We start from the raw sequence: 115,710 nt of genomic DNA on the forward strand, positions 1-115,710 counted from the left end.
TCACTCCACAAGTTTAGTTTGCCACTCAAATCAATGAATTGCCCCTTTACATATACTAACATGAAAAAAGAGACAGCATGCCGCCAAGTGTTTTATAAAGATGAATCGTTGTGGAATTCAACAATTGATATTGGTTAGTTTGATCCTATCCATTGCATTTTCTGACAACAAGGAAGCATTGGCTTCAAGTTCATGAAGAAAGAAATAAAAGAAGGAATATGGAATACAATCATGATTGTAATCCACTTTTTTCTCAGCGGTATTCTTTGCCAATGATACATGTGCAATATAATCTGAAAAATCCAATTGCATGGAAAACCTTTCTGTTGGGTCAAATTTCTCAACCCCAAATTGAAAGGCAAAAACCAAAACACCAAACTTTGTTTTGAGATTAACTTTTGGGTTTTGGCAGCATGTCATAGTCTATGTAAGCCAGAGGTGATGTTAACGAAAATGTCTTCTGTGCATGGAATTGTAAGGCCACCCATTGGATGGCTGAAGCCAAATTCTTCCTCCGCTATACTTAATAGTTCTTGAAATGAAGGCTGATTCAACAATGACACTGGTATCACAAATCTCTTCTTCTCACTCTCGCCTACGTACACAGCAAAGTGCCCTTTAGGCACATCTAATGATGTTGAAGCTGCATGGTTTGCAAATAGATTAGATCGGCGAAGAATGTGTTTAGCACTCAAAACACTAGGCAAACGAATAGCCATCCCAGTAGTATTGGATAGAACTTGGAAGAGGTTCTTGTTTTTCACTATTGAGTTGGGTAAAGAAAGCTTAGGATAATGCTTTGTATTTATAGATGAAAGAGTTTGGAAGAATCAGTGGTGAAATTAGGCATGTTTGTTAGTGTGGGACAAGTGCATTCATAAGACCACGCGGTGTGTACTCAAACTTATTGGCGAAAACGTGCTGATGACCCTCACTTTCACTTTTTTTTTTTTATTGCAATGTTGACCACTTCTTAGAGTTAGAGAACACCTATAGATGGCTTACAAAATTAAGTTAACATGGGTGATATAAATGCAAGCTTCTACCACTCTTTTGTACGTTGAAATCTAATTGGTTATATTAGATCGACAGTTTCCCTTAAGTATCATCTGATTTTATTTGCCATGCAAAACATGTACTGATTTGTACTAATCTGATCATAATGCAAGTCCACTGATTGAACTGTAAACCCCATTGATCTAATCATAACGTGATTCTACTATTTCTTGATTAATTGATATATATGGGCCAGAGTGACCTAAATTGATTAGAGTTCCATTTGGGTATAATGTCAACCACTCTTTTGTACGACAGAAATCTAATTGGTTAGATCCACATTTCCTCTCAAATACCATCTGATTATTTGCCGTGCAGAACATATACGTACTCATTGTACTTATCTAATCAGGATGCACGTTCACTGATTGGATTTCCATGATCAATTATCTCCTTGTCACAATCAACCTAGCTAGATTCAAATTAAATTCTGACAGCTTTTAGTCTTGGATTTATTAGAGACAATTGACTGAGTTTTAGAGCTTCACTTGAAAATGAATCCCACTCTTCCAGTATATATATATTCTGATTAAACTCTAGGATACTACTTGGTCAGATCACGTATGTCCTAAAAATACTAGGCCATGTATTGAGGAACTTGGTGGTAGTACGGTAAACCCATTCACTGTTCTGTCCATTAGTGACGAATATACTTTGAATATGCTCCTAGCTGTTTGAGTTTAATGGAATTCAAGAAAGAAAAGATTATTAACGAGAATGAGCACTAACAACACAAAATTAACGGGAAAAGTGTTTCTAGTTATGTTAGGGAGGGTCTATATATAATTATATATAGATGAAAGAATAATAAATTGCACTAACCACTCTAACTGAGATGATCAGAGAAATGAGACTACAAACCGTACACAATACACATGTAATACCTCATAGTGTTGCTGAGAAGCTGCAGTCAGTTCTGGCACTCAGCTTCTCCAGAGGCTTCAGGTTGGCAGTCAAGAGTGTTTGGCAAAGAAGGATTGATTCTTGCCTGAGTTTAGCCTTATAATTCTTTGTAAGGGGATTTAAGCATCCCTTTTTTACCCAAATTCTTCATTAGTAAAGTATTTTCAAAAGTAATATTAGCTTCGTATTCATCAAGAATTCTTTGCTTGGGGCCACTTTTCCCAACCCCCTAACAAACGAATAAAACTAAAATTTCATCTTTAGATTTAATTTGGCCATAGGTGAGATTAAAGAAAATATCTTCTTTGAAGATCATAGTGAGGCCAATACTTAGCAGTTCTTGAAATGAGACACTGGTTCTACGTACATATCCTCCAGGAGCATACAGTGATGTCGCAGCTATCTGCTTGATTTACCAACAAATAAGATCGGCAAAAAATGTGTTTTGCATTTAAGACACTAGGCAAACAAGTAGCCATCACAATTTCTGTGTATTAATGGCAGAAATAAAAGCATGAGAAAAATGTGATTGGTGATGAGAAGGAAATTGGGCAGGTAATTGTGAGAGACAAAGGATTACACGGTCTATATATACTCCAAGTTACTGGCAGAAAGGTGTTGATTGCTTGAGTTGTGCATTAGTTGTAACTAAAGGATATTGGATGGCCAATTATGTGAAAACAAGAAATAGGTGTGTGTGGCCAATAAGAATGAGAGTGAGAAAAGGGAAACCTCTGTGACAGAAATAAGATATTATGACAATGAAGTGTTAGTGGGTTGGTGGAGTTGATGCATTTGAAGAAATTGTTGAGCGATTGTTGTTATTATTCTTATGAAGGCATGAATGAGTTGGTGTGGAAAACATAGGAAGCGAAGAGCATGAGCATAGTTTCTTAATGGCTGAGAGATTGCTAGTTACACGACATTGATGCAAAAACTGAATTACGTTGGACATGTAAAGAAAAAGGAAATAATGAAGCAGAAAGTGATTGTTAATGTTAATATGCGAGTTCTGTAATTGAGAATTAAGATGCATAATGCTCAGTCATCATTTCTGAGCATACCCTCAATACTCTTTCGTGCATTTGTAATGTTCATGAAGGAAGAGAAAAATAAATGACGTACATATGTCCCACAATGCATCTAACTAGAGAGTACTTGTCTTAACACAGTACAATTAGTCAAGTCATACCACAACTTTTTCTGCTGCCCATTGTTTACAAGTCGATCCATGCAGAATACAAACAATCTTTATCTTTGAATTATTGTTTCTTGCTTCTTGTTTATTTGTTGCCATTATTGTTGCTGTCGCCATAAGCATTATTACTTCTACCATTGCATTTGCTATCATTGCTAATACTATAACCCATTGCCAAAAACCACCTTATTCTGTTAGTTCAGCTGGGGGTGCTCATAAAAGGATTTTATCTAGTATAAATTTATCAAATAAACTAAAAAAATTCAAAAACTAAAAAAAATCAAATTCTTTTATTAAATTGGATTGAATTTATTTTTTATAATATTAATTAAACAAAAAATATGAAGAGTACTCGTATTTGTTGCACATGAGTTCCCTATTTCCCCTTTAATGCACTGCGTTTCAAGCCTTTCAAATTTTCGATTACCAGAAGTTACAGGAAAAAAGTTACAAACTTTGTGGTTGCGAATTGGGGGGGGGGGGGGGTGTGAATCCTCAAGACAGCACAAAACATCTTGCACGTGGCAGCATATCCATGACGTCAGAAGATTGGTTCGTGGGATTATTAAGGTTGGACGTGTCATCTTACGCAAGGGGTTCAAAATAGTCATTAAACAATAAAAAGTTTCTATCAAAGTTAGTTTCAATTCCAGATTTGTACGTAGATAAGTATCAGCAATGAAAAAGGAGAGGGTCTTAAAAATAAAAATAAAATGAACTATAAACAATATGGAAAAACATGTTTTTTATCCATTTTTTTAAGTGACGTTCTTTGCCTATGATACATATGCAATATAATCTAAAAATCCAATTGCATAGTAAACCTTCCTGCATGGGTCAACCTTTTCTCAACCCCATGTTCACAGAGGCAAAAAGCATTGGACCAAAAACAAGAGGCAAAAAGCAAAAAACAAAAAACTGTCTTGGTATTTACTATGGCTGCATGTCATAGCCTATGTAAGCCAGAGGTGATGCTAACGAAAATGTCTTCTGTGCAGGGAATTGTAAGGCCACCCATTGGATGAGTGAAGCCAAATTCTTCCTCCGCTATATCTAGCAGTTCTTGAAATGAAGGTTCATTCAACAATGACACTGGTATTACATATCTCTTCTTTTCACCCTCTCCTACATACACAGCAAAGTGCCCTTTAGGCACATCCAATGATGTTGGAGCTGCATGATTTGCAAACAGATTAGTTCGGCGAAGAAGGTGCTTAGCACTCAAAACTCTAAGCAAACGAATAGCCATCAAAGTAGTATTGGTTGGAACTTGCAAGAGGTTTTTTATTAAGTTTTTCACAATTGAGTTGGGTGGGAAAGGTAAGATATGCTGTGTATTTATAGATGAAAGCGTGGGAGAGAATCACTAGTGGAATTAGACATGGTTTATTAGTGTGGGCCATTTGCATTCAAAAGATCACGCAATGTGTACTCAAACTTGTTGACAAAAACGTGTTGATGACCTTCTCTGCTTATTTATTACAGAGGCTGATAATTTCTTAGAGATCACCTATATGTGGAATTAAACATAGATGATATAAATGCAAGTTTCTACCACTTGTACGGTGGAAATGTAATTGGTTAGATTAGATCCACAATTCCCCTCAAATATCATCTGATTATTAGCTGTGCAATAACATATACTAATTTGTACTAGTCTAATCATAATACAACTCCACTGATTGATAGGTAAACCCCATTGATCTAATCATAATGCGAGACTACTATTTCTTGATAAGATGATCATATAAATGGGCCAGTGAGCAAAATTAATTAGAGTTCCATTTGGGTATAGTGTCAACCACTCTTTTGTACGATGGAAATCTAATTGGTTAGATCCACATTTTCTCTCAAAAACCATCTGGCTATTTGCCGTGCAAAACATGTACTGATTATACTGATCTAATCAGAGTGGAAGTCCACTGATCGAAATTCTATCTCCCTGATGAATTATTTCCTAGTCACATCAAAACCAAACTACATTCAAATTTAATTCAGACAGCTTTTAGGCTTGGATTTATTAGAGACAATTGACTATTTATAGGGCTTCACTTTAAACTTCCTGATCTCATCTCATTGTTTTCTTTTTTCTGACTAAACTATAGAATACTACTCGTCTTGGTCAGCTCACAGATGTCAACAATGTTCTAGATCATAGAGGAATTTGGCAATACCGTAAACCCTTTTGACTGTTTGTCCATTTGTGGCATATGTAATTTGAATGTGCTCCCTAGTTGTCTAAAATTTTGTAGTCGAACTTCAAAAAATGGTTATTAACGAGAAGGACCACTAACAATAAAAGGTTAACTGGAAAAACAAGGGTATAAATTAACTCAACAACTAAAAATGAAAAATACTGAACATTATGCTTTTGGAAAACTTGCATTGCATGGGACGGATTCATGCATACATATTCTTGAGATGTTCCAATTTCCAATTGGCTTTTATATGATCTGTTCAGCTGAAGTTGAGAACAAGCTTCTGAGATTGCACGGGTGTACATTGGGAACATATATCCTGATCATATTGGAACTGATCAATTGGGAGAAGAACGAAAAATATTGTTTTATCGTTTCAAAATATATTTCTTAGTCATCCTTTCTCTCAAACTTCCCTTAATACTCCATCGTGCAGTCGCAATATTCTACAAAAATAGAAAGATAAATTAATCAAATAAGCATGTCCTACCGTGCATCCAATCAGAGAGGCCTTAGTTGTACAACTAGTTCAGTCTTAACAAGTTCTGTTTACTAATCGATATATATTACAAACAATCTTGTACCGTGTGATATTTAATGTACTTCACATGCATACACTAACACACTCGTGCGTTCGTATATATATATATATATATATATATATATATGTACTGCAATTCTCTTTTTTATTTAATTTATATGATTTTAAATTTTTAAATATTTAAGCAGGTTTATTCACTAATTAAACAAAATGGGTTGAACCAAACCTATTTTTTTGGTGGATATATGACGGGGCAAAACGGGATCAGTTGAGCGATTTTGTCATTTCAATGTTCAAATTATATTTATGCATATTCAGACGCACTAAAAAAATGGATTAGGCTAATTTCCTTTTTTTTTTTTTAAATTCGAAATTCTCACCTCAATTTTCCCCCCTAAACTCGTATATATTTACTTCTCGTCTAATTCATTATATATTTTATTATTATTATTTTTCTATCCAAGCGAAAAAATCTTACAGGACAGGATGCTTCCCCAAATGCAACGTCTTACTCTGAATTTGTGCGGTGTGGGCATTGGCTGTGCCCTGTCATGCTCAGATTCTTCACTTCAACAATTAAATTAGAAGGTATTTTTCACGCTTTAACTCGATTCACTACATTAGTTTTCCACTCAATCGTTGAATTGTCCCTTTACAGTTCCTAAACTCGGAAAAAGATGTAGCATCTCGGTGTGTTTTTATAGAGATGGAAAGTTTTGATCCTCTCTATCTCTTTTTCTGACTAAATATCCCTTTGCATGTCTTCTTAGGACAGACCCCGGCTCGGATATTTATGTTCGGGCTTAAAAATTCAAATTAAATGGGCAATTCCAAGATGGGTTCAAATTTGACTATTACTTATTATAATTATTATATTTGGGAAACAGAAACGTGGCTATTTGATTCTTTCTAAGATGCAGTTAATGATAAAATTGGGTAGGCCTGTCCTAGGCGCTACAACCTCAATTAACTGCCCTACTGAAAGTTATGGAGTAAACTCCTAGTTCTTTGGGCTATCACAGTTTAATCCTTTAAATTTTTAAAACTTATGTTAATCTCTAACTTTGTAAAAAGTCGTTTATTTTAGTTATTTTTTACTGTCATTTTGTACAGAAAGGATTAAGTTAATCGCGTTTTGGCAAGTCAGGACTAATCATGTACTTTTAAAATTTCAAGGACCAAAATGTTTTATTGTTATAATTTCAAGGATTAATTTAAGAGTATATATATATATATATATAGTTATTGAAATATCCTGTGGAAGAAATCTGAGTCTAACGGTATGCTTGAGAGTTGAGTTTTGAAAAGGAAAGAAAGAGAGGAAAAAATTATCATTTTTAAAAAATAATTTCTTATTTGATGATTTTTAAAATAAAAGAAATAAAATAATAGATTAGCACAATATTTTGTTTACTTTAATAAACGTTGTATAACTCTCTTAATTTAAATATAAAATATTTACCCTCCCCTTTCTTTCTTTCAAAACTTAACTTCCAAACATACCCTAAAGGATTAAGTTGGATGGTTGCAATAAATAGAATGTCAAATTCCTTGATCAATACTATTGCCCCAGTGGTGTTTGTTTTTAGCCTGTTGGTGATTAACCCTTCTTGCATATTATGTAAGATTGGTTGGAATAATATATTCCCAGAGTAATCTTAGCTTTTTTATCCAATACAATGCTCCTTGAGGCTATCGTAGGTACTTCCAATTCCAAATAAGGATGTAGGTACCAGACAATTATTAGCAGTGAAACATGACAGCATACAACCAATGAATTATAATTTTTGTTTGCTGATATTTTTGATCAATTGATAACTATAATATTTTTTGGAGCAAAAGAATGGGGAAAAAAGGGAAGACTTACAAGCAGAAATTTATCACCATTCAGTAACCTTTTGCTTGGGGCCACTTTTCTTAAGCTCATGTTAAAAGGATAAAATTAAGGTTCAGCTTCAGATTTAATTTTGCTCCCTCATCATAGTCTATGTAAGCTATAGATGAGATTAATAAAAATATCTTCTCTGCAGGGAATTGTGAGGCCATCCATTGGATGATCGCAGCCAAATTCTATCTTGGTTATATCTGGCAGTTCTTGAAATGAGGGCTAATTAAGAAAGGACACTGATACTACATATCTCTCTGTTTTTGTTTTTATTAACCTATCCTGCATATGCTGCAAAATATCCTTTAGAGACATCAAGTGATGTTTGTAGTACTTAACACAATAGTCAAACAAATAGCCATCACAATAGTCTTGACTAGCACTGTGTATTTATGGTTAGAAATATAAGCATGGGCAAAATGTCATTGATGTGAAAGAAATTGGGCAGGTAATTGCGAGAGATATTAGTATTCAGAGGATCACACGGTCTTCACTCCATCAAGTTATAAGCAAGGAAGCTTTTAATTACTTGAATCGTGCATTAGCTGTAACTAAAGGGTATTGGCTAACCATTTATTTGAGAACTAGATATAGGTGTGACCAATAAGATAATTTGTGAGATGTATATGACAAAGCCTATGGTTGATTTTAGAGGCTTGGGGGAAAGGATAAGATTAGTGGCTTATCATGCATGCTAGTTGTTTTTAAATGGTTAGATTTGAATTGGTCATTCAAATAAGTGTACAGGAATGTTCCATTTGGCTCGACCATTGCGTACTTTCTACACTATTGTGCATAAAATTCCACTTGGATAGCAATTTGAAATACATGATTTGTTGCTATCTAACATTATTTGTTGCCAGACCTAAAAGTTTAGAAATGGAATAGTTCTCATAATTGGATAAGTATTTGTAAACTTGAACTCAATTATTTGCAGGGTTTACCATCTGTTTTGATAAGTTAATTCTGTGTCCATATTATATATGGCTCTAGTGGAAGGCTATTTTTGTGGAAATATGTCTGTACATAATGTGAAGTTACCATTCCTATTGCCTAGTCACACTCTTTGCTAGTAGCAAACGTTTTCTGTCATTTAAAATTTTAAATACAAGAGATTATGATGATTCTAGAAACATGGGTTGGCTGCTAGGATATTGAAATCAAGGGTTGAATGGTTACGTATTCTAAGATGAATTTTCTAAATCAACAGCAAGTGCTTTCTCTCAACTACTCTGACGACAAGTGCATGTGAAGTGCACAGGGAGTCCTTGTGATTTTAGTCTTCATGACAATCCAACTCTTTCATGTAAAATTAATTGTTGAGTCGTAAGCTGGGATCAATTATTAGTATATTTGTTGATTCATTTTGACTTTAATTATTTCAGAAAAGTATAGGGCGACAAATTTGAAGGTAAGATTTAGACCCTGGAAACAAAATTGTTGCCCCCTGAAATTTTTATATTAATATCTTCATGTTGATAGTTGAACATTCATCATGGTCCGAGTTTAACTTTCTCATTCCCATATATTATCGGATGAAAAATTCAGGTATCACATACCTATAGGAGGAAGAAAAAGAAAAGAAAAAGGACATTTATCATAGCCATTGATTAAATATAATCATTTCAATAAGTTGCAGGACAGTTAAATTCTTGTTTTGTCTTTTGAGTGATCTCAAAATATATCTGAAAGCTTTACTAACATACATCTACATAACTATTTATAGGATCTGTCCTATTGCATAACACATTCAAACATATCCTTTAGGTGTTCTAACTTCCAATTGGATTTTATAGGATTTGTCCTGTTTTATGCGAAGTTCTGAACAAGTTGATGAGATTACGTGGCTGTGCATGGGGAAAAGTGTTGTGGAGGAACTGCAGTCAGTTTTGGCACTTTAGTGGCTATCTGTTAGCAGTCTGATCATTTTGCCAAAGGGAGATTAATTCTAACCTGAGTTTAGCCTCAATAATCCTTTGAAAGTGTATTTGAAATACCACTACTACTTCAAATCTTCATTGGAACACTATTTTCAAAAGAGAGATATTGGCTTTATATTCATCTATTTCCTATTGAAAATAAATAAATAAAGAAAACAAGTTGACGTAACATGTGAGTGTACAACCAATTAATTCTAATTGTTGTTCACTTATGTTTTTGATCAATTGATAATTACAATATTTTTTTGGTGCAAAAGAATAAAAAGAAAGACAAGACTTGTGAGAGGAACTTAATCACTTTTTAGTAACCATTGGCACGGGCCAACTTTTCTCAACCCCATGTTAAAAGGAAAAAAAAAAAATCCAAAAATTTTATTCGGTTTTAGTTTAGCCCAGTTATAACAGTCTATGCAAGGCAGAGGTGAGATTAATGAAAATGTCTTCTCTGCAGAGAATTGTAAGGCTATGACTGGAGCCAAATTCTTCCTTGGCTATACTTAGTAGTTCTTGAAATGATGGCTGATTAAAAAATGACATTGGAATTACTTTTTTTTTTGTCTAACTTTTCTACATACACAGCAAAGCATTCTTTAGGAACATCCAGTAATTTTTAAGCTGCTTGATTCTCGAACAACTTAGATCAGTGAATATTTAGCACTTAAGACACTAGGCAAACAAATAGCCATCACAACAATATTGATTTACAATTTAGCACTTCGAAGATTTTTTGGTTCTCAATTAAGTTGGGTCAAAAAAGCGTATGATATGCAGGTTAGAAATAGAAGCATGAGAACAAAGTCTTTGATGTCAAGAAAATTGGGCAGGTAATTGTGAGAGACATAAGCATTTAAAGGATCACACGGTCTGCACTCCAAGTTATAGGCAGAAAGCTATTTTTTACTATGATCCTGCATTAGTTGTATAGTATATTCGCCGATTAAATATGTGAGAACTAGCAATAAATGGAAGAAATGAGAATTTATAAAATGCATACGGGATAGCCTCTGGTCGATTTCAGAGACATGGGGGCAAAGAATAAGATTCATGAATCATTATGTATAGTTACTATTTCTTAAATATTAAGATTAGGATACGTCATTCGATCAAGTGTCTGCTCTAGCGTACTTAGCAGTTTCATTTGAATAGTGTATCGAAATATATGCTTTATGTTATCTTATAATACTTAGTGGTAAACCTGATGCTGTTAGTCGATTGGTTTACCTTCTGTTTTGACTAGTTAATTCCGTGTCCATATTATATAGCTTTAGTGAAAGGCTATTTGTTCAGAAATACAAGTCTATAGACAACGTGAAGTGCAATTCCTCTTGTCTAGTCACACTCTTCGCTAGTAGTAAATGTTTTGTCATTTAAAAACAATGAGATTATCATGATTCCAGAAATGCTGGCTGGCTACTAGGACCTGGAAATTAAGGGTCTCCATTGGGTGCATATTCTAGGACAACTCTATTCAAAATCAATGGCATGAGCTTTCTCGCAACTACTTCAACGACTGGTCCATGTGAAGTGGATGGGGAGTCCTCGTGAATGTGTTCATCACAGCCCAACTCTTTCAAACGTCACAAGTAAAATTAATTTAGACATTATTGTAATGTGGGATCAATTATTAGTATTGCTTAATCATTTTGACTTCAATTTGTCCAGGTAAAGATGGAGGTTGTAGTTATTTATGTAAGATTAAACCCAGGTAACAAGTATTGTCACGCACTGAATTTTCATATTAATCTGTTTTACGTTGATAGTTGAACATTCATTGTTTTTGGGCCCGAGTTTCTGCTATGTATTAAGGCATTATATGCCTATACCTAAAACCGGAGGACATTCATCATGGTCGTAAACTTTCTGTACGTTGTAGGACAGCAAATTCTTGATTCGTCTTTGGCTGGTCACAGAATATGTCAAGAGTTACTACTCATCCCCATAAATACGAGATGCAGAGTGTCTCTCAGTACAGGGTTTGTGCTTGTGCATGTTTTTGAGTTCATTCAAATAGACAAAAACAACAGATAATTCTGACTACGTAGTTTCATTAGGTTCTCATACAGAGGACGTTTTTCCACTTCAGACGAAACCTGATAAAAAGAAGAAGAAAGAAACACCTACTGTGCCTGTACAAAGTTGTCTCAACTAGTCTATGTTAGGATCTTGACCAAAAGAAAAGTCTATGTCGGGATCTTTTGCAGTGATGAATTATAGCCGGTTCAAGCAAGAAGCTATATCCAAGAACACATCCTCCTTGCAGGGAATTGTGAGACCACCCATAGGATGATTGTAACCGAATTCCTCTTCAACTTGGTTAAGCAATTCTTGAAATAAAGGCTCGTTCAAGAATGATACTGGAATCAAGAACCTCTTCGTTTTCTCACCAACATACACTGCAAGATACCCTTTTGGAAATTCCACTGCCTTGCAAGAAGATACTTGGCATGCACTAAATGATGATCGTCTAATACCTGGTAAGCGAAAACCCATTGTCTTGTTTCTTCACACAATGAACGATAGAATGACCTGAAAGTAGTAGAATAAAGCAATGAACTTGAATTCTGATGCTTTTGTACAAGAATGATTTGTGATCTGTGTAAACCCAAGGACGGATATATATATGTAAACCATTATCTATCAAGTTGGACTGAATAGGTTTTTATGCGTAGTGAGAGACCGGGTTTTTGTTTTGGTCAACGGAGGCCGTGTCATTAGAGATCACGTGGTCTTGTCTTCAAGGTTTTCATCTAAGGATGTCATGAGATGAGAATACATGCCCCACTTTTCAAAACGTAGGCCTATCAAATAGACCTGTAATGACCTGGTTCACATGTTTTAAACATGCCTAAAACATAGCAAATGTTTTGTTCATATTTTTATAAAGTAAGTGGTAGCTGCTGCTTACTAGTACTTGAAATAAAACCTATAAATAGTGAACTCTGTTTGGAAGCTATAACATCATATTGTTTGGAAGCAACCTCTTTAAGTGGCATAATGCTAATTGGCACTTAGATTATATGATTCCACGTGAGCCAATCCATTTAATTCAAATAGTAAATCTACTAATGTAGAATGGTCTTATAAATTTGGCACAGCCTTTTTAGAATAATAAAACAACAGGTATTTCCATGCTAGTGTGAGATCAAGCATTTCACAAACCCATCCCAGGTGCATCCGCAAGTCTTAAACAGCTTTTAAGTGTATAAGCAAAGGAAAAGAGTGTGGTAAACATTCACTAATATTAGACAAATGGTCATTGATATTTGACATAAGAAAAATTGCTCTTAACTGTCCTAAGGTAACTTGAGAGGACATGGCACACCAGATGTTATGGAGACACTTAATCTGCACTTGATTGCCCAATTTACGTTTAATCTTTAATATAACGGGTCAACTTGAGAGGTAAATTTGGATATTCATTATGTATGATTACTTTGAACTTAATTCTGCATTAATTTGATTTTTGAGACACGTATATAAAAAATATAGACGGGCTTACGTAAAATCAAATAATTATTGTTTCTGATCCCAGCGGCAAGAGAAACAAATCAGTTAGAGTTATTATACATATGCATTACGGAAACAAGTGAAGCATGTTGAAATTTCAGACCATAAACAATTTATTATTGCTTCCCTCTTATTAATAAACATGTTAAAGCATTTTTAATGCAATTTTCTTATTATAAAACTCTGAAAATATTTTTAATGCAATATAGGGAGTTTGAATATTTAGAACATAAGTATTTTAATTTATTTAATATAAAATATTTAAAAAATGAAATTTAAATACAATACTTCTTACATAAGGATTTTTTACATTAGATTATATTTATTTTTTTACCATTTTATTGTTGTTGTTATAATAGTTACTCCTCAGTGATTCATTTCTATCATAGATATTTATTTAAGTGGTCAATTCAGGCGATTACGACATGGCATGGGTATCCCAAACTGCAAGATAGCTCTTTGGCACATTCCCATGGTGTCCATGAGATGAAAGATCACATGGTGTGGTCTCCGATGCCTTTATCAAGGATCAAAAGTTCCATAAGAGTGAAAACTCCACCTTCTGAATGAAAGGCTAGTAGAGTACCCACTCGAAATAAAATGAGATATACTCAAGGTAAGCTTAATGCTTGTTCAATGGCTACACATTTCTGTAGCCATCCATTAGACATGTCACGTGTTTTCTTCCTATTGATAACACAGCTCAATACATGGCTAGCAAAAACTGTCTGGTTGATGAATTATATGGTAGTTGATGACTATAGATCCTAAATTTTAGGTGCCAAAAGTGAACCTTTATCAAGGTCTTGAACACTAGTCATTGTGACCTGAAGATTTTATGCATGTAAAATCAGAAAGGAATAGCATATGTTTGGACCCACAAGTCGTAAACATAGTCTATTCTTGTAATTGAATTATTAATTTCATCAGTTCTATACATTAAGATTTGAACAATTCCAATCTTTTCATGACAGTCTAGCAACAACTGGAATCATAAGATTTTCCATTATCAAGCAAACTTATTCTCAAGACTGTAACTTGTACTGATAATGGTTGTTTAATGGTTTTCTCTGCTTGTAAGAATAATTAGCTAGTAGAACTATAATTCGCGAACCTCTATGAAACTAGTTTGAATTTGGAGTGTTTTCTTTTATAATATTTAAGCAATAAATTTGAGGGAAACTTATGAAGTTGTATTTAGTATTTCATGAAGTTTCTAATTTTTTTCCCTCAATAGGTGAGCCAATATATTTCCCTAAATAAGCTAAACTACAGTTTTGAGGTGCATACCAGTTATGATCGGTGGTTGCATATTCTAGGATGACTTTGTTCAAAATCAATAATAGCATATGCTTTCTCATAACCACTTTGACGGCAAGTCCATGTGCAGGGTATGGGGAGTACCTGTGTCATCACAACCCAACTCTTTCAAATGTCACATGTAAAATTAATTGCTGATTTGGACATTATTGTAAGCTGGGAACAATTATTAGTATATTCCTTTATTCATTTTGACTTCAATTTGTTCAAGTGAAGATATGGGTGATAAATTTTTATGTAAGTTTTAGCCCCTTATAATAAGTACTATGCCACGCACTGAATTTTCTTATTAAACAATCATATAAATTTTCATATTGGTCACCAACTTATATATGTTTCAGGACAATAAATTCTTGTTTTTTGTGGGTGGTCTCAAAATATATTGGAAAGGATCACTATGCATCCACACAACTATGCCGTACACCATGGCTCCTAAAGTACTGCGGGGCTTGCGCTTGTGCATGTATTAGAATTCATTTTAATATAATAAAAGAACATATAAATATGAACAATATATTTTCATGAGATTCTCATTCGGATGACCTTTATCCATTTCAGAGGAAACAACAGAATGAAAAAAAGAAAAGCCTGCTGTACAAAGTTGTCTCAACTAGTCTATGTTGGGATCTTTTGCAATATAAATTATAGCCGGTTCAAGCGAGAAGCTATATCTAAGAACACATCCTCCTTGCAGGGAATTGTGAGACCACCCATGGGATGATTGTAACCAAATTCCTCTTCAGCTTGGTTAAGCAATTCCTGAAATAAAGGCTCGTTCAAGAATGATACTGGAATCAAGAACCTCTTCATTTTCTCACCAACATACACTGCAAGATACCCTTTTGGGACTTCTACTGCCTTGCAAGAAGATACTTGGCATGCACTAAATGATGATCGTCTAATACCTGGTAAGCGAAAACCCATTGTATTTTGTTTCTTCACACAATGAACGACAAAATGACCTGACAGTAGTAGAAGAAAGCAATGAACTTGAATTCTGTGGCTTCGGTACAAGAATGATTTGTGTTGCTTGTAAACCTAATGATGGATGTATATATAGATGGTGGAAACCATTATCTATCAAATTGGAGAGTGAATGGGTTATTCGACAGGGCTTAGGGAGAGACAGTGTTCATTAGCGATCACATGGTATTGTCTTGAAGATTTTCATCAAGGATGACATGAGATATGAAAATACGTGCCCCACTTTACATAATGTAGGCCAAGAAAGAGATTTTAATGGCCAGCTTCACTTGTTTTAAACATGTTCTAAACATGATCTAAACATATCAAATGTTTAGTTCATATTTTTGTTTAGCACGTGATATTTGCTGCTTGCCAATTCTTGAAATAATTAATACCTATAAACAGTGAAATCTTCTTGGAAGCTATAATAGCATCATATTGTTGGAGGCAGGGTCTACAAATGGTATCATTCTAAACTAGCACTTAGATCACCTGACATATGACTACACAAGTGAGCCAAACCGTTTCATTCAAACAGAAAAACTAGTGATGTTGAGTGGTTTTCTATATTTGGAAAAGCCTTCTTATAATAATAATGCAAATGAAACTTCTGCACTATTGTTAACTGCAAGAAAAGCTTTAGAAGTGTTAAGAAACTTGGGCCTATGGGTCTAATTTCGCTGCAGGATACCACAATGCAACCCCAAAACCTTAAGGCAATGGGTACATAGGCCCATCTCCTTATAAACTCCTAACTTACTCACACTTTTCACACTTACCATGAGTTCACACTGTTGACTTACTCGGTTGCGGTTCATATACTCGTTTGAGCAGGTCACCTAGATCGATTAAGCTCTGATACTACTATTAAGAAACTTGAGTCTAACTCACTCTCAAAAGCTAGCCCGTAGAAGGATTATCCTAACCCTTATAAAGAGTATTTTGGCTCTATTTCTAATCAATGTGAAAGGTTGTGTAATAATACTGACTCAGAACTGAGCCTGATGAAGAGATGTAGAACTTTTGAAACTTCAACGATCAGCTTAATTACTCTGCCTGGATGAGGATTCTACAAACAAAAACAGTCTTTACGGTGAAAAAATAATGAGATTGAAGAGTCAAGAAACCATATGAATCTGCGGCTTTAGTATTTAGCCAATAAGAAACCATATGATTGAAAAGTTGGGTTGAGTGAATCAATAATTAAGCTGGAAAAAGATTCAATTATTATCCTTTAAGGAGAAAAGCTGAAGTTGTTAAAGGGAAACAGAATTTCAAGTTTCTCTAAAAGGAAGTACTACATTTTGGATGGTGTTTAGAGATGCAGAACATTGCATCGGAAACATTAAATCATTTGCCAACATGCGTCTTTTAGGTGAATTCATTGGTTGACTAGTATTGAATGAAAGAACTAAAAGTGGTGGGAGCATGTTAACATTTAAATAACATCAGTTAGGGGTACAACTATTTTTTCATTATATGTACTTGTAATGTGGGATCATGCATTTCGCCAACCTAACCAAGGTGCAGCTGCAGCGTTTAAACAACTTTGAAGAGTGAACCATTTCATTAATGTTTGACAGAACGCCGTTGATATTTGACAAAGAAGAATTGCTCTAAACTATCCTTTCATAGTTTATCGATCATGGAGTTATCCCTGATACTAAAACTACAAAGTATAAAAGAATGTGTATGATGTACAAAATTGTCATCATGTTGTCAGCTAATCTATTTCAGTATCCTTTGGTATGATTTATAGCTCATTCAATTGAGATGTAACTTGCAAGAAGACATCTTCCATGCATGGAATGGTGAGACCACCCCTTGGATGGTCATGTCCAAATTCTCCCTCTACTTGACTTAGTAATTCTTGAAATGCAGGTTGGTTTAGGTATGAGATGGGGATCACAAAACGCTTCATTTTCTCTCCTACATACACGGCAAGATAGCCCTTTGGCACATTCACAACTTTTGAAGATGCTTGGCTACCAGTAAATGAAGCCCTTCTAATGGAAGGTAAATGGAAACCCATTTCAAATGTTTTGAAGAACAAGGTGAAGTTCTCAAATTTAAGAGGAATGTATCTAAGTTTTGATGCGTGAGTATGCAAATGAGTTGTGTTGGTTTAACAGGAAGATGGTGTATTTATAGTTTTAAGAGTTTCTTGAAAGGCATTTAGTATAGAGAGGTTAAAGGATGGGTCCATGAGACAAAAGATCACATGGTGTTGTCTGAGATCCCTCTATGAAGGATCAAAAGTTCAATGAGTTAAAACCCCACAATCAATTGAAAGGATAATAGAGTACCACTTGAAATAAAATGAGATATTCTCATGGTAAGCTCAATGCTTGTCCAGTGGCTGCTCTTTTTTGTAGCCATGCGTTAGACATGTCACATGTTTTCTTCCTGTCGATAACGTAGCTCAATGCTGACAAGTGGCTAGCAAAAACCCTTGTTCATGAATTATATGGTATTATGGTAGTTGTGTCGTTCTCTCTCCCTTCAGTGTCGTTCTTTTATTTTCTCCCAACAAGTTGATGGCTATAGATCATAAATGAAAGAAGCCAACAGGGAACCTTTATCAGGGTCTTGAACACTAGTCATTGTGACCTGAAGATTTTATGCATGTAAAATCAGAAAGGAATAGCATATGTTTGGACCCACCAGTCGTAAACATAGTCTATTTTTGAATTTGAATTATTAATTTCATCAGTTCTATGTATTTAGTTTTGAATAATTGCAATCTTTTCATGATAGTCTAGCAACAGCTGCATTCATAAGATTTTCCATTATCAGGCAAACTTATTCTCAAGACTGTAACTTGTACTGATAATGGTTGTTTAATGATTTTCTCTCTGCTTGTAAGAATAATTAGCTAGTAGATCTATAATTCAAGAACCTCTATGAAACAAGTTTGGATTTGGAGTGTTTTCTTTTGTATTTAGTATTTCATAAATTTCTTTATTTTCCCTCTATTAGTGAGCCAATGTTTTACCCTGAATCAGCTAACCTATAGTTTTGAGATCCATATCAATTATTGCAGTCAAAAATGTTTGCTGAAATAATATTTCCAAAATAATCATACAGTTGATGGACGGGGTTCGTTCAACTGCTGGATAATAATTCGATATATGTTGATCAGTATTTTTCTTGTTTTCTTCCAAAATGGGGCAATATCTTCTATTACCTTTGTGAACATCTGTAAAATACTTTAGAAGAGGAGGACCGGTATATCACATGTTGTTTCGCCAGAAACAACTAACAAGCCATGTGATAATGCCTTTTGATTGGGACAATGCAAGCGATGCCATAAAGAATTAGTGGTGTTAAATTAGAAGCATATGCACGTTAACTTTGATCTGCTAGTAATACTTCAAATAATGGAATTCATTGAGATATGACAAAAGCTAAAATGTTACATCAACCTCGTCTTAAATATTGTAATTTCTCATGAACATCTTCCCACTCTCAGAGGAATGGTAGAAGGAAAAAACTAAAATGGAAAATAAAAAGAAAGAGCCTCCTGTACAGTTTTCTCTGATCTAATCTATCCTAGTCTTCTTTTAACGAGTTACAGCCCGTTCAAGTGAGAAGTGATGTTTAGGAACACATCCTCCCCACATGGAATTGTGAGGCCACCTCTGGGATGAGAATATCCAAATTCTTCTTCTGATTGACTCAATAAATCTTGAAATGAAGGTTGGTTCAAGTATGATATAGGAATCACAAACCGCCTCATGTTATCTCCAACATAGACAGCAAGATATCCTTTTGGGACTTCAACCCCTTTAGATGCTGTTTGGGTTGTAGGTAGTGATGATCGTCTAATACCCTTCAACCCCTTTAAGTGGAAACCCATTGTGTTAAATGACACTGGGAAGTAAAGAACGATGACAGAGATCTTAAAAGAAATAAGTACTGCTTAATTTTTTATTCTTTAAGATGCAATTGATTTGTGTTCCTTGTGAATGAAGTGGTGAGTATATATAGATAAATGCAGCTTTGTGGAGAGTATTTGCTTTAGAACTTAGCAGTGGATGCCCATTTGATTGGTTCTAGTGTCTATCATTCAGACAAGGGTTCATAAGTGATCTCATGGTATTGTCTTAGAGGCCTTTACCAAGGATGTTGATTGCTTAAGACTTGAGAGAGAAATCAATTTATACCCACATGCAGTATGCTGTGCTAACATGATGACCACTTGAAAATGAAAGTGGTATGTACAGGTTGGAGAAACTATTAATTGTGTGGCCATTATAATGGCAGGGTTGATATTTCTCGTTTCATACATGCTTAAAACATCTCACATTTTCTTCACTGATAGTTATGTAGTTTTCACTTGCTTGCACGTCACAAATTGAATGCTTATTAAACCATGATATTCAGATTCCTGAGGCAAGAGGAGATAGATTTTGATTGCATGATCTTATCAATTATCATTGTCATAATTTTCATGTGTCAAATTGAAAAACGAGTCGTTGAAAGGATTGGGAATACTAGTTCAGGTAAGTTGCCAAACTACATGTTAGCCAACCCCTCCTATTAAAATTTCTGTCCAACATTCTACAACAAAAGAAAAAAATTCTGATAGTTTTTAGTGTATGTGAAATGAGTAAGATAGTTGAAATATGTTAGTTAGAATAGTTAAAAATAATAGTTGAAGAAAGTTGAGTAAGACACTTAAGAGATAGAGCATTGATAACTTAATTATTTCTTTGTAACATTTACAATATGATAGCATGCCTATTTATAGGCATCCTCCACCATTGTATTTGGATGGTTAAATATTTAAATATTTACAATATTCTAAAACTTTTTCTAGAACTACCTACAAATTAGAAGATTGAAATAAATTTTCCTAGATTGTTCTTAATAATTTTCTAGGCTATTTTAGAAATTTATATCATTTTTAATAGTTTTATTTAAGAAGGTTGTATATAGCATCTGATAAAAAATTTCAAAATTTGATGGCTTTTGCTGGATAGAAGTAAGTCTGACTCTGACTTGTAATTGTTTTTACTTCTTTTAAGGAGTTCTCATCGAGAAAACAGTTCTGAACTTCGTGCAACTTTGCGAGTGCAGTAGTTTCTTGCTGAACAAGATGGAAAGACAAAACTAGTTCCTTTCTAACTGCTGTTTGTCTAGTAATCACATGTTACTTCTCAAGGGAAGTATTAATTATGGGTTATAGTCAGGAATGGTAGCATATAATATTGCTTATAATTAGATAGTTAAATGTTATCTCAGAAGGAAGTTAACCTTTCCATTTTTTTATTTTTTCCTATTTTTCAAAAAACACTTGTTACGTTAAAATACTCAATAATATGGTATACAGTTGGGGAATAATTAACAAGGTAATGTGATATTGTTGCATAACAAGGCCACTAGGTCAGTGAAGACGGAAGTCCTTGGATTGCAGGGTAAACCAAAATCGCCTTGATTGGAATTCCATGATTAATTATTTCGTAGTCACCATTAAAGGCTATGTAAACTCTAATTATTGATACATTCATACAAGTTTTTATGAGAGTTTCATCTCTTGTTGCAGATATTTTCAAATGCATTTACCGGGGTCACACAAATTATTATATTGGTCTGTTAATTTTCACTAAATCATGGCCAAAGATTACTATATAGCAAAGAGCGTAACTTTAACGACATCTAAAATTCTTGTATTGACTTCTTTGTTTCACACAATATATTCAAAAGAATTACTAATCTTACATCCCAATAACTGTAATACACAATATCCATAAAATTGGCACAGGGCTTATGTTTGTTCATCCATGTATTAAAATATAGATAATTTACAAAAGCCTTCCCACGGTTCTCATTCACATGACTTTTTCTCCAATAATTGAGAAGAAAAAACAAATTAAACATAATTAATGACTACAAAAAGAAAGAAAATCCTTCTGTACAAAGTTGTCTCAAGTAGTCTATTTTGGTATCAGGATCTTCAACATCATGAATCATAGCCTGTTCAAGCGAGAAGTTATATCTAAGAACTCATCTTCCTTGCAGGGAATTGTAAGACCACCCATAGGATGAGAGTAACCAAACTCCTCTTCAGCTTGGCTAAGCAATCCGTGAAATAAAGGCTCATTCAAGAATGAAATTGGAATCAAGAACCTCTTCATTTTCTCTCCAACATACACTGCAAGATACCCTTTTGGAACTTCCATCACCTTGCAAGAAGATTGTTGGCTTGCACTAGATGATGATCGTCTAATACCAGGTAAGCGAAAGCCCATTGTTTCTTTTATTCACTCAATGAATGATAGCAAAGTAGTAGAAGAAAGCTGTGAAATTGAATTCTGATGATTTAGTGCGAGAATGAATTGTGTTGCTTGTGAACCCAATGAAGGATATATATAGAGGATGGGAACCATTCTCTTAAGATGTGGGTAGTGAATGAGTTGTTCGATTAGGTTTAATGCTGAGACAGGGTTCATTAAAGATCACATGGTATTGTCTTGAAGGCTTTCGTAAAAGAATTACATATGATTACTTGTGAAATATGGACCTTAGAAAGAGACTTGTGATGACTTGTTTCACATGTTTCAGACACACAAAAAACATGTCAAATCTTTTGTTCTTAGTTTTTATAAGGCGACTGATAGCTATTGGTACTTGAAATTCAACCTATAAACCACGAAATCTACCTGGAAGCTGTTACATCATTGTGTTGGGAGGCACCCTCTTTGAAAGATATTATTCTAAGTATTAGGAGTATCTATCGTACTTGGATAAGATTTGGCTACAGTGTCACCACGTGTGGTCATCCCACTACGGAGTCAAACATTTGACAAATCACTAAAGCACAAAAGGCTAGAAGTTAAACACGGTTACCGTAGAGAGTGATTATTGTAGTTATGGCTAACTGAAAGCTTAAATTTAACATGAGTCATCCTTAACTGAAAAAAAAAAAAAAGGGGCCCCACAAGTCCAAACTCATGTTGTGTTCATACATAAAAATTTGTATAAATACATATAATTTTAAAATTAAAATTGAAAAAGTAATAAAATTTGAATGTTTTAAACGAATATAATGTCTGTATTTGAACATATTCAAAATTGCCTAATCGTTGGAGTTTTAAAATGATTTTTATTATAATGTTGTGTACAAATATAATAAATTAAATGGATGATAAAATAAATTGTCTTGTTTTGTTTAAATTGACCAGGATTATTATTATTATCCTCCGTAAAAAAAAATAATGTTGTATGAGGGCGCCTTTTTCAGGAATTTGAACCTGTTTGCCATTTTCTAGGGACTAAAAATCTGTAGGTAAACACGATAAGATTTGAATTAGAAAATAAAATAAACCCTTTTAAGAATGGTTGCTAGGAGCTTGTAGTCAAGGGCTGCCGTTGATTGCATGCTTTCTCACAACTTTGACGACAAGCCCATGTGAAGAGTTGCTGATTATAGTCTCCGTCACAAACCAGCTTTTTCAAACATTACAAGAAAACTGTAACTTCAAATTAATTGATGACTAGGACGTTGATCTAATCTGTGATCAATTTTTGGTATCTCTTTCTCCATTTTCATTTCAATTTGTGCGGTTTACATAAGGTGACATATTTTAATGCAAGTTTCACCATTGCTGGTAAAATGTTCACACGCATTTTCTGGGGAGTCTCCCGCTGAATTTGTTTTATTTATCTGTTAATTTTGCTGCTACGCTGACTTTCTTCAAAACTCCTATTGTGTACCAATCAAATTCAAAATCTTTTTAAGTTAAAGAAGTGGTTTTTCTTTAAAAAATTGTTTTTGTCTTAGAGTAAGCCACTGGTAAGTGGCAAGGCATTGCATCTGTACCTGCCGGTATCATGGCATTATTTATTAGTTGAACATTCGACAAGATCATCAACAAAATACAGTCGTTACAAGGTCAAGATAGGTATCACGACATTATTTATACTAGTTGAACATTCTAGTGTTGACTTTTTTCTCGTCTCACAATATATTCGAAAGAGTTACTAATCTTGCATTTCCATAAATACACAAGATACTTAAAATTACCACAGGACTTCTGTAAGTTGTGTTTGTGTATGCATAGATTTGAGTTCAAAATAAAATAAAAAAATAACACAGAGAAGTTGAAAATTCACAAGGTTCTCTCATTCAGGTAACTCTTCCACTTGAGGGGAACCAACATAACAAAATGGAAAAAAAAAAGAAAAAAAAAAGAAAAGAAAAGAAAAAAAAAAGCCTGTTGTACAAAATTGTGTCAACTCTCAACTACTCTATGTTAGGATAAGGATCTTCTGAGCATGAATTATAGCCTGTTCAAGCGAGAAGTTATATCTAAGAACTCATCTTCCTTGCATGGAATTGTAAGACCACCCATAGGATGAGAGTAACCAAACTCCTCTTTGGCTTGGCTAAGCAATTCTTGAAATAAATGATCATTCAAGAATGATACTGGAATCAAGAACCTCTTCATATTCTCTCCAACATACACTGCGAGATACCCTTTTGGGACTTCCATCACCTTGCAACAAGATGGTTGGTTTGCACTAGATGATGATCGTCTAATACCAGGTAAGCGAAAACCCATTGTTTCTTTTGTTTCTTCACACAAAGAATGATCTCAAAGAAGTAGTAGAAGAAAGCAGTGAAATTGAATTCTGATGATTGAGAGTGAGAATGATTTGTGTTGCTTGTGAACCCAATGAAGGATATATATAGAGGGTGGGAACCATTTTCTAAATAATTGGATGGTGAATGAGTTGTTCGATGGGGTTTAGAGGGAGACAGGGCTCATTAAATGTCACATGGTATTGCTTTGAAGGCTTCATTGAGGATTACTTGACACGAGATTACATGCCCCACGTTTTGGAATATGGACCTATGAAAGAGACCAGAGATGACCTGAACATGTTTCAGACAGCTCTAAACATATCAAACTTTTGTTGTTTCTATAAGGAAACTAATAGCTATTAGTACTTGAAATTCAACCTATAAAATGAAATCTACTTGGAAGCTGTTACAGCGTTGTTTGGAAGCAACCTCTCTGTATGACATTATTCGGACTATTACTTCTTGTACTTGGATTATGATATGTGAGTCTACATATTAGGCAACTATTTCATTGAAAGAGTAAAATTTTGTTAGAACAGGTATGGACTTTTTACTATATCTCTACACTATACATCCACCAAAAAGGGTTCCTTACTCCTTTCTTGGAGGTCCAACTGCACCGTGCTCTCCCCTGGCTATATTTGGGAGATTCATCACATGGGATTCACTGTACGTTATTCATGTGAAACTACCTAGAACTATACATACCCATATCTACATCCACGTAGTACTATGTAGGGATCTAGACTCTAATACCACTTGTTAGAATAAGTATGAACTTTTTATTATAGCTTCACACTAGTATGATATGGTTTACTTTGGGCCTAAGTCTTCATGATTTTATTTTTGGACATCAACCAAAAAGTCTTATACTAATAAAGATCTACCGTACTTATATGTCTTTGATCTTCTCCAATTCTAGTCAATATAAGATTTTATTTATACATCTCAACAAATTTCAACTGTATAACTATAGAGACATTTTATAGATTTGCTTCAGCTTTCAATCAGCTAGTATGGCAAGAGGCACTTCCATTCTAGTGCAAATTGCATGGAAAACTTTAGGAGATTGTGTGATGCTTGCCTACTTATAACTTTTTTTTTATAAGCACAAGAGTTTCATTAATTAAGCACTACGGTGCTTAATCCAAATTTACAAGTATTAAATATCATATACTAAGTCTCACAAATCAACTCCAAAACAAACAATCTCTCCTTGACCTAACCTTCTCCTATATAATAAGAAGGAAAATATGCTCTGAAGTAATAGCTCCCTGTTATCATGCAGGAAAGAGCAACTCCATGGTAAGGACGGGTTCAGAGCACCAAGCAAGGAATGAGAAGCAGACTATTTTAGCATGAGTTACAAGAGCTTGCCATGTCTTCAATTTAATTCTCTCCATTAGTTTTAAGGCATCTAATTCACAATTAGAAAAAATAATTTCATTTCTATGCTTCCAAATACACCACAATGTCAAGCTCCAAATAACCAGAGTTACTTTCCACCATTTCTTACCTGGTAGCAGCTCAGAAAAATCAATAGTGTTCTGTACTAAGGAAGAATATGAATATATTGAACGATTCAACCAAGCTGAAATGTCCTCCCAAATGGACTTTACAAAACTACAATCTATGAATAAATGTACAGTGTTCTTTATCTTTCTTTTACAAAAAAACACATTTATCATTCTCTAAAATATAATTTAGTCCCCTTCTAATAAGATTAGCTTTGGAGGAAAAAGAGTCATGGATCACCTGCCATATAAACACTTAGACTTTATAAGGAACCCAACCGCGCCATACCATGTTCAAAATTTGAATGCTTAACATGTTAAAATTTGGTCCTATATCCACATTGCTTTGTATAGTGCAATACCCAGATTTTGTAGAAAAACCTTTAATCCTATCACTCATCCAGATCCATCTATCCAAAGTGTTTGGGTGTGATCGGTAATCCTGCAAAATAATAAAAAGGTTAGTAGCAACCTCCTCCTCCTATGGTCTAAGTTCCCTCATCCACCGAATCCTCCATACCCATCTATCCTCTAACCAAAAACCATTATTTGACACCACACTCTCCTTATGTAGTGCCAAAGCAAACAATCTTGGAAAGAGAGACTCAAAAGTATCCATGCCAAGCCACACCTCACTCCAAAAGCTCATATTCGATCCATTACTTTCTTCACACCATTTACAAACTAATTGTTTGCAAGGTAACCCACTCTTCGAACGTCCTTCCACCAGGTTAAAGCTTTAGGATTTCTTAATGGAATGTTTGGTGTAGCAAACAAGGGACCGTGTTGTGCTTTTAGAATGTCTATCCACAAGCACTTTTGATTCTTCAACGCTCTCCAATTCCATTTTCCTAGTAATGCCCAATTCACCCTCTCAATATGTTTCACTCCAAGTCTCCCCTTCTCTTTACTTTTCCACACTTCCTCCCACCTCACCCAAGGTATTTTTTTTATATCCTTCACCCTTCTCCATAGAAAGTTCCGTTGGATACGAATAAACTGCAATACTACTTTCTTTGGCATTCTATAAAAGGAGATGTAGTGGATTGGAATGCTATTAAGCACTACATTCAACAATGTTACTCTTCCCCCCATTGATATGAATCTATTCTTCCAACTTTTCAACCTCCCTCTTAACGCCTCAATCAACTTTTTCCAAGTATCCATGCTCCTTGGATTGGCCCCCACGTGGATTCCCAAGAATCTAAATGGGATTGTATCAACTTTGCAATGAAGGAAATTGGAATCTTGAAGAAGAAAGTCTTGATCAACATTTATACCAATCACCTTACTCTTGTAGAAATTAATCTTCATGCCAGACACCAACTCAAAAGCACGCAACACAACTTTTATGGCCCATAGATTTTCCCAAGTTGCTTCACCCACCATTATTGTGTCATCTGCAAATTGTAAGTGTGAGACAATTGGGCCATTGTTGACTCGAAATCCCGAAAATATACCTTTAACAACTGCACTTCTCATAAGCCTCCCTAACCCCTCCATAGCCACCAAGAAGAGAAAAGGGGCCAAAGGATCCCCTTGTTTAAGACCACGACCAATCTCCACGTCCTTTGTTGCACTCCCATTTATCAATACAGATAAGTGCCCTCTACACACACAAGCCTCCTGCCTACTTATAACTGGGCCTCATGAATATAGAACTTATGGAATTTTTCCTCAACTAAAACCTCTAATTGGTCCGACAAATGAGCCAAACTTTTCACTAATCACTATAATAGTTGGATATTAAAACATCTGTCGTAGAGTGATCATATAGTTTTGTTATGCCCTACCCGTGTCAAGAATAAGAGTGAAACAAATCCATTATACAAATCACAAACTTTAGAATGTTGTCTATATCATTACTTGATAATTGAATGTCATGAAAGTAGAAAATTTTGGAGGAGCTTTGTTAATGAGCTTAATTGCCCAGCATAGGTGAAAGTTCAGTTGTAGAGACTTTAAGAATATATCAAAAGTTTTTTGAGCTTAGACACAAGTAGTTTATCAACTATGAATAGATAGGCTGAATGTTTTTTAGGCCGATAAAGGTAAATATATTGTTTGCATGAGTACTGACCACAGGCATGGCAGGATTAAAATATGAAAATCTGAAATAGTATAGAAACACGTAGTTGGCCTCCAACACAAGTAGTAATGAAATGTTGAATTTGATAACCCAAATGCCAGTAATTGAATTTGCAATTTTTGCAGCATGGCCATTTTTTTTCCTGCAGATCTTAAGAAAAAAATATAAAGATATAAATAATCGGCAAGTCAAAGCCATGAGGACAAACATATTGCTATAAAAGTAGGCCAGTAAAATTCTTGGGAATATCAATCTTTTGCTTCAAGTAAGTACTGTTCATCCATAACTGGTAATAGAACACTGCTTCTGAGTTGTGTCATTGTGATTAGAAAAAAAGAGAGGACATTGGAAATAATGCGTTCTTGAATTTGTCATTCAGATGGACAATTTTTATCCATTCCTCAAAAAAGGGAAGGAAAAAATATTTACAAGTCTAAAAGCAGCCTATCGTACAAAGTGTCTCTATGAATCTACGTCAGTTCCCTACAGTGTAAGATTTATAGACCATTCAACCAAGAAGTAATATGCAGGAAGACATCTTCTGTGCAAGGAATTGTGAGACCACCTGTTGGATGATCATATCCAAATTCTTCCTCTGCTCGACGCAGCAAGTCTTGAAATGAAGGTTGGTTCAAGTATGACATGGGGATCAAAAACCGCTTCATTTTCTCTCCTACATACACCACAACATAGCCCTTGGGCACATTCACGACTTTTAAAGATGCTTGGCTAGCAACAAACGAAGCTCGTCTGATAGAAGGTAAACGGAAACCAATTTCAAATGTTCTTAAGAACAAGATAAAGTTCTCAAATTCAAGAATAATGTATCCAAGTTTTGATGAGGAGTTGTGTTCTGAATGAGTTGTGTTGGTCTTAAAGGAAGACAACGTATTTGTAGTTTTAAGAGTTTCTTGAAATCCATTTACCAGAGAAATGATTGATAAGGAATGGGGTCCTGAGAAGAGAGATCACATGGTTTTGTCTTAGATGCTGCTATAAAGGATCGATAATTTAAATAAGAGAACAAATCCCACCTTCTGAGCGAAGGCCAATAAAGCAACCTCTTGAAATCAAATGAGATGTACTGATGTTAAATTTACTGCTTGTTCAATAGCTACTAATTTTTGTAGACATGCATTAGACATGTCATGTGTTTACTTCATATTAATAGCACAACTCAATGCTGACATGTGTCTAAGAAAAAGTCTATTGTTGATGAATTCTACAGTAGTTGATGGACAGCTCATAAATGTTAGGAGCCAACAAGGAACCTTTATCAAGGGCTTGATAACTAGTCATTGTGACCTGACGATTTTATGTAGGTAAAATCAGAAAGGAATAGCATATGTTTGTACCCACAAGTTGTGATCATACTCTGTTCTGAAAATTGAATTATTAGTTTCGTAGTTATATATATTTAGTTTTATTAACAATTATAGTCTTTAATAGACAGTCTAGTAACAACTATATTCAAAAGATCTTCCAATATCGGGCAAACTTAATCTGAATACTTAAACGAATGTTTTAAATTTTTCTCTGCTTGTAAAAAAAATTAACTTGTTGAACTTTAACTCAAACCTCTATCAAACTAGCTTGGAATTTCTTCTTCTGTGATATTTGTAGTAGTATTTAGTGTTCCATAGTTTTTTTCTTCCTCCATAGGTGACCTAATGTTTTTCCTAACTTGCCTAAACTATAGTTTTAAACTCCATATCATTTATGACAGTCAACTAATGTTTATTCTGTAAATAATATTTCCAAAATAATCATACAGTTAATTAATGGTGTTTATTTAAATAGGAATGAGGGAAATTATAGAGCCCTGGTTGAAAATTCAACTTATGGTTAGTCATTCAATGTATGTGGATCAGGATTTTCTTGTCCACCAAAAATGGGCAATTACTTCTATTATTTTTGTGAACAACTGCAAATTATTTTTGTAGAGGAGGACCGGTATATCACTTGTTGCTCCAGTAACAACTAACAAGCCATGTTATTATGCTGCTTGATTAGGACATTGCAACAAGCGATGACCCTTAGGAAGTGAGTCTGAATCTGTGGTGCAGTCGTGCAGATAGATGGCAAGAAGCACCAGATTAAGAAGATATTTTTTCTGTGGTGCAGAAAAGGCCAGAAACCAGGCAAACCACATATTTTACAAGAATCCAACAAATGGCTAAGGGCGTTTCAGGAGAGATGTTTTGGTGTTCTAAGTTTTGTTCATGGACGTAGGTGGTACAGTAGTGCAGCAATTATAAACATTATCAGGTTAGGTTCGGTCCATATCTTTGTAAGAAATACTGCTTTCAAATTAAAAGCTTAGAACATCAACTCAGATTGGATAATGATTCTGCAAATATTATTATTCATTGAGATATGACAAAAACTAAAATGTTGTATGAATCTCTTCTCGTAACTTTCTCATTCAGAAAACATCTTTCCACTGTCAGAGGAATGATAAAAGAAAGAAAAAAAAACAAAAGAATGTGCCTCCTGTACAGATTTATCTCATCTAATCTATCATAGGCTCCTTTAGCATGAGTTATAGCCCACTCAAGCGCGAAGTGATGTCTAGGAAAGCATCCTCCCTGCATGGAATTGTGAGACCACCCGTGGGATGAGAATATCCAAATTCTTCTTCTGATTGACTCAGTAAATCTTGAAATGAGGGTTGGTTCAGGTATGATATAGGAATCACAAACCGCCTCATGTTATCTCCAACATAGACTGCAAGATAGCCTTTTTGGACTTCAACCCCCTTAGTTTCATTTTGGGTTGTAGATAGTGTTGCTTGTCTAATACCAGGTAAACGGAAACCCATTGTGTTTTTATTAATTGACACTGGGAACTGGGAAGTAAAGAATGATGACAGAGAACTTGTAGAGAAAAGTAGTGCTTATTCTTTTACTCTTAAGTAATCAATTGACTTGTGTTCTTGTAAATGTAGGGGTGAGTATATATAGATGAAAGCAGAATGTGTGGAGACTATTCCCTTCTGAACTCAGCAGGGCCACTTGATGTGTTCTAGCGGGAAACAAACAGACAAGGTTTCATGGGGGATCACATGGTATTGTCTTAGTGACCTTTACGAAGGATAATGATTGCTAAGGACTCTTGAGAGCAATTTAATGTGCATCCCCCAATTAGGAACCTTCGCCAACATGATGACCACTTGAAACTGAAAGATGTGTGTACATTGTACTAGTTAAAGAACCTATTAATTGTGTAGCCATCGTAATGTCATGGTTCTCTTGTTTCAGACATGCTTAAAACATCTCTCAATTTCTTCACAGAAAATAGTTTCTACTTGCTTGTAATTAAGCATGTGATGAAACAAATGTATATAATTAAATTGTGGTATTCAGGTTTCAGAGGCAATAAGAGACAGCTTTTGATAGTACGAATCCTTGTAGAGAGTACTAGTTTGGGTAAGTCACTGCAAGTTAGCCAACCACTCCATTCAAGCAGTGAAGTTTCTGTCCAACATTGAGTTCATACCAAGAAAATTGTTCTGAACTTTATGCAACTTTGCCCGTACATTTGTTGCTTGCTGAACAAGATGGAAAGAGTGTTGCAGCACAATACATGTTTGTGGGTAATTCTTCACTTCTTGTTTCTCTTCAAATGCAGCATATAGAAAACAGTTTCTCCTCCCCAATTGGGTGGTATAATCTGACAAATACTTAGGCCAATGCATTTTGGATAAGTTGTGTCATAAAACTAGAATAAACCAAAAGTTGTAATTTGACACATAGAAAAGCCATCTATTTTCGAATTTGGAACCTCTCAATTGTACTTTTAACTGCAGAGGGATGCAGTTTTCATCCTAACAAACCAAATATATTAAAATATATTATTTAATAAAATTTAACATTATATTGACTTATTTTTAAGGGAAAAAATGCTCTGCAATGAAAATGTCACTCCAGAGTATCTATTTCCATCTCTTTTCTATTTCAAAGAAATAGAGAGAAAATAACTGACGCAACATGAGCATAAAACCAAAAGAATTCTACTTTTTGTTCACTAATGTTTATGAGCATTTGATACTATATATATATTTTTTTTGTGTGTGTGTGTGTGACATAGAAATTCCATGTGGGTATTGACTTGTAATTTATTCTTTACTACTGTTCCATTTGTTAATTTGTGCGCTTGTGGCAGAGAATAATAAGAAATGGAAGATATTTTCTATTTTCTATTTTCTATTTTCTATTTACACTCTCAACTACCAGAAAATCCAACGCGAAATTGGAAGTTGATTATGATAACATTCTAATAGGTAAAATACGTAAATACCCTTTTATTGTAGTCAAGAGTTGCCGTGGACTGTGTGCTTTCAGACAATAATTTTGACGACAAGTCCATGTGACGTGCACGGCAAGTCCTTGTGATTGTAGCAGTCTACATCACAACCCAACTTCTTCAAAGCATCACAAGAAACACAATATTAATTGGTGACTAAGACTTAGTTTTAATCAGTGATATCAATTATTTGATAAATCATTTTCATATCAATTTGTACAGGTTACCTTAGGGTGACAACGTTCCATGTGAGTTTCACCCCGTTTGCAAATATTTTTCACATGAATGCACAGTGGCCACAACGAATTTATTATATTCATCTGTTAATTTTGCTTCATTGATTTACTTCGAAACTCATATGATGCATCAATCAAATAAAAAATATTTCTATGTTAAAGAGTGATTTTCTTATGTTATACACAACATCCCTAGTGACGCAGGGCTTGTACTTGTGCATACACATATGAGTTAACAGAAGAAAAAAGAACAGATAATTTAAACAAAGTTCAATAATGTTCTCATTGAGATGATTTTTTCTCCACTTGAGAGGAAACAAGAAGATATAATGAAAAGAAAAGCCTGCTGTACAAGGTTGTCTCAACTAGTCTATGTTATGATTAAGATCTTTTGTAGTATAGATCATAGCCGGTTCAAGCGAGAGGTTATATCTAAGAACTCATCTTCCTTGCATGGTATTGTAAGACCACCCATAGGATGAGAGTAACCAAACTCCTCTTCAGCTTGGCTAAGCAATTCTTGAAATAAAAGGTCATTCAAGAATGATACTGGAATCAAGAACCTCTTCATGTTCTCTCCAACATACACTGCAAGATACCCTTTTGGGACTTCCATCACCTTGCAAGAAGATTGTTGGTTTGAACTAGAGAATGATCGTCTAATACCAGGTAAGCGAAAACCCATTGTTTCTTCACACAAAGAATGATCTCAAAGAAGTAGTAGAAGAAAGCAGTGGAATTGAATTTGGATAACTTAGTGTGAGAATGAATTATGATGCCTGTGAACCCAATGAAGGATATATATAGAGGGTGGGAACCATTCTCTAAAGAAGTGGATGGTGAATGAGTTGTTTGATTAGGTTTAGTGGGAGACAGGGTTCTTTACGGATCACATGGTATTGTCTTGAAGGCTTTCGTAAGAGAATTACATGACACTGGGATTACATGTTCCACCTTTTGAAATATGGCCTAAGAAAGAGACCTGCGATTACTTGTTTCAGACACGTCTAAACATATCAAATCTTTTGTTCTTGATTTTATAAGACAACTGATAGCTATTGGTACTTGAAATTCAACTTATAAACCGTGAAATCTACTTGGAAGCTGTTACATCATTGTTTTTGGAGGCAACCTCTTTCAATGACATTGTTCTAATTGTTATTTCCTGTAGTTGTATCAGATTTAATTACAGTACCCATGAAGTGAGCCAAACATTTCAATGAAAAGTAAAACAGTAAAAATGTCTACTATGTCGAGTGATTACAAAGTTTTTTCATGCTCTCCCTTTATCCAAAGGAAAAGAGTATGACGATCACTTCCCACCCTCATCAAAGCCTGGGATGTCACATGAAAATTCATTCTAGCTATGCTATTCTATAAAAGTCTGATCATGCTTAGAAATTTGCAAATTTATATTGTGAAGAAAAAATATCATTTGAGAAAATATATTTGCCAAGTTCACAGATTTTGAAGATGCTTGCCAACTTCCCTTGGTTATTGAGGATCTTTAGTCTCAACCTGCCCAATTACTAACTAATTCAGGCTAAGGAACTAATATATTTTAACCAACTACTGATGGATCCCTAAATATATCATAGCTAACTACTAATGGAGGTTTTACTCAACACAATCAAGCTAGATTTTGCTCATAGCAGCTACTGTTCAGTCATAATTTAACAATCAGGGAAAAGACAGCCTTGCTTCTTGGTATCTTTCTGTTGAGGAATTTCCAATTTTGTAACTCATAAAAAGAAGCACAAAGAAACCAATAAATTGTGCCATAGTGATCAGACAAAAAAAGACAGGATATTGGAAGTAATTTGTTCTTGAATTTGTCATTCAGATGGACAATTTTTACCCATTCCCAAGAAAGGGAAGGAAAGAATCTTTACAAGTCTAAAAGCTGCCTGTTGTACAAAATGTCTCTATAAATCTATATCAGTTCCCTACAGTGTAAGATTTATTGTTCATTCAAACCAGAAGTAATATGCAGGAAGATGTCTTCTGTGCAAGGAATTGTAAGACCACCCATTGGATGATCATATCCAAATTCTTCCTCTGCTTGAATCAGCAAGCCTTGAAATGAAGTTTGGTTCAAGTATGACATGGGGATAACAAACCGCTTCATTTTTTCTCCTACATACACTGCAAGGTATCCCTTTGGCACATTCACGGATTTTGAAGATGCTTGGCTACCAGTAAATGAAACCCGTCTAATAGCAGGTAAACGGAAGCCCATTTCAAATATTTTGAAGAACAAGCTGAAGTTCTCAAATTTAAGAAGAATGTGTCTTTGTTTTGAACTGAGTGTGGAAATGAGTTGAGTTGGTTTCCAAGTAAGAAGATGTATTTTTAGTTTTAAGAGTTTCTTGAAATCCATTTCCTAGAGAAATGACTGTTAACAGATGGGGTCCATGAAATGAGAGATCACATGGTGTTGTCTTAGATGACTCTGTCAATGATCAATAATTTCAATTAGAGTTGAAGTCCCTCCATTGAATGAAAGGCTAATAGAGTACCCATTTGAAATCAAATGAACTGTACTCAGGTTAAATTTATTGCTTGTTCAAACGATACTTGATTGCCTGCTTTGTCACAACAACTTTGATGACAAGTGCATGTAACAGCACAGGAAGTTTCTTGTGATTGACCTCCATCACTACCAAACTTTTTCAAACATGACAAGAAAAATGCAACTTCAAATTAATTGGTGACTGAGACCAGTTTTGATCTGTGATCAATTATTGGTGTATCAAGATACATTATGTAAGTTTCACCCCTGGTTGTAAATATTTTCACATGCATTACCAGGAGCCCGACAATGAATTTTTCATATTAATAAGTTGATTTTGCTTTTACTTCTTTACTTCGAATTTAAGCATATGCCAATCAAATTGAAAATATTTTAGGCGCCTGGTTAGGCATTATGCCAGTTGGTGTGTGATTTGCATACGGAGCATTAGAAAAACAAGACCCCAAGAAGACAGTGCCTTAGAAAAATTCAACGTTGCCGTCAACTGAATAAAATCGTTTCCACAAGTTTCAGCTCAGCTTAAATTCTAGATTTGACTTTGTTTGTGTGGTCTCACAATATTTTCAAAAGTTACTTATCTTGCATCCAATTCGCTATGTAATACACAATGTCGCTAAAACTGGCACACGGCTTGTATTTGTGGCTTTGTGCATGCCTATATTTGAGATGGCAAAAAAAAAAACAACTGACAAATTTGCAAAAATATAGGTTGATTCATAAGCTTTTCATTCAGAGAACTGTTTTTCCTCTTGAGGAGATAACAAAAAACAAAAGAAAAAAGCCTGTTGTACAAAATTGTGTCAGCTCTCAACTGATCTATGTTAGGATCATGATCTTCTGCAGTATGAATCATAGCTGGTTCAAGCGAGAAGTTATATCTAAGAATTCATCTTCCTTGCAGGGAATTGTGAGACCACCCATTGGATGAGAGTAACCAAATTCCTCTTCAGCTTGGCTCAGCAATTCTTGAAATAAAGGTTCATTCAAGAACGATACTGGAATCAAGAACCTCTTCATCTTCTCTCCAACATACACCGCAAGATATCCTTTGGGGACTTCCATCACCTTGCAAGAAGATTGTTGACTTGCACTAGATGTTGATCGTCTAATACCAGGTAAGCGAAAACCCATTGTTTTATGTTTATTCACACACTGACTGAAAAGAATGATCTCAAAGGAGTAGAAGAAAGCAGTGAACTTGTAGTATTCTAATGCTTCAGTGCTAGAATGATTTGCGTTTGTGAATCCAAAGACGGATATATATAGAGAGGGTGGGAACCATTTTCTGAATAATTGGATGGTGAATGAGTTGTTTGATGGGATTTAGAGGGAGACAGGGTTCATTAAATATCACATGGTATTGTCTTGAAGGCATTCATCGAGGATTATATGAGACGTGAAATTACATCCCATCTTTTGTAAATTAGGCCTATGAAAGAGACCCGTAATGGTTTGCTTCACATGTTTCAGACAACTCTAAGCATGTTAAATATTTTGTTCTTATTTTCATAAGGCAACTGATAGCTATTGGTACTTGAAATTCAACCTATAAACCATGAAATATACTTGGAAGCTGTTACATCATTGTGTTCGGAGGCAACCTCATGAAATCCATTGCCTAGAGAAACAATTGTTAAAAGATGGGGTTCATGAGATAAGAGATCACATGGTGTTATCTTGGATGTCTCGATCAAGGATCAATAACCTCAGTAAGGGTGCAAGCCCCAACTTCTAAACGGAAGGTCAATAGAGTATCCCACTACCCCATTTGAAATCAAATGAAACATAAGTTCAGGCGAAAAAATATAAAAGAATACAAAACAATTCTTTAGGCATGTCACATGTTTTCTTAATATTGATAATGCTGCTAAATGCTGATATATGACTACCAAAATCTCCCTTGCTGGTGAATATGAGGCACTTAATGTGTGTACTAGTAGGAGGAAACGGTACTTTTTCAAGGTAATGCTCACTTGTCATTGTGATCTGAAGATTTTAAGTTACTAAAATTGTGAGACAACACTCTTGAGGAATGGTTGTTGCTGGCAATCTTCTACCAGAGCTCCGATGAGCAAAAAGGGGACGTGTTCATGACTTCAAACAAAGTCTGAGATAATGATAATGGTGGAATAAATAGGCTCTTCCTGGACCTGTCCCATCAATCAGCATGGCTCGAGCACCTAACCATGATTATCAGGAGGTTCAGGCACCTAAAAAAGGTCTAAGAAAGACAACTTTTCCTAATAACCTGTTGCTACACAATACTAATCATACAACTAAGTGTTAGAGGCAATTAATGAAGATTCAAACCCATAAGAAGCCAACCCTATATAAAGGAGAGATTCATGACCTCAAGTACGTTTTCCTCCTCCCTTGTCTCACCATCATTCTTGCTAGATTCTCTCTAACTTGGATGTCAAATTGTTTCCTATAGGAACACTCCGTCCCTCCTTTTCCCCCCTCCTTTTACTCACTGGAGCTTCACTGAAAGATCATCAGCAAAATATTCTTCTATGTTCAAGGCACCTTGCCCGTCATAATAGCTATCTAACCCTTAATCTATTAACCGAAGGTAAATACTAACCAATGAAAAAGGCCTCAAAACTTAGGCATGAAGAACACCAAAAAAAAGGCCTCAAAACTTAGAGTGAAGAGCGCTAAGAACTGTTAGAAATTTTCAAGAGAAAAAAAAAAAGAAAAAAAAAAGCATGCTTAACAGAGAACAAAACGTATATTAAAGGAGAAATACTGAATTTAGTTTAAAGGAGAACAAAACAGATCTGTCAGCTGATTTTCAGACTTGGTTTAGCCTTGCAGTAAACCAAGGTTATAAATTCTTCTTTTTGCACTTCTCTTAGAAAAATAACTTGATGTTTTCCCACAAAACACGGGATTATGGAAAATAGGAATAGCAGATCGGTTGTCAACAAAAATCTTGGTGCTTTCTTTCTATTCCGGATTTAGATCCCATTAAAATTTTCCTTAGCCACAAAGCTTGATTGGCAGCAGTTGTTGTCAATAAATTCTGCTTAAGCAGTGGATTGAGCCACAGTTTCGTGCTTTTTTTATCTCCAAGAGAAAACACTAGATCCAAGAGTAAAACAATAGCCTGAAGTACTTCTCGTATCAACAATGGAACCTCCCTAGTTACTGTTAAAGAAACTGACCAGCTTAAACTCTTTGCTCCTTGTGAACTTAATACCAAAATTACTTGTGTCTTTGACATATTGAATTACTCTCTTGACAGCTTTCAGATGTAACTCACTTACACAATGCATAACCCTGGACAAAATACTTACAACATTTAAAATATCAAGACGTGATGTAGTAAGATACATCAAGCAATCAATCAAACTTCTGAAGTGTCTCTCATTAACTTTATCAACTCCATCTTCCTTACACAATTTCTTTTGATTCATAGGAGTGTTTGCTTCCTTGCAATCTTCAAACTTAAACTTCTTCAAACTCTCCTTGGTGCGCTTTTTCTGGCAAATGAAGACTTCACTAATCCATTTCATCCAACCAAGTTAAAAACCCCAATAAGGACCTAATGCAGATGAAACTCAAACCACATAGCCACCATTCTCTGGGAACATAGTCCCCATTTCAGCAGTTATCAGTGCCTCTGGAACACTCCATATGAATGGGAAAACCATGAAACCAAGCAGAGCCAACAATGGACCAGCTGCCCTGACAGTGTCTTCCACACCAAAAGGTCCTCCTGAGACCGAATAAAAGATCAAGAATATTAGAGGTATAATTGAAACTTTCTGAATCTTCTCTAACTCTACACTAGAACCTTCTCCCAGTGCCACGTATTCAGCATCATTGGACTCCATTTCACCTGACATTTGCTACATAATTCTCAGAATCTGCATTTTAACAACTTCATAGAAACCAATCAATAGTATAACAAAAGTCAATGTTGTATATATATATATATATATATACGTTGACCTTTTAGATAAATTCATATAAAAGAAAAAAAACCAAAATACTCTTCATAACATTTTGGTTCGACTTCATTTAAAAATATAAAATATGTAATACTCGTTAGATAAAAAAGGAAATGTACATGTTTTAGGGCTCATGTCTTACTTTCATGTATACGGGTGAAATATGATGTGGCATCACGTTCACTATGGTGGTCACAATGTAATGAATAGGATTGGTCTCCAAAAATAATTGTCAGACAAAACCAAAGTGTTACGTATGTGATTTTTTTTAATTTAAAAAAATTTGATGATTAAATTATTTTTTAGAATACAATCAAAAATTAAAAATTATATTGTTTTTCAGAAATTTAACTAAAATTAAAAATTATATCTCGTGAATTTGGAATTTCTCAAAGAACAGACAAATAAGGATATCTCTTCTTTCATTATAAAATGTAATTACTATTGAGTTGACCAATTAGTTTTTGTCCAACAAAGATGAATAACTCCTCATTCAACTAGCAGTAAAATAAAAATATTATTACCAAAATAAATGTTAAACGAAATGAAACCAAACTCATAATAGAAAAATATTCCGATAATCTTATATTGAATGAATTCTATGTTAGAGTACATCTTTCTCTTTCCGGGGAAGAACAAAATGGAAAGAAGAAAGGGTATACATGGTCAGACTTTCTCATTTCTACAAAATTTATGATATCTGTTTCAAGCTCCTTAATCCTTATCGCCTATGCAAGCGAGAAGTGACATCTAGGAAAACATCTTCTCTGCATGGAATTGTGAGGCCACCCATTGGATGATCAAATCCAAATTCTTGTTCAGCTTGACTCAGCAACTCCTGAAATGAAGGTTGGTTCAAGTATGATATGGGAACCACAAAGCGCTTCTTCTGGTTTTCTCCTACGTACACTGCTAGACAACCCTTTGGGACATCCACACGCCTTTGAAGACCACGCAAGCTGAAACCCATTATGATGAATTTTTCTTTGGTGTGAAAAACAAGGAAATAAAGATTATTTAAAAAGGAGATGAGTTGAAAGTATTGGGTGCTTAGAGAATGCTTGGACTGGACTTGCTGGAAACTACAACCATGACTCTATATATATATATATAGCTAAATAGAGGACTTTGGCATGACATTTGGTACAGAAATTATTCGTGAAGGACTATCCAAATGGGGTCTAGTAGAGACATTGGCCCAAAGGATCACATGATACTGTCTTAAACGTCTTCATCAAAATTCAATATACAGACCAAACTGTGGCATTGGGGTCTATTGAGAGAGACATTGGCATGAAGGATCACATGATGCTTTCTTAATCGTCTTTATCAAAGATCAAGAAACAGCCAAGGCCATTCCCATTTGAAACCTATGCCTGTCTAAATATTTTTAAATGTGACTTATTTTTCTCTTGACATGTCTAAGACATCTAAGATGTTCCCTTCTTCATATTGATCAGGCAACATTTAATAACATGTACCAGAATCATTTCGATGAGGCTGGTAATTATACAGCATTTTATGTCTCTGAAAATGATCTTTGAAATTGTTCTCTTACAGAAATAAATGTTGTGAAGCAATCGGATATAATTGGAATATACATGCTTCTTAAGATCTGGTTAATTTGTTAGCCGGAGTAATTGTTTGTAACGCACAACATATAGTTATGAATGCTACTACTTATGCGGAATAGGGTCGTAGAGACCTATTAGACCTCCAAAACAAAGTGAAAGTGAAAATGAGCTAGACTCAACTCGACTCTTGCAGCGTTACGTTATTAAACTATATAGGCATTTTTATTAAATATGAGATAATCGAAATGAAATTGATGGCGAAGAGATACGGGTAATTTGATTAACATTACAGGTCTTTGTTTGAAAATTACTTTTCAGTTCTCATAAACTATCAATCAAGACAATGATATTGAGGGTAATTTGTTTTTGTGTTAGTGTGTCAAAAAGGAGAGTGTTAAAGTAGTTGATCTATGAGAGCATTACATAATAATGTGCCTTTTGTAAATGCAGAACACGACTTTATGTTCAATCAAAATGTACCATCCTCTTCGGATTTTTATTTTCTCACCTATGTTGGTCGTTATTACTACAACGTGGACAGTTGGGCACTAGAAGCAAATTACAAATAAAACAATCCAGGTAAATTACAAAAGTAACCACGAGGTGTGTGATTTAATCATGTGCTACCAACATAACTTATCCAATCAACAAATTCATATTTGTTGACTATGAAAATTAAAAAGAAAATGTTATGTTTATTCTCTCTATAAAATCAATATGAAGAAGAAAGCACGAGTATAGTACAATGGGAGAGCTCCGGAAGGGGTCATTAACCAGTTTCGTGTATTTGCTAAAATATGATTGCACAACTAGCTACAGTTTACAATAGAAATAGATAATTCGTCCACCTAACAAGTTAGAATAAATGGTCATGAGAAAGTTTTGAGAAAACCAAGCCAAAACTAAGGAGAGAAAATTGCACGGATCTTTTGCTTGTAAATTTCTCAGTCAGAGAACACCTTTCCATTTCTCTGGGAAGATGAAAATACTATGTACAAAAATGTTCACAATGTTAAACTATGTGTCTTAGACAAAATTCAATCTGTCAATCGAATTGATATCTGCAAGTCGTAGAGTAGTCTAGTAGCTGACAGTGCCTGTAGTAGTAGCTTATTTTCCGTGAAAGAAGTTTGGTGCTTTCTTTTCTCATTCCTTTCCTCCCAGAGTCCAGGGTTGCCCCTATGTCCCGCTTTTAGCCCTATACTAACTATACTCTATTTGAGCCAAAGCAAAGAAAGAGGAGCGGAACCTAGTCTTATTCTGAGAGGAACTACACAAAGGCCTACACCCTATCTACAATTCAATCTTCTCTTTTATTCTATGGCCTATGCAAGCGAGAAGTGATATCTAGGAAGACATCTTCTCTACAATGGATTGTGATGCCACCCATTGGATGATTAAATCCAAATTCCTCTTCAGCTTGGCTCATCAATTCTTGAATTGCAGGTTGATTCAAGAATGCTATAGGAATCACAAAGCGCTTCTTTTGGTTTTCTCCTACATAAACTGCAAGATAACCCTTTGGGACATCACTGCGCCTTTGAAGACCAGGCAAACGGAAACCCAATGCAGAACAAGGGACTTGTGTAAGAAGTATTTTATGCTTAAAAATTGTAAAAGACTTGACTTGTTTGTACCTACAGTCATGACCATATCTTTACCTATATATAGATAAAATAATAAAGAGGGAGCACCATATAGTAATAAATTATTGATGATGCATGAAGTATCGCATGGTACTGTCTTGGAGATCTTCATCAAAGACCCGGAAATTATGTGAGGTTGTCACTTTTTTTAAAAAATATTTTGAAGAGAACCCTAGACGATAGGTACATGCTTGAAAGTTCAAAAATGAGGCAAAACCTAATGCTTGTCTTAACAATTTAATAGCAGACATTGTGTTCTAGACACGCTCTCAAGACATCTTACGTTCTTGTATCGTATTGAACAGGCAATTGATACCAATTACCTTTACCATGTACCAGATAAGATAAGGCTTACAAATTCTTGGCACCTAACTGCTGTTCTGAAAGTGTAGTTTTTTGAATTGTTGGGTTGTAGAAATATCTGTAATCAAGTTCTGATCGGTCAAAATGTTAGAATTGGAAAAGGCATGCTTATTAGCTGCAGTCAGAATAAAAAAAAAAAATCAATGTAAATAACCATGAGCGAATAATTGGCACCTGAGGCACCCTTCTTGAGAATTGAGTAGTTAACTGGGAATTTGATACGTTATGCATAGAGGTGGGTTAACTTAGGCAAGACTATATATGGTTTTATTTATTTTTAAAATTTAAGGTCTGGATCTGTTTACTCAACATAGACAATTTTTTAAGACTTTATTTCATTTTATAAATAACCTAACTTAAGAGATTCTTTAAAAATCATTTTAGAGATTACCATTAAATTAATAAATTAGTGTAAACATATATACAAGCGAAAGTTAAATACACCTTGAAGTATATGATTTGTCAACAATGTACTAAAAGTTTATTACAACAATAATATAGTATAACGACGATAATGAAAATAATAGTAATAATAATAATAATATATTTGTAACGGTTTAAATAAATTATACTTTTTAACTAAAAAAACCTTCTTAATTAACTTAAAAGGTAAATTTTTAATTTAAATATATTTTTAAAAAAGTTCTTGTCTAACTTGAAATTGACTGTGTCATAAGCTTAGACATGAGACATGATATATAATGAATTCTCTAATATGTTTTTAATATTTTAAATTATTGGTCAAATTTTATTTTAAAAAATACAAAAAAAATATGAATATCACTCTTAATTTAATTATTCTCACTCTTAATTGTTTTATTTTAAATAAAATATAGTCAGTAATTAAAAATATATTAAAAAACTGTTAGATAATTTTTTATTAATTAACATGTTAAAGTATGCTTTTTAGGTTACAAGAAAAGAAGTTAAAAAGTATGTTACACACACTTCTTATGACCAATTTCTTTGCATGTTCTAAAAAAATGAGTAACACATCAGCCGCTACACATTGCAAGGAGGAGGCCCAACCCATTTGGTCTATAGTCCATTTTCACATAGCATGTGATGATAAAAAGAGTGTTTTTTGAATTTTCCAAATGATTATTGATATTTGAAATTTTTTCAAATTTTTAATTTGAAAATAAAAAAGTCAATAATTACATTAATTTCTTTTAGAGATTAGCCTCTCTCTCTTCTTTTTTTTTGGTCAATAGAGGTTAGCCTCTTAATGGATTCACGACGTCCCATTTTGGGCCCAATGAACAAATTTTGACCAAAAATATGCTGGAACTGGATAGAACAGAAAGGTATATTTTATAACTTATAATATTAATCCATCTCTACAAGACCAAAAACAACCATCACACTATATTAGTAAAAAAGATCCAAGTTCATATGCGACACCACAAGATTAAAAAAGCCGTTTTCATGTTTTAATAATTTGTTTGGATAAAAAAAAATATAGTTTATTATTTCAATTTAAATTTAAAATTATTTCTTCCTTCGTTTTCTTTTCTCTAAAATAAATAGATTTTTAATATTAATTTTCTTGTAATGTAATATACAAAAGAAGAAGAACTATACCCCTTTATTTTTATTTTTAGTTTTATTTTTGCTTTAGAAACTATACCCCTTTATTGAAATTTATTAATTTAATAATAGTATTAACAGCTTAGATGTAGATTGAATAATATAGTAGAAAAAATAACCTACGATTGTGCATTTGAGAAAATAGTTTAATTAAATATTTATTTAATAAGATATCACACAAGAATTTAAAGCATAAATTTGGTCATGAAATTTATTAAAATAAGTGAAAAATATATATGAATTATAAAATTTTATAAACGCTTTTTTTTAAATAGTGGCATTGCTATTTTTAAAAAAATTTCAAATTTATTAATAATGATAGATAATCAAATATTTAATTTAACCGGAAATGAGTAAAAATTTTAATAAGAAGTTATTGTAAAATTATTTCTATCAACTATAGTTAAATAAACAAGGAATATTTTAAATAAATTAATGTACACAAATTAAACCAAATTTTAATTGGGGAAAAAAAAAAAAACAGAGCTATTGATGCCGCCAGCTAGGTTCCACTTAAAAAATAACTTTCATCGGTTTCTATAAAATAAATATATCACTTGACAGCGTATATCGTGTAACGAGTATTTTTAAATTTAGATAAAATTGAAAAAAAAAACTTAAAAATATTATAATTATGAAAAATGTGTATAATTAATTTAGCATTTTTATATATTCAAAAAATAAAGAAAATATAAGCTTATTTTTTATTAAATACGTTAAATGGAAATAATATTTTATTATTATTTTGTCCATAATCAATTTTTATTTCTTCACAAACATACTCTTAGAATGATCAGTATACCACAAACAAATTTAAAAACGAGTTTCGATATGTAAGAGCTACTTGCTAACCAGGCTTGCTAGTTGTTCTACATTGGCATTTATGTGATTTAATTTTTAAACTTTTAACTTGTGTGCATGACATAAAAAGTTGTCTTTTAATTTTTAAAAAAATATGTTTCTTTTTAACGTGTAATTTTAGATATGTCTTTTATAATGTTGTGTAATTTTTACTAAACAAAATTTATACGTCAATTTTAATTATATTTGTCTCGTTAGACACATTTAAAAAACCATTTTAAATAGTAGATAGTTAAAAGTTTGTCATGTACAGCATCTCTTGTTTGGCCAAATTCAAACATAAACATGAAACAAATATTTTATATTATTTGGTCCTTATTCTTTAACAAATGCATCATAAGAATATTTTATAGTATAAAATATAGTTAAATATTTAACTGTCCTCAGAAGGGACGCCCATTCACAATTTTTTTAAAGAGTGTGGTTACCCTTTGACAAATTTTACATCGTCTTTTGCGGGGCTTAAAATACTAAATATGGCAAACATGTAATTTTAATAATGCTGGCAATGCAATGTTTTACATATATTTTTTAATTATTTAATTTTTAAAAATTGAATAATTTATGAGATATGTGTTTTATATTTTAAAAATAATATATTTCAAAGAGTATGTTGTTAATATTTTTTTAATATTCAGCCAACAACTATAAGAGTAAGAATACTTTTAAATCGTCTATTTTTTATATTTTCAAACCTCCTAATTACTAAATTTGAGAAAATATTAAACATTTTTTATATTTTAAATAATAAATGTATATATTTTTTATTAATTTAATACATTATAAAGTAGGAAGAGAATTTATAGAAAAGCCTGAGTATAAATTTAGGACAATACATTTTTTAACATTCAAAGTGGAACATCATTCAATATCCTTTGATTTTAAAAAATAATTTTGAGATTCATGTATATAAAAAATTATTTAATATTACATATAATATCAATTTAGATATTAAAATAACAAAACTAATGAAATTAAGCAATTGAATATAAATCTAGAAATGAATTCAGTTATAACAAAAAGGTAAACAAAAGCGTACAAATAGTAATTCAAAATTTAAAAAGTTGTTTAATAATAATAATAATAATTATTATTATTATACGATTTTACGATAAAAATTATGTTCGAATATCATCTGCAAGGAATCAAAAGTCTCAAAATAATAAAAGAATAATTTTGTTACTTATATATATGAGAATTGACACCATATTTAACGTTATATGCAATTATTTTTATTTTATTTATTTTTATCTTTTTTCATATACATACATCTCATAAAACTTATTCAAATGGGAGATAATTTATGGCTGTTCATTTTAATTGTTCATATAACATTTCCATTCAAGAAAATGGTAACTACAAAAGGCAACCTGCAATTATTGAATTACGAGTATAGCTTAGCTTAAGTTTGCAAGCTTTAAAATGACAGGAAATAAATTTCACAACCAAAATTATACAGAAACAAAAGGTAAATTTGTAGTGGCGATTTTGCTTCTCACTAACAGTCAATATAATTATAAACTGTATACAATGGAATACATTATTATCTATTTGCCATGAACAGAGTGGAGTCAGTAGGAAAAACACTAAGATGGTGACAGTAGAGGCAGAAAAATGGACAAATATATGGATAGGAAGGAATAGGGTGTTAATATATTATCATTCAGGAGGAACGCAGTTGAGAGGTAAGAGTGATGAATGCTTCTTCTTTGCAAGGGATAGTGAGACCCCCCATTGGATGATTGTAGCCAAACTCTTCCTCAGCTCGGTTTAGCAAGTCAAGAAAAGAAGGATGGTTCAGGTAAGATATTGGAACCACAAACCGCTTCTTCTGAGCCTCTCCAACATACACTGCTACGTGACCCTTTGGAACATTTGACTGATTTCTACTCTGAAGATGCTGCTGCCACTTGAATATCTTGTTGGCATGAAGAGCCATGAATTGCAGACGAATACCCATAATTTATATGATGATATGAATTTGAAATAATTCGAGACACAGAGAATGTAAGTAAATACAAGATAGTGCAGTAGTAACTTATTATAGCTAGTACTGTCCAGTGTAATGTGCAAGAGTTGATGTGTTCGAGCGTGCACTTGTAGATAATGTAATGATGACTTTGGAACTGAAGGGTTTGGCGCTGTTGTATTTATAGTGTTGTTATGATGCATCGATGGAGAATGGGAAGCCATACATTTCCAGAAAGGATAATCATAAAATAGGTGACTCCAACTCCTAGTTGGGGTATGGAGCCACAAAAACAAGGGCCCACTTTATGAAATTCACAAAACTCTCTCACGTGGCTGCACTCAGTTAGCTTAACTCAATTCAAACTTCAACTCATCACTCTATAGAAAAACTATGAGCCGTACACTGAAAACGAAAAGGGTCACATCACACACCTCACATGTGATCGCTTAAAAGATGCAACGAGCACACGACCCCATCCATAAGGGCTCTAAAACTTAGGAACGTCACACTTTGATTCTCTCCATCCAATCTCTCTCTCTCTCTCTCCACCAAAATCACAACCATTTATCCTTATCTAATGGTCTAAACTGTGAGGGATAGGTGATATTCGTTAATATTTTAATGAAATCTGAACCATTTGATATATAACAATGGTTATGATTTTTGCTGGAGAGAGATGAAGGGAAATATTGACCACAGACGATCCAGAATATTTGGAAGAAATACGTTCCCGAACGTCAATGCTACTTAAATTAAATGCAGAAACTAACCACACTTCCGTACCATGCATGAATTTGACTCTTGAAAAAATACGTAAAGTAAAAAAAATTGATTTCTCTAAATAAATTAAACTAAATACACATCTACGTGGTTTGTTTAATGCATCATCAGTCTACAGTGAAATGCATGTATATATATATGAAAATTGAATTTCAAAATAATGAAGACAATCCAAATATAGGGGTTATATATCCTTTCCCTTTTTCCTAATTTTCTCCCCCTTCCCATAACAAAATATACTAATAAACTTATATTATTGTTTTCGATTCTCTTCTCCACCCTCATTTCCTTCTCCCAACTAAACAATATGTTGGAATACACAGCCGAATACCCTATGAATCAATCAACCCTCCAATCATTAGGAAGTGAAAAATATTATTTAAAACTTGTGCTCCATATTTAAGATGAGAATCAACATCGGAAAGCACAATAGTTGGCATGGTTCAATATGCATATTGTCAGAACAATGGCGTGGGTCATCATAATGTGACAGATTGCAAATGAGTTGCTAACTAGTATATATGCTAGAAGTAGGTTCCATTAGATTCGTTGTCCATGTGATGTACGTTTTTCAGTTTTCACATACATATTCAGAATCACATGCTTATTAATCATACAAAGGTAAGGAGAATATGTACACTATTACTCTCATGTATTTAGTTATATATTTTAATTTTATAGTATTATTTAATTCTTTTATATTATTAATTTCAATAACAAAGAAAGAATCTTTTAAATAAAAGTGGAAATCAAGATTTTAAAGTGCAATAATAAAGACACTCAAAAAATTTTGTGCATGAAAAATAAAATTGGAGCATGTACCTCTGTACTTGCATTATAGAATAGTATTGTCAGGGTATCTCAGGTGCAATTTGGCACTGCTGTTTGCATAGTTAATACTTTGGCCACCCACCGTTTTTGATTGAGAACGGTTTGCTTCTCTAATATTCCGGAGTGAGCATGTTGTTGACGTTAGCGTGGCCTCATGAATGTTTAACAGGATCCACGAATTCCTCAATTATTTAGGGTTGTATTGCATTTCCTTATGTTACATTTTTCAAAAACAATATTTCTTGCACATCACTATTTAATTAACACACCATTATTTTATGTGGAAAAATAAAAAATATGTATATTAAAATGCATGTTTTAGGATTTACTTAATAATTTAAAAATATGTAATATTTTTTATGCATATTAATTTTTATTAAAAAAATATTATATATCTTTATACAAACGTTAAAAAAATTTACATGTTTTATAATTGATATCAATTAATACTAATGATTTTTTAGTATGAATTAGTACTAATAATTCAAGCAGTAAACTAGCATTGTCGTGAGAAGCCTAGCCCAATAGACGGTGATTCCATGGGTCAAATCATGTTGACTTGCAAAACAAACGGGTCCATCAATTATTGGACTGCATTTAGTCCTGCCTGATTTAATAGCAGGTTGGTCTTCATAATTAATAAAATTATTTAAAAAAAACTCTTAATATCTAATAAAATCAACTAAAAATATATCAAAATGACAATTATTCTTTGTTTATTATAAAAAAAATTTTAAATTTAACTGAAAATTTTAAATAATAGATAATTATAAAAAATAATATGTTTAATATTAATAATGGATATTTTACATTATTAAAGAATAATGAATTAAATAGATAATCATAAAATAAATTACTTAAATTAAAACACATGATCTATATTAATACAGTATGTCAAAATTCAAATTTTAAAAATCAAAATCAAGTTAGGATTTACTAAAATTATAATAGTCTTAAAATCTAATTTATATTAAAAAATATCTAGAATTAAATATAGTGCATCAATTTTCTAAATTTGAGTAATAATATTTGAAAGGAATAAAAATTTATAAATACAAAAAAAGTTGAATACTCAGCTTATGAAAAATCACATAAATTAATGAAAAAGAAAATGATTTTTAAGATTACTCGTATTTAAGAGGGATAAATCCAAATTTATGGTATAAAAGTAGATTTGCAAATGATTAATCAAATAACAAAATTTTTAGGAGACAAAACCCAAGCCTTGTACTTTTCAGTTTGATTTTTATTAACTGACTATTGAAAAATCTTTCCCGTTTTGAATACCTTTTGTCATTTCATATTAATGTTTCCTCCAGCTTTTTTACTAGCAAAACGTTTTCTAAACACATATTGGATCTGGATATATTTTTTTACATTCGTTCACATTAAAATAATGAAAATATCATCATTATAATTATGTTTGGTGAGTTAAAAGTTATAAATTTTAGCTTTTAAAAGTTATATTAATATAGATTTATAGCTGAAAATTTATAATGTATAATTAATTTATGATATGAAATTATCTGAATTAGTTGTACAAGTGATTAATTTATATTAAATGACTTAAAAAATTTATAATAATATTAAAATAATATTAAAATTAGATAATATTTATTTTAACACATTTTATTGATAAAAATAATATTATTAGTTTAAATAATAACTTAAATTTATTTTTAAAATTATTAAGTTTAATATATTATATTAATAAAAATTATTTGAATTAATTTAAATAATTTATATTTTTATTTTAAAAGAATTAATTAATTAATTTTTATTTAACAAAATATACTATTAATTATTAATAATAAAAAATAAAAAAACTACCGTAAAAATAAAAAGAATAAAATCAAAATAAAATTAAGTATCAAAGTTTTAATTATATAAATAATAAACTATATTTTTAACAAAGAGTACAAATTTAATCAAATTTTTTTTTTTTCATTTTGTATTTAATAAACACTTCTATAAGTATAAATTTGCTACTAAATAACTTACAAGTTATCTTACCCACCATAATCTATGTCTCTTGGCCACTTTTCCTCTGATGCAAATGCAAAGGACGATTGACCTTACACGTGGGATACTCATTACATTTTATTTTTAATTTCGTTGCACTAATTATCGAATATTTCCCCGTGATTTCAGGGTGTGGAATTTCTAGTAAATGGGGTCCTTAGTTTCAAAATTCCTTCTGTACGTAACAGATAAATCTTTAATTGCAGAATCCTTACTTACTGGGTGTGTTACTTTGTTAGCTTAAATATGTGAATCACATATATTATTCAGGTTTAAAAAGGCTACCATTTTGCAGCGAAGCAAAGTTGGCATTCTTTGTGTATCTATGTATCCCAAAACACAAGTATGTATCTAACACATGCACCGTACATGAATTGCTCGTTTAAGCTGTTATTTCATTACTTTTTCCTATGTTGGTGAGGCATAAAGGCTTCAGTAAGGTGGTGATCAGCTTTAAGTAACACTCCTTCATCCGCCCTAATATGGTGAAATATGAGAAGGAAATCAGTTATAGCTTGATATAGAGCTCAAAGTCAAGGCTATATATGGATTTGCTTGGCATAAGGCTGAAATTTACGGCTAAAACGGATTCACTGGTATTCTAAACTATTTTACTTCTCAGGTGCCTATGGACAATTAAGGTAGTAGCTGAGACGCTACTCTAGTGAAGCAGGTTGTGTATACTTTTAGGACATACTTGATAGTGTATTAGTGCTGTATATTTTTATCCAGTTTTCAGGTAGAAATGGTCTTCATTCTTTAGTATCATTGCTGCTAGTTTTTATTGAGTTGCAGCTAACTTAGCTGCTCGAAACGAATGAGCAAACTCGTTGATGGCTCAAATTGGGTCTCCTCAATCGTCGACTTTCTCAGTAAAAAGATTCTCTAAGTATATAATTTTTGCACCACCATCTTCCTCGTGGCCTCCAGTGGCGTCGAGGTCATCATTCGCAGTCTTCTTTTCTTGGCAATTCAGGTGTAAATATCATTATAACTATTCTTTACGAGTTTTCATGGTTTGAAAACTTTGAATTATTTTTTAATTTTAATATATATCATTAAAAATTATAAATCTTTTATATATTAATTTAAAGCACTCGAAACCAATCAAAATAATAGATATATACTATATTGGTAATATATACAGAAAAAAAATGTACAGAAGGTGCAACATACACAATATTGGAAAACGTAAGAAACAACAAAGAGTGAATGAAAAAAATTATAATATAAAAATTCAAACTTATCAAAATACGTACAGTTGAGTTGAAAAAAAAATAATGGTAACGGGAATATTACATACTAAAGATCTTTTATCAAAAAAAGTTGCAACAAGCTAGAAAGGTATTAATTTTTAATTAGTTGTTTTATATTTAGTAGTTAAATAAATCAGACAAAAAAAAATTCGTGTTTCAAAATATATATTGTATTTTTATTCTAGTTTTTTTTTAATATTCACATTTTAAAGAATTATTAATTTTGATCTTCAATCTTTGTTAAACAATGAAGTAACTAATCCAAATAATGTTATATATCAATTTTTATGTCACGAGTCACTTTTTCGTGGAGTTGCATACACATGGTAAGAGAGACCAAAGATAATATACTTATGAAAAATATAGGGATTAAAAAATTATAAAAATTAAAATCAAAATATAATGTATATACTTGAATAAATAATAAAAAATTGAAATATGAAGGTTGGAGGGGCATTTTCACATGACGAGATTCTTGAGACTAGAATTGGGATCAATTAATTTTTTTTAAAAAAATTATGAAGACATTTTTATAGTATGATATATATATACTATGAAGAAAAATCAAATTGTTAATGGGGGCAACTACCCCAACAATTATAACATGGATCCATCCCTATTGATTTAGATTCACATGAATCACATCAAACAACCGCTTTACCTCTTAACTTTTCTGATTCTGCCATGTCTTCTTTTGCAAAAGAAATATGACAATTATCTCTCTTCCTGTGTAAACTTGCTTGCCCCATGGGTGAAGACTGAATAATGCAAGTTGTTTCATGGTCAAACACATTTACTGCGGATAATTTAAGTAATCCCAGCTTCACAGGATCACAACATTGCTTAAAATCAACGATTTTTTCTTAAAAAAAGATTAGTGTGCCATATTTTCTGCAATGAGCCCGGCCCACTAGTTAAGCAAAATTGAATAACAAATGGGGGGCAATGTGGCATGCTGATTTTGGACTACATTGGGCTAACCTGTCAGTGATCCTTTTCCACTGTCTACAACGTTAGCCAAGTTTGGGATGATGTTTCTGAAAACAATTACTAAACTAAAAGATAATTGAACTTGGCTTTATTCCATTAGCTATAGTGTCAATGTCAAATTTAATAGTGCTAAATTGTTATGGAACTGAAAGCCACCACGGAGTACGGTATGCGAGTGAGGCCCACAATTCGTAAATGGTAAGTAATATAGTAGTGTGACTTCGACACGCATCCTAAAAGCATCAGATACGGGCCACTCCAAAATTTGGGTAAAAATAAATCTGGCCCAATTCCTACAATTGGGATTAGTGGTCTGCACCATCTTTCTACTCTGTCCCTCTTCTACCTTAAAATATGAGTCCATTATAGATTATTTTTTATTTTATAATCCAAAAAATTATTTTGAGACGTCTTACATGAATATATATTATTTAAAATAATTTGTTCGAAACTTATTTGATCCGTTTACTTTTTATATATTTTTTATAACTTTAATAAGTTTTATTGTGAAACTTGCCAAAATAATGGAAATGAAATACTGAATTACCCAAAGAAGAAAACATATAAAATAAAATGAAATAAGAACCGAAAGTGCATTAAAATTAAGAATGAGAGAAAAGCGACAAAGGGAGTGCGCTTTGTGTAACTTTGGGTCAGCTAAAACAAACAGGACCAATGTTTTAGGAGCACATGTTGTGTTTGCGCTTTTTTACAAAAGATATGATTAAGATTTACATGTGTAAACTTTCTTTGGGGAGCCACGTGTGGGGTTCACAGTTCACACCGTCGCTGACTGATATAATAATGAGCTTCAGTCCCTCTTCTGACTCTTCCTCTTCCTATGTGTTAGGTTGATACTTATTAAATAGAGGCCAAAGAAGCCAAATTTGATGCACAGTAGAGGGGTGAAGAATGGAGAGCAGCAGCAAGAGGAAAAGTGGTGGAAACGGAGAGATTCTAGATGGTTCCAACATTATGGAGTTGGTTGGGAACGAGCAAGTATTCAGCAACTTCGTGGACCATAAGTTTCATCAGTTGGATAAGGACAGAGATGGTAAGCTCTCAGTGAAGGAGCTTGAACCTGCTGTTGCTGACATCGGTGCTGCTCTTGGTTTGCCTGCTCAAGGCATTAGTCCTGATTCTGATCACATCTATTTTGAGGTCTCTCTCTCTCTCTCTTTCTTTCCTAAAAAATGGCTTCCTTTGTAATCTTAGCAATGCTTATTGAATTGGGGGTTAAACATGAAAATACTCATTACTTTATTTGAATGATGAATTCGAATCAGAACTCTTTGCCTACTGTTTTCTTTGTAATTCTCAATTAGAAAAAGGACTGATACAAACTTTCAAAACCGACCTGCTCCCAAGATCGATGTAAGGTGTTACATAGGCTTTTGACTTTTGCATTGGCTTAGGTGGCGGCAGTATTGCAAATGCTTATTATTTTAATTATGTCCATGATAATGTCGTGTCTAAGAAAATTATAGTTAACTTATCATCAGGGTAATATTTAAAATTTTATTTTTGTATGTGTGGCTCATTTGCAAACTATATACATGTTTAATACTTCAGATGTTGATGAAGAGACAATCTGAACTAGGGGGAAAAAATCTTAAATGACATTACGATTTTTTTTTAATTATTTTTAATGCGATGCTTGTCTGCTTTCCAGGATAAGTTCTCAAAATTTTGAACTATAGGTGGCCCCAGAAATATCATAATCCATGATACCTTGGTCGGTCCGGTTGAAATCTGCTTTATGGTTGCAATTACTTGCCGTGCTTTAATTTGCTTTTTGTTGCCATTTTATTATCTCCCTGGAGGCAGAATCTGGTGACATATATATGTTGGAGACTATGTGAAGCTGACATTTTTTAACTGTTAATATTTGTGAAATTGTTGATGGACCGTGATGTTTTAATCATTAAACCATACTTGATTCCAAACCCTACAATTGAAGAAGTGGAAAATTTATAGTTTATTTTAGTGTTTAGAGTTACAAAAAGTTAATCTGCCATTATAGATAATGATGAACTCATGGGACCCAAACTGCTTGTGCTGGCTGCATCTGTGGACAAGAAAAAAGGTGTTTTTTAATGGCATGCTTTGTAAAAAAGCAAATCTGTTACCTGTATGATAAATACGGGCAAGCAATAGTTATTAAAAAACTAGAGTATATGACACCTTAGCCCAAGAAGGAAAAATTAAAGAAGCAATGGATTCGAAATTAATGATGTGTTAACATTCACGACAAATGAGAATTTGCCGGAGGGCTTTTCCCTTTAGCTGTTTTACTTTTAGTTTGTTTGCTATGAAGTACTATTATCATGCAAGAAATACATATTAGAACAACAGAAATTACCTGGTGGGCTGTAATTTTTGCCAGCAGTTCATCCACTCTGGTACATAGGATCAATTTATACTTTTAAAGCATTATTGGGTAAACCAAGACCCCTAACTGCATTCGTTATATTTCTCTGGACAAGAGTTTGGTTCGCCGTTATAATTTCAATAAAATTCCTCAAGTTCCTTTGATAAATTCATCATGTTCTATCTACATTTCCAAAGATTAATTTGCACTAATAATGGAACAAGGGTAGAAAATTTTATTGACTCTAGGTCTTGAATGAATTCACCCATGGCAAGCAAGAAAAGGTGAGCAAGACTGAATTCAAAGAGGTTCTCTCAGACATTCTTTTGGGCATGGCTGCTGGACTGAAGCGAGACCCTATAGTTATACTCCGCATGGATGGGGAAGATCTCCTTGAGTTTGTTAATGGTCCAGGTTATGAAGCAGAGCTGGCATCTATTTTCTCTCAGATTGAGTCCCCCAGTGGATCACTTCGTGAACATGTAATTGAAGCTTTTGGAAGACTCACTGTTGATCAAGGAATTCCTCCTACATCAGATTCTTGGGTAAACAATTAATGCAACTATTTTTGTCCTTGAATGATGTTTTAGTACACATTTAAGTAGTTTTTTTTTAACATAGAATTTCGTGTGATCAAAACATAATTAAAATAGGTTTTCAACAACATTGTGGATCCAGCACTGTCTCAAGCTGGCCCTGCTTTGGACAAGCCTGTTACTCAAGAGACATTTTTGGAAGAATTTAAGAGAGTGGCATTGAGTGTGGTTGATTGTCTTAAAGAGAAACCTGCCATCGTTGCCCACAGTGAAAACACCTTTGATGGACGTGGTGTCAAGAGACTTTTATCCAACAAGTTTGAATTAGACAGGGTTTATTATTTTTTTTGTGCTTCATTGCAATATTTTGTTTTGAATTTACGTTGTTTAAACATCCATATATGAAATTTACCAATCTATCACATGATGCAGACATTGAACTTAGCTTTGGAGAATCTGCTCAAAGATCACAATGGAAAAATATCAAAGGACCATCTGCGGTTGGCACTAGATCTGGTGTCTCCATCTGCTGGTTTACCTCCAGTTGGAGCAATTGAAGAGGTACGGTTCTAATGCATACAGATAGTCCACTTTCCAACTTATTTTGGATTCATCTATTTGTCAATTACTTTTAACTCTACTGAATTTTGTTTGCTGCTGGATAGCATTTTGAGGTAAAAAAAACTAAACTAGGCCGAAAATACAGTAGAGATTAAAGTATTCTTAGCAATTTGTTTTATGCTAACTCAAAAAAAGCTTAAAAATTACTGTTGACATGGGTCAGTGGTAGTATTTGTAGCGAAATTGTCACATATTATATTTAACTGTTCTTATTTAATGCTATTATTTATAATTGACCATAGAGCAATTTATTTCACGATACTCAATATAAGCTCAAAATCTTAGTTGGCATGAGTCAGTGCTATGGCTAGTGTTTATGTTCGCTGGGTCATGTCTGCATAGCATGACATACAATGCTGTCATACAATTTATGTTTAATGCGTCTTCCTGAATCGGAGATTAAAAGCCGACTTTGATTTTACAGATGGATAAGGTTATTGGTGAAGCCTTTAAGACGGTGAATGCAGATGATGGGAAGACAGTTAAAGAAGACGAATTCAAGAAAATTATAACTGAAATACTAGGGAGTATCATGTTGCAGTTAGAGGGCAATCCCATATCTGTTTCTTCAAATTCAGTTGTGCATGAGCCTTTAGGCTCATCTTCTACCCTTTTGCAGCCATCTTCTAGTGAAACTGCATGACTGTCTCAAGTTTATGAACAATAAAAAACGAAGTACAATTAAAAAAATTATTCATGCAAATTGTTACTGGCATAATTTGTATTTTGAAAAGTCAATTTTTATGCTGCGGGATTATTTATGAACCTGAAGTTGTAGAATGCCACGGAAAGGAAAAAAAAATTATATTGTCAATTATTACCCCTTGTTGGGCGTGTTGATCACTTCAGTTGTAAACTTGTAATGTAGATTAGGCCGTTGATGGAAATATAAAAAGAGAATGACGTAGTATAATAATATGGCATACCTTTTTCAATCAGTGTCATTGAAAATATAATATACTCGCAGTTGGACGATTGCTGAATGAATAAGAGCAAAGGAAAAGTTGTAAAATGGATTCTTTTAGAAATGCACCATGTTTTCTTGGACCTTGTGTTGTTTTTGGCATGCAATTATAGCAATCAAGATGGAGTGACAAAGAAGTTGAAGAAATTTGGGATGTGACACCATGCCGGCTACAGGCTAACTTAATACAATGACAAAAATATGTATTAAAGCACCTCATTTATGAAGAATTCAGGCAATTGGGCATCAATGGAAGTGAGGAGAAGCAGTTATCGTTAAAGAGCTAAATGCCAAATTGGGTTCTCTTTTGAATTAGCTCTCTGTGTAGTCTATTTAATCAGTGGTAAAAGTTCGCTTAAAAATTTGAGATGTCAACATAAAAAAATGAGAAGGTCTAGCTAGGTTGATAATTTGAGGAAAAAACATTGGTGTAACGACTCTTAAAAGGGTGACACGGTTACATATTTCAAAATCTGCATAGTGCAAAATTATGCACTCTGGCAGTTTTTAATATCACTGGCAGCAAGATTCAAATAAGATGTTTAAAATATGTAATTGATGAAAGTAACTTATTTAAAACTTTTAAAGTGCTCGCTAATTATTGAAATTAATAATCTAATCTCAATATGTGAGATGAAGGCAAGAAGTAATAAAAGGACACTTTTGATTTGCTGGATAATCAACTGTTAGAGGTGAGTTATCTTGTTTGAATAACAAATGTTTAACTGATAACTCATTATTTATATCATCATATGCGACACGTATCCGTCATAGATTTTAAAGAAAATAAATTAACATGAGCTACTAAACTCATTAATTATGTAACATTACAAAGTTAGTTGCTGGGGCATGGGAGCGATCTTGGACATGGATAAGTTTTGGATCCAATCAAGGAAACATATATCTTCTTGTTATTATTACTCGTGACCAACATGTGTTCTCCTCAATGAAACATAATATGTACCCTTGTATGCTAATGAGACCACTAGACACTTAACTTTATTTACATCATCGTCCAATGAAAAAATATATCATATTTTTAATTTTGAAATTCTTTTAATATTTTTAGTTACTCTTTATCCTTTGGAACCCAATGCTTTCTCTGTATTGTACTTGTGTACCGCTGTCTCAGCATAAATATGCAGCTTAAGGGAACATTTCAGGTATATGCTTTATGTAACAAAATATGTCTGTTCCTGCATATAATAACGAAATCAGTGGAAAATTCAATTTGAAAAAGGGTTCATTATCAATATTATTTTTATTTTTTTGAAATTATTTTATAATGAGCAATTTTTTTTCCATTTTAATGTAAATTATATTTGTCTTTTGGAATCCTATACTTGGGTTGTTTGTGTAGGTACATTTGAGGTATATGCGTTATGTGCCACAGAAAGGACTTGACAGGAGCACCCAGCTGTCCTCTATGAGGAGGTGTTCTTATTGTCCTCATACAATATTTATTCAACAGAAAGAATTGGGTAGATTTTATATTCATCTTCTATGTTCTGAAAATGCTCGCCAAAAGTATTTGACTTATTTTTATTTTGTTATGTCGCCGCTACTAGTGAACTAAGGCAAGCCATTAGCCTCAGAACATAGGAACAAAAACATGCCCACCCAACCATTAACGTCATTGAAGCCCAATATTCTTTTTCATATTTATTTTAAAGTGCAAAATTTTATATGACAAAAACTACAAAGTTTTAGCCTATTTGGCATATACGTAATGCTGACAGAATAAATGACGATTTATCAAATGATGGAACCTAATAGCCGAAAAAAAATACTTTACAATTAATTTAGACGATGTTTTGAGATAAATTTTTTGTGAACTCAAGACACATTGTATAAGGAATGTCAGCAACATGTTTAATTATTAGTTAAAATTTATTAAAAATTATATGTTTTATTTTTAATTTAATATTTATTTCATATTTTGATAATTTTTAATTAATAATTAAAAATGTATTAAAAGATATGTTGCTAACATTTCTAATAATCTGCAACGGTACTCCAGAAGATATCACCAATACTAATTACTAAGGACGAACAAATCTGTAATCCTTTTTAAGTGTCACACATTGAATTGCCTCATCTTGTAAGGGTAAGCACTACAAGGCGCTCAAGTGTATTGAAGTGCAGCAGCCAACCTCTCATATGGTAACAAGAAAGGGAGAAAGAGTTATCAACACCATTGGATATCAACCCCTCAAGACTAGTTAATTCTTTTATAAATCCTAATGTCAAAAGTAATATATATTATATCTATTGTTTAATCAATATAATTCCTTAGTTATGGAAGAATAAGACTAGCTTCTCGTCTGTGGTTATATCATTAAAATTAAAATTTCCTGAATGTCAACGTTCATTTTCTTCGTTGATAAATTTCAGTGGTAACTAAAGGACCATATCCTACAAACATTTCATAAACCAGTCTCGTGAGCAACGACCTGTCAAGAAAACATGAACCATCCTCAGATCGAGTCTGAGTGCATTAGCAAGTTTTGATCAAGAGAATTTATTCTCACTAGAGTTTGAAAGGTCCTATAAATAATAGTAGCTAAACACGGGATTTGTCTAATCATAACTAGCTGATATTTCCAATGATCCCTTGTTTGATCCGAGTAATATAATATGAAGCAACAGATAACGGGTTTCACTAGATTGATACACAACTTATTAATAAAGGCAATTCTTTGTCTCATATTTTTGTGACATTCCAAGCTCCAAACCTTCCCATCTTCAAAGGGAAAAAATGGTGCCTATTGTTGATCGCATATATGCTTATTCACTGAAGTTGATATTATTAATTGCTCTATGCACATTATCAGGCAATACACTTCTCCTATATATTCTGCTTCTGTTGTTTTCACTAGATGCTATGCTTTGCTAACTTCCTTTTTTACTTCTTTTTCTTACACTTTTGCTGATTTAGCCCTCGACCTTCTCTGCAGATTGTTATGACCCGTTGGATCCAAATGGGAACATTTCTGTAACTTTTGACATTTACCAACGTACAGATAATGGATATCTGGTCAGTACCCAGTACAATCACAACTGATTTTAGAAACACATACTTTGCTTTAGCTGCTTCACAGTTATGATCAACAAAGTATACCAAAAATCCTGAGGAATTACTGATAAATTATGCAGTGAAATTTCAAAATTTCCAATCAACTTAGCCAATGATCCTTGACTCCAACAATTTTCATTGAATAAAGACAGTTGGAGTTGATTCTTTTGCTCCAACTAATTGATTAAGTTCCATTATTTTGCATACAATATAAAGTTATTAAGCACAACTAGAATCTAGTTTGAATGTTTTGTACAGGCGAGGGTGACCCTTCAAAACCACTATCAATATCGCCATGTAGACAAACCTGGGTGGAGCCTAGGATGGACATGGGCTAACGATGAAGTGATCTGGTCAATGAACGGTGCCCTTGCAACTGATAGAGGGAATTGTTCATCTTACAGTGGCTCTCAGATGCCACATTCCTGCAAGAAAGATCCCTTCATAGTTGATCTCTCACCGGATGTCACACAAAACAGGTCAGAGCATTGCTGTCACGGTGGCCTCCTCTCTGCCTGGGCTATCGATCCTTTCAGTTCATTCTCTTCATTTGAACTTGACGTTCGCAACTTGAGGCAAAACCCACTTGGACAAATACCTAATAATCTTACATTGATGGCCCCAGGACCTGGTTACACTTGTAGCCCCCTTCTTGATACTGATCCCACTGTATCCTCAGACTTTGGGGGACTAAGACAAGTACCTGTTCTCAGTAAGTCTAAGAATAAATCATATGAAACATAAATCAGAATTCATGTCAAGAAATTATCTATGTTATTTAATGCCTAAAATAAGAAAACGGTGCATTCCCTTCTAGTAGTCCTAATTGTTTAATACCATAAATTTGTGCACTTCAGGAACTTGGAAGTCAACATGTGCATACTCAAGTTTCTTGGCAAACACACCACCAATGTGCTGTGTTTCCCTCTCATCATTTTACAATCCCAACATCACGCCGTGCCGTAATTGCAGTTGTGGATGCAGAGAAGCAAATATAAATACAGCATCTTGCATAAGGTGTGTTTAAGTTCCTAAGACCTGTATTCATCTGTCAATCTGTTATTGCCATATTCTCTGAGGTCCAGTTTGCACTCTCTCCTTATTCCTTTATGTGCTTACCTAACCAGGCCAAGTGATCCTTTACCACGGTCAGGTGAGGACAGCACAATTGAATGCACCAACCACATGTGCCCAATTCGTATCCATTGGCATTTCATGAACAACTATATGAATCAATGGAGGGTGAAGCTTACAGTTTCTAACTACAACTACAACAGAAACTACTCAAACTGGAACGTTCTGGCTCAACATCCTGGTTTCACCCAAAAAGCAACTACTTATAGCTTCAACAGCACTATACTTCCTGCCGTTGGCCTCAAAGGTACTTTCTTATTGCAGATCACAATTCTATAATGGATGATACACTTCATGTCTTCATTTAACAATAATATTTAATCAAAAGCAGTGTTAAAATAGTCACAAAACTTGAACCATTAGATTTATTGTCCTTAAAATTTACCTATTCTAAGTGTCTGTATAGACTTTAGAACATAATATAACCCATCGTTGAAAATGTGTAGACTTTAATATGTTATAGCATTGATCAAATCGTGTAGTATACTAATTAAGAAATGAATTTCTGGCAGATGGAGTTTACCTTTTTTGGGGGATAGATTTTTACAACAATGAGCTATTGCATTCTGATAAAGATCGAGTGGGTGGTGTGACAACAGAAATACTATTGGAAAAAGATACAAATTCTTTCACATTAAGTAACGGATGGGCATTTCCTAGAAGAATATATTTCAACGGGGAGAACTGTGAGATGCCTTTACCTGACACGTTTCCTATGTTACCAAATGGTAGCTCCAGTTTAACAAGTTACTGTGGTTTCAATCTTTTGTTGATATTTTTGTTTCTTACCCTTTGGTTTTGAACATTTCACTCCTTACCTTAGAGTGTAGTATCCTCCTCAATTTTGAAGGATCCCTTATGTTTTCTCTGATAGATTGAATAAACCCCTGTTCCAGTGATTGAGATTGGAAATATTATTAAAAAGTCAAAAGATTGAGTGATTATTATATACAATTTAAGTAACTAAAATACGGAATTCACGCCAATTAAAAACTATAGTTGTATGTGAGTAAGAAGTAGTTGCTTTCCCTTTTCATAAAAGCTATATTCAAATTTATTTGTCAAATGTTTGGTGATTAGTTATTCACCCTAATATGTCCTCATTTTTCATAGTGACGATAAGCGTTATTGTATTTATCATGTTTAAATTAATCATGAAATAATATTTTGATAATTAATTATATAACTAATTTTATTGATTATGATGAAATTAACTGGATATTTACAAATGATCATAAACAATAAATTTTAACATAGTTTGATTCATTTGTTATTCACTAAAATTTTGAAAAATAAAAAGGAACCATGTATTTATTTTTATTTTTATTATTTGTTAACACACTTCTCTTCAAGGAGATACGAGAACTAAAATTATTCAAACCAGATAAAGGCTCGCATAATGCACAAGCATAAAAATAATATATTATTTTATGAAGAAACTAGTTTGGGTAAAAATAAATGTATAAAATAAAATTGAGATGTTAGAAATGATCGTAAAAAAAAGAGAGGAAGAGTTAAGAATACAAATCAAGCATACTAGGTTTGCTATTCTTTATCCTTTTATCTTTTTTTGTTTCTTTGGGTTGAAGTTATTTTAAATTAACTTTTGAATTAGTATTTTTAAGAGGTAAAAATAAAATAAATAAATTAAAATTATTTTGTAAATTTAAATTAACTTATTTTTATTTTTATAAATTTTTAAATATAATGTGAAGAAATTGATTTTAATTTATAAAAAAATTAATTATTTTTTTTAATTTCTTCTCTTACAGATATTTTTTCGTGAACTTACTTAAATTGAAGCTTTGTCAACCAAAAAAAGAAAAAAAAATCCTGGAAAATATTATAAGTAAAAATATGATATTTATCATGAAATTTAAAGGAAAATAAATTATAATTTACTATAAATAAAAGTAGATAAGAGAATAACTTTATTAGAAATTTAAATGTACGGACAGTGTAATATTATTTTACACTATTATTTAATTATAAATGATCGTATATGCAACAAAAAAAAATTAATAGAAAAATTATATCTATAATGTAATGTAATTAATTGATGGTATAAAATTTTTGTACACTAAGAATACATTGAAAAATTAAACTCTTTAAATTTTTAAATATATGGTTTACATATTTTTATCATTATTAATTTTATTTACAAAATTTTTAAATTTATTTTTGTCAAATTTTTTAAATGCGGCGATATTTATTGATTAAAAAATTTACTTAAAAATATAAATAAAAATTATTGAATTAAAAATAAAACTAACATAATTTTAATAAATAATTAAGGATGTATTAATAACTACTATTACCCTTTCACTTACCGTATTTATATCATACATAGTACTTGTGTAAGCCGTACATTAATGACCTGTCCTTAATTTCTACGAATATACAGTGTATAAATATATAACATTGATATTGCGAGGAAAATAAATAGAGATTAGCAGAAGAAAAAGCATAAAAGGCATAGAAATCTGGAAGAAACAGGAATGGCTGCGCTTGGGAACCAATCAGATGCTGCCTCAAAAGAGGAAGAGGCCATGGTTGCCCAACCTAAACCTCAGGAGCGATCCATTTCCAACATCGTCATCGTCATTGGTACCTTGCCATGTTTAGTTGTCTGTCTCCTGTTTCTGTTTTATTTGATCGTCTTAGTGTTAACTGTTAGTATGGAATAACAGCTATGCAGACGGAGGCGCTTCCCGTTGTCAATAGGTTCCACCTCATCGAGGACCCTCGCTCTCCGTCCGTCTCTCTCTCTCTCTCTCCCCTCTCCATTTTCTTAGGGTTTATTTATGATCACTTACTCTAATCACTTATCCATACACTTTCTTTTTTTTTATTTTTCATTGCGGCTTACCACACTGGAAAAGAAGTAATGCGTAGATGCTATGATGCTTACAAATTAGTTTTTAATTTTGTGAAGCATCTTAGAATTTGCTTACAATGTTACAGAAGTGTTTTTTCCTTCTTCTTCTTTTTTTTTTTGGTTGGTTTTCATGTATTTGTATTGATTGGGATATATATGCACAATGTTACAGGTTTCCAGAAGGCGTTCCTTGGGTCCGTTATCATGGCACATACAAAGATCTCCATATAAACTTGATTTGGCCTGGAAAAGATCCTGCTCTGGGTAAGGACGTTTCTTCTTTTCATTTTATTTCGTACTGCACCACTTCTAACAACTCAAAAGTTATAGATGGCTTTCTCATTTTTAGTCGGTAAATTCATATTTGATTGATTCTTCACAATATAACAAACATGATTTATGCTGATTTTTATCAAGCCTAGGCAAGTGGCAATTTTGTTTTGATTACAATTTTTCATATAATGAGTCCTGTTCCATTTCTTTCAGGGGTTGATAGTGTGGGCACAATATCCTCTGCTCTTGTAACATATGCTGCTATTCAAGCATTGAAACCAGACTTGATCATAAATGCAGGCACTGCTGGTGGCTTCAAGGTAGGCACTGTCTTCTCTCCTCTTTCTAAGAAGTAGCATTAGAGTTTCTGGTTTTCTAGTTGTGCTTCAAAATGTCTGTATTTTGGGTTTTCATTGGTGTCTTCCAAGTGTAACTAACTTTGGTCCTCTTTCCTGTGAACTTGTTATGTCCTGCTAATTTTGTAATAATTGATCCTCTGTTTTATATACAATGGTCAACCGTTTTGAATAAGAATTTCAAACAGCAACAAAAGCCTTATATCTCACAAGGTAAGATCAGCTACATGGATCACACAATGTCAATAGACTCAATCAAAAACCAAAAGTAGTTGACATCTGTAATCTATTTTTAAATAATGCCTCCTATATTCTTCTAAAAAAAGCTTGGGATTAATCTGTTGATGACAATCATGTTTAACCTGCATGTGCAGTTGTTCTACTTTCCACCATTGATGTACATGCATCAAATAGTAACTCTTTACAGTAATTTAAAATCTTAATTGACTACGTATGCAGCTAAACATATTCTGATATAGATATACAGATTTATAATATGTGCATGAAGATATTTTCCTAATAAGTGTTCATTCCTGGATGTTTTCAGGCCAAAGGAGCTAGTATTGGTGATGTTTTCATTGTATCAGATTGTGCCTTTCACGACAGAAGAATACCCATACCTGTTAGTGTTATGCTGCTATTCCTCTTAGTAGCTCTTGGTTGTTTTGTTTTTTGCTCCCTTCCCTACTTGATGTGTTGTTGACTATGCCAATTTTGTATTTAAGATTGCAATGAATGGTATAATCAGTTGTTGGTGGTGGTGGTGGTGATTTTTTATTGTGTATGGTAACAGGATTTAAGATTTTTAGGTGGATACTTGTGAATTTTGAATTTTAAAATTTCATTCAAGGTACTTCATTTCTAAGATAAATGCTAATAGACATTTGTTTACCTTTTTAAATAAGTCTTCACATCTTGGTTTTTGCCTGAGGGAAGGGGAATTTGATTTACTTGCCAAAATGTGCTTCTTTCTTGCAATGTAGTGAGGTAAAAGTTTTGCGGTTAAGATCAATATATGTATAATGTTTATTGCAGGTTTTTGATCTGTATGGAGTTGGTTTGCGTAAATCCCTTGAAACACCCAACCTTGTAAAGGACATTAATCTAAAGGTGAGTGCAATCTGCATAAACTATATATGCTTCTTCTGAAAACACAGAACCTTATACAATTAGTCTTATTCAAATCCACATTGCGAATCCATAATTCTTGATATCACAATGATTAATCATCCAAATTGGGTGCCATTTTTTAACCATATTTCTTGGATAGAACTCATAGAAGAGCTGCTCGTGTAGTTTTTAATGTGTGTGCCTTTGAGCGCAAAAGTTATCTTCCTATTATTTATGATTGTCTTGGCTTGATGATTTGACTTTGGGATTGGTTATTCTGACTCCCATCTTCTATATGTGGGGTGACTTCAAGAATTAAATTTGAAGCCGGTGGATAATAATTTGCAAAAGGTGTATGTGTAGCCTGGGTTTTGAGTTGATCTGCTTAGATGGATAAACGATTTCTGCTGATCAAATGAAGTGTTAAATGTTATAACTCATTTACACTGTCAGTCTCACGTTATTAATAATAAATCTTAAATGAATGAATGAAGAGAGCAAAAACCATTTTATGACAACGTAAGTAAAGTTCTATAAGTTTCCAGGTTGTTGGCTGTTACTTCTGTCAGGTCATTGACATATTTATATCTTGCTGTTATTTCATGTTAACTTAATGCTTGTTCGAGGTGAGGCAATATGATCTCGGGATAGTTTGGACCCATGCCCACTTTATTCAGTGAAGTGAATGGAATAGTTTTTTCTTATATACCATTGGTATTTGAAGAGTTTACAAATGTAGTGGGGGTTTTGCATTAAGAATGTTGTAAGTGAATTAACAGCTTTAACCTTGATCATAATCATAACAGTAGGTCACTTTCTCACTAGATAAAGATCATACTTAAAAAAACAATATGCTGTTCCATTTTACCGTTCAAACACATGAAATGTTATCTGGTTTGATACATCATGCTATTGGTGCCCTATCCATTAATTGTTTAGATTAATTGTGCTGATTTAAACAATATTTGTGCATATTTCAGATAGCTAAATTGTCTACTGGTGACTCTTTAGATATGACACAGCAGGATGAATCATCTATCATTGCGAATGATGCCACAGTTAAAGATATGGAGGTAACCTGATTATTTTGGCTATTCTCTCTTGGGACTCTGGCTCATCTATTGGGAATGGCATGAATCCACATATTCACAAATAACTCTTATCTCTCCTATGTCGAATATGGGCTTAACTATCCATTTCAACTTTTTCTCCAGGGAGCAGCCGTTGCTTATGTTGCTGACCTACTGAAAGTACCTGTAATTTTTGTAAAAGCTGTGACTGATATCATTGATGGTGACAAACCAACTGCAGAAGAATTCCTGCAGAATTTAGCAGCTGTAACTGCTGCACTTGATGTGGCTGTCGAACAAGTTGTTAATTTTATGAATGGAAAGTGCATATCTGAACTCTGAAAGCCCAATTCCACCTTTCGAGTTTTGTTATATGCAATGGTGCACGGTGTGCTTCAATTGTACACTACCATTATTTATTGGGAATTTGTGGGATTTAAGCAAAAATAGAAACTTGTACACTATCTCTCTTTTGTACTGTTCTGGCTGTGCCAGGCCGTATAATTTATCTGGCAAAGAAACATTTACAATGACATCCTTTAGTAAACCGCATAAAACATTGTGGTTAATTATTGTCTGAAGTTTTAAAATAATGATGAAAGATTGAAACGTCCTTGTTCATGGTTGCCGAAATTTGTTTGGGATCTAAACTTGCCACTTACTGCCAATCGTAGTTTTGTGGCCTGTCAATATTCATATCCCTTAATTTAAAAGCCTCCTTCTGCCAAGAATATTTCTATGAACACATCAGAAACACTAACAGCATCGAAGGAAACGAAAATTCACAACCTTTTAAATGTGAATCCAAACATGTTAAAGTCTCCACTACGACTAACGTGTTTGGAATTTTGTTGAGAAAGACTAAAGATTATATACAACGGCTTGTATCTTGTGACTGCTTCAGATCAAATTTTGAAAATTGAAAAATTAAATTATCGTACTTTTGATAAAAAAATGTATTCCAATGAAAATTTTGTAGTTCAAATTAATTTATATACATCTTAACTATAGTTAATATTTTAAAAATAATTTTATCAAGATTAAGTTTACTTAACTTTAAATAATACAAATGCTAAATGTTTTGTTTGGGCTTACCTCCAGCCCATCTGCTCCCCTTGTCAGGCAAGTTGCTTGGGCTTACCTCCACCTCTTGGCCATGTACGTGCACAAAATAATAATAATCACTGCGCCGTCACCTCTCACCAAGCGGACCAAGCTGCCTCAACATAGCCACTGTAAACTCCCTAATTAAAAGATTAATTTATTCTTTATAGGTATTGCGATTGTAATTTCTTTTATTTCCTTACTTTCCTTTGTCATATATAGCTTTATATATGTTTAAGTGTAATTAATTAGCCCCTAATAGATGCATATCAATCAATAAGAAACATTTTTCTACAATCTTTTATCTTTATTTCTTCCTCGTTTTCAACACTAAAATCAGATTTGAATGCAATGTCCGTTATTGCTATGGAACATGTTTATACAAAGATTAAACTCTCAAATGATAATTTGGCCATGGCCAAAGAAAAAACCTTAAAAAATGCTACGGTCTAAATATTATATGAAAAAAATAATCCTTTCAAAGCAATTTTATAATGTCTCCCTCGTAGGCTCAAGTAAAGCAGCTTAGATACGATGAGGTGGAAAAGTTCTATAAAGAATCGAATAGAACTTAAGCACGTGGAGTAGTTCTATAAGTACTGACTTCCAAGAGCCTACGCAAATAGACACGTTATGTGTAAAGCCTTTCCAACTACAATACAATTACTGTACCTTAAACATAAATATCTAGTCTCTCCTTCATCTGCAACTTTACAAAGAAACTAGCTTCTTCCAAGGAGCCAAACGTTGTCAACACAATATGGACACCAGCAATGATAACCGACCATATTGCTTGATTAAGTTAATCTTAATGCAAGTATGCACTGAAGTGAACCTTCAATCACACAACTCCAGAGGGAAGGCGGAGAACAAGTTGTCCCCCAAAAACGCTGCAATAAATTGAATATAGCAAGGTCAGAGCCATGCAGGAAAGTTCTTAAGAAATTATCAGCAAAACTGAAAAACAAGAAACAGTCAAAGGGAAAAGACCTATATAATGCACTCAACTAACCTTTTGACATAATAGTAACAGAAATCTGCTAGGATAAAAGTCTGGACTATTTCTGAAATAAGCACCATTGATGGCCATAATCCATACCCCAAGGCAACCAACAAATGTCCACGGCTATCCAACACCTGTTCCAAAAATGGTATCTTAGTAAGAGCCAGCACGTTGTAAATCCAATAGGTTGCGCCACTAAAGAAATATGCTCAGAACAGAAAATATTCAAAAGAAAAACCAGATACAGGCAAAATACATGACACTGTAATACCTTTAGAGGCGTTATACCATTGGAAATGAAAGCCAAACTTGAAGTTATAAAGTAACTCAAATTATATTCACATTTCACTCCTTGGTCACCCAGACATAGCAATTCAAAAAATATCATCTTAGTGATAGCAGACACCAGCACAAGCCAGCAAACGTGATAAACTAATTTGAAAAAGATTCAAAGGCTGATTAATGCAGTTACAAGTATCAATGAACAGATCATACCTGAAGAACCCAATGAGCACAGCTCAAGAATCTTGCAACACCCAGGGCAAACACATAGTGTGCTGTGAATGGCTCAACAATCTGAAAGTATAAAATGAAATAAAGTAAGGAGAGGAGTAGAATTAGATAACTAATTAATAAGTACAATGGAAATTCTTATATACTTTGGTGTTCTGCATGACTCGCAATTGAGGTAGTACTGACACAGCTTCAAGATATACACAGAATGCCCAGAAAATCCTGTTCAATAAATGATGAATAGTTGATGGATGAAAAAACAAGGCTAACACAGCACAGGGTACCACCTGCATTCAATTTAAAAATAGCAGGAAAATGCACAAGTAAATATCAATAAGTGATAGTACAAATTTATTTAAAAGAGGAATAAAGAAAAATCGTTTGAAGTTGAGTAAAATGAAAACCAAATTCAAATATGGTCCACAAAGGTTTCAATAAGATGCCATGGCTTCTTTCTTGGTACAGAAGTAGATCGTTACTTCTTGACATGGAGGTCAGTTTCCATCAACAAGACTTATTATAATGTCAATTTTCTTTGAAAGACAACAATATAGAAGGAGCTTACAATTTTAAATGAAATGATAGTGGAACCGTACCACATAGTATATTGCAAAATTGTCCTTCTCTTCCATGTAACTAGACTTCAATTTAAAACGAATCATGTATATAACCCACAGTGTTGTTGCCAAAGTAGCCAAATCAAGCAGGGTATGTATATCATATTCCATGACAAAACTGCAGTACAGCCTAACAGCTAAAAATATAGCTGTTAATTCCTGGGATTTGAGCGATAATCCTGTACATCACAAAGAGGCGTGATATCTTAATATTGGGTACAGATTCGTCACTAATTCTGAAGTATCCATGCACATAAAAGGAATGAAATCTGATGTAAACCTCATTACAAGATATCAACAAAGTTAGAAGTGCCAAAACTATTAGTACAAAAACAAAATTCTGCTTCTTCTTTTCATTCAGTAATAATTGCCAAAGGACTCATCAAGCAAAGTGGGAGAAAAAAAGGAAATCAAATCAGGCAAACAATGACATGACATTGATCGTCCAACAAGAACGTTCTGAACCAAACATTTTTCTTGATGCTCAAAGTGGATCACATTAATAACGAACACTCCACAAAGCAATTTTTTTAAATAAAAGAAAGTCCACAGCTAGAGTCAAGTTAGTGTCTAGAATACCAGAAAGGAGCAATTGCCGCGCAATTATAAATCTTTATAAGGAAATTCCAGACATACTACTAAATCAAAATCTAAAGAGAATAACAATAAATCATTTTATCCATAAAAAATTAAGGGATAAATCATAATGCATGATCCCTGCTGGTAATGCGTATAAAGAAAGTCAAGATTACGATACAATCACAACACAAAAACCGTAATCTTGCATGTTCAAAGAACTCCCAAAAAGAAAAGACAATGTTTTTACAAAAGAAAAAAAAAATAAAGGGGAAAAAGGGTAACTGACCGGCACAAGTCTTTTCTTTGATGAGTTTATAGATGAGAACGGAAATTCCAAGAGAGTGGACAGCCTCGGCAGCAACGAAAAGGTTATCGTGATCGTGAACGATGAAGCGGAGAAGCACGAGTGCCGCCATGCCCGAAACAACGGCAAGAAAAGCCTTCACCTTTGGCGGTTGCCGCCGCACCCACGTGGCGATCGCGTGTATCGGCTTTCTCTGACCCCTCATCATCCCTTCTTTCTCTTTCCACCAATTAATTTCTTTTATGAGTTTTGTTATTGATTTAATTTTGCGTTCCTAATTGTAATGGATGAGAGCGATACTTGTTGCGGTTATGGAAGAATTTCCCCCAATTCCCCAATTAGGGCACAACTTCAACGACAACTTGAGAAGCTGCAATTCCCAGCCACCCAAACTGAAGATTGAAACCTGAGGGACGTTAAATAGTCCATTTAACCTGTTCAATGTTCATGGTCTTTTCACGATAACAAATACAAACTCTGGTGTCTTTAAGCATAATAAATAAATAAATAAATATTATTAAAAATTAATGAGTTTTTTTGTCATTAAATAATTTTTTAATAAAAAGGTATATTATATAATTATTTTAAATTAAATTATTTTATATATTTTAAAAATAAATATTTTCTTATAATGAATAAAATTAAATAAATATTTTTAAAATTATAAAAAATTAAAATTAACACTAAAATTAAATACTTAATATAAAAAATACATAATAGCTTCTAAAAATGCTCTTATTTAATATATTTTTTTTAAAAAAATTATTTAAAAATGGAGGTACATATTTAAGACATGTAAGTAGATTATATCACGAGTACATTATATATCATGAAAATAATGAATTTTGTATTTTTAAATAAATTTTTTTCACTGTTTAAGATATTAACTTACAATTATCATATAAATTTAGATTTTCTCATATTACTCGTAATTAACAAATTCAAAAGTGATTATAATAAAAAAGAATATAAAATAATTAAAATAAATAATTCAATAATATCTCCTAAAATTAATAAAACAAATTTACTTAGACTCGGCATGATTTGAAAATTACACTTATCTTTTTTATTTTATATATTATTCTTACTTATTGATGATTATTATTTTTTAAGAAATATTATACATACATCTTATATAATTTTAAAATTAAGGTATAGATTTAATTATTATTAATTTCACAAGAGGTTAATGTAATTATTTTTAATAAATTTTACCGGTGTGTTAGATAGTTAAATTTGTATATTGTGTTATTTTTCTCTTATAAATTAAGTAGAGCACCCAAATTCACGAGAAATATATGGGTAAGCCAACGCCCAACACGAGTGAGTACAAGGGAACAATGAATAGAAGAAATCGTCTACGAATCACGTTTAGGTAAGCGACATAAAAAAATCACGTTTAGGTAAGCAGCCACTTTATAAATACGGTGTCCGTTGCCTTCCACGTTTCATCGACTACACTGCTAATTATCTAACCACTCCATTTTTTTTTGTTTCCACTATCAGATGATGACATAATGCAATACCTTTCTGCCCTTAAGAGAGTTATAATTATGAACTAATACCTCTAATCAGTATTTACTGAATGCAAATTTACAGCGTGAACACTATGAAACTGCGTTTGTCGAAAGCGTTTTGTAGTTTTGTGCTTTCTCTAAGCGTAAATAGTTAATAGTTTCTTTAATAATATAAAAATGAGCATCAGTACTTTGGTTCATCTCAAATTTTATAAAAAGAAAAATTATTAGTCACTTTGAGTTTAAGTAATTAATAATAATAAATTTTTTATTAGAAAAATAATTATTATACTTTTAAATCTTTAAAATAATAATATTTTTCATGAAATATTATTACTTTTATATAACTAAAAAAAAAGTACGTTGATGATCACAAATGCTCCTTGTGAGTTCACATTTTGTAATATGGTAATGCTAGATCAAGAAAATACCTTCTCTGTCCAGCGCCTACAATATCTCAATCTAAATTGTAAAATCTGCATCTAAGTGCATACATTTTCAGCCAAGAACTTGGTGCAGTTAACGAATTTGGCATTTTCTTATAAGCTCACCTTTTGGATAAAACTATTGGCCGTCAAGAATCCTTAGGAACTTCATAGAAGGAATGCATAACACTTGACACATGGAAGTGAGAAACAAGAAAGCTTCATTTGTGTGTTTGCCACCCACCCTGCTCTTCTTCTGTTCCATTCCTTGATTTCTCCTTTTTATCATTGCAGGTCAAAATTGATGAAGAAAAACAACTCCTCACAAAGTCCAAGAATTTGATCTCTTGAGTAAAGGCTTTAGCTGTTTATCTTCTTCTAGTGCTACAAGGCCTAAATGTGATGGATCATCCAGCATCATCCTAGCTGCTAAGTAACCAGCTATAGACCAAGTTTGAAATTTTCGGGCCTGCTTCCCAATGTATCGACCCTGCGTTCCATCATAATATTCAGGCCAGTTGTCCTTTAGCAATTTGCTCTCAGCAATTTGAAGGGCACGTCTTGCAATTTGGGGTCTCCCAGTCTTGATGGAGGCCGCAGACAGAAACCATAAAAGAACTGTAACCACCACAGTAAATGCATCTTAAAAGTTGGGAAGGAACAATAATTTTAAGGAGTGAAAAGTGTTAGTAACACAGTTTTTATTATAGCACAGTTAAGGAGTCAAAATTAGAAGCTTTTTATTAGAAAAGTTTAACAATGCACTCCTGATTTCTAATAAGGAATTTATTAGGACTTATGCAATGATGTAGGTCTCATTATCTAATTAATGAGTCTTGTTCCTAATTTCGTAGGTCGCGTGCTAAAAAAATGCGTTTATAACATTCCTCTCTATCTGAATTCTGTGTTGAACTACGCAAATCTGGGGCCACGATTGATGAATGATCTCCGAGACTGTTCTATTATATGTACTAGTTTTGGATAACATGAGCTGATTCATGGAAATTCAGAATTGTTGCATAAGAATACCTGGCCAAGATCCTCCGTTGTGGTAACTCCATCTGGTATTTTTTGGGTCACATCCTGTTATGATCACCCATTCATTGCTATCAAAGGCTGGATAGCAAACTTTGACAGGCATCTCTCCAATTAATTCATCCCACCTTGATTCTATGAGATCCATGATTGCAGTGGACTGCTCAGGAGTTGCCATGCAGGACAAAATTGCAATGCAATTACCCAGGCAAAACCAGCGGAAATCCATCCTAGCCGGACTTACATTACCAACAAAGTATCCACCATGATGAGGCATGAAATCGAAAATCCAATCTGGTAGAGAATCAGGAATAACATTAAACTTGTTTACTGCAGTATGTGAGTACTCTTCTGTTTTGAATCGATATACATCATTAAGTTGCTTCAAATCCAACCAAAAATAGCTTCTCATATGATAGCTTAAGGCATGCAAGCGTTTGACAATTCGTTCCATGAACGCTTTCCCTTCAGCATCTTGCTTAAGCAATTGCAAGGCACATCTTAAAGCCATGAAGAACAATGCTTGAATTTCAATTGGATACCCATAAACACCCTGAATTCATTTGAAAAAATTGGAAGTAAGAATTGGATAAATTAACCACTAGGAATATAGTTGCAGTAAATCCCTTAACAGTTCCTACTCCTAGAATCACTCTGTTATATCTAGCACAAAACACAAATTAGCTCTTGACTTTTATACTGGATTAAAATCTTCACAATATACATCCACAAAAATCACTTTATCCTATAATCAATGCCTATTTTCAAGACATAAGACAGTGGAAAGGTAAAAATGAGAGTAATATAAATTTCAGAAAACTCACCATTCTACGATCAATCATACAGCACCCATCAGCACAAAGCAAAGTTGGAAATGTGTCAAACCCCTCAGACAGGCACAAACTCAGAATCAAGCGCATACCCTTTTGACATTCAGGCAGTTCTGCCAAAGAAGAGTCTCCCGTAGCCTTTGTGTATGCACGGAGTAAAATAATCCACCAAAATCCGGAATCAACAGGAGCAACCCTGCCTATAGCACTTTCACCAAAATCTGCTATCAGGGTTTCATGGTTTCTGACTGGATCATGGTATACCTTAAAACTAGCAGGCATCACCCCTTCAGCTAGTTGAAACCTGTCAATCTTTTTCTCCCATGATTGAAGGCGAAGAGTCTTTAAGATAAAATTTTTAACAATGTCCGGTTCTCCATGCATCAGAAAAACTAAAGCACTTGGGACAAAGTCTCTTATAAACACCTGTGCACAAACACAATGATACCTTAGACTAGACCTCCATAGCAAACTCAAAATGGGTAGACTAGGTAAAAAAAATAAAGATAAAGAGGGATGAAAGGGGAACACAAAAAAACCATCTTTTTATCTATAATATAGCTTGTATATGAGGTTAGTGGACTTGATATCACTACTAGTACTTCACTACTATGAGTATAGATCCATCATCCACAAAGAAAACTGTGGCCTAAAAGTCCAACCAAAATTTAAGTATGTGATGAAATAGCGTCAAACAAGCACTCCCACCCCCATCACCACCACCACCATAGAAGAAACAGATATATATTCAAGGTAAGACAAGGACATGTTACCTGATCATAATTAAGTTTCTCATCAGAATTATCTAAGGCCGCAATTGTCCCAACTGGTTGACCACGGAAATATACCAAGGAACGCCTGAGAGCTTCCCAAGCTTCTGATGTTAAAGGATGTGACTCTAATGTCATTGATCTTGGGGTATTAAGACCTGATTTTGGCACAGGAGAATTTAGCTGATCAAAATGGTCTCCCAGGCGAGAAAAGTTATCAGCTTTTATGACCAAATGGCGTGGGGAAAAGCCTATGGATAGTTCACTCAATGATCTGTCATCACATGATCTCTGTCTCTCTATATTCAAAGCCCTTGGCCTATCCAATGCTTTTGAGAAATCAAATTCCTCTGTTTCTGCCACACTACTTAATGCTTCGGGACTTCTAGAATTTCCATTTTGAAACCAATCTATTGGATTGGAAGACATCTTTCAAAACCTTAGCACTTGCAACCTAGTATTGCTCAAAATCCTGCAGAATAAAGTGTGTTGACATAAAATTGACATAAATATAAACCGTGCCCTCAAACTGCTAAATCCCTGCGTTTGTAACACTTTATAAGACCAAAAGCAGATACTTGGAACATCATGTATCATTTTCTTAATCCGAAATTCCAAATGATTTTGAGTTCAAACATGCAGGCTTCCAAATGATACCAGATAAAGATCATAAACTCCAACCATGAAGTGATTAATTTTGAAATACTACACTACACAATTCAAGGGGTACGGCGTTACCAAACAGAGAAACAATCAATAGGTTTAATTATCAGATTAGTGGGGGAAATAGAACAACAGAAATAGCACAGGTCCCAACTTTCCAATTCCAGATTCCTATCTAAGGTAAAAAGTATTTGTCTTATTATTTTTCGATTAATTCCGTTCCACATTCTCCCTGGAAAAGGGTTACTTCTTAATAACTAGCAGGGTAAAAATCTCCCAACTGCTAAAATGAAAGGGTGATATGCAGTTTTTACAATACAAAAAGGAGAACCACAATGAGCATTGAGCAAACAAGGGAAGCCAACCACAACCGAAGAAAATATTTTCAAAAAAATTAATTAAAGGAGACAATTGTTGATAATACGGATATGCAGAATAAACAGCACAGTGAAGTCCCCATGGGTACAACGTGATCAGAAAACCATTTGCACGTTGGCATCAAAATAAAAATGAGAAAGCCTTCATGCATTTGCGCATAATGTTCATCCAAAAAAGAATAGATTCATGCATGAACGAAAACATGATGCAATGCAAAGAAAGGTAAAAAGGGCTCAATGGGTGAAATCAGATAATCATGTTAAATGGCAAAGAATCGAAGAAAAGATAAACTAACCCGCACAAGCTGAAGAAGAGAGAAGAAAATGAGAGAAAAGGGAGATTTTTATTTATTTAATGACTTTTTCTGGATACAGAGTAAAGTTGCAGAAGAAGAAGTTGAAGCACGTGAAAGAAAGAAAGAAAGAAAGTGGTTGATTTGCTTGTGTGTGTGATTTGTGGAGGAAACAACGAAATGGAGGTTCTGAGCTTTCTGTGATGCATGATCTTTGCGTTTGTACGGAGGGGCTTATATTTTGGTGCTACGTGGGATTTTCATATTCCTCATAATCACTGTTACTATCACTCTCACTTCCCCACAAAGTGACCAATTCCCAATTCAGATTCCACTTTTATTTTATCACACCTTCCATATTTATTATTTACAAGTTATTTTTAATTTCACTTATCAATTATTATTTTCTTACATCTCAATAAAAAAAATTATATCAATTATATTTCAAATGAGTTTGTTTCAATAAAGAATGGTTCATTTCGGTCAGAATTGAATTTGTATTCGCAGGCTCAAATCCCATTGCCATGGGAGGATTTTATTGCTGAACGATGAACATTGAGTGACACATTTATTATAATTATAATAAGACAATTATGATGTATTGAATATACATTAAGATTTAAATATAAGAACACCAAACTTTGTTTATCGTTTTCATTATAATTTTTGTTTCATTAACTTGTTTGCCTTTGGTTTGCTTGCTGTTGCTAGGCAATTATTAAATGTTTTTTAATAGGACTTTTTTATTTTTTACAAATATTTTTTAATGTGTACCCATGAGTTAAAAGTAAGCAAATTTCAATATTGCCTTAACACGTGAATAAATTAATAAAATGAGTAATCTCAAACTTAAATTTAAGTAAATGCAGTTACATTAAATATTTATAATGAAAGTTTTATCATCCATAATATTTCTAATCCACTTAACAATATTATCTCTAGTAAATAATACATATGTTTTAAATATGCTTTAAAATATATTTAATAAATTTACACTATATATTCATAGATATAATTAATTTTTTAAAAATAATATTTCATTTATTTTGATAATAATAATAATTAGTCTTTTAGACACTCGTTCAGAAGATAAAAATTAAAAAGAATCAATAAAAGTTCTATTGCATTTTTTTAATTAATTCGAATCATTTAACAAAATTTATTACAATGATCGTTAACAGATATCATTAAATTAGGATTTGACACTTATAAAACAAGAAAGTAAATGAATTAAAAAATAGAAATATATTCACTATTAATTTAAAAAATTCACAAAATTAACTTGACGTCAAATTTAAAGTAGATGCAACTTTATATGTCCAATTTAGATAATTTAAAAATTATTTATGTCAAAATTTAACATGATTTTTGTGTGAGCAAGAACCATAATAAAAAGAATTAAATGATATTTTAAAAAAATTTTTTTTTTGTTGTTATTATTTTAAAATAGATGTTATTTAATTCTTAAAAAATTATCCCTGTGTAATTCCTTTATTAGGATTTTTTTATCTACTCCGTTAAAAATTTATGTGGAAGTCTGAAGAATGAAAGACTAAACGATAATTTTGTGATATTTTGAAAAAAAAAATTAAAATGGTTTTTTTATTAAAAAAGCAAACAAAACAATCAGAATATTAATAGAAGGTTAAATAAAAATTATAATATTTTGAGAACAATATTTTTATTTTAATTTATTGATAAATACACTTTTGTTTGATCATTTATATATTTTAAATATTTCTGAAAAAAGAATAATATTTTTTATTAAAATGAATTTAATTAAACATATCGAGCGCATGAATGGGTGAAATTGTTTCAACTATTTTTTTTTTTCATAAGAAATTGTTTTGATTTAACAATTTTTTTTTGGTCAACTTTCGATTTAACTCAAGTAAAGGACAAGTCGATGGGCCGGGCTCTTCCATTTGTGAGCATTGGGTACATTCTTTTTGTTTTGGTTAGATTTTTAAGCAGTGCTGTAAATGGACCATACCAAGTTACAATTAGAGTTGTCCGATAGTTTTTTTTTTCTAAGACAATCCCTTTCCCATTTGAGAAATTAAGCCTAAAATTGTCTTTTGATTCCAGAGGAAGACAATTTTGGCCTTAATTTAGCAAAGCATTTCGGCAGTGTGATATCCTCTTTTATTTTCCTTTATATAATATGGGTTCCATCACTCAAAAGATTTCCCTTTTTTCCTTTTCCCAAATTTCATTTAACCTTTTCTTATAGCGTGTGAATGTGAAATTAGACTTATGCACACTTGATAAGGTTTGCTTGTTTCTATTTGACTGTGATCAAATGAATTTTTATTATTATTTTTAAATGTTAACATAACTACAGTACTAATGCCTACTGATAATTGGGATGATAAGGATCATATCAAAGTAATGTAGTATAAAAAAAATGTTTATAGTGCCCTTAAAAGCTAATCATAGAGAAATTGAATTGATTTTCAATTTGAAATTATTGGTCCTGAAACAAGTCCATTCTTCAAACGCTACTTCACATCACCATCTTATGCACATGCTGTACAGACCAAATTAATTGACCCCACGTCATGATGTCTATTTTAACCATTAGTGCTGAACGTGATAGCTTACTAGAAAAAGTTGAGAGCAACTATGCAACAATCAGATGTTGTGAGATGGATATTAATCTTGGGTTTCATGAGTGGTTTGTTCTCTCCCTTGTTCTATAAAATTCCCAAGCTTAGTCTTTTTCTTTGGATCAACTTGATCACTGTGATTATCTCTATAATCCTTTCCCATTATGGGTTACTATTGTTATAAACGCAGGGCTTATAGCACTCATACATCAGATGTTATTTTGATGTTGGTCGTGGCTTTGATGCTTTTGGCTATACCTTGGCTCTTCTCGCGTGAGCAAGTTGTAGTGGTTGAAGAAAAGAAGAAGAATTGGTCAGCTTTGCTCACACCAATACTTGTTCTTCTGATCCTACTTTTGCTGTCACTGATTAGAAGTCCAAGGAAGGTTTATGTAAAGCCAACGTGCTATCAGTGTAAGCATGTTTGTTACTGTTACCGTTAGTGTATGTCAGTCCATTACCTGCTGTGTGAATGGTTTTGTGGTCAGTGTTCTATAATTATCCCTTTTCCTTGGTCACTAAATAAAATATTGTTAGTAATATGATGATCATGTAACTTATGTGCCTAATTTATGTTACTAATTTATGATCCAGAGGAGAACAATAATCTTTCCTTATTATTTGTTCTGTGTCGGGTCCTTATACAATAATTTAAGCATATATGTTATTATCTTTCCTCTAGTCAAATTAAAATTGAAATGAATTATCAGGAAGAATATCGTTGCTTTTGTATGAACATAAAATGCAGGTTGATTTCATCTGTAGTGATTGTCTACCCTCAACCACACACATATGGCACTGGGATCAACACTGGGTTTGGGGGCAAATCGTGTGATAAGGGAAAGGAATGGCTTTACTAAGACCAAATACCTAACAGTGATTCATTTGTCCCCACACCATTTCTATTATTTTCTTTTGTATCGACCTCACTTGGTCTAAAGCGGTATCAGCATTTAGATGGATTACACTTGTTCGTGCAACCACCACACTTGCGTTAGCACAAGTTAAAGTGAAATTTTATGGCACATTGTTAAAATAGTAGTAAGATGTACCTAATGTTATAATTTTAATTAATCATTAGCATTCTTTAAATATACAAATACAAATATGCAAAATGCAGTGGGCATGTGTTTGGAATTGAATAAACTTAGGCTTTAGTACTGAAATGGGAAAACAAAAAGGTCACTTTAGCTACTAATGATATAAAGCATTCATTTTAATTTATGACTTTAGTACTAAAATGTGTTAAATTATAAATTATTGTCTTTCCTTTTAGTCTTTATATAAAAAATATTATTAACGAATCAACCAATCCAATGTATCAAAATTATATTAGTTTAAAATTATATATATATATATATATATATATGTGATATTATTTTTTTATTTTGATTCTTGTTCCGAAAAATATACTATATTTTTGCCTCTATATGTATAAAAAATATATATGCTTAAATTTCTGTACATGAGATACAGTTTATCGTTTTGGTTTCTACGTGAAAAATATGTAAACACAATTATAAACTTTAGGATACAGTGAAAATCAAATTGTAAATTTTTTTTTCATATGAAAATTAAAATGTAAAATCTTTTATATAAAGATAAAAATAAGAATAAGAGAAGTTTAATGGTTAAAATGTATTTATTTAAAGTTTTAAATTTATATATTTTTTATTCAATTTAATCCTTTAAATTGTGTTTTAAATTCGTGTATGTTGATAATTTCAATCTACCTTCCTTTTCGTACCACATCTTCATGGCCGCTAGCAAGAAACCTCCCATTTAAAGGCTTAAAATGGTTGCAATGTGTGATGTCATTTATGATTTTTCACTCAATGCTCATGCAAAAAATTATTTATATTTATTTTTATCTTACTCAATATATAATTTTATTAATTTATAATTTAACAACTTAGTTGATTTGTTATATATTTAACTATAAGTGGAAACAAGAAGTGTAAATTGGTATTTAGCTAGTTGTATGACTTGGTCAATTTCTAAAGCATTGATAATGGAAACATATATGATATTTTCTTTTTTTTAATAACCTTTTTATATCATTATTCCTGCATGCAATAACTAACACGTGTCTTCCTTTAACTTGTGGGGCATCCCTCATATTAAGTGCTGAACAACGCCCAGATTGGCATTCACTTTGCAAAGCTACCAGATGATAAAAAATTAAAATTTTATTTTTTACTATTAACTTTAAATTTTTTATATCTTTAAAAATTTACGAAAGAGGGATTTATGCTATCACCTTCCATCCTTCCCTTTTTTTTTCCACGTTAATTGCACCCATTCAACCCAAAAAATTAAAATGTTGTGGAATTGATTAAAAAATAGAAAAAAATTTCTTTATTTTAAATAAAAATTTATTTCTCATGAAAAAAAGAAATCTGGCGGTTAGTTATATTATTATTTTTATCTTAGAAAACATGTATTGTGATTTTTTATATTAATTAAAAATTTTATACAACTTAATTTATAATTATTACATATTAGCTTATTATTTAATATATTATATAATAATAAAATATAATTTTTATTTATCATCATTTCAACCAAGATTCAAATGCAATCATATTAATCAACCATAAATTAAAATCTTTTTATCCATTCAATTACTATTTTAATTTTAAAAGCATTATGGGTCCATTTACTTGTGCTTTTTTATCATATAATATGCATTTTCAAATAAATTTATAATAATTACTGCAATTTATAACATTTAAAAAACTAATAGTTTTTATGAACAAAAATATTAAAAATTAATTATAAATAGATATATCATAGAATATTTTTCAAATTTTAAAGGAATCTTGTCACCAACCAGGAGTGTTAATGACTCGCCCCAACCCACTAATTTGGCCTAATCTTAATTTAATTTTTGACGAGTATCAAAATTTAAAAATTAGAGTCATATTTTAACAATAGCTTCAAGTTATAGTTTGAGTAATCTCAACCAAACCCAATGTTTTATTTCTTAGAGTTAATATACTTTAATAACTATATTAATTATAACACTACTTAACTTAATAAATAATATTTTACATAATATAATATACGTTTTTTTTAAAAATATATTATAAAACAATTTTTTATGTGTGTCAACCACATATATTAAAAAATATTAAATGTTTTAAGTTACGATAAAAAAATATACATTAAATTTTTAAATTTTAAATTAATAAATATTTTATTTTAGTAAAAATTTACTATTTTTAACATTGTAGTGTATATTCCTAGTCAAACATAACAAAATTATTATAAGATATATTTTTATTTTAATTCTGTACTTATTATTTTATACACTCAATTTTATTATTATTAAATTTATTATGTTAAAATTGTCTACTTTTATCAATAAATTGGGTCAATCTGATCTTGCTTAATATATTATTAAGTCTTGATTTAATCAAATTTAAATATAAATAAATAATTTTATTAAAATTTTAAATCAGATAAAAAATTAAATAAATTCATTTCAGCTCATCCTACATACTCCTGCCACTTATTACTTTCTAAATAAATAAATAAATAAAGTACTGATAATATACTGTTTGAAATATACACATACAGATACAGTAAGCTATAGAATATGATAAGAACAAAATGAAAATATGACTACTTTCGCACGTTAAAACTGAAACGTGTCTCCATTTTACTCCGTGGGGACAACCCTTATGATGAATTTAGCAACGACCAGATTGAACTTCACACAGCAAACCTACCAGTTCAAAAACACTTTATTAAAATTTGGATTTTGTTAATCTTATCTAAAGACGAAAATTTCTTAATTATTTAAATTTTTTCTTAAAATCTTATTTTAATAAACAAACAACAATTTGTTTTGTGGTCCTATACATTACTTTTGTGCGGCATGTCATACCTAGTATCACACTAACTATGATCTTTTGACTGTCATTTAAAATGGGTTACACCAATAAGACAGTGCAAAGTAAGCAACCCACAAAATAGGGCACTCATCTTCATGTTTTGCTATATATAACTAAAACACCACTCTGGGATTTGTGCATATTCTTCACCAAGCTTCCCATTTCTGAATTCAAATGGCATATGGTAGAAACAGAGCCTCCTCTGTTTTGGATGGCTTCACTCTGAATCCCTTGCCATACCCTGTTCTGTTAATCTTAGCAGTGATCTTCCTATTCCTTGGGATTTCATGGTACTTCTCGTATGAAGAAGTGGTTGAAGCTGCGGAAGAACAACTGGGTTGGGTGCTGTTTGCCACACCAGTGGTGCTAATACTCATAGTTCGTTGGTTATCATCAGTGGAAACTTCAGATTGGTGGTTCTTTAACTCGTCACCATGGGAGAGACGCTGGAGGACCCACCACCACCCATCAGAGGGTGCATCGCCTTGGGGTGTTGCTGCTGTGATCGTGCTCGTTCTCGTACTTTTGCACTATCAATCAACTTTTCTTGATAGCTGGTTTGTTTGATTTGGTAATATTGTTTTCAGCTGGTTTGTTTCTCTTTAGTTTTTTTGTTTTTTTTTCGTGGGCTTTCTGTTTATTACTTATTAATTAGAAAAAAAGACATTGTGACTATGAAACGTTGATGCAAACGTTGTGATTATTGTAAATGTGTAGATGTACAGAGATGACATGAATTGGGTTCATGATGTTTCGTGAGGTATGTATTCCATCCTAGAAGGCGATGGTAAACGCGCAAAGGGGGAAGAAATAATATTTTATAGAATTTTATTCAAAAGTAAGATTGCCAAATACATAATTGCTGATTCGAATAAAATATATATTATAATCGAAACAAAGGTTTCTTGCATGCGTTACTTAAAGACCCTTATTATTATTATCAGGCAGAAGTTAATCCTGTATTTCTGCTGAAAAGATGGGGAAAAAACGCAATTGTCATGCATTTGTTTGTCTTTTGGCCTTAAAATAATGTAATTCCACATCATTAGTTTTCTTGTTTAGTGAGTGTGCTGAACTACACTCAACCGGGTTACAGGTAGGGAAAACTTTGTTTTTACAGTCCTTAGACAAGTAACGTTCTGTAAGATTAAGATAGCTTGATATCTGCGTTATTCAATATTTTAAAAGCCACTTATTTAGCATTAGTCATCTTATGATATTTGAGAATGGAAGTAACAGAAAGAAGGTGACAAATCATATTTTTTTTTTTAAATTATAAAATAATATGTCAATATACATTTAATGTGTTAATGTTTTATTAATTTTTATATATATGATGTAACTTTTAAATTTAAAATAAAATATTTATCCTCCTTTCCTTTTTCTTTTAAAATTCAATCGTACCCTTAAAATCTAAGGAATAAATAACCCTTTATTTTTTCAAAAACTACCTCAATCTAATTGAAACGAAAAGATGTTTCAAATATAAAATATACTACTCTACACATCTTAAGATAAAACAAATGTAGTGATAGAAACAAAAGATAAAAGACACTTGCAACATACATTTATATTCCTACATTAAGAATATTATGAGACGAACTTCTGTATCAACCAAACCCAGTTGGTTGAAGGGACTCATGAATACGAAATCATGAAGCAAATCATGAAGAATATGAAATCATGCAGAAAATCAACAAGACAGGCAACAAGAAGAGGAATAGTTGGAAGTTGAGGGCGGTGCTACGCAATTGAGCCTTGTAGTCTTTGTACTGGGAGAAGAACAACAAGCCAATGACAATGCCCAAAATCATGAGCAAATGGACCGGAGGTGAAAAAACTGAGGTCATGGTCCAACCTAGTTTCCATTCTGGACCTCTTCTCTTGGGGTAGAACCAATCCATTTTTACTCTTTTTTCGTTTCACCACACCAAGTGCATGCACGAACGTAGACGCTCCCACAATAAGTTTATATAAAACATTGATGTCTCTATGAGCTTCGTTGCTTCTGATATTAGGTTGGGTTTGGCATATATTCGTTGAGTGTAACTTGTGTTCCAAGCTATTGTGGTGAAAAATATCATTGTTATTCCTCCGATACCAAGTCCAAGGTGGTGAGTAAAACTTCACATAAAACATCAAGCATTAAGTTTTCTTTTGTATTAATATCATATCATAAATTTTTAATTGAATAAGAAAATGGATCACAAAATATTAAAAAAATATAAAAACTGGAGATATTTCAATTTATTCTAAAATACAATTCAGATATTATTTAATATTTTTAAATATTCTGATAATTACAATTTTAGGGTGTAATTAAGGGTGTCCTGTCCACATAAGGGAGCAAATTAAATACAAGAGCCATGCTATTTGAACTCCTAATAATTTAAATGTTATATAAATAAATGATTTTTATTAAAAATAAAATAAAATAATAATTTAATTTATTATCGAAATATTTTATTATAAGTTTTATAACGATAAGTGCCAATATTTATGTTATTTTATGTAATACTTTTATCCTCATATGATATACATATTTGAAGAGTTGATATTATAACTCAAAAGTAAAATTTTTATTCTCATAATTATTTTGTTAATCTTTTAAAAAATGTTAGTGTAGAAGTTCTGGATACTATTAAGTAGCTTAAGTTGAGACTCATTAACATGCACATTGGTTTTTGAAGATAGAAAGGGTTAGTATCTAACGAATCTCTGTATACTAAAATAAAGTGACTCTTAATCCAATTCGAATATTAAATCCATATTAAAATTTGTTAGCAACTCTAATGATGTGAATTTTTATTTGTAAAAACTAACATAATTAAATGGTTTAATGAGTAATGATGTGAATTCACAATTTATCTTTGGTATGAAGTAAGACAAATTGGTGTAAAATTTTATTTATTATATTTTAAAAAATCATACAATTTATTCTAAGAAACGAGTTATATTCACATTTTGTTTAACTTTCATTCTTATATACAACTAAAAGTGAAAATATATGACATTTCATAAAAAAAAATATATCACATATTTTAATTAGTAACTTTCAGTCTTATTTTTTCATTATTTTAATTTTGAAAAAATCTAAAAATATTTAATTATATCTAAACATATTTTTTTTAATTTATCCAAAAATAATATTTTAAAAACATTATTGCCGCAAATAGATAATGACATGCGACGAAACGAAGGCCACCTAAAGTGCCTGATTTATTGGTGATTAGCAATATTTAAAAACTTTTTAATGTAACCGGTGTTACTGATTAAACCAAATCGATCGACACCGTTTATTTAATTAAAATTATATCAACGGCTTGCATTGAACAGGAATTAGAAACGTAACAGGGTTCTCTTTCTCTTTGGGATTTGGGAAACTCTGAATTCCATTCCAACAGCAAGAACCCTAGAAGACCTCATGTCGCTCTGCAACAAGTTTTGGATTTTCTCCCTTGCTCTCTTCCTACTCTCTTCACCTCTACTCCAAGGTCTAGATCTACTTCCCCTTTTACTTATGCTCCTTTTTCAATTTACTATTCTACTTCGCCTACTATCCATGCTCCCATGATCTCTTCATCTTGTTCTTTTTTTTTATTTGCGATTATCTGCTTTCATTTGTTGAAATTCGTTACTTTTTATTTGTTGGGTAGTTGCTAGGTGTCAGTCAGACTCAGATGAGGCTGTGGAGACTGTTGAAGAAGTGAGTGATATTGGCATTGTTGGTGACGATGTTCAAGATTTTGGTGATGAGAACTTCCCTTCTGCTCCGGGAATTGAGACAATCTGTGTGTTCCCGAAGAATAGTGCAAGATGTAAAGATCTTTCTCTATATAATATGGTCTATAATGAATTCTTTTGTTTTATTTCAATCGCGGGTTAATTTTAGATTTTCGTTGAACGCAGTGATAACAGCTGGGGAAGAGACAGAGCTGCTTGTTGGCATGAAAAATGATGGTAATTGAAGTGGCTTGGCTCAGTGCAGCTATTTTGTCTTTATTTGTGTCTTATAACACACTTGTAAAAGTCAGCTTCCATTTATGTTTGCAATTCAGTTATATTATACTCTCAACAATATCGAAACTCATTTGTTAATCAACTTCATTATGTGGATTTAAAACAGGGGAGTCGAGCTTGAATGTTGTTGCAGTTAAAGCTAGTGTCCACCTTCCGTTTGATCATCGTTTACTTGTTCAAAATCTTACTGCTCAGGTGAAAATTGGGTACTGAATGTCTAAATTAGATCTATTTATCTATGTTCAACAATAATGGTAATCATATTACTTTCACCGATAAAAACATATATGCTTGTTACCCCGTAATCAATATAAGTTCTATTATATATTCTAAATAAGCTCCACACCAGAAGCACCTCAAGAATCTAATTCTCTCTGTATGTGAAATTCTAAAAGCAAGATGATTTTAGTAACTCAAAATACTTTTGCTAGTATACTTTGTGGTAGTTGTCAGTATGATCTGTATTTGTACATAGGCAGAATTTTTTTTTTGCTTTGTTTGGGGTTTTAAAAGTTCACGCAGATTATACTTTATACCTACAAAGATATTGTTTCTTGAAGATTAGGTTTTAGGGAAGTGGATTTATATTTTTCTAATAGATAAATGATAAGTAATAAACTCAGAACAAAACTAAATAAACATGGGAAACTAGGAATGTGTGTGGGATGATCAATTCATTATTTATTCACTATCCATGAGAAAAGGATGTTTAGGATATTTTTATATGAACCTTGTAGATCTGCTAATCCTTCACTCTTAAAATGGGTATGAGGATGTTTCTTTTGATGTTTTCCCTTTCCTTTTCATTACATTTAGAGTCCCTATTTCTCATAATATATAGTAGCCTGTGATTTTGTTAGGTTTGATGCCTAACCCTTTGATGACATAGATTTCCAAGTCCATTTGGGAGCATTGAATTCAATAAACCAATAAATGTAGCAACTTATGCTTAGCTTGTTGGTTTTGCATGCTTTTGCCGCTTCTGGTGAATGAATTAGTTAACTAGTGTTACTGTGGTACAACGTTAGTGATGTTATTCTGATTCAGCAAATACTTTACATGATTTTACCCATCAGTTCTGTTTTAATTGTAGGTTTTCAACAATAGGTCTGTGCCAGTTTCAACACAGGCTACTTTCCAGTATATATTTGCTGTCAGCAAGTACTTGCAGGTATCTTTAGGTTCTTTTTGCAAGGAAAATGCTTTAAATTTATTGATGAGTAGTGACATCCGAAAGCTGTTCTATGTTCATCATGCCTAACAATTTTCTTCTGCTGTGCAGCCCGGGACTTTTGATCTTGTAGGCACCATTGTGTATGAGATTGATCACCATCCATACCAAAACACTTTCTACAATGGCACTATTGAGGTTGCCGAGGCTGGTGTTTTTCTAAGCATGGAATCTGTTTTTCTTGTTACTCTTGGAGCCGCCCTTCTTGTCCTCCTTGGGCTATGGATTCGTGGTCAAATACAGCATCTAACCAAGGTATAAAATAGTTTTCTATTTTATGAAAATAATGCCATTTACCACTTGCCTCATCCTTCTGACAATTCTCATATCTGCACGTGAATATTTGTTCAGAAAACAAAAAGATCTCCAAAAGTTGAAGTTGGGACTAGGACTACAGATGCCTCAATGGATGAATGGCTTGAGGTATGGGCTAATGTTTTATTATCTGTGACACTTCTGTTGATTGCATTGGTGACCTTCAGTCCTGTTTCTGAAGTTTGTGATGTGCCTCCTCATTCCTTTTGTTTCTTCTTTGCTTTCTTTTGGCCAGAAATGTGTATATCTTAATTCTTGACGTAACCTATAACATTACTGGTTTTCTAATACTGGTTTCCTCACCCTGCAATTGACATTCAGGGAACTGCATATACTCAGTCTCTGTCGAGCAAATCTAAGAAGAAGAAGTAGACAAATAATTCTTCTCTAGTTCAGCTACACAAGACTACGTAGAGCACAGAATCCTGTTAACTCAGACTAGGTTGGAACGTGCAAGAGACCACGAGCAAGTAGTTCTAAAAATTAGGCTGAAAGGACCTGGCCTTTTGTTGTAGTTTATGAGAGCAATTTTATATTTATTATTCTTTGCACGAAATTTATCTTTTCTAAAAAAAAAAAAAACTAACAGTGATCTGAGTTAGCATACAACTTTGTGAACCGGCAGAGTTTTGTTAGATTATGTTATTTTTATCTGGATTTGACATACTTCCCAGGTTTCATAGGCATGTAATAGCTTATTTTTGGATAAAAGTAATGACAAGTAATCATATGAACTCCTTGTTTAACTTACCATATTCAGATGCACGAGATTTGGATTAAACTAGATGAAAGAAAAACCTAAATATAAATAAGGAATAAATTAATTTTATAAATCAAAATAAGATTCGTGTTTTTTCAAACACTCCTTTAACTCTAGTTTGCTTTCTTACGAAAATGAGGTGGGATGCACATTGTTAAATGTCGACATCATTTTCACGCAGTATAGACAAGTGCGTGGGAATTAGCGACAACGATTACTAAACACAACATTTGTAGCAGTTTGTAAATTTTTGTTGAATGTATCCGTATCAGATGAGTCCAATTAAAGAGATAAACATTATTTTTATCGCTGTCGTGAAAGTTGAAAATTGAAAATGTCACCCGCTTATTATTTTAAATAAAACTTAAAGGTACCTTAAATTTTTTTGTGTTTCAAAATTAAAATTAAAGTTTTATTTTAATAATCAACAGATATTAAACGTTAATATTAAAAGTTAGTACTGATTTTGAAAGTAAAACTTTAATTTTAATTAAAAATAATATAAAAACACTTAATATACGGTATTTTAATTTTATCCTATTATAAAATACCAAATCATGGTAGCAATTAACGATAATATACAAAAATGAAAAATAGATAAAAAAAAATAAAAAACAATTATATCTAATATTATTTATAATGTTCAAATAATAGAATCGAACAACTTCAACTCCTTTATCGCATATGGGGTAGTCATTACAACTTGTAACCTCTGTAAAAGTCCTGACTCGCCTCTGTATTCAATAATAGTAATCATTATTAGCTCTGGTGTTGATGTATAAAACTCGGAAACATTTTACTTCGCTCGCTTTCTGTTTTTCTTCAATTAATAATCCATTTGGCGCTTCACATGCGCTAGTTATTTCAGACTGACAGATTAAAGATTAATAATGAGAATAACTAAGGTCTGCTGGCATCATGCTTGGATAAAAGATGCTTGTGGGATCATGTGAGGACGGATTAATTCTCAAATTTGATGTGATTTTCTAGAAATTTGAATTGGTTGATGTATGACAGTGACTCAAGGGAAGCTTGGTGACCATCTTCAGATAGGGTTGCTAATTAATCTTAATGCTTTTGAGTGTAAAAATCAATGGAACAGAAATGCTTATACTAGCATCTACCTTTGTTCTCATTTTTCAAAAGTATGGTCTCATTTTTGTAGATGAGAGACTAATTTCATAGAGATTCTTCTAACAACTTTCCTTTTTTATCCACATGAATCTTAGAAGAACAAACGTAAAGCCACATGGTCAAAAGATACAAACCGCTTATTATTTGATTTGTAATTAACACGTTGATCAGCAGCAAAATATCTAAATCGTTCCAATATAGAGTTGCAACCTTGTTTAGTAAGATTCACGTAAATTTTAACCAATAATAGAAAAAAGTGTGTCAGAAGTGCATTACTTGCGTTCTTCCCCAGTGTAGTAGTAACATAGCCAGATGAACAATAAAGTTATACAGAAGTCTTTAAGTATAGCTGCTTGGTAGGTTGAGACAGATATATAGCACATAAAGATCCATTTAGCATGCGGTTGAAGGCTGATGCATTCAATGGTAGATAAAGCCATTCACTGCTTGTTTGCACGTTAATATCATTTCTCTTTAAGCATCCAAGTCACATAAGGGTCTCTACTCTCTAGCTCCACGTGACTACGTGACGTGCTTAATTTCAGAGTCGGTAAGCCATCCATTTCAGAAACCATATGATTGTTATAAATTAAGCTTGTGAATCTCAATCTGCATCTACCCTTCATCTCTCTTCTCCAAATCTGCCTTATTCTTTTCTCTCCTGTTCTTCCATTGAGAACCGTAATTGCAATTCTTAATGCAAATTTTCATCGAGCAACAAGGAGCACTTTTGTGCTTCTGTTTATTGTCTGTGTTTTTGGTGGGAACAGGCTTCAGCTATGGAAACCACAAGACAGTCGAGGTTGTTGGACTAGGAGAATGCGCAGACTGCAAGATTAACAATATTAAGACTAGCCACGCTTTCTCAGGTAACTGCATCGTAGTAGTACATGAATACATGTTACTTATTTTTAACCACACATGGATAGACGTGCACAACCAAATTACTAGTCCCAGTTATTTTCACATAATATTCTCCTAAAACGTTTTAGAATAATAAGAAAGACAGAAAGAGAGAATATAAAAGTGTAGGATAAAAATGGGAAAAAAATGTATTGTGAGAATTGGAAATTTGAGATTCATGGGTTTCTTTTAGCTTTTGGACTACTACATTTACAAATTAAACATGTAGACTATGTACAAAATGGTTAATGTAATAATATAAAAAATTGGTTTTTAATTGGAGCTAGAAGCCAAATTCTACTCTATCATAATCTTGTGCGTCACTTCTCTGTAGGGCTACATGTAACAGTAAATTGCAGGTCACCAAATGGACACTTCAAAATGAAAGGTGCCAGTGAGCTTGATGAAAATGGAAGATTTAAAGTATCCCTTCCACAAGAGATTGTAGAAAGTGGTGTACTAAAGCAAGAATGCTACGCCCAGTTGCACAGTGCATCATCTGCACCTTGCCCTTCCCACGGTGGTCTTGACTACTCCAAAATTGTATCAAAGTCAATATCTGATGACAAGCACACCCTTGGGCCAGCTGCTGGGAAACTCAGCTTCTCATCATCTTTGTGTCCTTCAGCATTCTTTTGGCCTTTCTTAAAACACCCACATTTCCCTTTCCCTCCTAAAGATAAAGGTTACCCTTCCCCTGTGCCAGTCTATAAGGATCCTCAACCTCCACCGGTACCAGTGTATAAGAAACCACCATCATCACCAGTTAAGAAACCTCCTACTTCATCTCCAATTGTGAAGAAACCATGCCCACCAAAGGATAAGACACCTTCTACTCCCACTCCCACTTACAAGCCACCTTCCACTCCCATTTACAAGCCACTTCCTCCTCCCACTCCCATTTCTGAGCCCCCTCCTACTACTATGCCACCATTTTTTAATTTCTTTCCTCCTTTCCCAAAGTTTCATCCATTCAAGAAGAAGCCATGTCCACCTCTTCCCAAGATGGACCCTCCAAACTACTTTTACCAACATCCATGGTTCGGAGGCTGGCCTCCACTATCTCCCTCTCATTCATAGAATATCATTGCACTTGGAGTAACATATTAAGATACGTCCATGTTTGATTTTCTTACTGCTTTTTGCTTTTGTGTTAGTAAGGAGGTTGAGATTGATTATTTCCAAATAAAATCCATGTCAGTGGATAGATTATCAGAAGAGCATGCAGAGTGAAAGTACCTAGAGAAGAAAATATGATAAAGCGATGTAATTTTGACAATGTTTTGAAGTTCGTTGATTAAGTTGAATGGGATGAATTGATATTTACGAGTGAAGATTAATTTCTCTGCTAATTTAAGTTATATATATGCTTTTTGGACCTTACGGTGAATTTTTCTTTAGAGATTGAGACTCTACACTTATTGAAAAACACCAAAAATCTTTATTGTAAAAAATGATATTTATTTGCAACAAAGAAGATTTTTAAATATTCAAATAAATATAATTTTTAAAATATCACGTATAATTCAGTCATAAAATTGTAGAAGTTAAAATAAAGCTATGGAATGTCTTACCAAAAAAATTATATTTTAATTTGTTTATCAATAAAAAAATATATTATCATATCACGAAAAGCGTCAATTCCAGTTATAATAAGCTTATAACTTTTATGAATTTTAAAATAAAAACCCCAAATTTTAATAATACTATATACAATGGAGTTGAATCAAAGCCCACCCAAAACATCACTGAAAATTAATCGAATCATTTATAGTAGTTTTTTTTTTGTCCAAATCATTTGCAGTGTTTAACTTCTAACTCAAAACTATTTTCAGTCCGTGTCGAGTGATTGTATTGGTAGCCAAACTCTTGAAGTCTCTTAAAAGATCTGAAATGACGTGGAAGCTAACTAAACATTGTTTTTTCTATTTTTATATGATATCTACCATCTGATAGACTTTATTAGGGTAAGCCTTGGTATTTATATTTTTATTTTATAAAAACAATTCGTAATATTTTTAATTAATGTTTTATTTCAATTTTTTTATAAAATAAAATAAGAAATCTACTCTTACCATCTTTTTAAAAGTAGAAACATAAATTTTTTTAAAAAAATTAATTATATTTATAATTAATTAGCACAAACGATAAAATTCCAACACATAATCTAATTAATCCAATACATGTGAACTTAATAGAATTTTATACCATATGGTAACAATCCTTGGAGTTAAACTAAAAGCACTTAATTAAGAATAATGATTTATTTATTTATTTTGTTTTGATAAGATATAATTTATTTTGTAATCTTTTGAAATATGAAAAAAAAATGTTCTTTTTCTTGAAAATAATTCTCCCCAGCATCCTTTTGGGCACCTGTGTTTGAAAAAAAATAATATATACATAAGTATTTATACTATTAAAATAATAATAATAATTTATTGATGCAGGCTCTGTGAATGAAGTGTGAACACCAATTATACAAATTTGCTCCCATGGCCATTCCAGATGATATTATTTATTGCAAAAAGCAACAGAAAGCCTCAGGGCATAAAGCTTGTTTCTTTTAGCACCATTAATAACTTCAAATTAATTTTATTTACCTTTAAAGCAAACAAACACAGATTAATAAATTAACTTGAATAAACCTAAACATGCGTATATAAGGTTTAATACTGAGTTGGGCTAACAATTGCTCAGCCTATTAATTAGCAGTCGACCTAAATTTTACTAATTCCTTCACGCTCATTTAACTTTATCTCAATTTTTAAGTAAATTAATTATTTTATTTGTCTCTTTCTCACACATACATGTATATATTTGTAATTTATGGAAGAACTAATTGAAACATACAGTATTTTTCACAAATATATACAGTTTTGATTGATTTTACCATAAGGTCAATTATAGATAATAATTTTTTCAAACACAGTTTATAACCTTTATCATACTGTACTTTTTAAAGAACAAATCTTTTTAAAATCTCAAAAGATGTTTAGTTAAAATCTCATTTTAATTAAAAATTTAGCTAAAAAAAAATCAAAAACGAATAGAGAGTTTTTTTTCTCTTCATCCAACTTTTTAGTCTTAAGAATACTAGTTTTTAAGAATAAGTAGTTGTCTTTTTTCTATCTTTATTGTCCAACCGGAGAACGGATAGTTAATACATTATACTCTTTGAACAAGGTTCTATAATTGGTTTGCAACACTTGGATACTGATATATATTGACCTGATCATAAAATTTTAATAAATTAATATTTTTTACGAATAAACTCAGTTCGTAAATAATTAAGGTTTATTTATTTAAATCTTAATTATCAATTTAAAATACACGTATTTGATATTTTAGAATTGATTTTATTTTATTTTAAATCAAAACGAATACTTAATTTTAAAAATAAAATTCACGTATATCCAATGAAAGTGAGATGAGAGTAGTTTTTTAACCTCTAAAAAATGATTTTTTTTCGACATTAACGTGTTAATTAGCATATTTTATTTATGGTTCATTTCGATGTCTTTCAAAAAATTAATCATTGTGTAGATTTATATAGTTTTATGCATGCACAGTAGGTGCATAGTGCACCATCAATCAAATAAAAAAAGTAAAAACCCCTCGCGCAATCCATGCATGCCATGCTTTTCCCTTACCTTTATACTTACACGCTCACGGTCTTGGACAGATCGATACAGATATTTTTATGTATGAATACAACTTATAAAGAAAATAATAAAATTTATTATTGATTGTAATATTTGTATTTTATTAAATATAATATATATATATATATATATATATATAACGATTAAAATTAAGATATAACTTCTATGTCATGAAAAGATTATCAAGTATAAAAAAAAAAGAATTTAGTTATCAAGTGAAAACTTATTTTTATATATAATTTAATTTAAATTAATGATAGATACATTTTTACATTCTCACTTTACATACTTCATGATTAAAAAAATCAGATTATTTAAATTAAAACTTTTTTTTTTTTTATAAATATAACGTGTTAAAGTATAAAAATAATGAAACAAACTGAAATGTTGGTTGACTAAGATTATAATAAATTTAATATATATTTCATTTAAAAAATGTTTTAAATTTATATACTATATTGAAATTTAAAACAATTTTAAACTAAAATAATTAAATTTGATTAATAATATATTTAAAATAAATAAAGTTATATAAACTACATGAAATGTAAATTTTAATGAAAATGAATTTTTTAAATATTCTAAATCATAAAATTTATAATATAAAAATACATGAGAATTAATAAATAATTGCTTTTGTCTTTTTTATAGTAATAAATAATTAAATCATTAAGATTAATAAATAAATATATTCAATTATAAAATTATAAAATCAATAATTAATATATTTAAAAATGAGTAATTATCTTTTATAGTTAAGGTAAAAATATTATTTTTCAAAATTGGAATTGGATTGGATACTTTCCAAGTCAAATCCAAACTTAACAATAGTTACTTAACCTTCTCACAACGCGCCACGTGCCCCAATGGAACCGCCATACTCCTATTTATTCATGGCATCTCAATCGCTTACTGTAAAACTCAGAAACTCGTTTGGTTCGATCTCCCTCTTCTCTGCTACGCTGCAACAATGTCAAACCCTAGGGTTTTCTTCGACATGACCATCGGAGGCCAACCTGCGGGTCGCATAGTCATGGAACTCTTCGCCGACACAACCCCAAGGACCGCTGAGAACTTCCGAGCTCTCTGCACCGGCGAGAAGGGGGTCGGTCGCAGCGGCAAGCCCCTTCACTACAAGGGCTCCGCATTCCACCGCGTCATCCCCAACTTCATGTGCCAGGGCGGCGACTTCACCGCCGGAAACGGCACTGGCGGCGAGTCCATCTACGGGTCCAAGTTCGCCGACGAGAACTTCATAAAGAAGCACACGGGTCCTGGGGTGCTGTCAATGGCGAATGCGGGTCCCGGAACGAACGGATCTCAGTTCTTCATATGCACTGTGAAGACGGAGTGGCTTGATGGGAAGCACGTGGTTTTCGGTGAGGTGGTGGACGGCATAGATGTGCTGAAGGAGATCGAGAAGGTGGGTTCCGGCTCCGGCAAGACCTCCAAGCCCGTGGTCGTCGCTGACTGCGGTCAAATCTCCTAGACAATGCTTTTCCTTCTTTCTTTATTTATTTTGCTTTGATTGCAAGTTTAGTTGTTAAGGTGATGATGGAAGGGATGCTATTATGTCTCTCTCAATCAATATCTTTTGATCATAAATTTATGCTACCTTCAATAAACTTAGGATTATTTCCCTCCTTTTCAATTCTTTTGTATATATGCAGGCTTCTTTTCAATAGATTTACATAATCTCAAAGTAAAGTTTGTTTTTTATTTGATAAATCAAAATATCAGGATATTTAATTTTAAAAATAAAATTGTAAGAACCCCTTGTGATAATAAAAAAATATTAAAAGAAGATTATTGCTGAGGCAATTGTGAAAAAACAAAGGGAATCAATTTAAGTTAGTACTAATGAAAACTTATTAATTGTTTTACGATTATCTTGTTTGTGAATCGATATTAATTCTCCTTTTGCTGAAAAATATTTATTTTGATTAAAAAAACAGATTGTACCTATCCAAAAATAAATAAAAATAGATTGCTGGTTTAATTTGTGTTTATTCTAAAAAATAATTTTGTTGTTATTTTTTTTAAACAAAACTTTAAGATTAAATATACTTTAAAAACAAACCTGGTCAAATGTAACCTTAGTTTTAACTTAAACAAAATTCTCATTTTCCTCAGCTTTTGGAACGATTATGGTAGGCATCTGGCCATTTACACAGAAAAGTTGAGCATTCTGATAGATCTATTTTGTTTAGTATTGGGTAGAAGTCATGCAATAATCACCACAGTTCTGTAGTATGCTTTATTAATTTGTTTTCAACAATTATAAAAAATTAAACACATACAAAAAATCAAATTCAATTCATTATTTTAGTTTTCAAAGATTATTCTTTAAGAATATTATTTTTTGTTGTTGTTATTAGACAATTTCTTTTATCGATTTTAGTGTTAATAAAATTAATTACATGACTAATAACAAATTTCAAAACAAAATCAATACAAAACTCTAAAAAACATTAAATATACGAAAAACGTTCAGCTAACATATTCGATTTACTAATCCATCAGTTACTTGTTTATATATAAAAAATAGATTTAACAATTTTCCTATACTTGTAATTAAAAATATAACATAGAAAGCGACGTGGCTAGTGCTCCTAACTTTCTTAACATGGGAGCCCAACACACTACTTTCGTCTGATATTTTAACAAGGAGAATGCTGACCAAAAACCCTAAACCATTCTTTAATTAATATACTCTTTTACTACTTATTTTGTCATGCTGTTAATTTAACTTTTGAGCCTCGGTGAATGTAATGTTTTGTTTTTCAACGATTGTGAACATCTATTTGATTGATCCTGAGGAGTTTGGGCTGGGCTGTAAATGCAGCTTTTCCAACTCAGGTTGTATGTTGACCCAAAAACAAAGTTCCTTTGTAATTGTTTGTCAGGTAATGATTCCAATGCTTTCCATTTGAATAAAGCGACTTCATGATACATCAATACAGAACAAAAAATGAAGTTTTGCTGTTTTGAGAAATAGTTATCTCCAATAATTTTGAATTAGTCGTATAAATTATGCTAACAATAACACTCTACGTCTACATCAAGGCCTTCACTCTTCAAAACTGTGCTTCTAAAGAGAAAATCATGCATTTCATTAGAATTAGATTGTAAAATTTTCGGCTCAAAATGTACTTACATAAAATGCTCATTTATTTCGAGAAGTGGAAACTCAATCTTACAATGAATCATACACAAGATCCTATCTTACTCTTTACTAACCCTTGAAGTCTATTTGACTCTTGGGTAGATCCTATCCTAGTTTTATGCAAGCGGTGGTGATTCTGTTTGATTTAGTGTACGCAGAATACCCAGTTTCAACACTGTTGTTTACTTTCCAATCCAGTGATGACATTGACATAGATTTCCTGATTTTGACAGTGTTAACTTGTTTACTTTCCTAGGCAGTGCTGAAAAAATTGTAAATGGGCCTTCTGAAGAAAACAGAAGAGCTGTGAATTACTTCTGTACCTGCAGATTGAGGATAGGATAGCAACATTGGATACCAAATCTTTTTGTTGTCTCCTTTAGTTTTGTTATATCTTCTGTTTTTGAGCACTACACACAAACTCTCAATATACAATTTTGGTAGCTTTGTGACTGTTTGTGGCCATATGTGACCATAATCACATTTATTTATTATGTGTAGACGTAAAAGCTTCTATTGGTCGGTGAACATTGAATTAATATCTAATAGTAATTTCCACGGTTAAAACAATTTAAGTATATCCCTTAGTGTTGCATTTAAGGAACAGATGGTACCCATAATTATTTTTGCAAGTTGTCACTTGTATCACACACACAGGATTCTCTTTAGTTTTAGTGTGAACTAAATAGTTGTCAAGCAAAATACTGACTCCTGATTCCACACACACTAATATCATTTTTTATTTTTTTAAAACAACAACAAATAATCCATCACATAATCTTCATCCTGCTTTCTTCAGCAGAATACACGTAGTGTGGAACTAATAAATCCTGGCGTTGACCATGTGATATGTGGTTGGAAAGGAGAAAATTTTCTGAAATATGAAGCAGATACAATTCACACAAGAAGCTTATTTATCTGACACTTGGGGGATCATTTTTCATTAATGTTGCTGGCTACCTTGACGGCTCACTAATACACATCACTGCCATGGCACCATCAGGCTATAGAACAACCCACGTCTCATTTCAACGTTTCATTGTAACGCATTAGTCTCTTAATTCTAACTATGCATCACTGTTTTTGTCAACTTGCATTGTTAATTTGTATGGGCATGATCAGAATGTGCGGGGCAATAAATGGAATGAAATATGGTATCCTGTTCTCCACTTCTTTTGCTGTTAAGTCAATTTTTAGTACATAAACCAATGCCGCTCTCAAAGAAACAGCTAGACCGATCTTCTTCTTTTTTTTAAATTCTTGTTTTTTTTTTCTTTTAATTTTTTCAAGATAATGATGTAGAAATTTGTGGTGAACCCAAGGGAAGATTTGTGCATTCATTATACATTATTTGCACATTTATATTTCCTTCGTCAATTTCATGAGTTTACTTTTAACAATTTTGTTAAATAAGTTTATCAATGTATGTTGTTGTCGTACTCGTTTAATGTATGGAAACATTGTTTCTGAGCATGTAATTATATTATAAAAAACATATTTCTAAGAACAATATTTCACAAATATTGTAACCTGTAGGTAAACTAAAATATATTTTCAAATTTTAAATAATAATAGAAAAATAAAAGCTTCTACTTAGAATATATGGTAAGTTTCAATATTTTTACGAGACTTTTATGAAAAATGAGAATGAAAGCAAAACAAAATATGAAAATAACTCGCTTATAAAAATTAACTATGCATTTGAGAATATTTTTGAGAATATTTAGAACTTGTAAAAGTATAGCAATGTTATATTTTCAACTTCATATTCCAAGTAATAATTTTACAAACTTGAAGCACGTTATATAATAGCACAGTATCAAAACTCTGTAAAAGTTATACCCCTAAAAAACAAATTGTAAAACACTTCATAGTACTTACAGAATGAATTGTTTTCATAATCCATGAACGCGTGTAGTAAATTCAAATTACGACAGATGAGCAAGGTAGATCGTTTCATTTCAAACTGCTGGAATAATTTAATAGACCAAAAAAGGGTTCTTAAAAACAAATTTTCTCCATAAACTCACCATATTTTTTTTTATTACAGTGAACTGTTAACAATGTTGAGATTTTTGCTTCTGATAAAATATAATTTTATATGGTGAAACCCTTCACGAAGTCATAGGAATGGTGAATTATTGCGGACATATTAGCATAAGAATGATGGAATGGATCCACAATCCAAATGTATGGCATTTCTACACCGTTCTATACTAGCATTAATGAACACCGTACTGCTTTCATTGTTTCATTCCCATTTGAAAAAAATTGATTTTTCGCACAGCATTAAAAGCAGGGCAGTTGAGGGTTAGAAATGTGCATCTATTTAGTGCTCATTCATTCTTTCACTCTACCATTCAACTATATAAGTGTTCATCACCAGATTCGGATCTCACCAATCCATTTCCTTCTTCTTTGATTTTGCTTAGTGGGCTTCCAGAATTCATGGACTTGCATGAGAAGCTGTTCTTTGCAGCATTTCTTGTTCTTTCAGTGGCCATTGATGAAACGCGGGCAGACACTATGGTCACTGGGACCGTCTTCTGTGACCAATGCAAAGACGGGCAGAGATCCCTTTTCGATTATCCTGTTAATGGTGAGAGCCAAATCCTTCAACATTTTTGTTCCTGTTCATGGATTTAACTTAGAACTAAAGTACTTCTCTCGTACAAAACATTCTATGCTCAAGTGACGAGTTATTCTTTTTCAACTATGTTCTGAGAAATGTCTTGACATTTTTTACCGTAGTTAAAATCAACTTTGGTCATAAGAAATATTTTTAATTTATCAAAAGAAAATTTGTTTTTTATATTAATTTTTCTTGTATAAATACTTATTTAAAAGCTTCTTGTTTCAATAAGTGCAGTGCTCCCCTACCCACTGACAAATATTTCTCTGTCTAAAGTATGTGAAGTGAGATAGAAAAGGGTAGGGACAAGTGATATTTATCATACCTATGTTATTCTTTCAATAAATGAAGTTTAAACAGGATACAGGTGGCCAACTGGCCATCAAGATGTTCAATAAATTAAATACACTGTTTGGTCACCATCCATCCATCTATCTATCTATTTATTTATTTGTGAGCAAAGTTATAAATCATTATTGACTTGCACCCTCTTGCTTGGTACAGGTGCAAAAGTAACTCTGTCCTGTGCTGACAGTAATGGGAAAATCATAATGTCAAGAGAGGAAACAACTAATTGGTTTGGAAGCTATACAATGAGGTTTGATGGAGCACCAGATTTGAGTAGTTGTTCTGCCCGTGTGACAGGGAGCGGGCAAGGGTCAATGGGTTGTGGGGAAGGTGCTGGTCCTTCACAAAATCCAAGACTAATGTTTAGGATGTTTGACATGGAAATGTATACGGTGGATTCTCTCATTGCTCAGCCTCCCCAACCCATGCAGTACTGTTCAACATCTTCCAACCCACCACCCAAGTCTCCCCCACAGTTTAAGATACCCCCAGTGCCAGGACTTCCACCGTTGCCACCATTGCCGTCACTGCCACCCTTACCGCCAGTGATTTTTGCAGAAGCTTCGGCGTGTCCATCAGAGTAAGTGTTTATAACCGAGTAACTAATGAACAAAACCAAGGGTAATACTCAGTTTAGGTAGTGGAACATGGCTAAATTCTCTGATAGTTGCTCAAACTCGAAACCAATTGGACCCCCTGCATACTTGCCCATTTAAATTGCTCTGTTTGTGTGTGCGTGTGTGTGTATATATATATATATATTACGTGTGCATACATGTAGGACCACCGAAAGCAACCCTTATCACCTTATAGGCTGCGAATGCATGTGTTTGACAAGAAATCAGTGCAGCAGTTCCACTATCCCACTTACATAGTTGTTGCACCAGAGAACTTAACAAAGGGAAAATTGAACTTTATACTTTGTTTCGTTGATGCTGTTAGTACTGATTATTAATTAAAATTAGAATTAAATTTTAATAATAAGTTATATTTAATTTTTTAAAATAGAAAGGAGTAATCAGGCATTTGAATTGGCAAAGGATTTATGAGATCTATGACAATGTTTAATATCAACGCTGTACATGTTCTCTGCTTTCTTTCATTGAAAAGTAATTGTAAACGGACAGAATATTGATTTCGTTCATCAGAAAGTTATATCGTTTATTTGTTATTAGCTTAATTCAGTTCAATGCTTCCTTGCACAAAATGAGGACTTTCATAAATTGTCAGGAAGTGGACAGTGCCAGAATACAAATGTTATTGGAGAGGTGTGAATCGGGACACAAAAGTAGCAGTAGCATTCGGAATGGTTGCAGCAAGAAGATACGGAACAGACATTACTCTGTGGAATGCGTTGCAAGGGAGAGGAGACCCTTACAGGACTCTTCTGAGAGAAGGGGTCACTGCACTTCTTAACTCCTATAACAGCCTTCAGTTCTCTTACCATCCACTTGGGGTAGTCGAACATATGAATTCGGCTTTAATGGGCTCAACCAGGAGTGTCCTGCTTACTGCTCTACGCTTCAAGAGAGCCAATTCTGGTGCTGGAAATGTCACTTGCAAATTCACCATTTGCAAATAATTTATACCCTTCATCCTTCATAGCATGTTTGGAAAGGATTATTTTGAGGAAATAATCAGTTTTATATCAAAGCTTCTCCCAGAAATCTTTTGATTAAAACTTTATTAACCTCAAAATAAACCAATTCCAAAATGGAAAATAGAAAATTGAATATTTCTTGAGTTTTTCCTGTATTCTATATTTGGAGATTTGGTCTTGTTTTTTTTTGTACCACTATAGCTCTTATGGTTTTAAGCACTGCACCGTTTTATACAACTTGCACGTTGGTTGTTATATTCTTTCAGAGGTTAGCCTTTGAGCACCGTGCAACAGTTCATACCTTTATCCACGTTTGAATGAGAATTACTGCTGTCACGAAAATGACGAAATAAACATGGCACGCCTTTCCCAAGCAATTGCTACTTGTGAATCCTTCCTCATTTCCTCATGACCTGTGCAAAGTTAACTGCATTAATTTGTTTTTTCTTTCAGTGTCCATTTATTTACATACGTCTTAATAAAATCGTGGCACCTCGTTTTCACTCACCTTTGATGATATTTTAAAAGAGATGTTTGCATGCTATCGAGGAAAACACGAGTTTTTTTTTCCCCAAAAGTTGAGCTCTAACATTTATAAACCATTTCATCCGTGACCATATGCATAAATACTCAATAAAGCATGCTACATGCGTACTAAATAGCCATATACTTGATTTACATGGTAGGAAAAAGGGTACATCATGTCTTGATATAATACGCCCTTTAAACTAAACCTGAAACCCAAATATCATCCAAACATCAAGAGAGAGAACCCCTAAGTAGCCTTAGTACTATGGTTCTCTTGGTGGTCTTGTTTTAATATTCACCTGGCTTCAGCTCTGCTCATAGTCTTCTTCAATAACTTCATTGCAGCTTTCTCTTCTACTTCGGTTCCATTAGGGGAAATTATTATGGGACACTGTTGATATTAATAGGTGTCTGCCAACCATAGTCTCACCCCACCCCCCACTCCCCCACCCCCAAAAACAAAAAAACTTTGATGATTGGCGGGTCTGAACATCCATTCTTTTGGCAATATAGAATTTCCCAAAATGCCCGTTTCCAATTCCTTGTGACGATCGAGCTACATCTCTAAGTAGTCATGAGGTCCTCCAAAGCTATGGAAGAACCTAATATGATAGCACATATATACCACACAATACAGAGAACAAAGGAGGGAAGAATTTCAAATACAAGCATATAACCAGCAGCCATTGGATAGTTAATAAGGTAACTACTGCAGTCAAACACATCATAGAAGACAATTAACCTAAACACTTTGACTAGCTAGTCAAGCACGTCACAACAAATAACCAACTAGATTATCAACTGAATTGAACAACCAATTTCTGACTATTGCAAAAGTTGTGTGATGTATCCCTTTTTAGAGAAGTAGAAAACCATGTGAGATTTATCACTTAGCCAAACAGAAAGTAAGGGCATTCATGTTACCTCACTAATAATAGGCCCAACATCTCTTATGCTGTCAGTCAATTGAGTGAAATTCTAGATTATCCTACAGTGGTATATCATCAGGCTACTCTATGAAATTTGAGGCATATCAAGGGGTCACCTTGAAAGGGTCTCTTCTTTTCAGCTTAATCAAAACATAAATTTCATGATTTCAATCAGTTGGACTAGGGAGCACTCACTCACACAGTAGGTTTTTTACTGGCTTTGCTTCTTTTTGAGAGATTCCTTAATCTCTTGGAAGAGTAAAAGCAATTTTAGTGTCTCATTCTTCTTCAGAGGCTGAATACAAGGCTATGGCTCAAGTTGCCTACGAAGCACATCTGTCTCAAGTCCTATTCATTTCTTTATTTTATGATAATCAATTAGCCCTCCACATTATAGCTGATCCTATTTTATAAGAAAGGACTAAACACAGATAAACTATCCCTTCATCAGAGATAATATTCAATCCAGGATGCTACCTCTCATGGATATTTCCTTGCTCTTACAAGTTGCAGTCTTACTCACCAAACCATTCACCCCATGTCCTTTTCAGCACTTGATCTCCAAGCTTGAAATGTTGCATTCAGTTAGGGGGGCGCGGGGGAATCGCAGTTACAGGAATTAGCTTCTTTTTTTTTCAGTCAGTAGTAGCTGTGTTCCATTATGTCAATCGGTAACTAACTTTTGTTTTCTCCCTCTTGTTTGTAGTAGCCTCTCTACCAATATGTAATTCATTTGTTCATATAAAGAAACTGAGTTGAATAATACAATGCATATTAATTTCTCTCTATCTTTTACTGCACAGCTAAAACTATACCAAGCATTTTTTTCATTTCAAAGAACAGAATTTCTTTGACGAGATTCTTATAAGGGAATGTACGGAATTTAATTTTAAACTTTATATTATTATGATTACAATGCACAGAATTTAATTCTAAATTTTAATGTATGTTATACAAACACTTTTTTACTATGAAGACTTTCACAAGGGACAAGTTGTAATGTAATCTATTTTTCTGGTAGAAACACTTGATTTTATAAGCTTATCCATCAATCCCTGCTTACATATTAAAGTAGCAGATAACTTATGCCTTAGAAGATGAGATTAGGCTTAATTGGATTTTTATACATAATCTTGTGTGAAAACTTTCTCAGTAGAATCTTAAATACTCCAATACCATGTTAGAGGTGTTGGACTCCAACACCTTTGTTCTTTCCCCTTGTGCTGCCAATGGTCGCTACTAGGAGGTGAGGCTGTGTGGTTGGGGTGACTGCAAATGAAGCAAAGTGAGAAGCTGTGATAACAGTTCTTGTTGAATTGCTATGACAGGACCTGAGCTGTCAGATCATGCAGTAAGTCTCCTAGGCCCAAAGTGGAGCAACATACAAGGTTCTTATTTCCATTCCTTAGTTCGCAAGGCCCATATTGAGGGCCAATTTGAATTTCTTTTCCAAGCCAAAAGTTTAAAAAAAAAAAAAAAAACTAAAACATTTACCTAATCCTTTCACACGTTAAAAAACAATTAGATGAATTTTTAAGTAATTACGACGCAAGTGATTCCCATATTACAAGTTCAATACAGCAAGGAAGCAAAAGCATAATTATATGCTCTTTGAGTAGGCTTGAATACCAAAATCTTCCAAATGTTTATAACCTACAATGTCTTTTACCAAAGCTAATAGACTTATAATACTATCAATTACTTTTCCATGATCTTATCACTTTCTAGTAATAATTCCATTTATTTTTAATCATAAATAACCTCTACAATTCATAGTTTAACAGTGTCAATAATCTTGAGCCACAAAAAGGTAAAGAAATACCTCTTCAAAATATTCAAAAGGTATGCAGGTTGAATGATTCATTTGCATCCATAGCGCATCATGTTTCTCCACTTATCCTTCAAATCAACCTAAGAAAATTAATTTGATCAATATCAAAAGTATAAGTTCAAAAAGAAAACATCAACAATATTATAGTATGCTTACTTCGGTTCTATCTTCAAATATATCTTTGTGAGAATTTAGGATGAGTTTCCAATTTCCCTTGCCAAATCTGCACAAAAAAGAAGTTTAAAGACATTAAGAAATTGTATTGAAACTGTAATTAATCTATTTATATTCTCAGGTTTATTTATGGAATAAGGACTAGGGAATCTCTTCCCCATCAGTAGTCCATCTAATTATAGTGGTTGATACGGTATCCTTAAAAATGAATGGATGAGATTTCAGGAAAAATAACAATCTTCCCTCTACCAATGTTATGATCTATCATGCCCCCTCACAGTCCATGCTTGGCTATGGCAGATTCTCCATTGTCAACAGCAAAAATGATGTTTAGAAATTGCATGTTGTGCTCAATGAACGCAAGACATATTGTGCATAGCCAAAGAAATCCAACAGACATTTGATTTGAGTTGAGTTTGTTGTGACAGTGTGTATTGGTTGCCACTCGCAGTTTCTTGTTCAACAAGTGGACAGAGAGCCTAGCAAATCAGCATTGCTAGGTTGATTTTGATGCCTTTGCATCAAAAGTACTTCTTTAAGGAGAAAAAGTACTAGAGGTTTGAATTGCAAGGGTCTGCAGCCAGATGGAGAGATTCCTCTCATCACCAAGACTTCAATAACTAAGGATTTGCTGTGTTTTACAGACAGCCAGTAGAGTTTCAAAAATCTTTCTGCTCTTTCATAATTTCATTTGAGATCTATGCATTTTAATGTAGCTTTGTTTGACCCAAAATAGCCAGCAATTTTTCTGTAGGTTTTATTTCTCCGACTTTATTTTCATTTTCCTGGAAATAAATAGATTTTGGAGTGGTTTATTATTGGGATGGTTATTCTTTGCATAATTGATATGTTGTTAATGGTGGTGAACCTTGTCCTGATTCTGAATATCTGTGCTTGCAGTTGTTGTTCTGAGAACAGAGCTAGATAAGTTTTGCAATGCAGTTTGAGGTGGTGACATGGGAGGCAGAAGATGATTCGAGCAGGTGAGGGGTAGAGGGTAGGGGCCTTCATAAGTAGTGGTTCTTTCGGTTCCATATTTCCTACGTTTTTATTATAGAAAAATAACAATTGCCTAAAAGAATATTAACTCCAAGATTGTAAATTTTAATTAATCAAATGTTCCTTCCCCAGCAGTGGGAAAGAGAATCTTACGATCCACCGCCCATATTCTCAAATGAAATAGTAGAAAGGGTATCACAGTTTTGGCGAGTAACTCATAACACTTGCAGCAGTAAAACAGGAGATAAGCACATACGTGTATCATCGAAAATATAGCAGAACTTCGTATCATTGAAATCCACAATTAAAATTATGATTTCACTAGTTTAGAAGAAGCACATACTTGTCCACAGCAGTCCGTAATGTTTGCTCTTCCAACACACTCCATTTTTTTGGTTTTCTCCTTCTTGTAATGTTAGCTGGTTCATACTTCTTCAATGGAGAAAGTTTCCTCCTCTTTGGGCTAGGGAAATGAAATCTACTTTCAGGATTTGATGTTCCTCCCTGCAAGCCATCTATCGCATCATTCCACTGCAAATAAAGGCATCATCACAAAATTATAACAGGCTAAAAAGATATGAAAAAGATATTTTAAACAAGATGCCATCATTTCAATTACCACCCGGTCTCTTCTAAAGTGTCAAAAGGAATGAGCCACCAGAATAAAATATTACAAGCATAATTACCTCATAAGTACAAGCAGTGTTATTTTTTTCCATCAAGCTTGGCCTCTGATCACCCTTCTGAGGGACAGAAGTTCCCTCGTTCAGGTTATCATCATTATTATTAATACGCTGGCCAGTCCGAGGAAAAGATACATCTGCATCTCTGCTCTGGTTTTCAATAGGCGGCTCTTGATTCATGTCTTTCTTTGCCAATTCAGCTCTTGCATTGCCAGACATGTGCAAGGAATTAAGTATAGGATCCTCAACTTCATGAGATTCCCCAGCCTTTTGAACTTCACAATTCGTAGCAGAGTCAACTTTGCTACAAGTTGTTGATGGACTCACTTCCTCAGCACCGGTACCAGTATCCTTGGCTTCAGACAGCTTATTGTCCTTCAGAATTTCTACGGGAGACACTGCAACTGTTTATAAAAAATCCATTTTGATCAAAAACTGCTAATAAACAACGATTAATAATTTACTAGAAACGCATTCAATCTTAGTCAAGGTTACTCGCATCATAATTTAAAAGTAATACAAGGGAGAAAAAAAGAGACCTCTCTCTTGGTGAGTCAATTCATGGTTTACATGAGTGGCAACACATGCCCCTTTCGGCACAGAGTCATTTTTGCAACGACTTGTTGATGGACCCGCTTCCTCAGCAGCAACACTAGTACCCTTGGCTTCAAACAGCTTATTGTCCCTCTGAATTTCTACTGGAGACACTAAAGGAAAAAAAAACCATTGTAATCAAAACTGCTAATAAACAACGCTTGATGATTTACTAGATACGCATCTTGGACACGGTTACCGAAATTGGCATAATAATTTAACAGGTATACAAAGAAGAAGAAAAAAAGGACCTCTCTTTGGGTGAGTCAATTCATGAGTACCACTACAAGCTCGTCTCGTTTCAGCATCAATACCATCATCTTCTGCCCTCATTGATTCAACAGCATCGATCCTACCATTGTTTGCAGGCATCGACGCCGCTACCTCGAGAAAGGAAGGACCCAGATTTTGCATTGCTTCGGCCAAATAAACCTTAAGCTTACGAACGGCGTTTCTTCTGGTACGACTGGAGGCCAGCCTCTCCCTCAAGCGCGAGTCCAAAAGGGAAGCCTCAATGTCATTTCTCCACCGCTTCAACTCGGCGGAGAACAGAAGGCTTCCTTCACGGGAAGCGTTCATTGAAGGGTCCATCCAGCGAACCCTACCGCGCCATATCCTCTCGACGGCTCCGTGGTAGGCAGGGTTGTCGTTGAGTTCCAGTTGGAGGTACTTGAGAGTGCACTCGACCGCGACGGCGCAATAGGCGGCGCTCATGGCAGCGGTGATCGGAGAACCCTCGAGACGGAGGAGTTCCTCGAGGATTTCGAGTGTTTGGAGAATGGATTCGGCAATAGAGACTGTGGACAAGTAGTGTTGAAGGGTTTTGAGGAGAATGGTTTTCTTGAGGCGGGAATCAGCGTTTGGAACGGTGATTTTCCAAAGCACTTTCTTGATCAGGTTACTTTCAACGAGTGGGTTCCCAAGAAGAAACTCCAAGACCCAACATCCCCCATCCTCTTCACTGTCCATTTCCTTCCTCTCTTCGCTCTTCTCTACTCAACTACAATTACAGTTATGTATATGGTGAGTGTAGTTGCCATTTTAAAAATTTATGCAAGAGTTTCGAATTATAGTCACAATTTAAGAAAGTGAAATATTCATTTAATTTATTTTCTCACAAAGAGTTATTAACATTTTTTTCTTGAATATGATTTTTGTTAAACAAATTAAATTTGTAAATTTCCCACGTCATTTTAATTTTTTTTCATTTTATACAAAAATTTCTATTTAACTGATACTTTTTAATCTATTTGTTTAGTAAGCTGTCGATAAAATTTAATTGAGTATCTATATTTTTTTTTCAAAATATAAATTATTTTAACATACATGTTTACTTTGTTGTTTCACACTAATTCAAATTATATCCCTAATCTCAAGAAAAAAAAAACTTATAAATTAAAGAGAAAATAGATAATTTAGTTACAGGAAGCAAGTTGACCTGCTCCCGCCTGTAGAGACGAGTTTGCAGGCAACTTAAGCCTGAACAATTGAAGTGACTGATTGAACTGAGGAGGGTGTCACGCATAGAGTTCTAGAAGATACCATACACACATTTAAAGTAAAGACAAAATTTAAGTACTGTTAATGATATTTATCAATAAAATTAGTTTTTTATTAATTGTTAATATTATCAAATATAAATATTTTTCTATAATAAAACTTTGATTTTAATTAAATAATGATACAAATATATTTTTAATCTTGTCCATAAAGTAAGTGTGAAACTTATATTCTTCAATTTTGTATCCAATACAGAAAAATAAAAAGATAACCACTTCAATTACGAATAGGTTGATTATGTCATTGCTTGGGTAATAAATTTTGACGCCATGTGAACTAATTCACTCCCTCACTGTTTGACGAGTAAGGAAAAGAAGTGAATGACAAGTAATAATTTTAAAATCAAATCAGTGGTTAAATCAGTACAAATATTGATTAATGTTACAACTAGGATGGTTCATGATCAGACTGATGATAATTAATTCATATATTGTATTATAATAAATTAGTATAAAACAAACAAAAATTAATATCAAGATCAAATTATGTCTTATCAGATAATTTTTAAAAAATTAGTTAATAATAACCATTCATATATACAACTCATGTACGAGAGCTTATTTATTTAAAAAATATTAAAAAGCAAAAAAAGAGAGGCCCTAACCGGCAATAAATAAGATTTTTTAAAACTGAAAATAGTATTTCTATATCTGCATTTTCTTATCAGAAATTGAGAAGAGGTATATTTTTTAATTAAGTGAAAGGTCTTCATTTACTTTCCAGCAACAAAATTGAACATGAAGATGCCATGTCAAAAGAAAATTTTATTTTCTCCATCAACAAAATTCATTATTTTTTCAGTAAAATTCTTTAAATAAATGTTTTTCCTTCAATGGTGTATATTATATCAGTAAAAAAAACTTGTTCTAAACATACAAATTGAAACATGCAGCACTTAGAGATCAAGAACAAGAGATTACTTGTTTTTTTGGAATATACAGTTTCTCCTTAAAGCCACAAAAGTGGGCGTGGCAAAAAACAAGTCCATAGATAATAGATTAAGCAAGGCAAAGCTAGCAGTTTCATAACAACGAATCATTGTCAGCTCGATATCAGTGGTTCAGAAAAAACGGGCTCTCATTGGGGAATTGAAGTTCAAGGTTCTAGTTTACGAGCAAGACCTCCAGAAGATATTCTAGGTACTGTCCAAATGTCTAAATGATACACAATCTCTTTTAATTGCTCCTAATATATTTCTCACAGTCACAAACAAGGGCCTGGGCATTGGCATTCCATCGAAAACTAAAATCTAGCTATCCCCTGCACTATGCTGCAGAACAAAGATATTATGACAAATTTTCACACTTATTCCCGTTAGAAATACTCTTATTATTCCAGTCTCTTCTCTTGTTTTTTAGTGTGACTTTGTAAAATATTTTAAATTCTCCAGTGTATTCTAATATGTAAGAGATATCCGCAAAGGTACTTTGACGATGAAATTAGTATTTAATAAATATTACTTAATATTTAAAACTTAATTTTTTATTTATATTTTTTACATTTTTTAAATAATATTTTAAACTAATAAGCTTTATAATTCAGTCTTATCTTAACCTTATAATTTATTCAAGTAATTAATCTTTTTTTTATTGATTACTAATTTTTTAATTATTTTAAATAAGTCAAAAAAATATTGATAAATTTTATTCTGTTGTTAAATTAAAGAGATGTCTTATCTAATACAACACACAAGAAATTTTTAAAAAATTATTTTTTTAAAGTGTTAAAAATTGAAAAAATAACTTCTTATAAATAAATAAATATTAAATATTATGTATATATTAATTATTGTAATTTGCTATAATTTATTAAGTATCCTTAGACACAATCAAGTTAAAAACTAAAAAAGATCAAAGAGAGACGAGTTTGGGCAGACACACAAGTGGACCAATGAGGGCGATGACACTCCACCAATAATGACGAGTGCTCTCCACATTGATTAATAGAGGGTCCATTCCCACCCCGTCCCCAATCAAAAAAACCTTCAAGATATGACCCAAGAAAAATTAAGTGAGAGAACGCCCCCATTCATCATATCACACTTTCACAACATTGTACCCATTCATCAACCCTATTACCATTCGACAAAGAAAAAAACAAAACAAAACAAATATCCATTTTGTCGTCACCATCCTAGTTTGCTGTTATGTTAACGTGGCTTAAAATCATACGTTAGTGAATCAAAATAATCAGGTTATAACAAACGATAATACAGAGTAGGGTTAAACAAACGATTAAAGGCAAAAACCATTTCTTATATATATAAATATATAAAGTCATTACCTAACCTGATTAGTTGAGTTTTGATCATCAACCACCAAGTCCAGCTGCCACAGCAAAAAGCAGAAACTAACTGATAATTGGACACCGAAGATGGGGTCTCAGGTCTCTAAGCAGATGGAACGAAGAAAGGAAATTCACACCCAGAAGAAAACACTGTGTGATCTCAAAAGTAGTGGAGTAGAGTACCCTGGTTGTGAATACCACCCACAAGACAGGAAAAACTGGATGTCTGGTCTGAACCCAGAGAAACTCCACATCAACCAGATCGTGTGGCCAGGAACCCACGATTCCGCAACCAACAAGATTGGTATCCCATTCGTAACTCGTCCCTTCGCCCAATGCCAATCCCGTTCCATCTATGAACAACTCGTGTTGGGTACGCGCGTCCTCGACATTCGGATCCAGGAGAACCGTCGCGTGTGCCACGGCATCCTCGTCACTTACGGCATCGACGTCGTACTCAACGACGTCAAGAAGTTCCTGTCGGAGACAGAGTCCGAGATAATAATTCTGGAGATTAGAACCGAGTTCGGCCACGAGGACCCACCACAGTTCGACAAGCACTTGGAGAGTGAGTTAGGTGAGTTTTTGATTCCGCAAGATGACGGCGTTTTTGGAAAGACGGTTGCGGAGGTTTTACCAAAGAGAGTTATCTGCGTTTGGAAGCCGAGAAAATCGGCGCAACCAAAGGGTGGGAGTCCCCTGTGGAGTGGTGGGTTTCTGAAGGATCATTGGATCAACACGGATCTGCCATTCACCAAGTTCGACGGCAATTTGAAGCATTTGAGCGATAACCCACCCGTGGCGTCGCGTAAATACTTCTATAGGATTGAGAACACCGTTACGCCCGTTGCGGATAACCCCGTTCTCTGCGTGAAACCCGTTACCAGACGCATCCATGGCTATGCTAGGTCTTTCATCGCTCAGTGCTTCGCCAAGGGCTACGCCGATAAGATTCAGATTTTCTCTACGGATTTCATAGACGAGGATTTCGTTGACGCTTGTGTTGGACTCACCCATGCCAGAGTTGAAGGGAAAACCTGAAACTCAAACTGCAAATTCTGTGTCTCAATTATTGCTATGGTGTGTTACGGGTGTATATGTTTCCACCTGTGGCTGTTTATACGTTCTTGTTTGTTAATTAGTGGTGTTTTTCTTAATTTATTTATTTCGCTGTAAATCGCTGCTCCAGTATTTATTTTTTGGTCTGTAAACGTGTATAATGTAAATTGCTATAGCATTTTGTGGGCTGTTCTTTAATTATAATTGAGCGTCTTGTAAAATAAATTAAAATTATATTTTAAACTAATAAAAATATTATCAAGAACCAAGAAAGCGTAATCTATTTATTCAAAGATGATGAGGTATTTTGATGCATTCTGATTAGCTCAGAATTTGTCACTTTATTAAGTATTAATGAATCATTCTTCAGGATACAGTATCGGAGTATCTAAGTGACTGACAGGCCCTCCCTTGACCATGAAGTTTATAAACAAGATTAAAAATGGATTTGTCTGATTCCGGAATTCTTTTCTTTTCTTTTTCTTTTGGTAGAATCAGAAATTCTTTTGATAATCTCAGAAAATATGAATTCGAACCGATTTAATATTTGTCTAACTAGTATTGGTATCAGGGATCTGCATCCTCTCGGTGGCAAAACTGGCTTCTGCATAGTAAGCAGCCAAACTGGCGTCGGTAAGTAGGCCCCGGCTCAAAAATTTGGGCTATCTTCAATAATAACACCTTAGGGAATGGACTTAAATACTAAACTTGGACCAAACAAAGTAAGTAAATTTGGATTGAAATATAATCCTTTTTAATTCAGGAGAGTACCTCATATACTACTGTCTCTCTCTTTTCTATTCACACCACCTACTGTCATTCTTATAATTCAATTTTAAGAAATGTGATTATTATCTTTCGAAGGTAATTAAATTCCAAATGTCATTTATCATCAATAACTTCCAAAAACTTTATTTTGAAAGTAATTTTATACCTTCTAAAAATTTAAATTTGAAAAATTATTTACAAACCATATAAAAGGATGATGCTAAATGCACTTCCTTTATTTTGAATTAATTAGTTTTCAGATTTTTTTTACAAAAAAAATTAACAGTAGTAAATTAATATCAATATTGATAAATCTTAAATATTTGACAATATAAGCACAATACATGTAATTTTCACATTTTATAATTAATAAGACGCGTTAAAATGTCGCATTTCAATTATAAATTGAGTTAACTAGTAAGATAATTTAATGCGAAATTTATAATAATTATTTCATCCTGGGATCCAAATCCGGGGAAGCTAGCCAGCAGATTGGCATTATGAAACATTACTACATCACATGTGACTAGTGCCATTACATAGATTAAATTTTTTGTCTGATCAATTATCGCTGTTGTACGTTGAGAAATAGTGGGAGGTCCGATTCTGAACAAAGAACAAGTGCCTAAACACAAAATGCAAAAGAAAAAAAAAAAAAAACAAAAACTGGGGATGTTATAGATATATCAATAAAAATATATTTTAAACGATAATTTTTTTTTAAAACATTTATGGGTTTTTTTTTAGTGGCCCTTGTTTTGATGATGCAACGTCTACGTAAATATGATGTAACCTGGTGCACTGATCCAATAGAAAATCGTAGTTGATTCATCCTTAAGTTATAGATTAATTGAATGTGACCAATGGAAAGAAACAAAAAAGAACAACAAAATCCCATAAAGAAAATGGGGAAAATATGGAGTAGGAGAGTGAATTGATTGAAGTGGACTTGTCCCACTTAATTGCAATCATTAAC

At 32.9% G+C, this 115,710-nt stretch overlaps 19 protein-coding genes across 27 annotated transcripts; 8 read left to right on the plus strand and 11 right to left on the minus strand.

The window, feature by feature from the left end:
- Positions 1-416: 416 nt before the first annotated feature.
- Positions 417-4,406, minus strand: LOC113865304. The gene is made up of 2 exons (XM_027499767.1): positions 4,137-4,406; positions 417-752 (listed from the first exon to the last, which is right to left on the minus strand). The coding sequence occupies exons 1-2, from the start codon at positions 4,404-4,406 to the stop codon at positions 417-419; spliced, it is 606 nt and encodes a 201-aa protein (XP_027355568.1).
- Positions 4,407-11,929: 7,523 nt separating this feature from the next.
- LOC113865308 (auxin-induced protein X10A-like) lies at positions 11,930-15,472 on the minus strand. The gene is made up of 3 exons (XM_027499771.1): positions 15,228-15,472; positions 12,660-12,671; positions 11,930-12,221 (listed from the first exon to the last, which is right to left on the minus strand). Exons 1-3 carry the CDS (start codon positions 15,470-15,472, stop codon positions 11,930-11,932), a joined length of 549 nt encoding a protein of 182 aa, XP_027355572.1.
- A 1,795-nt stretch (positions 15,473-17,267) lies between these two features.
- LOC113865307 (auxin-induced protein X10A-like) lies at positions 17,268-21,342 on the minus strand. Its single transcript, XM_027499770.1, has 3 exons — positions 19,136-21,342; positions 18,940-18,944; positions 17,268-17,576 (listed from the first exon to the last, which is right to left on the minus strand). Exons 1-3 carry the CDS (start codon positions 19,371-19,373, stop codon positions 17,268-17,270), a joined length of 552 nt encoding a protein of 183 aa, XP_027355571.1. The 5' UTR covers positions 19,374-21,342.
- A 115-nt stretch (positions 21,343-21,457) lies between these two features.
- On the minus strand, positions 21,458-21,791 carry LOC113865312 (auxin-induced protein X10A-like). The gene has a single exon (XM_027499774.1). The coding sequence runs from the start codon at positions 21,766-21,768 to the stop codon at positions 21,487-21,489; it is 282 nt and encodes a 93-aa protein (XP_027355575.1). The 5' UTR covers positions 21,769-21,791; the 3' UTR covers positions 21,458-21,486.
- A 6,364-nt stretch (positions 21,792-28,155) lies between these two features.
- Positions 28,156-30,744, minus strand: LOC113865305 (auxin-induced protein X10A-like). The gene is made up of 2 exons (XM_027499768.1): positions 30,269-30,744; positions 28,156-28,493 (listed from the first exon to the last, which is right to left on the minus strand). Exons 1-2 carry the CDS (start codon positions 30,526-30,528, stop codon positions 28,205-28,207), a joined length of 549 nt encoding a protein of 182 aa, XP_027355569.1. The 5' UTR covers positions 30,529-30,744; the 3' UTR covers positions 28,156-28,204.
- Positions 30,745-32,532: 1,788 nt separating this feature from the next.
- LOC113865306 (auxin-induced protein X10A-like) lies at positions 32,533-34,534 on the minus strand. The gene is made up of 2 exons (XM_027499769.1): positions 34,259-34,534; positions 32,533-32,956 (listed from the first exon to the last, which is right to left on the minus strand). The coding sequence occupies exons 1-2, from the start codon at positions 34,485-34,487 to the stop codon at positions 32,652-32,654; spliced, it is 534 nt and encodes a 177-aa protein (XP_027355570.1). The 5' UTR covers positions 34,488-34,534; the 3' UTR covers positions 32,533-32,651.
- A 988-nt stretch (positions 34,535-35,522) lies between these two features.
- On the minus strand, positions 35,523-39,707 carry LOC113866335 (auxin-induced protein X10A-like). Its single transcript, XM_027501214.1, has 2 exons — positions 39,498-39,707; positions 35,523-35,933 (listed from the first exon to the last, which is right to left on the minus strand). The coding sequence occupies exons 1-2, from the start codon at positions 39,705-39,707 to the stop codon at positions 35,631-35,633; spliced, it is 513 nt and encodes a 170-aa protein (XP_027357015.1). The 3' UTR covers positions 35,523-35,630.
- Positions 39,708-46,434: 6,727 nt separating this feature from the next.
- LOC113864718 (auxin-responsive protein SAUR21-like) lies at positions 46,435-46,731 on the minus strand. Its single transcript, XM_027498762.1, has one exon. It carries the CDS (start codon positions 46,729-46,731, stop codon positions 46,435-46,437), a length of 297 nt encoding a protein of 98 aa, XP_027354563.1.
- A 6,679-nt stretch (positions 46,732-53,410) lies between these two features.
- LOC113865430 lies at positions 53,411-56,939 on the plus strand. Of its 2 annotated transcripts, XM_027499960.1 has the most exons (5): positions 53,412-53,783; positions 55,242-55,538; positions 55,647-55,862; positions 55,962-56,090; positions 56,575-56,939. In XM_027499960.1, exons 1-5 carry the CDS (start codon positions 53,535-53,537, stop codon positions 56,791-56,793), a joined length of 1,110 nt encoding a protein of 369 aa, XP_027355761.1. In that variant the 5' UTR covers positions 53,412-53,534; the 3' UTR covers positions 56,794-56,939. The 2 variants fall into 2 exon arrangements, with proteins under 2 accessions (XP_027355762.1, XP_027355761.1); XM_027499961.1 differs by lacking the exon at positions 55,647-55,862 and having other exon boundaries at positions 53,411-53,783.
- Positions 56,940-59,872: 2,933 nt separating this feature from the next.
- Positions 59,873-62,126, plus strand: LOC113866336 (COBRA-like protein 1). The gene is made up of 6 exons (XM_027501215.1): positions 59,873-59,948; positions 60,072-60,151; positions 60,449-60,902; positions 61,048-61,207; positions 61,318-61,571; positions 61,837-62,126. The coding sequence occupies exons 1-6, from the start codon at positions 59,873-59,875 to the stop codon at positions 62,124-62,126; spliced, it is 1,314 nt and encodes a 437-aa protein (XP_027357016.1).
- Positions 62,127-63,763: 1,637 nt separating this feature from the next.
- LOC113864404 (5'-methylthioadenosine/S-adenosylhomocysteine nucleosidase 1) lies at positions 63,764-67,657 on the plus strand. The gene is made up of 8 exons (XM_027498060.1): positions 63,764-63,931; positions 64,015-64,078; positions 64,375-64,466; positions 64,689-64,795; positions 65,379-65,453; positions 65,867-65,941; positions 66,922-67,014; positions 67,156-67,657. The coding sequence occupies exons 1-8, from the start codon at positions 63,823-63,825 to the stop codon at positions 67,351-67,353; spliced, it is 813 nt and encodes a 270-aa protein (XP_027353861.1). The 5' UTR covers positions 63,764-63,822; the 3' UTR covers positions 67,354-67,657.
- Positions 64,503-71,527, minus strand: LOC113864402 (putative ER lumen protein-retaining receptor C28H8.4). The gene is made up of 7 exons (XM_027498059.1): positions 71,114-71,527; positions 70,228-70,427; positions 69,778-69,918; positions 69,614-69,694; positions 69,128-69,252; positions 67,020-69,005; positions 64,503-64,971 (listed from the first exon to the last, which is right to left on the minus strand). The coding sequence occupies exons 1-6, from the start codon at positions 71,337-71,339 to the stop codon at positions 68,957-68,959; spliced, it is 822 nt and encodes a 273-aa protein (XP_027353860.1). The 5' UTR covers positions 71,340-71,527; the 3' UTR covers positions 64,503-64,971; positions 67,020-68,956.
- Positions 71,528-73,098: 1,571 nt separating this feature from the next.
- LOC113864819 (probable alkaline/neutral invertase B) lies at positions 73,099-77,031 on the minus strand. The gene is made up of 4 exons (XM_027498962.1): positions 75,712-77,031; positions 74,933-75,364; positions 74,103-74,661; positions 73,099-73,691 (listed from the first exon to the last, which is right to left on the minus strand). The coding sequence occupies exons 1-4, from the start codon at positions 76,135-76,137 to the stop codon at positions 73,396-73,398; spliced, it is 1,713 nt and encodes a 570-aa protein (XP_027354763.1). The 5' UTR covers positions 76,138-77,031; the 3' UTR covers positions 73,099-73,395.
- Positions 77,032-83,632: 6,601 nt separating this feature from the next.
- LOC113865937 lies at positions 83,633-84,254 on the plus strand. Its single transcript, XM_027500760.1, has one exon. The coding sequence runs from the start codon at positions 83,724-83,726 to the stop codon at positions 84,114-84,116; it is 393 nt and encodes a 130-aa protein (XP_027356561.1). The 5' UTR covers positions 83,633-83,723; the 3' UTR covers positions 84,117-84,254.
- A 2,625-nt stretch (positions 84,255-86,879) lies between these two features.
- Positions 86,880-89,844, plus strand: LOC113864410 (translocon-associated protein subunit alpha-like). Its single transcript, XM_027498074.1, has 8 exons — positions 86,880-87,043; positions 87,206-87,367; positions 87,459-87,509; positions 87,676-87,764; positions 88,663-88,740; positions 88,852-89,055; positions 89,152-89,223; positions 89,437-89,844. Exons 1-8 carry the CDS (start codon positions 86,974-86,976, stop codon positions 89,485-89,487), a joined length of 777 nt encoding a protein of 258 aa, XP_027353875.1. The 5' UTR covers positions 86,880-86,973; the 3' UTR covers positions 89,488-89,844.
- A 6,667-nt stretch (positions 89,845-96,511) lies between these two features.
- LOC113864411 (peptidyl-prolyl cis-trans isomerase 1) lies at positions 96,512-97,129 on the plus strand. The gene has a single exon (XM_027498075.1). The coding sequence runs from the start codon at positions 96,548-96,550 to the stop codon at positions 97,064-97,066; it is 519 nt and encodes a 172-aa protein (XP_027353876.1). The 5' UTR covers positions 96,512-96,547; the 3' UTR covers positions 97,067-97,129.
- A 3,939-nt stretch (positions 97,130-101,068) lies between these two features.
- Positions 101,069-103,554, plus strand: LOC113864426. The gene is made up of 3 exons (XM_027498110.1): positions 101,069-101,342; positions 101,880-102,303; positions 102,954-103,554. Exons 1-3 carry the CDS (start codon positions 101,192-101,194, stop codon positions 103,303-103,305), a joined length of 927 nt encoding a protein of 308 aa, XP_027353911.1. The 5' UTR covers positions 101,069-101,191; the 3' UTR covers positions 103,306-103,554.
- On the minus strand, positions 102,836-114,073 carry LOC113864424. 8 transcript variants are annotated; one of them, XM_027498103.1, is made up of 9 exons: positions 112,910-113,974; positions 110,834-110,835; positions 109,313-110,061; positions 109,007-109,174; positions 108,471-108,871; positions 108,128-108,315; positions 106,768-106,834; positions 106,603-106,691; positions 105,780-106,049 (listed from the first exon to the last, which is right to left on the minus strand). In XM_027498103.1, the coding sequence occupies exons 3-8, from the start codon at positions 110,028-110,030 to the stop codon at positions 106,641-106,643; spliced, it is 1,593 nt and encodes a 530-aa protein (XP_027353904.1). In that variant the 5' UTR covers positions 110,031-110,061; positions 110,834-110,835; positions 112,910-113,974; the 3' UTR covers positions 105,780-106,049; positions 106,603-106,640. The 8 variants fall into 8 exon arrangements, 7 of the variants coding, with proteins under 7 accessions (XP_027353907.1, XP_027353902.1, XP_027353906.1 ...); XM_027498106.1 differs by lacking the exons at positions 105,780-106,049; positions 110,834-110,835 and adding an exon at positions 102,836-103,736 and having other exon boundaries at positions 112,905-114,073; XM_027498101.1 differs by lacking the exon at positions 110,834-110,835 and having other exon boundaries at positions 103,496-106,049; positions 112,905-114,000.
- Positions 112,852-115,366, plus strand: LOC113864425. Its single transcript, XM_027498109.1, has one exon. It carries the CDS (start codon positions 112,995-112,997, stop codon positions 113,946-113,948), a length of 954 nt encoding a protein of 317 aa, XP_027353910.1. The 5' UTR covers positions 112,852-112,994; the 3' UTR covers positions 113,949-115,366.
- Positions 115,367-115,710: the final 344 nt, after the last annotated feature.

The sequence above is a fragment of the Abrus precatorius genome, unplaced genomic scaffold, assembly GCF_003935025.1.
Source record: "Abrus precatorius isolate BTA unplaced genomic scaffold, Abrus_2018 Scaffold4, whole genome shotgun sequence".
Lineage (NCBI taxonomy): Eukaryota > Viridiplantae > Streptophyta > Magnoliopsida > Fabales > Fabaceae > Abrus > Abrus precatorius.

Bases quoted from the DNA above. Each gene is read 5' to 3' on its own strand.
- LOC113864424 (XM_027498106.1), bottom strand. From the start codon at position 110,030: ATGGACAGTGAAGAGGATGGGGGATGTTGGGTCTTGGAGTTTCTTCTT. The intron at 108,316-108,470 runs GTAATTATGCTT...CTTTATTTGCAG, and splicing joins ACACTGCTTGTACTTATGAG to TGGAATGATGCGATAGATGG. The intron at 106,835-108,127 runs GTATGTGCTTCT...TTTTTTGTGCAG, and splicing joins TTACGGACTGCTGTGGACAA to ATTTGGCAAGGGAAATTGGA.
- LOC113865937 (XM_027500760.1), top strand. From the start codon at position 83,724: ATGGCATATGGTAGAAACAGAGCCTCCTCTGTTTTGGATGGCTTCACT.
- LOC113865430 (XM_027499960.1), top strand. From the start codon at position 53,535: ATGGAGAGCAGCAGCAAGAGGAAAAGTGGTGGAAACGGAGAGATTCTA. The intron at 55,863-55,961 runs GTTTATTATTTT...CACATGATGCAG, and splicing joins ACAAGTTTGAATTAGACAGG to ACATTGAACTTAGCTTTGGA. The intron at 56,091-56,574 runs GTACGGTTCTAA...TTGATTTTACAG, and splicing joins CAGTTGGAGCAATTGAAGAG to ATGGATAAGGTTATTGGTGA.
- LOC113865308 (XM_027499771.1), bottom strand. From the start codon at position 15,472: ATGGGTTTTCGCTTACCAGGTATTAGACGATCATCATTTAGTGCATGC.
- LOC113864404 (XM_027498060.1), top strand. From the start codon at position 63,823: ATGGCTGCGCTTGGGAACCAATCAGATGCTGCCTCAAAAGAGGAAGAG. The intron at 63,932-64,014 runs GTACCTTGCCAT...ATGGAATAACAG, and splicing joins CAACATCGTCATCGTCATTG to CTATGCAGACGGAGGCGCTT. The intron at 64,467-64,688 runs GTAAGGACGTTT...CATTTCTTTCAG, and splicing joins TGGAAAAGATCCTGCTCTGG to GGGTTGATAGTGTGGGCACA.
- LOC113864425 (XM_027498109.1), top strand. From the start codon at position 112,995: ATGGGGTCTCAGGTCTCTAAGCAGATGGAACGAAGAAAGGAAATTCAC.
- LOC113864402 (XM_027498059.1), bottom strand. From the start codon at position 71,339: ATGATGAGGGGTCAGAGAAAGCCGATACACGCGATCGCCACGTGGGTG. The intron at 69,695-69,777 runs GTATATAAGAAT...TTATACTTTCAG, and splicing joins GAGTCATGCAGAACACCAAA to ATTGTTGAGCCATTCACAGC. The intron at 69,006-69,127 runs GTTAGTTGAGTG...AATTTATTGCAG, and splicing joins TGTTACTATTATGTCAAAAG to CGTTTTTGGGGGACAACTTG.
- LOC113865306 (XM_027499769.1), bottom strand. From the start codon at position 34,487: ATGGGCTTCCGTTTACCTGCTATTAGACGGGTTTCATTTACTGGTAGC. The intron at 32,957-34,258 runs GCACAGAAGACA...TACTTCTTTGAG, and splicing joins GGGTGGTCTTACAATTCCTT to ATCATTCTTTGTGTGAAGAA.
- LOC113864410 (XM_027498074.1), top strand. From the start codon at position 86,974: ATGTCGCTCTGCAACAAGTTTTGGATTTTCTCCCTTGCTCTCTTCCTA. The intron at 87,368-87,458 runs GTAAAGATCTTT...CGTTGAACGCAG, and splicing joins CCCGAAGAATAGTGCAAGAT to TGATAACAGCTGGGGAAGAG. The intron at 87,765-88,662 runs GTGAAAATTGGG...TTTTAATTGTAG, and splicing joins TTCAAAATCTTACTGCTCAG to GTTTTCAACAATAGGTCTGT.
- LOC113864426 (XM_027498110.1), top strand. From the start codon at position 101,192: ATGGACTTGCATGAGAAGCTGTTCTTTGCAGCATTTCTTGTTCTTTCA. The intron at 101,343-101,879 runs GTGAGAGCCAAA...TGCTTGGTACAG, and splicing joins TTTCGATTATCCTGTTAATG to GTGCAAAAGTAACTCTGTCC. The intron at 102,304-102,953 runs GTAAGTGTTTAT...ATAAATTGTCAG, and splicing joins GCTTCGGCGTGTCCATCAGA to GAAGTGGACAGTGCCAGAAT.
- LOC113866335 (XM_027501214.1), bottom strand. From the start codon at position 39,707: ATGGGTTTCAGCTTGCGTGGTCTTCAAAGGCGTGTGGATGTCCCAAAG. The intron at 35,934-39,497 runs GTTTTCCTAGAT...CTTTTCAGTCAG, and splicing joins CAATTCCATGCAGAGAAGAT to TGTGTGAATAAACATAAAAC.
- LOC113865307 (XM_027499770.1), bottom strand. From the start codon at position 19,373: ATGGGTTTCCACTTAAAGGGGTTGAAGGGTATTAGACGATCATCACTA.
- LOC113866336 (XM_027501215.1), top strand. From the start codon at position 59,873: ATGGTGCCTATTGTTGATCGCATATATGCTTATTCACTGAAGTTGATA. The intron at 59,949-60,071 runs GCAATACACTTC...CCTTCTCTGCAG, and splicing joins TGCTCTATGCACATTATCAG to ATTGTTATGACCCGTTGGAT. The intron at 60,152-60,448 runs GTCAGTACCCAG...TGTTTTGTACAG, and splicing joins GTACAGATAATGGATATCTG to GCGAGGGTGACCCTTCAAAA.
- LOC113865304 (XM_027499767.1), bottom strand. From the start codon at position 4,406: ATGGCTATTCGTTTGCTTAGAGTTTTGAGTGCTAAGCACCTTCTTCGC. The intron at 753-4,136 runs GTTAGCATCACC...GTGAAAAACAAG, and splicing joins CCTGCACAGAAGACATTTTC to AACCTCTTCCAAGTTCTATC.
- LOC113864411 (XM_027498075.1), top strand. From the start codon at position 96,548: ATGTCAAACCCTAGGGTTTTCTTCGACATGACCATCGGAGGCCAACCT.
- LOC113864718 (XM_027498762.1), bottom strand. From the start codon at position 46,731: ATGGGTATTCGTCTGCAATTCATGGCTCTTCATGCCAACAAGATATTC.
- LOC113865305 (XM_027499768.1), bottom strand. From the start codon at position 30,528: ATGGGTTTCCGTTTACCTGGTATTAGACAAGCAACACTATCTACAACC. The intron at 28,494-30,268 runs GCGCTTGAGTGG...CTTGTTCTTAAG, and splicing joins GCTTTCCTAGACATCACTTC to AACATTTGAAATTGGTTTCC.
- LOC113865312 (XM_027499774.1), bottom strand. From the start codon at position 21,768: ATGGGCTTTCGCTTACCTGGTATTAGACGATCATCATCTAGTGCAAGC.
- LOC113864819 (XM_027498962.1), bottom strand. From the start codon at position 76,137: ATGTCTTCCAATCCAATAGATTGGTTTCAAAATGGAAATTCTAGAAGT. The intron at 74,662-74,932 runs GTGAGTTTTCTG...AAATGAATTCAG, and splicing joins GTATGATTGATCGTAGAATG to GGTGTTTATGGGTATCCAAT. The intron at 73,692-74,102 runs GTATTCTTATGC...TGGTGGTTACAG, and splicing joins CAACGGAGGATCTTGGCCAG to TTCTTTTATGGTTTCTGTCT.